The sequence below is a fragment of the Lygodium microphyllum genome, chromosome 6 (assembly GCF_053477565.2).
Source record: "Lygodium microphyllum isolate KBCC chromosome 6, Lygodium_microphyllum_v1.1.10, whole genome shotgun sequence".
Classification (NCBI taxonomy): domain Eukaryota; kingdom Viridiplantae; phylum Streptophyta; class Polypodiopsida; order Schizaeales; family Lygodiaceae; genus Lygodium; species Lygodium microphyllum.
The window spans coordinates 67,607,017-67,728,912 of record NC_141140.1 but is presented as its reverse complement, the minus strand read 5'-3'; the positions used below and the strand labels follow the sequence as shown (position 1 = coordinate 67,728,912).

The 121,896-nt window shown below is 42.2% G+C and overlaps 1 protein-coding gene across 11 annotated transcripts; it reads right to left on the bottom strand.

The window, feature by feature from the left end:
• Positions 1-3,030: 3,030 nt before the first annotated feature.
• On the bottom strand, positions 3,031-68,642 carry LOC148034651 (uncharacterized). Of its 11 annotated transcripts, none has more exons than XM_087679583.1 (8): positions 68,466-68,642; positions 5,071-5,235; positions 4,465-4,889; positions 4,172-4,291; positions 3,992-4,045; positions 3,721-3,884; positions 3,458-3,634; positions 3,031-3,387 (listed from the first exon to the last, which is right to left on the bottom strand). In XM_087679583.1, the coding sequence occupies exons 2-8, from the start codon at positions 5,084-5,086 to the stop codon at positions 3,159-3,161; spliced, it is 1,185 nt and encodes a 394-aa protein (XP_087535709.1). In that variant the 5' UTR covers positions 5,087-5,235; positions 68,466-68,642; the 3' UTR covers positions 3,031-3,158. The 11 variants fall into 11 exon arrangements, with proteins under 11 accessions (XP_087535709.1, XP_087535712.1, XP_087535713.1 ...); XM_087679586.1 differs by having other exon boundaries at positions 5,071-5,195; XM_087679587.1 differs by lacking the exon at positions 68,466-68,642 and adding an exon at positions 13,780-13,855 and having other exon boundaries at positions 5,071-5,152.
• Between the last annotated feature and the right edge of the window lie 53,254 nt (positions 68,643-121,896).

The window sequence follows — 121,896 nt, the reverse complement described above, 5'->3', positions numbered from 1 at the left end:
TTTTCAATAGACAATTTCGATAGCATGGCACTATTACTTTTTGTAATGCAACATATGTAAAAATTGAGAGTTAGGTTCTCTCTCGTGAATGATATTATCACAATAATCAAGCATGTAGAAGTTAAATATCACCATACAAAGAAGGCTAAGGCCCGGTCTAAGATCATGAAAATGGGTTGGATGCCCATGAGGGTGAAAAAAGTATTAAGCAAAGTTTAGAACCATGAAAGCATCTGAGGGAAAAATGTGTTTCCTCTCCTCTCTGTTTAGTCAATGGGCAAAATTGAGTGGCTGAAGCCCCTCTTCCCTAAAAATTCAATGTAGATGTTTCATGCCTCCATGTTGTTGATTATAGACCCCATTTTACATATGCTTATTTATTTCCTTCCACTTCTCCTTGTGTGCATCAGATTGACTATTAGCACCTTAGGATATTTTGGCTAGCAATGTTGGCATTCTAGTTGATTGGTAATGATGATTTATTTTTAATTAATTGACAATGATAACTTAAGAGCATTATATTCATTCACTAAAAATGGGTCAAGTATGATGAAATAAGTTCTTTAATTCAACTCTTGAATTTTTGGCCCTATTATTCTTAAAATTTGCGAAAATAATGGCCTTGAGGTGAAATGAATGGCCTAGTGTAGTTTCTTGCAAAAATCCATCATCTATCTATAATTATGAGGCTTATGCTTGCCCCTCCCTCTCTGTTGAGAGTGGAAAAACCAATTGCAAATGTTGTCATGCCTATCTAGTTAGGAAGGGGACCTAATAAGCAACATAAAGGACCTTATTAGAGACCTAGCTAGCAATAGGGCTAATGGTTAGTTGAAATGTGTTTACTTTGATGAGGGGCATAAAGCTAGTTGTGATTGTGAGCTTTGGTGTAAACATATGTAAAGAGTGTTGTATATTGCTTAGACTTATTCTCCATCCTCTTATGTTCCAATAAGCTATCCTCTAGAGTCTATTCTAATGAATTTCCCAAATACCTTATTCAAATCCTTATAGTCTAAGTTTAGATTTCCAACCATTAAGGAGTAGATATTTTTGTTTATGATTCCTTATAGACCATTAATCAATTCTTCACATCTTGTGGTGTCATGTAGCTATTAGAACTAGTCTATGAAATTATACATGTTCTTCATTCCACTATATTTGTCAATTTGCTTTATTACATTTTGGAGTTCCACTAAATTTCTTTTTAGTGGACAAGTATGAAGTTAACATAGTTTAAGTTGCGATTTCAATCCATTTCCTTAGTTACTATGAGAATCTTTTGCTAGCTTTTTATCCAAAAGCTCATTGAGGGAAAAAGTAGCAATGTTAAGACCTTTTCCTACTCTTGCATTATGTAGTCCACAAAGAGCTCACCTTATTCTCCTTGAAGGATCCATTTTTCAATCACCTCATTGATGATCCTAATCTTCAACGAGGATTTCCTTGAGTAAATTTTCAATGGTTATTGTAAGGTCATTGTAAGTTGCACGATCAAAATCAATATTCTAAAGGTTGGTGATATTAGCTTTAAAAAAGAGATTCTAAATTTCACTAGGCATCATGAGTCATTTGTTTAGATGATACCCTTTGTTGGGGTTTTGGATGAAAAAAATATGGTTAATTAGATTATTGCATCTAAAAGTTAGTGGTGAGATGGGTATAATGATGAGAGTTAGGATAGGGCTTCTAACACAAGTAGCATAGGGAGTGGCTAACACGATTACAACCTTTTCATATAATGGTTTGCACATGACTAGATTCCCTCCTAAAAACAAGTGTTCAACCTACTTTCCAAGAATATAAAGCTTACTTTGATAGTTACTTTATGACCACATTGCAATGTGATTGACTATATGCTACACAACTTTTCATATGGATGGGACACTCAAATGCAAAGTGATTAGTTCAATAGGATGTGGTTTCTTTTAACACAATGTAAGTGATCTACATGGCATGATAACAGACAATCCCATCAAAGTTGAAATTTGAATAATTGGACTATGCAATGTGGTTAAACCTATAGTAGCATAGCTTCAAAAACTAATTAAACACAGTGTGGCATAATGGACAATGTATGATCTTGTGGTAGCCAAAATGCAAACAAGTGGTACATTGATGATTTTAAGTTTTACACCAAATATTGTTGGATGGGGTTCTATCCACTTTTTTACAATTTGAATGCTAATTACATGAAGATACAATAGGATTCATATAGTAGGTAACAATGCAATATTTGAGGATTTGCACACCTTGAAAGTTTACGACAAAGTGCAAAAATAAACTTTCCTCAAGATATACATCCTTTAGACTCCTACTACAAAACAAACAATCTACCCCCCAACCATTATGTAATGCAAAATAATAATTAGCAAGTAGAAATGATTAAGAATTGTAAAGGCAAAGTAAATGAAATGATTTTTTCACTTCTTTCTACTTCTTCACTCTCTTATCCTTTTATCTAGAGAGACCTTAAGGTTTTGATATGGTCATTCTCCATAATCACTACCTATTCCAATGTGAGTGTCTAGTTCACTTTCCTTCCACAACACACTTGTCTACTACCATTGTATGATTTAACCATGAAGAAAAGTTACATATTTTTATTGCCTAAACTATGGAACAAAGAACCTCAAGCTCAACCAAGTGTGAGAATCATTAAGCTACAAGAAAAAGAGAGTACAATAAAATCATGTCATGGATAACCTTTAGAGCAACAATTATTGTGATGCTTGGTAGATGTTTTACCTTCAAGCACCTTGTTGGTAGTAAGAGTTGCCTCTACTTCTCATTCTTAGCGTTGGAAGCTAATTGAACTACCTTTTTGTGTCTTACGGATGTGCCCTCTTGAGGTACTATTTGATTGATTTTGGAGATGCTATGTGCAAACCTCTTGTAATTGAGTAATTCTTTTTGGCTATGTAGATGCTGTCCTACAAATGCATCCACATAGTTGTTAATTATGCCACACTTCGTGTTTATTGGACCTTTCTTTATTTACCTTTCCATTTGAGCATACTCTGCTTTCACTAAAACTCTCAAAACTGTCTCGAGGCAAGACATTAGAAAACTGGAATTGTAGCCAAGCACATGATTGTTAATCATTTTAAGATGCTTAAAGTATTTGAATCAAATTAGTACAACACAATGAAATTGAATCATGCAGCTGTCAAATCAGCCTTGTAGAACTGACTAACCCAAGGTGCCAGTTGATTATTACCAGGATCCCTTTCATGATGACGATAATAATCAGACCAATAAAACGACACAGGGCCACCAACCAAACCTCCAGAATCAGAGTTGTAGAGGCAAAAAGGAAGCCATGCCTCACCTCCATTAATCCTCCTTTCTCTCTCATTTGGATAAGCTAGAGGAGCTTGTAGATACCTGAGCAGTACAGCATCAAGATCAGAAGCATAAATAATCAAGTCCAAACAATCAAGGCAATCAAGTCTACCTTACTCCATCAAGAGTAGCATCCCAGCAAAAATGTGTATGCCCAAATACATGGCAAGCAGATGACGAGCCTTCTATGCCATGGACTTCTCTCACTCTACTCTCCAAGTAGTCAGATCCAACAACCTTTGGTAGGTTTGGATAATACAACATACGTTTCTCAGGACACAATTCTGGTCTGCAGATAAACACATATACCCACATTGCCAAATTGAAAACATCCTGTTACACCTTAAGAAGAATCAGATGTGTAATTCCAGTCACCTGGGGACAAAATGAGAAAATGTAATTATCTGTTGAACATCCTTTTTAATGTCGTCTACTTCTTTTGAATAAGCTGAATTGAGGTTATCAAAGTACTTAGCCAGGTGATCTTCTGAATTACTAAATGAAGAGGGCCACTTGCATGCACGAAAATCCCTGCAAACCTGCAAATAACCAAATCTTAAAAATCCACTGTAGAAATTTCACCGTATTAACTTTAGACTTTGGTAAAAGGTTGCACTAACTTCAAAGATGATTTAGTCTGGTGTACCATCTTCAATGGAGGAAATCTGTAACCAGATAAATCCCTTTCTTTGTCGAAACTCTGAACTAACCACCGCAAATACAAGCGATCGTCAGGAGTGCACCACTAAATGTGCAGAATATTGCTGTCAAATCCTACAGCAAAAATGTTTCCAGTAGAGACAAAGATGCTCAAGTAGAATATTGCCTGATGATACCATGAGAAAAGAGGGACAATGCCCACTCCTTCCACAATCCCTGGCTTTGTTTCAACTCCTAGAAAACCACAGATCTCCATTAATTCATCCAGTTTATCCAATGAGTTCATCTGGTAGGTTCAAAACACCAGGCGCCACAGAAAATTCACCCAATAGTGAGAAGATTCCTATTATTGCCACCAACTCAGCACAACTTCCCAACACTGGTACATTTGGTGAAGTTTTTTAATAGGTTAAGGTAATTCAATATCGTGATTATGCAAGAATTAAGAGAGAACTTTACATTTTTGTCTGTGGAGCCTCTGCACCACAAATCATGATTTCCAGGAACATAAAAGACATGCCTGAACCTATCTTTCAGTACAGACATAGTAAGCTGAAAGGTCTCCAACTCTTCTGCAACATCTCCAGCTACAATCAGTGTATCTTGCTTGAAAATGTCTAACGATAAGTTTTTCACCCATTGCAAGTTTTCTGAATAATCTGTGTGCAAGTCAGACACGACAAAGATTCTACTGCTCAGTGCATTTCTAGGTAATGTAAGAGTCTGACATGGTGCAATGGGAAGGATGCGGCGTCTTCTGATATTTTCTGGCAATCGATCAGCTGCCAAACATAGTATAGGAAGAGAGTGACACCAAGTACTTCCAACCATTGTATTTCTTCCAAAACCGAAGTTTTCACACAATCTACAGTATAATCTCTGTCCTGAACAAGCAATTTGTATCCATTTTTAGAGATGCAAACTGCCTGCGAAAAAATCAAAACTCGGTTTATTGTATTCATGAACATCATCAACACAAACACTATACACTACATAGCTGGTGCTTCTAGAATAAGGATGCAAACAATAAGATTGTCAACCGAGCTCTCAATGTGTGAAAAGTACCTGCACTGAGATGCATTTCACTCAATATCACTGCATCTGATTTTTGAGCGTGCTCCCTGCATTATAGTGTGAGCTCATGGTCCTGGTAGACAGAGAGAAACAATAACGTTCACCCTGGCTCTCTCCTATGAAGCAACGATCAAATCATCACCATAAATAAGGCCACTACAAGGAAAGAAGAAAAGAAAGAAGAAAACAAACATAAGAGAGATTTAGTCATGCTTGCAGAAGACAGTGGGGCAAGGTTTACTAGTATGGCTAGCTAAATTACTCAAATTAAAAAGCAAAAAACCATGGGCTCAACAGCATAGCAGGAGCAGAAAGTGGCAGAGCTCTCAGCATGGCTGAAGCTCAGCAGAACATTCGCAGTTCCTAATCATAATCCTCTTCCCAGGCTTGGTGACAAGCGTACTAATCTCAGTATCTTCCTTTGCAGATGTAGTAAGATCGGCCTTCAATAACCACTGAAGGGCAGTAGAACATAAACTTTGCAAACGCATTAACTAATAGCAGCAAATCAGCACATACCACTCACAGAAAAAGGTGCTAGAATGCTCTCGCAGTAGCATGATGATGCCGATTGGCCCCAAAGTTTGGCGCCCCATAGGGTATTTCTTTAAAAGAAATACATGCGACAAAATGACCCGAGTGAAAAGTATGTTTGCTACTTTGCCACAGGCATGTCTCAACATATATTACAAAAAGCATTGTCCATAAAAATGTCCTGATGTGTATTTCAAACTACACTTGTCCATAAGCATGTCCAACATAATGTTATCCCTAAACATGTTCCCAGCATAAAATTCAATCTACAGTTGTCCATAAACATGTCCCAACTGCAAAAACTGAGCATGAGTCCTTTCAAGAGTTAACCTTGCCTTCCAACCTTGACTCACCACACATGGATCTTTTGACATCATTGATGATGGTGATACTTAAAGATGTTCTCAATGAACAATCTAACCATGTGGTCCACTTTCATCTTCTTCTACACCAAAATCAAATGGACCTGCTTACTAAACCTATGTAAAACAAACAAATTATTGACACTCCCCATAGATGCCCTACAAAGATCCAAGATAGAACCCATATCCATGCTCTTTGGGTGTCTATCCACGAAAGGCAAAGGGTGCAACAAACCCAATACCTTCTCATATACAATGCAAACGCCTTACAAAAGCATCCATCTCTTGCTTCAAAGAGAGTCTCAACTATTCTCACTATGGCATTAGTACATCAATGCCCTATAATTGTGGGCCTCAACTACTTTGTAACAGCAAAGACAAACCATCCATCCCTAAGAGTATAATGCACATGTCGTTCATCATAAAACAATTGATCATAGACCCTTGCAGCACTACTCTCTCATAACTCACAAATGGAACCAGCTTTCAAACACCCAAAGGGCAATAAACCACAATTATACAAACACTTAATTCAACAAAACAATCAATCCAACAACTATAATCCACACACCTAGATCTAGATGCATGAACACCGCAAGTGACACTTGTCGGCCCCAAAGCTTGATGCCCCTTTCAATACTTCTTAAGATTACTAAAGAATGCTCTAAATTAGTTGCAATAGGCTGGATTTTCAGCAGTTTTTTGTGACAACACTGATCCGTAAGTGCTCAACGACTTTGTCACCTTCATTGTTGGATTGTAACCAACTCTAGAATGTTCAAACATCAACCTGAAGACTTCAGCCTGCCAAACCCTAGAAATGAACACCCAATAATTAAGCTCAATTTCACGGAGCATTCTTCACATAAACTTATCCTGCACAGTTCTCATGCATATCCACATTGTTCCTCTCACAATCAGCAAGTTTTCTCATGATAAAACTGTGAGAAACACACTTTGTCCACAAAAAAAGTGTCCAAAGAGTCCATGAGACTCAAGAACTCAAAAGAAGGGAGAACCTTTGTCAACTGCAGTGAGGCAGAAGTACATGACTAGACTGAAAAAAAGAAGTGAACGGGGGGAGGGGGGGGGGTGGTTTAATCATGTGATCTTGTACTTTTTCCATAATTATACCTATTACCAAAAAGGGGAGAGAGAGAGAGAGAAAGGCAGAAGATCGCTGAACACTAGAGCATGAATGCTGAATAGAAAAAGTAGAGTATGTACAATGGACTGTGAGAGTATGAACAGCTAGGATCTCTCAATTAGCACGCATCACAAGATGAAAATGACAGGGGGCAGGCCTCCATAAATAAGCCAACAATAATAAAGAAATGCAGCAGGTTGGCCAGTCAAAAATTGGCCGACTACAGCAAAATAATGACTGACAGCTGTAATAAATGTGCAGGCTGCCATGTGGCACCTGAAAAATGTCCAACTGCTGCTGCATCTACCTGCCTGTCTTGCCCTGATCGCTGCCCATTTGCCTAGCAACTGCCCAAAACTGCAATCCGACCTGCTCCTATACAAGACAATGCTGCCTAAACAGCCCAGGATTGCTTGACTGCCCATCCTGGGGATGACCAAATCTCTAACACCCTCTCACATCCTAGATGCAGCATAAGGCTTAGTGATCTAGAATGCTGAAAAAGAATGGCTTGAGATAGTGCCTTGGTAAACAAATCTGCCACAATATCCTTTGTCTTATAATACTCCACATCAATGCTTCCATCCAAGAGCTGCTCACAGATGAAGTGACACCATATCTGCATATACTTCGCTGCCACATGAAATATGGGATTCCATGTGAAGGTTATGCAACTCTCATTGTCACATAGTAGTGTTGTAGCCCTTGTCTGTGGACAGCCAAGCTCCTCCAACCACCTTGGAAGCCAAACGGTCTCACAAGTGGCAACACAAGCGACTTTGTACTCAACCTTTGCAGAAGAAAGGGCAACTATAGGTTACTTCTTGCTGCTCCAAGAAATCGCACCTGTACCTAGAAGAAAACAATAGCTTGTTGTTGATCACCTGTGATCAACATCACTAGCCCAATCGGAGCTTGTCCGACCTTGTAACACCAAAGATGAACCACCTATGCCTGTTGGATAGAATAGGCCAAGGTCAGGGGTCCCACTTAGGGACCGCAATATCGTTTGTGGGCTCACTCATGAACCCTGCAAGCAAACCAAATGGAAAGCACAAGTCAATCCTAGTATTCAAAAGCCAAATCAATTACCCAATAAACTATCAATAGTGGGAAGCATCCACTGTCAGAGAATAAACATGGGCTGAAGCCTACCAATTCGGACCCATAAGAGTAGAGATAGTCCGACACTCCGTCATCTCAAATGTAGGCAAGAGTTCTTGCACATATTGCTACTTGGAGAGAGATCCGTCTCTCAGTGTGCCATATCTCATGGCCTAGAAAGAAGTGGAGAAGTCCCATATTTGTCATCTCAAACTCCTTGTTAAGTGCTTCCTAGTTAACTTGAGCATTTGGGCATGATCACCTGTCAGAATGATATCGTCTACATAGAGTACAAATACCACCTGTCTCTCAACTATGCTATGAACATAAAGGTTTGGATTGGAAGTAGATCTTTGTTAACTCAACTTCTCCCAAAGGAAAGAGTCTACATTCTCATTCCACGCATGTGGAGCCTCTTAAGGCCATGGAGGGCCTTCTTTAACCTGTACACTTTACCATCAAATGATGAGAATCGAGGAGGCTGCTCAACATTGATCTCCTCTTGCAAATCACCATTAAGGAAGGTTGATTTGACATCGAGCTGATATACCGGCCATCTCTCATGGTTGGCTACAGCAAGAACAATCCTGATGGTAGCAATATGAGCTATGGGGGCAAAGGTATCACGGAAGCCAACACCTAGTTGCTGTTCAAAACCTTTGGCAACCAATCATGCCATGTGTTTATTCACTGTGCCATCACTAAGATACTTGGTCTAAAAGACCCACATCACACCAATCACGTTCTTGTGAGTAGGACACAATACAAGATGTTGTTAGAAATGGATGTAGCAATGGGAGCATATAAAATGCTAAAATAGACTGCTGAACACAAGATAGAACATTGCAAAGGAAGAGAACTAAGAGATGTGCTCACGACATGAAATCCATATACCAAACATGAGATAGCCAGTCGTGTACAACAGTGAGTCACTAGCTACATCGGCAATGGTACCAGCTCCTCTCTCCATCAGTAAGTCCACTTGATGAATGGTGATGATGGTGATAAATGAGGAGAAGGAGCTCCACTATAAATAGGCACAAAATAGGCCATAAATAGCAACTGGTCGGTCATTATTAAATGCTAGCTGACTAGCATAAAATGCCTAAAATGCCTGCCTAGTTCTAAATGCCATGCACAGACTTACACATAAGCTAACAATCATGCTAGCATCCTCTCTCTGATCATGGGTGATCTAATACAATGATACAAAGACAATAAAGCAACATAGTCCATACACATAGAACCACTAGAGTAGAACCATGGATACCTAAGCAGTGGGTGATTAAGCCACCACCAAGGTGCCTCGGAGGGAACTTGATGTCAATGTCTATCATACCAGTGCTTGAAAATAGAGAACCATAGCATGTCTCTATGTCCGTCATCAATATCTCGCAGTAGCATACAAGGCTATCATGTCAAAAATGCCTTTAAACATATGTGACCAAGGATAACCCACTGCCTTTGGCCAAACTACCAACGTGTCCCCTCATGTGAACACAAGACTAGGAGCCAAGCCCGTTCTCTGTCAAATACCAACCCATCATGAACTTGGATGTCAATCCAAGCTCCAAGATTTAAACCTTCTCGACTTTGATTGACCATCTGTAATCAACCTTCCTCCTCGGATAGGGTGGCAAATAACCTGATTAAACACTATTTACCGCAATTAACGAATTCACAAAACTGAAAAGTACACTTAACCATATAATCTTGGACATTGGACACCAAGTTGGCCCCAAAATTGGCGCCCCTTTCAATATTTATTTAACTTAATTGAAGAAGAAGTTGATGTACAATGGGATTCTCCCAATCCCTTCCGGTGTTCCAACTCCCCTTCTTGTTCAAAATGACCAACAAGTCTTCAATCTGTTTTGCCCCTTGATTCAAGCAATCAATTGGCCTTCATCCGCTTTGATGGAGATGGAAAAGCCCCAAATTCAATTATTTGTTGGTCCCTCCACTTGAATAGGCTAAAAACAGCTTCAGCCCTCTTGAATTTAAGCCTTGGAAATTCCAATTTCTAGCACGCTTTCCAAGGCTGCTGCTAAACCCTAATTTCTGCTGTAGATTAGGGTTTATAGCAGAGAAATTTGAAATTTCTTAGCCTCTGATGATCTCAATGCTGCTGCAACTAGCCTTCCTTCCATGGATGGGTGGTAAAACCCTGATTACAACTTAATTACAGCAGCAAACAATTAATGCAAATCTAAAAATACAAATTTACCTACTAATCTTGGACAATGCATATCCGATTGGCCCCAAAATTGGCGCCCCTTTCAGTATTTCTTTAGCTTTATTGAGAAAGAAGTTGATTTACAATGGCATTCTCCCAATTCCTTTCGATATTCCAACTCCCCTTACTATTCAAAATCACCAGCAAGTCTTTAATCTAATTTGCCCATCTTGATTCAGGCAATCAATTGGCCTTCACTCGCTTTGATGGAGATAAAAAATATCCCAAATTCAATTATTTGCTGGTCCCTCTACTTGAATAGGCTAAAAACAGCTTCAGCCCTGTTGAATCCAAGTCTTGGAGCTTCCAATTTTTGGCACGCTTCCCATTGCTGCTACTAAATCCGTATTTTTGCTACAGATTAGGGTTTACAGCAGAGAAATTTGAAATTTCTCAGCCTCCAAGGGTCCAAATGCTGAGATCTTCGAAGCAAAGCCGTGAAATGGCTAAAAGATGAGAGGGAAAGCTGTAGAGAGAGAAAATTCAAAGTTTTGTCGCGAAGAATGACTGAAAATCAGTCAAATGCAGCTGTTGCCTTGCCACAACAGGTTGTAGATGCAAAGAACTGAAGAAAATCAGTCATTTACTGCTACTGCCTTGTCTCAACAGCCTATAGATGCTGTCTCCTGCTGTTGAATGGTCTTCTCCTACCCTTCGCAACCTCAGAAGGTCCTCCAATGGCTGCAAATTAGACCAACAGCCTCTCCTTCCTCTCTCATGCGGGCTGAATTTATAAAAGTGCGTCTCTCTAGCCTCTAAAGACGTTTTTCAATCTTGCATGGGCATTTTTGACAAGTGACAGCCTTCCCAAATGGTTTTTTCAATATTTTTCATAATTAAATATTAATTTTCAGTATTTAAATACTGAAAATTAATCTAATAATTATTTCAGTACCCTGAAAAATAATCTAACTGGCCAATAATTAAATAGGCTAGGCAACTTTCATTCCTGAGTGTCTCTGCACCATCTTTGACCATCAAATTGGTGTTAGGTACCATTAAACGTCACTTCTCTAGTGTCACCAACTGACCATTATGGCCAAATGGATGACCTAGGCCGACAACTGGCACCAAATACCACCAAGTATCTATGCGGCATAACTTATAGCAACTTTTGCCTTTGACATCCTGTGATTTCTTCAGATCCTGGGCTCGTAAATTTACTTTAACCCCAGTTGCACCTGACATGTGCAACATTTACTTAATCATGTGATTAAAAATTAATCCACATGTTAAGTGAGATTTCAAAAATACATGTCCTCATGACAGCTATAATCTTTGGAGCAAGGCTAGGAGATGAGAGAGAATGCTGAGGAGAGAAAAAATTTATACTTTCTTCGCGAAGAATTGAAGAAAATCTATCATTTACTTCTGCTCCCCTGTCTCAACAGCTTGTAGATGCAAAGAACTGAAGAAAATTAGTCATTTATTATTGTTGCCTTGTCTCAATAGCCTATAGATGCTGTCACCTGCTATTGACTGGTCTTCTCTTGCCGCTGGCTGCCTCAAAAGGTCCTCCAATGGAGGCAAATCAGACCAACAGCATCTTCTCCCTCTCTCTTGCAAGTTGCATACACTAAAAAAATGCCTCTCCCCAGCCTCTAAAGACGTTTTTTAGTCTTGCATGGACATTTTTGACAAGTGATAACCTTTCCAAATGGTTTTTCCAATATTATCCATAGTTAAATATTAATTTTCAGTCTTTAAATACTGAAAATTAATCTAATAATTATTTCAATGCCCCGAAAAATAATTTGACTGGCCAATAATTAAATAGGCTAGGCACCTTCTATTCCCAAGTGTCTTTGCTTTATCTTTGACCATCAAATTGACATTAGGTACCTTTAAACGCCACTTCTCTATTGTCACCAACTGACACTTATGGCCAAATGAATGACCTAGGTCAACAACTAGTACCAGATACCATGAAGTACCTGTGTAACATATTTATAGCAACTTTTGCCTTTGACATCCCGTGATTTTCTCGTGTCCTGAGCTTGTAAATTTACTCTAACTCTAGTTACACCTCACATGTGCAACATTTACTTAACTATGTGATTAAAAATTAATCCACATGTTAAGTGAGGTTTCAAAAATACATGTCCTCATGATACCATCCCTCTCTGAAACTTATACACTTGTATACTTATATAGATGAGGCTCGTCTACCCCATCACACCACCCTCTCACACTCCCTCTCTGGCATACTAGAGTCTTGAGAGATGATTGCATCACCTGCACTAGAAAGCAACACATAAAGGGGCCACCAAGCCCTTCCCTCAATCTAAAGAAGTGGATCTCATTTGCACCTTAGACTTCACCTTGGCCGGAGGATTGCAGTCAAAGTTTAAAGAAAAGGATGACTCAACAAAGAAGTTCATATCCCGTTTCTTCTTCTTCTTCTTTTTTTTCCGTGAGGCTACTAACTCCTTGCAATCCTTCCGTAAGTATTCCTTCTTACCACAGTGACAACATTGAGCCTTCAACTTCCTCTTCTTGTTACCCCTCTCTAAAGCTATAAAAGCCTCACTTGATCCTCCATTACAAGACGAAAGCCTCCCCTGTAGACACAAAGATGCTACACACTCAAGTAGCATCAAGGATATATGCGTGAAGCTCACAAGTGTAGATGATAGCTACACCCCCCAAAGCATTCACCACTCCATTAAACTCGGGAGGAGGCTTGTAGAGTATCATTCCCACGAGATGTGCCTCTGGAAGGGCACATTGCATGTGTCGAAGCTAGACCTGTATTTGTGTAACAAGGAGCAAAAATGACTGAATGGTGTCCTTAGACTTGTATTTGCTGAAGTTGTCCATAAAGGGTCACTACACACATGGTGGAAGATTCCTCATACAAGATCTGAAGCTTCGACCATACTTTGGGAGATGTTTTGCAAGAGGTAACCGCCGGGAAAACTTCTTTAGAAATACATCAAAGAATAGCGAAATAGGCATGTACATAATCCGCATCCCATGTAGGCATAGTTTCCTCATGGTTGTTCTCATCAAAATCTTCGAGAAGTGAAAAAGGATTCTGAGGATGGAGAAAAGCTCCACAAACAATATATCATAACTGATTTTGTATAAACCAAGCTTTCATGATAGCACTCCATGTTAGATAGTCAGGTCCATGTAACTAATCATCTGTAGAAGTGCACAGAGGAGCCATATGGAGAGGATAAGAAGAGAAGAAAGAGAGAATAGAAGATATACAGAGAGAGAATACAACCACACCAAGTAGCACAAACTGCACAAAAAGAACATTCACACTCAGTGTTCACAAGCTGATCACAAAAACACAATGCTGTCAGTACCAAAATCTACAAGTAAAACAATTGGAAGATGTCGCCCAGCAGCGGAGAAGTGTTAGATGCTGAAAAAGCACGCAAATTGGGTAAAATTCAGCTGGCAACAATAGTACAAGAACCACCAAATGGAGCAACAGGGTCACAGCTTGAAAACGCTGGTCTAGTTGGGGCTGACGTCAGCTGATGCTGCATGAAACGCAGCAAATGGAGAAGAATCAGATGGAAATCAGCACGATGGGTAGCAGCAAATAGTCGCCTGATCAGCAAATGAAAGGTGAAGGCCTGAAATCAGCACAAGAACAAAAGCAAATGGAGAAGAATCATATGGAAATCAGCATAATGGGCAGCAGGAAATAGTCACTTGATCAGCAAATGAAAGATGAAGGTCTGAAATCAGCACAAAAACATCAGCAAGAGCAGAGATCCTGAAATCTGATACCACGTCAAAAGTAGATGCAGCAATGGAAGTGCATAAGAATGCTAAAATAGATTGTTGAACACAAGACAAAGAGAAAAGAGGAACACTGCAAAAGAAGAGAATGGAATCCATATACCAAACACGAGACAGAGTCACATACAACATCTCACAACAAGAAGTCCATCTAATGAATGGTAGTGGTGATGATAAATGCGGAGTGGAGCCCCATTATAAATAGTCACAAAATAGGCCATAAATAGCAGCTGGGTCAGCCAGCATTAAATGTTGTTTGACTGACATAAAATGCTTAAAGTTCCATAAATAAATCCCAATAAAAATACCTAAAATAATGACAATGTGCCCAACCCTAAATGGCATGCACAAACTCACACGAGTTGACAATCCTGCTAATAGATACCAAGTGCCATTCCACTCAATGGTGTCCAAGTCCTGATCCACGGCCTTCCACCAATGCTTAGACTACAATGCTTCTTTCACAGATGTCAGCTCTCTATCTTGCATGGCACAAACCATCAAACCATAGTTAGCACAAACAAGCTTTGTGGAATATGCCTAGTTCCTTCGAGATCATCACGAGCGATTCTATGGCTATCACTTCCCGAAAAACTCCCTCTATCCCCATATCACAAAGAGTGTCTTGTGCCCAATAGGTAGAAGTATTGTCTGAAGGCAAAATCTAATGTATTTATTTATGCACTTTAAACACTTGGTTGCAAAGCTAGAGGTTGAAACAAGTTTAAAAGTGCAAACACTTTGCATGGATCGGGGGGAGGGAATACATGTCTCACACGTTTGAGACATTCTTGCTAGACAATGGTATCACACATCACGCCACTGTGAGGATGACACCTTAATAGAATGGTGTGGTTGAAAGGAAATATCGAACACTAGAGATGACCAGATGTATGTTGAAATCTAAGGAGCCGGCACATAAATTATGGCTTAAGGGCCTTCCGTGTGCAAATCATGTCTTGAATCATGCACCTACAAAGGCACTTAAAACTATCACTCCTTTTGTGGCTTGAGGGCCTTTTGTGTGCAAATCATGTCTTGAATCATGCACCTACAAAGGCACTTAAAACTCACACTCCTTTTGAGGCTTGGCATGAGAGGGAAAAAAAGGTTGACTACTTTAATATGTTCGAATGCATAGCCTATGCTTGTGTGCCAAAAAATGTTCATGGTAAGCTCAATGATAAGGCATTAAAATGTATCTTTGTTAGCTACAATTCAAAAAGCAAAGGCTATTAGTTATATGATCCACGCCCTTGCAAAGTTTTTGTTTGGAGGGATGTTATCTTTGTTGAAAATGCAGCCTTTTCACATGACCAACTTGAAATGCCAACTGCATATGATTGGGGTGATGTTTTTGAAATGCCTGCTGTAAATGTCTGAACAGATGTATTACAACATGCTACTGTTACTTCACATGCACCCAAACAACCATTAATTGATCATGGTTTGCATCCCAAGGTGGAACATCTAGTTGAGCAAGAAAGGCCTGCTGTAAATGCACCAAAAACAGTTCGTAGATGGCTTTTACAAACTCTCTAGGAGAGTAATATTGATGTTGCCTTACCTCAATGTACTAGAAGGGCTACTAGACAAGTAGTACATGATGCAAAGGGGGCACATTTGGTTGATACTATGGAAGTAGTGGCTCCTTTTGATGAGCATGTATTTATGAGCTCATTGTTAGATGATGATAAGTCTACTTCTTTCAATGAAGCACAACAAGATGCACATTGGTTGCAGGCCATGCGAGAAGGGTTGGACTCTTATTGCCACTAATTCTACTTGGGAACTTGTTGAGTTACCTCCTGGCAAGAAAGCTATTGGCACCAAATGGCCTTTTAAACTCAAGCACAAAGCTGATGGCACAATTGATAGGTACTTGGAACGTTTGGTAGCAAAATGCTATTCCCAGAAGAAAGGCATAGATTATGAGGAGAAATTTGCTCCTACACCCTGCATGAGTACCATGAGGTATGTTATTGATATGGCTGCACAATATAGTTGAAAAGTGCATCAATTGGACATAAGACAACATTCTTGAATGGTGACCTTCATGAGGATGTCTATGTTTCATAGCCTCTAGGGTTTGTGGTGAAATGAAAAGAGCACTAGGTTTGCAAGTTGCATAGGCTCTTTATGGTTTAAAACAAAGTCCTCCTGCATGGTACTCAAAAATTGATGCTTATTTGGCCAGCCTTAGGTTCAAAAATAGTCCAACTACTCCCACTCTTAGCATCAAGAATAAAGGGGGGACTTGCTGGTTATCATTCTCTATGTAGATAATATGTTGCTCACCGAACCTAGAGAGGATAAAATTATACATTTTAAGGCTGATTTGAAACATGCTTTTGCTATGTCACATATGGGCTACTTACATTCTTATTTGGGGATTCAATTCACCAAAATCAGCATGGTATCATCATGTCACAATCATAGTATGTGGGCAAGCTCTTGCATTGGTTCAACATGCAAGATTGTAAGCCTATGAGCACTCCGATGGAGCCAGGGTTGAAGCTGTCTATGCATGATGGTAGTGAGATGCCTAATGTTGCAATTTACAGCCAAGCTATTGGCTATCTTATTTATCTTTGCAACTCACCTTGACAAACAGTTTGCAGTATCTCAAGTGACTAGGTTGGTGCATAGTCCACGGATAGTACATTGAAAAGCTATTAAGTAGATCTTTTGCTATTTGCAAGGTACTCAAACATATGCATTATTTTTTCCCAAGGGGGGATTGAAACTACAGGCTTACAGTGGTTCCAATTGGGCTAGTAACTCAGACACTTGGTAATCTACTAGTGGACGTTGTTTCTTTTTGGGCCATTCATGCATTTCATGGCTCAACAAGAAACAACTTACAGTGTCTACCTCGTCTTGTTAGGCTATGTACATGGCAGCTTTCACAGCAATAGTTGAATATGTATGGCTGTGTAGATTGTTGATTGATCTACAAATCTCATTGGAAGGTCCTAAACCCATTTTTTCTAACCGTTTGAGTGCTGTTGCAATGGCACGAAATCTTGTGTTTCATGCTCGCACGAAACACATTGAGATTCATTATCATTATGTCAAAGAAAGATGCTATGCAACAGAGATTAGCTTGGTGTATGTTCTTGCACAGGAAAATGTTGTAGACATTTTCACCAAAGCGTTATCACATGAGAAGTTTGAGGATTTTTGAAAGTCCTTAAACTTACTACCCTTTCGTGATTGATTTTCCATGTACTTCATTGCATTGGCACTGCATAGGGGTGTTAGAATTTGCAAATTTTGGGCAGTGCCAAATGTAATTTGTGTGGGACGGACACTTATTGTCATTGTAGGGTGTGTACACCTAGTGTCTTAGGACATTAAAAAGTGACAATAGAATCTGTTGAGCTACAATATGCATTACTTGCAGATTAGCCTCTTAAACAGCCCCAAAACACACTTAAAAATGCTCTTTTAGAGTAAAAACCATACAACGAGGAGTGGTTCAAGAGAGTTCAATGGAAACCCTAAAACGGGGAGCGATTCGAGAGTGTTTAGTGGAAACCCTAATTTTTGGGACGCCCTTCCACATCTATAAATAGACAGGCTGCCCCCATTCAGATTTATTCTGTCTGTGCAGGTTTCTCACTTCACGTGCAGATTTCAGCCATCAGCATCCTTCCACGAGGTTGTCCAGCCCTCGAGACTGCTGCCACTCCATCCGCGTTTGCTCTTGTTGCTGGTGCCTTCATCCATGCTGACGTCAGTTGCTGGCGACATCATCATCTGCTGCGATCTGATCATCCAGTCATCGCCAGCCACATCAGACACTGTTTCAGCCTGTTGTTTACAGCAAACTGTGTGCAGTTTCCAGCCTCTGATCTGCCGTACACTACTGCGTTTACTAGTTTCCAGCCTCTAGACTGTTGCGTTTTGGTGACCAGCCTGCTGCCATTCACTATTCAGCACTCCTACACTCCGATTGGTGGTCACAAACTTGGGATCAGTCTCCGGTGGACGTCACACTCTGACATTGCTCTGCCCTTGAGCACGATGTACACTCTTACATTCATTTACAGCATTCATCACTTCAGAGTTGTGTTCTCTCTCTCCCTTCTTCTGTTTGTGTTTGAGTTTCTGTGTTTGAGTTTTGAGTTTTGCGTTTAGTATTTGAGTTTTTCCCTTTGTGTCTGTATCTGTCTCTTTGTGTTTCTGTCGTGGTCGTACACTCTGTGTGTCCTCAGTGCAAACCCTAGTAGTTTTCTTCACATGGTATCAGAGCCGGTGCTCTTGTAAAGAGTATCCTGCGGATATTGTGGAGAGCTAGTCTTTATGCGAGGCACACAATATGACTTGTAACCGAATCACAATGTCCCAGACACTTTCTTCTCCAAATCCTATGATGTCTTATCAGGCTTCTCCATCATTGGAGGCCCTGAGACGACATTATGGACTCGGTGAGGAGGACAACACTCCAACTTCACTAGATTTCACTAACATGATAGAGGAGGACTTTAAGGAGTACTATCGCAACAAGTACGATGATGTTTACACCCCTCCTACCAGTTTTGCTACCACATTCGGACTGGTTGGTGAGGCTGGCCACCTCTCCGCGATCATGGAGGACATAAGGCATTCGGAACGTTTGGCGATCCATGTTCATCATCTCAGCCAGTTCCAATTCAGGTTTGTACAATTCTTTTGTGTTGCATGAATCAAAACCCTCGCCTGTTTCTTCTTTTGAGGTACAGGATCCGGATGGCTTTGCGTATGTGAACTTCAATAGAGGGGGCTTACGAAGCAAACGGAATTCAGGTACATTTATAGCTTCTGTTTCATTTGAGCATGTCACACACACTTTTCACTTTGCTCCATCCCACCCTCTTCAATATCACACCTTGATCACCTCTCATCATCTTTCCAAAACCTTGGATTACACTCCATATCTACATCACACACCCTAAGGGTTGGATCTTCCATCTCCGCTCCTAGCACCTTTTCCTTCTCCGCCCCATTCTCTACCTCTTTGCACCATGGTACTTTGTTAGGGGGAATGCCACCCTCTAGCACAGTGCCTCTCACCTTTCAGAAAATGAGCACACTCATAACTCATGGGTCGACCGTGATGGGCATCCCCCTCACTCTCCCTAGCTTCACATCTCACATGACCACTCAAACGCAGGGATTTCCATCCTCAACTTATGGTGTGTCTTCACACTCTCCTTGGGTTGCACCTACGCAAGGATTCCCATCTTCTCCTCCCCGTGTCCCCATCCCACTTTCTTGGGTTTCTCATGTGGCTACAATGCCCATGCCTAGTCAGCCCATCCCTACCTATGGATTGACCTTGCACTACCCGCATGCCTGGTGGGCATTCTGGGGCCCATTTCCAAGTGTACTCCACTTCCCCATCCTACCCCTACCACACTTTTTTACACTATCCATCTCTGAGCACTACCACTCTTGTTGCAATGGCCAAGAATGCCTTCACGGATAAGACACATTTTAATGGGTCAAATTTCACCACTTGGTCTAATTTCATGCAACAAGTGCTTGAGTCTCAGGATCTTTGGAACCTCGTCATTGGTTTAGAGCCTATGCTAAACCCTCAACTAGCTCACCCTGATTACATCCGTCAATGGAGAGCCCACAATGCCACAACCAATATTGAGTTGGTGCAAGGGTTGCTTCCTGAGTTTCACTCTCAGTTGCAACACTTCCCGCTCCCATCAGAGCATTGGAGTCACCTTCTCGACCGCTATGCGGCTCGTGATCCTACTCGGTGCATCAATCTCGACTTTGAGTTTCAGAGTTCTCTATTAAGGAAGGGGATGATTTGAAAGTCAAGCTGGTTAAATACAGGCAGTTACTTGCCGAGTTCGCCACTACTGGCTCTCCAAAGTCAGATGACGATCATGTTACATTCTTCTTGAATAAATTGTCCGAAAAATACTTCAATTGCATTCAACACATCATCTTCCAACCTCGATTGCCAACCTTCTACGAGTTTGAGTGCTAGTTCTTGCGTTACACAAGGCTGCATGATCAAGTCCACAAGAAATCCTCATCACAACCTTATTTAGAGTAGAGGGGGTTGGTTGCCTCTTCTTCAGGAGGGAAAACCACCAGTGGCAAGAACTCGCAAGATGTGAAGGCAAGCCAATCAAAGGGTGACTCCTCTTCCTTAAATGAAACCAAAGAATCTAGATCTATCTAACAGCAACTCCCTAAGAAAAACCGGTTTTGCACACACTGCCAGAGAGCAGGTCATGTGGACAAGGAGTGTCGCTCCAAGGCCCAAGGTCTTCCACCTAAAAAGCCTCAGCAGACCGTTGCGATTGCACAATCCAGTGGGGCTACGCCTTCCACACTTGCTTTATCTGCTCCTTCAGCACCCGCTGTTGCTACTAGACATGTGGCTCGAGTACAGCCTCAACAGCCCATCTCTTTCACTATCCTTGAGGGACTACCTGATTGGTCCGCAAGTTCCAATCCCGTTGCACTTTATGCATCTATCTCACCTTCCTCCCCACCTCGTCAAGCGTTCCCTTGGCAGAGCCCTACTACTGGACGTACGCGATGATAGCCACCTTCTTAGACTAGCATGTCTCTAGGTCCTTTTGGATACCCTAGGTCAGTCCAGCATTAATTTTTCGCACTCTTAGAGTTGAGTCCATAGGATTCATTGTCCTTAGCTTTTCCCTTCTTTTGTCTTTCGTTGCATTTACTCACACACATACACATTCATTGCATTTATTTTGAGTTAGATTTTCTTTATGTTATGTTTTTCTTTGGAGCATCTCACCCCTAACCTCTGTGTTTGCAAATTCTCATCCCTTTTGCAGGGTTTTGTCTTTCAGTGTAGGGCTAACTTGCAGATTGCTTTGGTTCTACCTAGGCTAGAGACATGGGGATGCACACCGTTCCTTTCAAGGTTTTATCATCCTAGGAGTGCTTGCTCTTTTTCCAGCATGGCGGTTTCCCCTCCCAAGGCGGATCGAGCAACATCTCTCTTGATGCTATCACGGCGGTGACTTCTATCTTGCTCTTCTAGCAGGGTGCTTCATCCACTTCATCCACTTCCTTTTCTTTCATTTCTTATGGTTCTCGGCACCATCCAAAGACCGACATCAGGCTCCTTTTCCTTCTTCGGCATCTACATCCAAGTTGGGGAGGGGTTCCTACCCTTCTTGGTATTCTACAGGCTTCAGCCCTTTGTCTTCGACATCGGCTTTTCCTTCCTATCGTACCTTACCCTTTGCATTGCATGATTTCATCATCTTTGTACTACGGCGCTTGGGCAAGCGAACAATTTTCCCATATGAGACACTGTCCAAGTGGCACCTATTGCATGAGTATTCTTCAGCATGCAGCATACTTTGCGTCTCATTGTGCCAAGCACCACTTGAGCAGATCCTAAGTTGTTTCCACCGGCAGCTATTGTTACCACACTACCATCCTTCTTCATCACATGGATACCTCATCACCTATTTTCCTTGTCATCGACACCTTGAGTGGATGGGTTAGCTTGTACTGTTTTGTGATGTGTTGGGTGTATCCTCCCTACTCCCGTCTTCTGGGTCACTATTACTCAATCGGCCACATCCCATAAAATTTACCTCACTTATTTTTTTTTTAAAAGTTCCATGTAGTTCCATCCGCCTTTGTAGGGCTTGGTAGGCCACTGGGCAGTCGACGTGCACCCTTTGTCCGATGCCCTGTCCTCTCTAGGGTAACTACTTGGATTTCCTTGGTAAGATAACCATCACCTCTGTAGTCTTGGTAGGCCACTGGGCAACCGACGTGCACCCTTTGTCTGATGCCCTGGCTGCTTTGGGGTGGGACGCCTTGGGGTCAGTAAACATCACAATGGCTGGCCTAACCTTTCGGCTTAGTTTTGGGCCTGAGAGGGGATGTTGAGCTAAAATATGCATTACTTGCTGATTAGCCTCTTAAACAACCCCAAAACACACTAAAAAATGCTCTTTTAGAGTAAAAACCCTAAAACAAGGAGTGGTTCGAGAGAATTTAGTGAAAACCCTAATTTTTGGAGCGCCCTTCCATATCTATAAATAGACAGGCTACCCCCATTCAGATTTATTCCGTCTGTGCAGGTTTCTCACTCCACGTGCAGATTTCAGCCATCAACCTCCTCCCATGTGGCTATCTAGTCCTTGAGACTGCTGCCACTCCATCCATGTTTGCTCCTGCTGCTGGCGCCTTCATCCATGTTGATGTCAGCTGCTGGCAACATCATCATGTACTGTGATCTAATCATTCAGTCATCGCCAGCCACATTAGACACTGTTTCAGCTTGCTGTTTACAGCAGACTCTGCGCAATTTCCAGCCTCCCATCGGCAGTAGACTGCTGCATTTACCAGTTTCCAGCCTCCAGACTGCTGCGTTTTGGTGACCAGCCTGCTCCCATTCACTATTCAGCACTCCGACTCGTGGTCACAGACTTGGGATCTGTCTCCAGTGGACGTCACACTCTAACATTGCTCTCCCCTTCAGCACATTGTACACTCTTACATTCATTTACAGCATTCATTCACTTCAGAGTTGTGTTCTCTCTCTCCTTTCTTCTATTTGTGTTTGAGTTTTGAGTTTTGCGTTTAGGGTTTGAATTTTTCCCTTTGTGTCTATGTCTGTCTCTTTGTGTTTCTATCGTGGTCGTACACTCTATGTGTCCTCAATGCAAACCCTAGCAATTTTCTTCACAGAATCTAGGGTAAATAAACCAGACTCTAGTTAGTTGGTGGAAGTGTGCCAAGATCAAACCTTAGACCTAAACCTTAGTTGTGCTTTCATCTATCATTCAGTTCAGTTCAACAAGTATACTTCTCCTGTTTTGCTCTCACAGTGTCTACTTTCTATTGTTCATTCTCTCATCTCTCTCTCTTCCATAATTGGTCCTATTTTCTTCAAGGAGTCTCGTTAGGCACAGGCTTCGCAGACATTGACTCAGGTGCCCAACTGTCACCAAGATCTCCAAGAATAGGGTGCTTCTCACCCCCCCCCCCTGGAGCTAGAACCTTAACAGAACCAAACATGTTGGATCATATGGACATCTCGAGAGACTGGATATAGATTTTGTACCCTTATGACTGGGAATTGTAACCAATGAATACCTATTTCTCAAACGTGGACTTGAACTTGTCTCTACTCTTCTTCAAAATGTGAACATAGGCATCACATCCAAATACCCTACAATAAGAAACATCCAACTTCAGTCCAAAATACGTCTCAAATGAAGTTATACCAATAATGGCTAAGATGGGTGACCACTTGAGGATATAAACTACGATGGCCACTGCTTCTACCCAAAGACATTGAGGTGTCTACCAATGCTCCATCATTAGCCCGTGCCATCTTGATCACACTCATGTTCGCCCGCTCCAAGGTCCCATTCTCCTAAAGGGATGTTGATGTTGGCATACTCCTGATGCATCCCTTGATCCGCATAGAAACAAGCCACCTTGTTGGAGACAAACTCTCTACCTTTCTCGGATCTAACTATATTTAGCTTCCACCCAGAACAATTTTTCTCAAAGATGAGCCAATCTCTAAAGTGACGGAAAGCTTCTGACTTCAATTCCGAAAAGTAGGCCCAAGTCATCTTGCTAAAATCATTCACAATCAACATGAAATAAATACTCCCCTACAGGGACTCCCTTCACATAGGTCCACATAAATCTATAGAAACAAGCTCCGTGGGCTCCTTAGCTCACCTGGAAGCGCTATTGGGAATCGAATCTCAATATTGCTTGCCCCAAATGCAGGACACACAAGGGGGATGGGTCACCTCAACAATCCACACACAAGTTGGCTACAAGGTGCCTTTTGAAGGTACTCATAATTGAGGTGGCTGAATTGAGCATGCCACAACTCAATCTAAGACTATGAAGAAAGTAGTAAGAAAGTAAGGACAGTGGACCTCTGCATTTTGTAGACAACATCTTCCTCATGCCCTTGGCACAACACTTGTCTAGTCTTGCTACCAAGATTTCTAAAAGAATCTGTATGAAACTCAACAATGAGTAAAATTTATGGGCCCCACAAATTTTACTCATTAAAAAAACATGGTAGCCCAAGCCTAATTGTTAACCCTCAGACGAACAAGGTGGAAAATACGGAAAATCTAAAGCAAAAGACAAGGCCAAGGCAAAAGTGAAACGGAAGACGAAGGTGCGCCAAGAAGAATCTAGCAACCCAAGAAGTGCAGAAAAGTCCTAAATCAAGGAGAAAGGTGCACAAGAAAAAGCACAAGTCAATACTTTTGTAAAAGAGCGTAAAGGCGCACCACAATTTATTTTAAGAGCGTCGGGCTTTCACCCATGCAACTTGCAAAGGTAGATGGGCGGTAGGAAGGAAGCTAAGAAGATAGAAGGACAATGGGAAAAAGAGCCTAGGCCACGGCCAGCCATGTAAAAAAGGGGATAAGGGGATGACCGCCCAAAAGGGATTTAGGGTTTTGTATATAAAGTTGAAAAGTGAATGAGAAGCTCATTCTTGTGTGTAGCTAAAAGTAGCTCTTCTTCTTCTTCTTCTTGCTTGCTTGAGCTAGTGTTTGAGAGAGGGAGTGTGAGAGTGTGAGAAAGTGAGTACATGAGGATGAGGGATCATGGTGGAGAAGCTCTCCATCTTCTCCTCTCTTCTCCTCCTCTCCTCTTCTCTTCTCTTGCTCGCGGCAATAAGCTTGGAGCGTGAAGCTTGAGGATCGAGCTTGCTTGAAGCTTGCACTTGGATCGTGGAGCTACCGGAGTGCTCGGAAGAGGAGACAACTCGATTTGGCACGGAGGTAAGCTCACTACATTTGTAGAGATAGATAGCGCGTCGGCTATGTGAGAGGTAGCCATTAGTACTCGACATGAAACGCTTGAACAATAAGCGGTCCGTGGATCTTAGAGGTTGAGCGTGAGCTCTCAACATTTTGGTTCCATTGCCAGGACCAATGGATTCAAGCCTTGAGTGCTTGCGCGCTCCGAATCGAGCATTGAAATAGGGTTTTCCCCGAACCAATGCTTGAGGTAGATAGGTAGAAAGCGAGGGAGTTTGAAGAGATATTCAATCTCCTTAGAGTAAGTTTTTGGTTTTTTGGATTTGAAAAAGCATATTGGAGTAGTGTAGGTGTGTGTTTTGTGATTTGGATGCATTAGGGTACGAAAAACAAAGAAAAAAAGGAAAACAAACATTGGGGTTTCTATTGTCATAACAGGGCAAGAGGATTTGATTTGTTTGCCGATTTGCATTTTGAAGTTTATTTGATATTCCAGGTATATACGACTCTTCCTCTCTATCCATAGCTTTGATTTAGAGAAACGTGCGATATGCCGTGACCTAAATCGTGTGATTCAAGCGATTTATTGTTGCGTCGGCCAAAATCACGACGCGTTCGGCCCGTCTGAGTGATGGCGATTCTGGGCCAAGTCCTAGAATCGGCCCTTGGCCCTCCTGTATTTGGCCATTCGGCCCACTACCACTTGGATGCCCACTGCTTGCTTCGTCTGAATCAACCATTCAGACCAACTTGGCGTTCGGCCCCGTCCGAGTGTCGGCGATTCTGGGCTGAGTCCCAAAATCGGCCCTTGGCCCTTCTAAATTTTGGCTATTCGGCCCACTACCACTCAGACGTCCATCGCTCAGTCCATCCAAATCAACCATTCGGCCCAACTTGGCATTCGGCCCCCAATCTCACTCGAACAAGCTGACATTCGGCCCGATCAAATTTACCATTCGGACCAACTTCACATTCGGTCCACCCAACTCGGCCCTTAGCTGTTCGGCCCGAACCCATTCGCACGAACCACACGGCCCTCGGCCTGGTCGATTCGACCCACTACCGTTCAGCCATTCGACCCTCAAACAACCACATTCGAACCAATTGCATTTGACCCTTTTCTCATTCGGCCCTCAGCCATTCGGACGGGCTGAATCGAACATTCTATCTCTACAATTCGAATCTTTTGGGCCGAATTTGGATTTTCCCAAAATTTTAACCTATAGACCCTAAAACCGACCCAAAGACCATATAGAGCCAAAAGCACATCATAGATCTATCACTAGACTGAAATCTAAAGCAAATAGTTTAAAACTTGGCTATGAATGGTCCTTCAAATCGCGCATGGTATTTAGCCCCCAAGTAGGCTAGAGAGAAAACGCACGTCGTGACAGGTCCTCCAAATTAGATCCTAGTGTAATAATGGCTCTACACAAGCATAGATTCTCACTTGCAAAATAGCAACCAAAAGCCCATACTCGAACAAAGACAAACAGAGACCTTAGAACCTCAATGGGCCAATCTAGTCAACAAGGGCAAAAAGGCCACATCGCAAAAACACGTATGTATTGCATTCGGACTGCAACTAGTCAAGGCCGAATACAACAACATCAAGCTACAACTGCGAGTATGACTAGACATGACAGTCCTAATGATAGATGCACCTTGAATGGCACTGCACAGACGACTCAAGACATTAGTAGAAAATACGCATCTGGTTGTGCAGTTAGGGACTTAAAGGCATGTATCAGAAGGCTTGAATTTGTAAGTTAAGACCCAAAAGATAAGACATAGTACTGCTTGCTTATCTTAGGGTCAAACTCACCGCAAAAACAAAGCATAGTGTCAATGCTCTCATCGATGAAGGAGCAGATTTTAATATCTTGACCTATGAAGCATGGACTCTACTAGGCCAACCAAATCTCACACCAACTAATACAACTCTTAGTCCTTACAAGGAACACCCACAAGCACTTATAGGGAAGTGCAAAATCTATGTAACTATTGAAATTGAAAGCTTGCCTATCCTATTCCATGTTCCTCCAAATAGTACTAATTGTGGAAAGGAAACCCTCCTAGGAAGACCCTTCAAAAGGGCGATGAAGTGTGAGGCCGATTATGTAGCACAGAGGATACATGTGGATACACGTGACACTACTGAGTGTGAGGATAATCACAACCTTTAGTAAGGGTGACCTCATCAAACCTCGAGGGGAAAAGACAAGAAACATTCTGACATACCAAGCAAGCCTAGTAACGAGATCAAGATCTTGTTGAAAGAGTTGATACAAGCACATGCTAAACAGAGAGAACCAAAGTGAAGCCATGCTTGAAACAAGAAGGTTAGGAGACAATGCCAAGGATAGGCTTTGGACTTACAAATATCGTAGAAGACCACAAAAGAAGCCTTCGACTTCCCAAGAGGATAATGAGCACCACAGGCATAACGCTGCTCATGATAAGGTTGATTGCTTAACAAAGAAAATGGCAGAATCGTCTAATAGCCACGAGCAAATCTTCCAGCCAGCGCCAAGTCCACCTAGGAGTCCCAAGTCTCCTACACCCTCTTTTCCTAAACGGACACAGGAAGCACAACAATAGCCGTCAAGTACAATTGCTCAATCCCAATCTCTATCTCCATCTAAGCTTCCAAATGTCCAAGATGTGGAACATAACACCACCCCTAATTCTCAGCCTAACAATATGCCTCTGCAATCCACCGTGACTAGCTAACTAATTCTCAATCTGCACAAGTGAATTCGCAAAGGGCAACAAAAGACACAACCACTTCTGATCTGCTTAAGAACTTGACACCGCAATCTACCAATAGTGGCCAATCCACTGAACTAGCCGCTACTACTTCCAATCAAAAATCACAGCAGTCACCGCCTTTGGCCGTGACGGCGCCTCTTGTGGAACATATCCTTAGCAATTCACCTGTGAAAGAGGTGTCACAATCAATATCCTTAACAACTCCAGCACTTCCGAAGCACCTAAAGCTTAGGCTTAAGGAGAAATCTCTCGAAGATTTGGCCAAAGAGATAATGCATCTGACCAATGAACTAGAGATGAAGTGCCTGATGAAGCTAGATCACAAGCTCACAGTTATCACTCGTGTGTACGTCCATGTGGACATTGAAAGGCCAACACTAGAGCACACAAAGCTCATAGCCGAATCCCTGAGTTGTTGCTGAGGAAGTCATAAAGGACATCCCAAAGGCCACAGCTAGAGAATTGCGCTTAATACCCTCACTCTATACTGCTCAATGTGAGACAAACAAAGAAAAGCTTGAAGCAATCAAATAAAAAGGAAAATGACAAGATAACTTAGTGTAGAAATGGTACTCCAACCAAAGTCTGGCAGCCAAAATTGGCCACCAACTAATGACACTCGCTGAGCAAAGAAAAGCCCTTTGGACATCAATACATGATCCCACGTACCTTGCCCCAACCTCATTAAGAGTGTTGGCAACAGTTCGTCAGGTCCAACTTTCTACCAGTGTCCAAAAACATCCCTTGTACGATAAATTGCTTCTAGAAGAAGATCTACATGTGGCTAGCATGCTAGGAGTAGGGAGCATGGTACTTGATGTTAGCGTATATGTCTTTTGCCTCACTCAAGACCCTACAATCCTAGATATCTATGCTTTCCATCAATACAATCTTGACTTCTTCAACTGGCTTTATCCAAGCCTACATAACAGGAACCCTAAACCATCTCTTGGTTCTACACTAGAGTCACCCAAACCTTCAGAGCAAGAGAAAAGCAGCTCTAAACACAATACCCGCTCTGATAAGAACCAATGGAGGCATATTCCAATGGGTAAGGACAAGAGTCTAGAGTGAATGTCCGACCAGGAGCAACTGCCAATGCTGGATGAGAGGCTAGACGGAGGGGAATTAGCTGAAGAGCTAGACTCTCCAAAAAGAGAGGCAGTTGTACCCTCACAACCTAGCAAGGTTGTTCAGCAAGCCGTAGCTACGTCCCATGAAGACACATTAGAAAAAGAAAATGCTAGGACCCAACCAAGCACATCAACGACTGACCTAGTTCAGGGTCTTGAGTTTTCAAAGGATACATCTCGATTGCCCAAGAAAAAGAGAAGAAAACAACGGCAGTTGCAAGTGGCTGTAGACGGCAAGAATATTGAGACCAAGAGTGCTGAAGGGCTAAGGAATAAAGCATCGAGTCCACCCACAACTGAACCCATTGCCATCTCTCCTAACAGCGGTGAAACCTTAAAGACATCCGTGTATTCTGATAAATCAAAGCAACCATTACCATCAACGGTTTCTTGCAACGCTCAATCCACCGACAACAAAACTTACATTGACCAATCAAGAGTGAATACAACACTGTCACAACATGTTGACGAAACTAAACCAGTCACATCCGAGGAGAACCATGACACAATAGCAGCAAAGCCTCAGGAGAAATATGAAAACCCCGAGGACATGAGCAATCCTAGCATTGACCAATCTTACTCATCTAGGCTTGAGCCCCCAGCTATGCTAAAGCCTAGGGAAACTCCCAGAACCTTGCATGAGATAGCAATCGAGCAAGCCTTCATAGAACATAAAAGTGTCATAGAGTGCTTGACCAAGTTGAAGGCTAAACTCAAATTATTTGCACGTGCTTATGTCCTTGCAGACATGGACACATTTCCTAGGGAGCAGCTTGAGGAATATTTGTTATATCCACTATCTTGGGAAGAGCAAGAATATCTTAACGAGCACTATGACAAGCTCCTATATAAATGCATGTAACTCATCTCTGACAAGGAGGCCGACAAACTACGCTTAACTATGACATTCAACGAAGTGCTTTGCCAACTAAATCTCTCAGAGATAGAGCAATTAAAGCGACAATCACAGGGTCGAAATCAATTTGAAAAACGTTGGTTTGAAAACCATGCTACAATGGTTGAACTTGGAACCTAGATTATGATAGTCTCAGAGGAGCGATTGTCTAAATGGCCGTCTCAAAGAGACCCACCAACCTATGTGGCGCCAACTTCCTTTTGAGTACTAACTGCCGTTCGAGATATGGACTTAGCCGGAGCTAACCAAGAGAACTCTTTGATTGATAAAATTCTCACTGAGGAGGAGCTACATGTTGCTTGTAGATAAGGTACCATGCTACTCAATGTTGCAAAATATATGCTCTTATTGAGTAGGCTGCTACGAGTACTAGATGCGTGTGCCACACTCTAGTACAATCCTGAGTTCTACGACTGGTTTTTATCATAGTACGGGGGAGTTTCAGAAACAGGGAAAACCGAAGTTTCGGAGTTTCGGTCAAATATTGGAAACGAGGAAACGGCGTTTCGGATTGTATATTAAAATAAATACAACATTATGTGGATATGTAAATATATCAATGTCTACAACAACATATACCCAAATTTCATACAAAACTTTTGAGTCCATATCATATGATTGAAATCATGATTCATTACACATGTTACAACTCACGAGTGAAGATTGAAGAGTCAAGACTCAATGGTTGATACTTAAGACAGCTTAAAACAATTAAGACTCAATTTTCAAAACTTAAGGCAATAAATGAATTATAATTTATGACTCATGAATCATCTATAATCTAAAGAGTAGTGAAGACTGACATCGAGAACAATGGAACAAGAATCAAGATGCATAATAAGTGAAATCAAGATACAATGATATATGTAACTATATCATTTGAATAATCAATTAAAACTCCAAAGTCCAATGGGCACTGAACATTGTATACTAGTCTCTAGACTCTAGTAACTACAGAGTAATAAGTATTAACATCAATGAACAACTAGCAACTGTAGTCTGGAAAACAAGGCCCGATATCTTCATTGGAAACGCATGTCAAGTGGTCTTTCACGCGTATTATGCTTCCCGATTTCTCCAATTCACAATAGTTGCACTGCCACTTCTTTGATCTGCTGGAGCCCTGGTATCCCTTGATTAGAGTGACGTGTTTCCAATATGGATCCGGTGCCATGATTAGCCTTTAGGTAATGGGGAGGAGAAGAAGAAGAAGCAGAGGAAGAGGAAGAAGTAGAAGAAAAAGAAGAGGAGGAGGAGGCGGCGGCGGTGACAGGGGGAGCGGGAGTGTCCCGAAACGGACCGCAAGATGCCGCAACACCGATCTACCATTTCCGTTTCGGTCCGAAACAGCCAATCCGTTTCGGCAACCCCAAAACACCGTTTCGGGGTACTAAGGTTTTTATCCTCACGAAGTGACATGGATTCATAAACGTGTACATAAATAAACAACGAGTTTTGTGACTGTGTATAGATAATACCAAAAAAGCAAAGCTAGCACACACAAGCAATGATAATTAAGCGCAGGTGATATGCATTGAAGTCAACACCATGGGATTCAGGTAAGTGATGTCTCTTTGAGTTGCACCTATTCATTATGGTTGAAGCATACAACTTGCATGTACTCTCATGAGTTGCCAAGTGAATGCAGGATGACCAAGATCTCTGTACGAAAGCATTCAATGTCCAAGTCACCACAAGACCTCCAACCCCGCAAAGAACCATTATGGAGAAAGCGACAAAAATACCAAGAACAAAGAGCCATGACGGAATCTCCAAGGGAAGAGAAAATCACCCCTACAGAAAGCACATATTGCATTTAAGCATGGCCCAAAGCATAGTCATTGGCTACTCTCTCTTTCTTAGCAAAACTCTACATCCGGCTCAATACATTTGCTACCTCAATTGTACCGATGTCTCACATGTTACAAAGAGGTTTGCAAAATCTCAAGTATATCTCTCCATCTCAACAACTGTTCCTCTAGCATCGAGGCTAGTAACACGATCATCTTTGTAATATCCATTTTTCACAGCCTTTGGATCTCAACACTTTCCAATCCAAATGAAAGGCTGATAGCCTCAACATATTGCAATGGTTGTATTCATTTTATCAAAAAAAGAATAAAAAATAAAAATAAAAAAAGCATCCACGATCACAGCACAGCACCTAGGGGTCCTCAAATTAGGTACGTCTAGTGACCTTGGTCGACTAGCTCCGTCCCTAGTCCCCTAGCCCTTTACACATCCCCCACAATTGTTCAGGGCAAATCAAGGGCAGGACATACCTAGGGAGCTGGTCTCACCTATGGTTAGACATGTCACCCTGAACTATTTGCATAATTCTTTTTCGCACTCCAACTTAGTACCATCGCAATCAATAGTAGTGAGCAAGGCACGAAAGACCATGGAAAGTACACTGTACTCTTCAAATACTACAAGTAGCTACCAACTACCAAAAGCTAAGGCATCAATGAGCTCAATTATACTACATCGTGTTGTTAAAAGCACAAATAATGTCTCAAGAACACTTCGAGTGTACTTCTCCTCAACATCAACAATTTTTTCCACCCCATTGAACCCTCGCTTCATCCACGCACTGCTACAAGGAACCTGACCAGCAGTCTTCACTACGTACTATCTAAGTATGCACGTGCACTCATATAATATCCACAATCTATACACAGTTTGGATCCTCAAGTGCACGACAATACTCTCAGCTTGCTTAGAGTTCGTCGACCTGTCTCCCAAACTAATTAAAAGACGTCTTGTGTAAGATAAGAATACTAGCACTAACCCCTAGGGAGAGACCATATGAGAGGTTTTCAATTGCAAGTATTGAAAACTCCAATGAAAGTACCGTCAGCTCTTTATCAACACTCAACTCTGAACTCTTGTTCTTTATCATTATGCAAGCCCACCAAAGAATCATCACATGTAAAATCCCAAAAAACCAACACTTGTGCCAGCCATCAATGCAATTCCCAACAAAGAATAACCCTATCACCAACTCCAACAACCCTACCACCAGCCAACTAGGCCAACAACGTGCCCCAAAAGACCTTCATACGCATCACCACCAAAACCCCTCCAAGGCAAACCACAACAGTCCCTTCCACCCACGTCTTCGATGTATGCCAAAGCTTGCTACCTACGACAATGAGTACCATGGGACTGACACTCATCTAGGAGGGGGATAATGTTTTAGACGAACAAGGTGAAAACACGGAAAATCTAAAGCAGAAGACAAGGACAAGGGAAAAGTGAAACAGAAGACGAAGACGCGCCAAGAAAAATCTGGAAATACAATGTAGGGCAAGGTTAGGCACGGAAATCGAGGTAGACAGACCTTACACGCAGTGAGAGAGACAAAGAGAGTGCGAGTGAGCAGAGTAGAGAGTGAACACGTTTTTCGATACAATGACGAATGTACTACTTTAGGTTTTTAGATAGATATATATATGAAAGTACAATGTGCTAAGGGTGTGTTCACACCGGTACACATATAAAAAGCACGATGGCCCTTTATTCCCAACAACCTCCCACCTAAAGACAATGTGTCTTAAGAGGAGAAAAGAATCAGCTAAGTCTAGGTATGTACAAAGCTGAAATAAATATATCTATCCAACTCCCATCATCTGTCAGCAATGAGCAAACCGCTCTGCTGAAAAACCTTTCGTGAGAAGGTCTGCAAGGTTATCATCTGTATGCACTTTGACAAGCTCAATGCTCTTGATGTCAAGTACATCTCTAATGAAGTGGTACTTCACCTATATGTGCTTTGTCTTTGCATGAAAGACACGATTCCGTACTAGCATGATAGCACTCTGACTATCACAATGGAGAACATGTACCTCTGTGATGCCAAGCTCTTCCACCAGACGTGAAAGCCATGAAGCCTCCTTGCATGCCTTAGTGGAAGCTACATACTCTGCCTCTGTAGTAGACAATGCAACACACTTTTGTAGCTTGGAGATCCAAGAGACCGCTCCTCCTGTGAAAGTAAACACATACCCAGAAGTGGACTTCCTGCAGTCCGCATGACCAGCATAGTTGCATTCGTAAAGCCAACAACAGATGTCTTCTACTTTCCAAAGTAGATACACAACTCCTTTGTGCCTTTGAGGTATCTCATAATACCTTTCACTGCATCCCAATGCTTATTGCCAGGGGTTGCCATGTATCTGCTAACCACTCCCACTGCAAAAGCAATGTCAAGACGTGTAGCAAACATAGCATACATCAAACTGCCAACAGCTGAAGCATATAGTATCTTGGCCATTTCAGCCTTCTCATCATCAAATGTAGGGATGTCCTCTGCACTAAGTTTCACATATGGAGGCAATGGAACCCCAATTGTTTTCCCCCCCTCCATATTGAAACGCTGCAAAACTTCGGAGATATACTCCTGCTGAGATAGATAGAGTAAGCCTTTAGATCTATCTCTGAGTATTCGCATGCCAAAAATGTGATTTGCATCACCCAAATCCTTCATATCAAAGCTGCCATGAAGACTTTGCTTCAATGAATCCAAGGCATGAGTATCCCTGCCAACAATCAGCATGTCATCAATACACAAGACCAAGATAATCAAGCTGCCATCTGCTGCCTTCTTGGTGTACAAGCAGTGATCCACTTGACTTCTATGAAAGCCTTGGGACTGCATGAATGCATCAAACTTATGATACCATTCTCTTGGTGCTTGTTTCAGCCCATACAAACTCCTTTTGAGTTTACATACTATTTTTTCCTTCCCTTGTTCAACAAACCCTTCAGGCTGCTGCATATAAATATCTTCATGCAGATCACCATGTAAAAACGCAGTCTTTACATCCATTTGTATGAGCTCCATATCCTCAACTGCAACCAAGCCCAAAATGGTTCTCAATGTAGTCATCTTGACTACAGGAGAGAAAATCTCATCAAAGTTAATTCCATGCTCCTGCTTGTACCCCTTTGCAACCAATCTTGCTTTGTACTTGGGTGAGGAACCAGAAGTGACCTTCATTTTGTAAGCCCATTTGCATGGAAGGGTTTTCTGCCCTTTAGGCAATTGCACCAAGTCCCAAGTGCCATTTTTTTCAAGAGATTCCATCTCTGACAGCATGTCTTTATACCATTTCTTGCTGTCCTGTCTGCCCATTGCTTCCTTGAAGCAAGACAGTTCACCACAGTCTGTCAACATGACATACTCAGCCACATTAATTGCACTAGGAACAAATCTATCAGGCTGCCTAGTAGCCCTAGACGATCTCCTAACCCAATGGTCATTGTTTGATGGCTGTTCCTGAAAATTTCCATTTTCAGCATGCTGTCCTAGCATTTCAGCCTGCAAATTAGCATTAACAGCTTGTTGTCCTGGCGGTTCCTGCACATGTAGTGGCTCATTTTCATGGGCAATAGCTGGCTGATCATTTCCAGCACCATTTCCTACATTTACAAGTTCATTTACAGCAGATATTTGCTGCTGTACAGCGGGCACATTTTGCTGTCCAAAAGGTATTTCTTCCCGGAATACAACCCTACAGACCTTCTCAGTCTTTTCGGGCTGTTTGAGCATGTGATCTTCCTAGAAGATAACGTCATTGCTGCATACTATTTTCCTTTTCTCGGGATCCCATAATTTATACCCCATTTCACCCTCGTCACCATATCCTAGGAAAATGCATTTACAAGACTTTGGCTCAAGTTTGTTGCGTTTCTCTTTACGAATGTGCACAAAAGCCTCGCAACCAAACACTTTCAAATGAGCATATGAAGGTGGCTTGTCCGACCACGCTTCTTGGGGAACTCCCCCCCCCCCCCCCCCAAAGACCTGTTTGTAACCGATTAATCAAGTGAACGGCTATCATAACAACCTCTGCCCAAAAACCATGGGGTAATGCAGCATGAGACAATATCGTACAGACCTTATCCTATATGGTCCGATTCATACGCTCTGCAACTCCATTTTGGGATGGATTATGAGGGGCAATGAGCTTCCTCTTTATCCCTTTGCTGTCACAAAATGCATGAAAGGCTTTGGACACATATTCCCCACCATTGTCAAAGCGAAGACACTTAAGTGTCTTATCTGTCTGAATTTCAGCCAATGCCAAGAATTTTTTAAACTTGTCAAGCACTTCATCCTTGCTACAAATAGGATAAACCCATACTTTCCGTGTAGCATCATCGACAAAGGTGACAAAATATTTCTTTCCCCCTAAAGATAATCCTGGCATTTGATATGCATCCGAATGTACTAACTCTAGAGGAGAAGATTTCAAAGAAAGAGACTTTTTGTGAGAAGTTTGTGCATGTTTGCCATAAATACAATGATCACAATGCTCAAAATCAGCATAATGAAGACAAGGCAAGTAACCCAAACGAGAAAGCACTTTCATTCTTGTTTGACTCATGTGTCCCAACCGACCACGCCACAAAGAAACACTTGGCTGCTCGGTCACGGCAACAACATGGTCACGCACACTAGATACATGAAGTGGATACAACGTATCACTCTTGCAACCTCTGGCAATAACCCTAGATCCCTTATAGATCTTCTATTTTCCATCACCAAGGGTGGTATGAAAACCATCATCATCTAGCTGCCCTGTGCTAATCAAGCTCTTCTTGAGCTGAGGTACATACTGTACATGCTGAAGTGTAAAGACAAAGCCATGTTGAAACAGTAACTGCACACTGCCAATACCTGCGATCTCACATGCATAGTTGTCCCCAAGATGGACAACAAAACATGTCGACCCCCTGTATAGGCGGAAAACCACTCACGATGAGGGGTGACATAAAAGGAACCACCTGAATCAAGAATCCAGATATGCATGTCATCATCTGTACCTCCAAGTAGAGCATGTGCACCAAAATGTGAAGAGACAGAGTACATCACTCCCACTGTCACTGTCATGAGTGACTATATTCACCTCTTTAATTTTTACACTGCTCTTCTTAGGCTGACTGTCCTTTTTCTCTTCCTTGCAATCATCTGTCTTCTTGCCTTTTCATTTCTCTTTCTTCCATTTATAGCAGTCACGTTTAAAGTGACCCTTCTTGCCACAATGATGGCATTCAACATCTTTGCCACGTGATTTACTATGTCCCTTGCCATCATATTTTCCCTTTTGTTGTGATCTGCCCCTAGTATGCAAAGCACTGGAAGACTTACTAGGTGCATTGTTCTGCCGATTCATCTCTTCCATAAGTAGAGCACTCTCTACATCAGCATACAAAAGGATCACATTAGAATTGCTCATAGCAGTCTTGAATGTATCCCAACTCTCTGGTGGAGTGCAAAGCAAGAAAGTAGCCTTAAATTCCTCATCAATCGTGAACTTCAAGGCAGCCAACTAGCTGAAAATTGAGTTAAACTCACTCAAGTCAGTAGACATTGCTGTACCTTCTTTCATATGCAAATCCATAAGCTTTTTCAGCCAATACACTTTACTTGCAGCACTCTTCTACGCATACAATTCTTCCAGTCTAGTCCATATAGCATATGCAAAATCCAAACCTTCAATGTTGAAGAGCAAGGCATCAAAAATCGATAGCTCTACGGTTGAGCGTGCAAGCTCATTCAACTCATCCCAATCATCCTGATCCATGTCCACAGGCTTTGCCCCTTTAGTTTTGATCGGCTTTGCTTGCTTCTTTTGTAACAGGATATTGTAGCACTGTTTTTGCCACACTGTAAAATTATGTGCGCCTTCAAGCTTCCTTATATGCATCAAATTACTGCTGTCATTGCTGCCAACCATGGTTTTCAGCCCAAATGTGACCAAAAAACCAGTAAATGCAGGCCCAAACTGTCACCCAAGTGACCAAGGTACAAACAAGTACCAATCAACAATAAATGACCATGCAGAAGTACGGATTTCAAATCTGTAATTAAGTTTTCAGAAGCACCAAACCAAGTGCTACAACATTATCCAACTAATTACAACTGTTCCAAAGGGCATGTTCATCACATTACATGAGAAATCCCAAAATTTCAGCTGCAATTTTTGTTGTACATGTACCCACGGGCATAAAATTTGACACGAACGGTCAAAAGCCCCAAAGTTTTGTACTCAAAGCGTCAAACACACATCTGCATTTCCTCTGTCATGCATAGGACTATCCAATTTTGCCAAAATAAAGCAATTTCAACAAAACCCCCAAATTTTACCAAGTGTTGATGTCCAAATTGCATGGAATTCAACCTGCATGTACATGAAATGATCAAATGCTGCACAAATTTTGCCCAAATCACAAAAGCCCCAAATTGCACGGGATCCAATGTGCCTCAATGTCAAGAAATTGGGTCAATTTCAACCCAATTTGTGCATGTATATGAAAAGCCCCAAGTGTCAGGGACAAAATGTCACAAATTCCTGCAATTTCGGAGACAAATTTGCTTGTTCTGCATCAAATTTCCCAAATCTGGGAAAAGCCCCAAATTTCTGAGCTGATTTTGCACAGATTTGAGATCTTGTACTTACGCGCGCGAAACCCCGTCAGTGGGTGAAATAAATTTTTAAAAAAGATTGAATTTTTGAAAAAATCTGACCCCGTCAGTCGTGCGCCTGTTCGCCTTTACGCGTACAATCAGGCCATGCAATCCGCGTCAGCTCACCTGCCCATCCGCCACATGCGCCTCCATGTTGGTCCCCCACTAGACCCTGTCGTTCACTGGCCTGAAGCCCACGTCGCCCCCGCTAGACTGCCAGCTCGTCATGCAAGCCTCCTGAGCTTCCACGTACTCCCACTGTTGTTTCCTGTCGCCTGGTCCCTACTAGACTTGCCGCCCAATCGTGAGCACCCGCGCTGGTCTTCTTCACGACCTGTTCATTGGCTATTTGCACAACCTGTTCATTGGTCTTCTGCATGCGACTTCTTCCTATGACTATAGCCTTTGGTCAACAGCTTCTCGTCTGTCGGGCTTGCAACAACTGGCAACTAATGCTTGTGGCCTGAGCGAACCATTGTGGCTCTGATACCAGTTTATAGGGCAAGGTTAGGCACGGAGATCGAGGTAGACAGACTTTACACGCAGTGAGAGAGATAGAGTGCGAGTGAGCACAGCAGAGAGTGAACACGTTTTTTGGTACAATGACGAATGCACCACTTTAGGTTTTTAGATAGATATATGTATAAAAGTACAATGTGCTAAGGGTGTGTTCACACCCGTGAACATATAAAAGGCACGATAGCCATTTATTCCCAACACACAAGAAGTGCAAAAAAATCCTAAATCAAGGAGAAAGGTACACAAGAAAAAGTGCAAGTCAATACTTTTGTAAAAGAGCGCAAAGGCCCACCATGATTTATTTTAAGAGCGCCGGGCTCTCACCCGAGCAAATTGTAAAGGTAGATGGGCAGCAGGAAGGAAGCTAAGAAGATAGGAGGACAATGGGAAAAATTTTAAAAAGCCTAGGCCACGGCCAGCCATGTAAAAAATGGGATAAGGGGATGACCGCCCAAAAGGGATTTAGGGTTTTGTATATAAAGTTGAAAAGTGAATAAGAAGCTCATTCTTGTGCATGATAAAAGTAGCTCTCATCTTCTTCTTCTTCTTCTTCTTCTTCTTCTTCTTGCTTGAGCTTGTGCTTGAGAGAGGGAGTGTGAGAGTGTGAAGGAGTGTGTGTGAGGGTAAGGGATCGTGGTGAAGGAGCTCTCCATCTTCTCCTCTCTTCTTCTCTTCTCTTCTCTTGCTCACGGCAATGGAGCTTGGAGAGTGGAGCTTGAGAATCGAGCTTGCTTAAAGCTTGCACTTGGATCGTGGAGCTACCAGAGTGCTCGGAAAAGAAGGCAACTCAATCGAGCATGGAGGTGTAAGCTCACTACACTCGTAGAGATAGATAGTGCATCAACTATGTAAGAGGTAGCCATTAGTGCTCGGCTTGAAACACTTGAATAATAAGCAGTCCGTGGGTCTTGGCGGTTGAGCGTGAGCTCCCAAGACTAGCACATAAAGAACCTCTGAAGGATGAGCTGTTGAGCTAAAAATGCATATCACAAGCTTATTAGCTCATTTAAACAATCCCAAAACATAAGGCACAGCACTTGTCTAGTCTTGCTATTAGAATTAAATAAAATTTGGAACCCCACAAATTTTACTCATTAAAACAACATGACAACCCAAGCCTATCACATAAAGAACCTCCGAAGTATGAGCTATTGAGCTAAAAATGCATATTACAAGCTGATTAGCTCATTTAAACAGCCCCAAAACATGTAAATTACCCAAAGTCTCATTAAATAGTGCACGGTCCTAGAGAGTGTCTATGTCCCATAAGCCAAACCCTAAATTGGGAGGATCTACTCATCTATAAAAGACAAGCTGCCCACCATTCAATCTCATCCCTTGTCTTGCAGGTTTCAGTGATCAGCTCTCCCTCCAATGACTGTCTAGCCCATTGTGAGTACTCCCACATCATGACCAGCCCCTAGCACCCTACTACCCACTACTGCCACCTTGCTGCTCGGTGCTCAGCCTCTTCTCGAGCATCATCAAGCTTTGTGTTTATTGCAATGCAGGCTTAGCCCGCATCAGATCTTCCTTCTACACTCTTGCCCAACCTCCCATTGCTGCCAATGATCAGCTGCCATCACCTTCAAGAAATTACATTGCTGTATTTACCAATTCCATCCCCAAAGACTACTGCATTTTGATTTCCAGCCCGCTGCCCTTCCACTTTCAAACTCACCCCAACTCTAACTAGTGGTCACAACACTTAGGATCCGTTTTCAATGGGCATCACACATCAACACTGTGAGAGTGTGCAAGGGAAGAAGGAACACGAACATAGAGACAAGGGAAAAGAGAGAGACTGCAAGAAAAGAAGAAAGAAATCTGCATTGAACAAGAAAAGAATGCTGAATACAGGAGGAGAACCGATTACCCTTTGCACCTAGCCCACAACGTCAGTGAGGGCACATCACGTTGATGATGATGGCAACATTGGAGACAGAGGAAGATGATAGAGTTGGAGTGTGCACCTGCCAAGAAGGAACTTCACTCCCAGACGAAGGTGAGGGCACTTCTTCCATCATTTCTCCTCCAAATGTATCCCCTTCCAACAATATGGGTATTCAAGCCTCTCGGAGTCTGAATCAAAGCTTGAAGAACACTTTTATCTCTTAGCCTTTGACTTCCCTTACTTCTTCTTCACCTCTTTGGCTACCTCTTTAGTGTGCTCGTCATGCTCCAAGACAAGCAAGGCAAGCTCCTCCCAATAGAAGCTTCTCACAAGTCCTTGATGTAAGAAGGCTGATGTAGAAGACATCAAACCGGGGAGATGGCAGTTGAGTCAAAAGAATCATAGCTATATCCTCTGAAGAGATCATCCTACCAAGGGATGCAAGCTCATCCCTCATATCCTCCAACCTGTTCATATGATCCTTCATGGAAGGAGAATCATCAACAACAAGCATTCATAATTTCTTCTCGAGAGTAATCTAGTGGACAAATGTCTTCTGATGTTACAAAGAAGCAAGCTTTGTCCAAACTTCTATTGCTTTCCGCAACCTACGCACATGCACTAGGACAGAATCCTGTAAGCTCATAAAGAGGAAAGATCGGGCTCTAGAGTTGAGACAATCCCATAAGGTTGCACGATCCATTGATGATCCAAAGGTGGGATCCTTCACTAGACGGGGAATAGGGTGGGTAACAAACTCCCAAAGATCGAAGGTATCAAGGATACACGCCACCTTACACGACCAAAGAGAGTAGTTTAAACCATCAAGTCGTTCTCCTTTGGGCAAAGAAGGGAGTATGGACACCTCTATAGAGGGTGCCATAGATGGCATTTTAAGGCTAGGAAAACAAGCCTTCTAAGAAATATGGAGAGAATTGGGAGGAGAGGATTCCCAAATAAATAGGCCAGGTGACCTTCATTCTTTACGATCCGCACGATAGTCGTCGTGATAATCTTGTCGATGTTTGGAGGAGTATTTCACGCTCCTCATCTATATCATCAAAGCCATGAAACTAATTATAAGACATCTTCAAAACCTTACAAGACACCCACAAGGAATTTGTATTTTGGCAATAGACAATCCTGAAATAGGAGGAAACACCTACAGGAGCACAAGGAAGTCGATGTAGAGGATCCGTCTAGGGAGATAGATTGTCACCTACACAAGGACTATGTGCATTTGCTTAGGAGAGTTGTCACTCGACCAAGGAACATTGCGTTTGCAGCAGAAGACTGCCGCCTGACTGAGGAAGCTTGTTGCCTCCAATAGAAGAGGGAGTGGATAGCAAAACGAGTACCTGGCACACAAGAAAAAATGATGCCTCCAAGCAATAAGCTGCATTTTCAGCAAAATGCTAGTGTGGCAAGGCCACCTAGCAATTTGGGGTGGTCTCCTCCACAAGAAATCAGCTCTGTGTCTCTCTTAGGCAATGATACCATGTGAGTGTGCAACAAAAGAAGGAACACAAACACGGAGGCAGGAACAAAGAGAGATTGCAAGAAAAGAAAAAAGAGATCTGCACTGAATAAGGAAAGAATGCTGAATACAAGAGGAGAATTGATCGATCCCTGCACACAACCCACAGTGTCAGTGAAGGCACCAAGTCAGATTGGTGATGATTGCAACACCAAAGTCAGAGGAAGATGATGGAGTCGGAGTGTGCACTTGCCAAGGAAGTTTAAAGATAATTTGCCAACTCACTGGACAAGGCTATAATACCCCCAAATCTAGCCAGCTTGAAATCTGGGGCCAAAATATGGCCGACCAGCATTTAATGCTAGTAAAAATGTTAGATGGGCTCAAAAAAATATCGGAAAGGGTGGACAATGTCTGTCATGAGGACATGTATTTTTGACACCTCACTTAACATGTGGATTAATTTTTAATCACATGATTAAGTAAATGATGCACATGTGAGATGCAACTGGGATTGAAGTAAATTTACGAGCCTGAGACCCAAAGAAATCACGGGATGTCAAAGGCAAAAGTTGCTATAAATTATGCTGCACAGGTACTAGGTGGTATCTGGTGCCAATTGTTGGCCTAGGTCAATCATTTGGCCATAAGTGTCAGTTGGCGACACTAGAGAAGTAGCGTTTGGTGATACCTAATGCCAATCTGATAGTCAAAGATGGCACAAAAACACTCGGGAATGGAAGTTGCCTAGCCAATTTAATTATTGGTTAGATTATTTTTCAAGGCACCGAAATAATTATTAGATTAATTTTCACTATTTTAAGGCTGAAATTTAATATTTAATTATGAAAAATGCTGGAAAAACCATTTGGGAAGGGTGCCACTTATGAAAAATGCCCATGCAAGTCTCAAAAACGTCTTTAGAGGCTGGAGAAGGCATTTCTATAAATTCAGCCTACAAGAGAGAGAGAGAGAGGGGAGGCTTCTAGTCTGATTTACAGCCATTGGAGGACCTTCTGAGGCAACTAGGGGTTCAATCATTCTTCGCGACAAAACTCTGAATTTTCTTTCTCTACAACTTTCCCTCTCATCTCCCAACCATTTCTCAGCCTTGCTCCGAAGATCTCAACATTTGGACCCTTGGAGACTAAGAAATTTCAGATTTCTTTGTTATTAACCCTAATCTGCAAAACAGAAATTAGGGTTTAGCAACAGCCTTGAGAAGCATGCCAAAAATTGAAAGCTCCAAGACTTGGATGAAACAAGGCTGAAGCTATTTTTAGCCTATTCAAGTGGAGAGACCAGCAAATAATTGAATTTGGGGCATTTTCCATCTCCATCAAAGCGGGTGAAGACCAATCGAGTGCTCAAATCAAGGGGCAAAATAGATTGAAGACTTGTTGGTCAATTTGGACAGCAAGGGAAGTTGAAATACCGAAAGGGATTGGGAGAATCCCATTGTAAATCAACTTTTTCTTCAATAAAGCTAAAGAAGTACCGAAAGGGGCGCTAATTTGGGGCCAATCGGGTATGCATTGTCCAAGATCAGTAGGTAAATTTGTATTTTCAGATTTGCATTTATTGTTTGCTGCTGTAATTAAGTTGTAATTAGGGATTTACCACCCTATCCACGGAAGGAAGGCTGGTTTCATGGTTCCATTACCGGGATACCATCAAATCCTTTGAATTGGTGGGCCTGTGGTACTTGATTGCAACTTAGGACTATTGCATTATTGCTAAAATTGTTCTCAACAGTGAATTACAGCAAGCATGTCTTCACATGGTGATACAGGATCAAGTGGAGAGGATGCATCACTCCTTGGTCAATCACATGGTGAAGGGGGAAATGCAATGACTAATGTTGGGTATGGTTCTCAGCATGGACAGTATGCTGAAAATGTGGGAAATGACCCAAATGTTGGCACTTCAAAGCATTAAGAGGTTGATGACCAGCAAGGGGCTAAAGAATTCGATGATAGCTTCAAGGATCGAATGCGTACATTAGCAAATCTTTTTGCTGAATTGGCAAAGGATCCCCAGTTTACTCGATTCTTGAATGCCCCAAAGAAGGACAGCAAAGGCAAAGAGAAGAAGACACCTTCTATAGCTTTGGGACAGCGACAAGAACCGAAGGAAATATCTAAGCCTTCTTTAGAAGCGCCCAAAATGCTTGAAGAAGGCCCCAAAATGCCTGATGAGCACAAGCAGTTGGTATCTATGGGGCAGCAAGTGCAAATGCATGGCCAGCATGGTAGTGCCAATACATGGGAACATGGGCAGCAAGGCAATTATGCACATGCAAGCATGGGACAGCAAGGATACTTTGGTGGTGGTACCATTTTTCATGCTATGGTTGGATAGGCACCGCATACGAGAATGTATGGCACAAAGCCCTATGGTATGCAGCAGCCAATCCATGGCTCACAACACCCAATGTATCCGGGTAATGCAAGTGGAATGCCTAATCCCATGTATGGCAGCATAAGTATGATGCTTGGGGCACAAAGCGGGCCATATAGATATATATCGACACCCCCAGGGACTATTGGAGAACGGGGATTTGGTGCTTGTCATGAAGGTGCTTCAGATAGTGTTGGTTTTCATGCAAATAAAGCCAATGCACCATTTTTGTAGCAGCCCATTTATGATAACTTGACTCCTATAGGTCCACCAAAGGACTATGATGAAGGTAGCAAAAGCATGAAGTTTGAGCCTTTCAATGGTGCACAAGATAGGCTAAAAGCACTTGTTTTTATTCAGCAACCTGATGCAGCCTATTTTGGAGGCAACTTCATAAAAACATCTAAGATACACAAGGCAACCACATTTTTAAAGGGAAATGCATTGCAGTGGTGGTCTACACTTCTTATTCAAGGAAAGTCACCTACTACTTGGGTCTAGTTCAAGCAAATGTTTGCTTCAAATTGGTTGACAAGTACCTTTGAAGTAGACATTATGACAACTTGGAATCAGTTGAATTCCAAAGATTGCAAGAACTTGGATCAGTATAATAAGAAGTTTTGGGATGCATTGTTGCCAGTTACTTCTTATCGCACAGTACCCCTCCATGAGCAGGTGGAGAAGTATATTTGTGGTTTGCCAAAGGAATCAAGGATTTTTGCATTAAGTCCACTGTTTCCAACATGTCTCAGCTTATAGAAAATGCTACTACAGCTGACACATTGCTGCGTGGAAGGATGCAAGATTCCACAATGATGCTGCCAAGTCACATGTCAAAGAGGCAAAGGCTGAGAAAAAGGGTAAATCTGAAAATAAAGCTGAAAATCGGGGCAGATCTGAAAAATAGGGCTAGAAAGAGGAACACATCACAGAGAAAGAGTGGGAAAAGTAATATACTGTCACCTAAACCACAAATTTCGGATGTCAATATGGTTTATCGCACTGAGTTTGATGCCATGAAAGAGCAATATGTTGTTGATTCGAACTTTGCTAATGTTTATGATCAACTTTGCAATGGCCAAAGGGGTGGACACTTTGTGTAAGAGATGGATTTCTGATGATGCATGGACAACTATGTGTCACAAAGCAGTTAAGGCCTAGAGTTATCACTCAAAGTCATGTTCCTCCGTATGCAGGACACAAAGGTATTGATGCCATGGTCAAGGCAGTGAAGCATTTCTTTTATTGGCCAGCTTTGAGGCATGATGTAGAACGGTTTGTTAAGACATGCATCGTATGCCAAAAGATAAAGCATGATAGGCAAAAGATGCCGCGTTTATTGCAATCCTTGCCTATTCCAGATAGGCCTTGGCAGAGCATTGCAATGGACTTTATTTTTTAGCTTCTTAAGACGCCTACAGGGAATGATAGGATATGGACTATCATTTGCAGGTTTAGCAAACACGCCCATTTCATTCCGGTGAGAAAGAAAATAAAGGCTGATTATATGGCACGATTGTTTTTACAGCACATCTTTAAGTATCATGGTATGCTAGAGTCCATCATTAGTGATCGAGACCCCCGGATGACCAATTTATTTTGGAAGGGCTTGTTTGAGAATATGGATACCACAATGAAATTCTCATCATCCTTCCATCCGCAGACAAATGGTTAGTCTCAGGAAGCAAATTCCACAGTGTTAGATTTTTTAAGGTGCTATGTTTTAGACCACAAGACACAGTGAGAGTAGTATTTGCCCTTGGTTGAGTTTGCTTACAACAACACAATGCATAGTTCTACAAGCAATCACAGGATAAGCAAAAGAGGGCAGTTGATCGCCATAGACGTGCTTTGCAATTTGCAGAGGGTGATTATATATTGCTGCGTTTTGAAAAGGCAAGGCTGAAAAAGATGAAAGGAAGAGAAAGACTGTATCCAAAGTTTAGTGTGAGATACTACGAGCCCTTCTAGGTGTTGGAGAAGGTCAGCAATGTGGCATATCGGCTGAAATTACCTCCATATTGGCGGATACACAATGCCTTTCATGTCAGTTTGTTGAGGCCTTTTCATGGTGATGTGCAAAAGGATATGTCTGCTGAAATTCAGCTTGAGGTTGAGAAGCTAGATGAGATTTTGGTACCTGAGCAGATTTTGGCACACAAGGAAAGAAAGGTCAAAGGTAAAGTTTCCAAGAGGTACTTGGTGAAGATTCAGAATTATTCACCAATGGATGCCAAATGGATGGAAGAGGATGACTTGGCAAACCATCCTCAGTTATTGCAGCTTTACCTAGATGCCTTTTAGTTAGAGCTGACTTTAGTTCGGACTCTGTCAGGTTCAACAAAGCAACAGTCCGGAGTATTGCCTAATGCTCAAGGGGGAGGTAACACTTCCACTCCTCCAGTTATGGACAGCTCTCATATGTAGTGGATCTCGGATGTATTTAGCATACATTCAGGGTACTGTAGTTGAACAGTATGTTTGCCAGGAGATCACTATTCACTGTACTAGTCACTATGTTTGGTATGCAGATGGGTATGGTTTTCACTGCAGCTCTGAAACCGTACATTTACATCCGTTATGCTGGGGGTGTAATCAGTTATGCTTGGTATGGCATTGGTTATGCTTGATGTAGCATCAGTTAATGATCATCAGGGGCTGATTATCGAATGTTGGTTTTCAACATATGATCATTAATATTCAATGGTATTCAGCTCAGATTTGATCAGCTTGAGAGTCATTTATGGTCACTTTTTGTATCAGTTGTGCATCAATTTTTGCGCAAATTGTTAGTCAGTTTTTGCAATGAGTTTGTGACCAGTTTGGGGTTACATTTGCAGCAGTTTGTGATCAGTTCTCAGATCAGCAAGTGATCAGTTTATGATGAGATTATGCTCAGTTTTCAATGGTTTACATCTAGTTCTATGGACAACAGCATATGTTATGATGCCATTGATGTTTTAGCCATGCTTTATGCTTGGTTATGCTATGCTATGGTTTGGTTTTGCTAGATGAGTTGACCTCATGAGAAATGGACATGTCACATGATAATCTGGCAATGTTTTTGAGATTCTTCGTGAGTCTTATGTTATGTTATGTTGGCTGGTAATTTCCAGCATATGTTGGGCATATGGAATGGTTGCATAGCAGTGCGCAATGTTGTGTTGACTATAATGCCCTATGGAAAACTCCAGTGTACTACTTTGCTTTTGATGCATTTGGCAGTGCAATCGAGGACGATTGCAAGGATTTCAAGGGGGAGAGCTGTCATGAGAACATGTATTTTTTGAAACCTCACTTAACATGTGTATTAATTTTTAATCACATGGTTAAGTAAATGTTGCACACGTGAGGTGTAACTGGGGTTAGAGTAAATTTACAAGCCCAAGACTCGAGAAAATCACGGGATGTCAAAGGCAAAAGTTGCTATAAGTTATGCCGCACAGGTACTTGGTGGTATCTGGAGCCAGTTGTTGGCCTAGGTCATCCATTTGGCCATAAGTGTCAGTTGGTAACACTAGAGAAGTGGCGTTTAATGGTACCTAACACCAATCTGATGGTCAAAGATGGCACAGAGACACTCAGGAATGGAAGTTGCCTAGCCAATTTAATTATTGGCCAGTCAGATTATTTTTTAGGGCACTGAAATAATTATTAGATTAATTTTCAGTATTTAAAGACTGAAAATTAATATTTAATTATGAAAAATGTTGGAAAAACCATTTGGAAAGGCTGCCACTTGTAAGAAATGCCCAGGCAAGACTGAAAAACGTCTTTAGAGGCCGAAGAGAAGCATTTTTATAAATTCAGCCTACAAGGGAGAGAGAGGAGAGATTGTAGGTCTGATTTAAAGCCATTGGAGGACCTTCTGAGGCTATTGAGATAGGGCAATAGCAATAAATGATTGATTTTCTTCAGTTCTTTGCATCTACAAGCTGTTGTGGCAGGGCAGCAGCTGCATTTGACTGATTTTTAATCATTCTTGGAGACAAAAATCTGAATTTTCTCTCTCTACAGCTTTCCTTCTCATCTCCCAACCATTTCTTAGCCTCGCTTTGAAGATCTCAGCATTTGGACCCCTAGAGACTAAGAAATTTCAAATTTATCTGCTATAAACCCTAATCTGCAAAGAAATTAGGGTTTAGCAATAGCCTCAAAAAGCGTGCCAAAAATTGGAAGCTCCAAGACTTGGATTAAACAGGGCTAAAGCTATTTTTAGCCTATTCAAGTGGAGGGACCAACAAATAATTGAATTTGGGGCATTTTCCATCTCCATCAAAGTGCGTAAAGGCCAATCGAGTGCCCAATCAAGGGGCAAAATAGATTAAAGACTTACTGGTCAATTTGGACATCAAGGGGAGTTGAAATACCGAAAGGGATTGGGAGAATCCCATTGTAAATCAACTTTTTCTTCAATAAAGCTAAAGAAATACCGAAAGGGGCGCCAATTTTGGGGCCAATCGGGTGTGCGCTGTCCAAGATCAATAGATAAATTTGTATTTTCAGATTTGCATTTACTGTTTGCTACTATAATTAAGTTGTAATCAGGGATTTACCACCCTATCCACAGAAGGAAGGCTAGTTTCAACAGCAGCAATAAATGATTGATTTTCTTCAATTCTTTGCATCTGCATGCTGTTGTGGTAGGGCAACAACTGCACTTGACTGATTTTCAGTCATTCTTCGCGACAAAACTCTGAATTTTCTCTCTCTACAACTTTCCCTCTCATCTCCCAGCCATTTCACAGCCTTGCTTCGAAGATCTCAGCATTTGGACCCTTAGAGACTGAGAAATTTCAGATTTCTCTACTATAAACCCTAATATGCAACAAAAATTAGGGTTTAGCAGCAGCCTCAACAATCGTGCCACAAAATTGGAAGCTCCAAGACTTGGATTGAACAGGTTAAAGCTGTTTTTAGCCTATTCAAGTGGAGGGACCAGCAAATAATTGAATTTAGGGCATTTTCCATTTGCATCAAAGCGGGTAAAGACCAATTGATTGCCCGAATCAATGTGGGCAAATCAGATTAAAGACTTGTTGGTGATTTTGAACAGCAAGGGGAGTTGGAATACCTAAAGGGATTGAGCGAATGCCATTGTAAATCAATTTGTTTCTCAATAAAGCTAAAGAAATACTGAAAGGGGCGCCAATTTTGGGGCCAATCGGGTGTGCATTGTCCAAGATCAACAGGTAAATTTGTATTTTCAGATTTGCATTAACTGTTTACTACTGTAATTAAGTTGTAATTAGGGAATTACCACCCATCCATGGAAGGAAGGCTGGTTTCATGGTTCCATTGCCGTGATACCACTCAATCCCTTGATTTAGTGGGCTCGAGGCACCTGATTGCAAGCCAAAGCTTTGAGCTAGTGCTGATTTTTACTCTCAACTAAGAAATTACAGCAATATGTCTTCATACAGTGAGATGGACTCAAGCAGTGATGATGCCTCTCAGTATGAACGTTCACATGGAAATGAAGGAAATGCAATGTTTGACCTTGGACAAGGCTCAAACCATGAACAGCAAGCTGAAAATGTTGCTGTTGGGCAAGATGCACGGCCTTCAGGGCATAAGGAGATTAATGACCAGCAAAGTGAAGAGGAATTTGATGACCAGTTCAAGAATCAGATGAGGACAGCAGCAAATCTCTTTGCAGAATTGGCAAAGCATCCTCAATTTACCCAATTTTTGAATGCTCCAAAGGACAGCAAAGGCAAGAAGAAGAAGACGCCCCCTACACCTTCAGGACAGCAAGATGCACCGAAGAGAATGCCAAACCCTTCATTTGAAGCTTCCAAAAAAGCTAATGAAATAAAACAGTTAGTACCTACAGGGCAAGGAATGCAAATGTAAGCCCATCACGGAAGTGCCAATCCAATGGATCTTGGACAGCCACGTGTGCATGCTATGATGGGGCAGCCATGATATTTTGGTGGAAGCACGATTTTTCATGCTATGGTTGGACAAGGACTGCATACGAGAATGTATAGCACAAATCCCTATGGTATGTAGCAACCAATGCATGGAGTGCAAGGCCTAATGTATTTGGATATGCCTAGAAATATGCAAAACCCTATGTATGCAGCATTCGCTTGATGCCTGGGGCACAAAGTAGCATTGGCTTGATGCTTGGGCCACAAAGTAGCATATTTGGTACTACATCTGCACCCCCAAATGCTTATGGGGCTGAAGGAATGAATGTTGGTCATGCAAATGCTCCGTTTCGCATTGGTTTTGATGTAAATTCAGCAAATGCACCCTTTTTGCAGCAGCCAATGTATGACAACTTGACACCCAAAGGGGTAGCAAAAGACTATGATGAGGGTGGAAAAGAAGTGAAGTTTGAATACTTCAGCGGTGTACAAAATAGGTTGAAACCTTTGACTTTCATTCAACAATTTGATGCAGCCTATTCGGGAGGGAACTTCACGAAGTCCTCAAACATTCGAAAGGCAGCCACTCTCTTGAAAGGGAATGCATTATAGTGGTAGTCCACTCTTTTGATGCAAGGTAGAGCACCGTCAACGTGGGTACAATTCAAGCAAATGTTTGCATCGAATTGGTTGACAAGTACCTTTGAGGTGGATATCATGACAGCTTGGAATAAGTTGGATGCTAAGGAATGTAAGAATTTGGAGCAATATAATAAAGTTTTGGGATGCATTGCTGCTTATTACTTCTTATCGCCCCGTACCCCTTCATGAGCAAGTGGAAAAATATGCCTGTGAGCTGCCCAAAGGAATCAAGGATTTTCACATTAAATCCACCGTGTCTAGCATGTCTCAGCTTATAGAGGCTGCTACTACAGCCAATGCTTTGCTGCGTGGGAAGGATTCGGGCTTCCTAGAGAGTGGGGAGAAACCGAATAAAAAGTTGTTTAAGGCTGAGAAAAGGGGCAAATCTGAATATCAGCCTGAAAAGAGACCAAAACAACAAAGAAAGGGCTCAAAAACATTGGCACAACGTAGGGAATTGATGGCTGCAAATAAATATTTTATTTATGAACACGAGGATCACATTGCAAGGGACTATCCCAATAGGCAGCGAGCTGGAAAATCAGACAATCAGGGAGATTCTAAAGAAAAGAAGCCTAAAACATCAGTGGGATTGATACCCAATGTTATTAGTGATCAGCCCAATGATGATGCTACTGAGTTGTGCAGAGAATGGGGCAAAATTAGGGATCAACATGCATTGATTTTCTTTGATAATGGTGCACGAGCCAACTTCATCTCTGTTGACATGGTCGCCCATCTAGGCATCAGAGAGGATGAGATGGGACCCATGGGGGAAGTTGGAATGGCATGTAAAAGCCATGCACAGCTTGTCACACCGCTCATTGGAAAGCTTCGGCTGCATATACAAGGATATGTGGACAGTGAAGAGTTCTTCATTGCTCCACTTGAGGGTTGTGATGTATTGCTTGGTATGCCGTGGTGTCACCGTATGCATGCAGTGATTGATTCTCGTGCAAAAAAGATCACTATTCAACATAAGAAAAAGGTACTCACACTTGATGTAAAGTTGAAAGGTGAATCTATCCCTGTTGTATCTACAGCTGCCATTTCTAAAGTAATGAAAAATCATTTTTCAGCGTACTTGGTTTTTACCAAGGATAAAGATAATAGTGAGAATGTTGAAAACATGTCTAAGTTAGAGAAGGATCGCATGTCATTTCTGAAAATGTATGCTGATTGCTTCTCTCAGTCACTTCCAAGGCAGCTACCGCTTGAAAGCCAGAAGATCATGACATAGATCTTATCCCTAGAAGTAGCCCACCTAATAAGCCATCCTACAGAGTCAGTGCAGCCTAACAGGAGGAGATTATGACTCAGGTAAATGAGTTGTTATAAAAAGGGTTGATTCAGCCCAACTCGTCTCCTTTTTGTTCTCCAATGCTTTTGGTATAGGAAAAGGATGGTTTATGGCGTATGTGCATTGATTATTGTGCTTTGAACAAGATCACAATAAAGAATCGCTTTTCGATTCCTCGCATCGATGATGTTATGGATACATTGCAAGGGGCAACTATATTTAGCCATATAGATTTGAAAAGTGGGTATCATCAGATATGCATTAGACCAGAAGATGTACCTAAGACAGCTTTTAGGACATCTTTTGGATTATATGAGTTTCTTGTTATGCCTTTTGGACTTACGAATACTCCTGCCACTTTTAATCGGATGATGGATAGTATCTTCAGGCTACATAGAGGATTTGTGGGCACTTTCTTTGATGACATGATTGTCTATTCAAAGAACGAGGCAAAGCATAGAAAACACTTGGATATTGTGTTCAATGAACTGCGTGACTATAGGCTGGTTATCAATGACAAGAAAAGTGAATTCTTCTTGCACGAAATCCACTTTTTGGGGCATATTGTATCGGCTGAGGGTATTCACATGGACCTTGCAAAGGTTGAAGCAATACGATCATGGCCACCTTTGAGCAATGTGCATGAGATCTGCACCTTCTTGGGTTTATGTTCTTACTACAGGAAGCATGTACATGGGTTTGCTGAAATTGCATCTCCATTGCATGCCTTGAAGAAGAAAAATATGCCATTTAGATGGACAGTAGTGGAAATTTCAGCATTTAAAAAGTTGAAGGAAAAGATGACTTCAGATCATGTGCTTGTGTTGTCTCATCTAAGGAAGTCATTCATAGTTCAATGTGATGCATGTGGTAACAGTATTAGGGTTGTTCTTATGCAGGACGACCAAGTTGTGGCTTATGAGAGCCAAATTCTCCACGGTGCAGAAAAGAATTTGCAAGTCTATGAGAAAGAGCTCTTGGCTGTAATTCATGCACTGTCTACGTGGAAACGTTATTTTTTGGGGGCTGATTGTACAGTGCAAACAGACCATCAAACTTTAAGGTACTTTCTGACGCAGACAAAGTTGTTAGAGAAGCATATGAGATAGGCAAAATTTCTCTCTATGTTTCATTTTCAGATTTTGTACATATTGATGGTGAAAAGAATGTTGTGATTGATGCACTATCACGTAAGCCACAAATTTCAGCCGTCAGCATGGCTTATCACACTGAGTTGGATGCCATGAAAGAGCAATATGTTGTTGATTCGGACTTTGCTAATGCTTATAATCAGCTTTGCAATGGCCAAAGGCATGAACACTTTATGCTAAGAGATGGATTTCTAATGATGCATGGACGACTGTGTCACAAAGCAGTTAAGGCCTAGAGTTATCACTGAAAGTCATGTTCCTCCATAAGCACGACACAGAGGTATTGGCGCCACGGTCAAGGCAGTGGTGCATTTCTTTTATTGGCCAGCTTTGAGGCATGATGTAGAACAATTTGTTAAGACATGCATCGTATGTTAAAAGGTAAAGCATGATAGGCAAAAGATGCCAGGTTTATTGCAGCCCTTGCCTATTCCAAACAGGCCTTGGCAGAGCATTACAATGGGCTCTATTTTTTAGCTTGCTAAGACACCTACAAGGAATGATGGGATATGGACTATCATTTGCAGGTTTAGCAAACAAGCCCATTTCATATGGCACGATTGTTTTTGCAACACATCTTTAAGTATCATGGTATGCCAGAGTCGATCATTAAGACCCCTGGATGACCAGTTTATTTTGAAAGGGCTTGTTTGAGAATATGGGTACCATGCTAAAATTCTCATCATCCTTCCATCCACAAACAGATGGTCAATCTGAGGAAGCAAATTCCATCGTGTTAGATCTTTTGAGGTGCTATGTTTCAAACCACAAGACACAGTGGGAGCAGGATTTGCCCTTGGTTGAGTTTGCTTACAACAACACAATGCATAGTTCTACGAGCAAAGCTCCATTTGAGGTAGTTGAGGGTGGAAAGAAGGTACCACCTATTCTGCAAACTAAGGATAAGATTTTTGAGGCTGATCGTTATGTGGAAAACTTGGATGTAGCCTATGCAAAGATAAAATATGCACTTCAGAGATCGCAAGAAAAGAAAAAGAGGGCAGTTGATCGCCACGGACGTGCTTTGCAATTTGCAAAGGGTGATTATGTATTGCTGCGTTTTGAAAATGCAAGGCTGAAAAAGATGAAAGGAAGAGAAAAATTGTATTCGAAGTTGAGTATGAGATACTATGGACCCTTCCAGGTGTTGGGGAAGATACACAATGCTTTTCATGTCATCTTGTTGAGGCCTTTTCATGGTGATGTGCCATAGGATATGTCTACTGAAATTCAGCCTGAGGTAGAGAAGCTAGATGAGATTTTGGTACCTGAGTAGATTTTGGCACATAAGGAAAGAAATGTCAAAGGTAAAGTTTCTAGGAAATACTTAGTGAAATTTCAGAATTTTTCACCAATGGATGCCAAATGGATGGAAGAGGATGACTTGGCAAACCATCCTCAATTGTTGCAGCTTTACCTAGATGCCTTTCAGTTAGAGCCGACTTTAGTTCGGGCTCCGTTAGGTTCAGCAGAGCAAGGGTCCGGAGTATTGCCTGATGTTGCTCAAGGGAGAGGTAGCACTTCCTCTCCTCCAGTTATGGACAGCTCTCGTATGTAGTGGATCTCGGATGTATTCAGCATGCATCCAAGGTATTGCGCTGACAATATGCTTGCCATGAGATCACTACTTAGTGTACTAATCGCTGTGAGATGTATGCAGATGAGTATGAGTTTCACCAAGGCATTGGAACTATACTTTTGCATCAGCTTATGATCAATTTAGTATAAACTTTGCCTCAATTTTGAGACAAAAATTCTGATCGGTTTTTTATCAGCTTGAGATCCGTTTATGGTCACTTTTTGGATCAGTTGTGCATCAGTTTTTGCATTGATTGCTGGTCAGTTTTTCCAATGAGTTTGTGATCAGTTTGGGCTCACATTTGCAGCAGTTTGTGATTAGTTCTCATATCAAAAAGTGATCAATTTATGATGAGATTATGCTTAGTTTTCAATGGTTTACATCTAATTCCATGGACAACAGCATATGTTATGATGCCATTGATGTTTTACCATGGTTTATGCTTGGTTTTCGCTATACTATGGTTTGGTTTTGCCAGATGAGTTGATAGACATGTCGCATGATAATCTGGCAATGTTTTTGAGATTCTTTGCGAGTCTTATGTTATCTTATGTTGGCTAGTAATTTTCGACATATGTTGGGCATATGGAATGGTTAAACAGTAGTGCGCAATGTTGTGTTGACTATGATCGTTTTGACAAAGTGGCCGAAGAAGAATATGAGATCATTGGGCTAAAACAAGTAGGTCTTCTTAGCTTGTGTGGCCCTGATATTGGGGATCTTAGGAAAATTGTACCTACCGTGTTCTTGCTCATTATAGTTCTTGGCATGTCGATGCAGATAAGGACATTGAAGTGGGTTCATGCGAGTATGATCACTAGCATAAATGAAGGCTTCCGATGTCATCTGATCATTTTGTAGGATGGGATACCTCTATTTTGGTTGTCTTGGCCAAGCTTCTTGCAAGTTCATGTTGAGATAGTGGCTTTTGGTTTCAGTGGGGTGACAAGATTCTCTGAACATGTCCATACCTAACTGTGCTGCCCACTTTCGTGCAATGCCAATGGTTGCTCAAATGAGAATTCTTATAGTGTATGGTGGTAGAAGCTCCCTAAACCTGGCTTGTTCACTTCTTTTGAAATCTAACACTACTAATTCCAACTTGTATGTTTATACTACTATCTCATGATTCTCTCGCTCTTTGCTATCATGAGGACATGTATTTATGAAACCTCACTTAACATGTGGATTAATTTTTAATCACATGATTAAGTAAATGATGCACATGTGAGGTGCAACTAGGGTTAAAGTAAATTTACAAGCCCGGGACATAAAGAAATCACGGGATGTCAAAGGCAAAAGTTGCTATAAGTTATGCCGCACAAGTACTTGGAGGTATCTGGTGCCAGTTGTTGGCCTAAGTCATCCATTTGGCCATAAGTGTCAATTGGTGACACTAGACAAGTGGTGTCTAATGGTACCTAATGCCAATTTGATGGTCAAAGATGGCGCAGAGACACTCAGAAATGGAAGTTGCCTAGCCAATGTCAAACAACGTACCAGCAAGATAGTAGGGTTGGCGGGGAGGAACACGGAATGAACTCCGCAAACATGGAGAAGAGAGGAAAAGAGAGAAGAAACTCTGATGAATGGAATGATGAAGACCTGAATCATGGAGTAAATGTGATACAAGGAAACAAGGGTGCCATAGCACAAGGAAGATGATGAAGACAACCACGAACCACGAACCGCAATGTCCTCCTGAAGGGATGTGAGGGTAGTGGAGAGGCTGAAGAGAAGAGGTGACGGACTGAATGAATCAGCCATAAGGAATGAATGAGAGAGTGGCCTATAATAGGCACATTCAGTCTAGGATGGCGCCCCTTTTGGGACTGCAAACCCTAAACACAAAACGCAAAAACGCAAAAACGCAAAAACGCAAAAACGCAAACTGCGGGTGAAGGGTGAAGGGTTTCTCAACACCCCCTCTCAGGCCCAAAAAGCAGAACAAGAGGAGTGAGGTGGAGATGCAATGCTACATGCTGAAGAATGCTCATGCAGCAGGTGCCACTTGGACAGTGTCCCTCGTAGGGAAATTGTTCACTTGCCCAAGCGCCCTAGTACAAAGATGATGAAATCATGCAATGCATAGGAGGAATTTCGGACTTTATGTGGTGTGGAGAACCATAAGGATATGCCCGTACTCGAGCTCAGGAGGTGGCTTCATGCTGACCAAGTGACCAAGGCAAGAAGAGAAGAGGAGGAAGAAGATGTAGAGGATCCCTAAGATCCAAGATTTCCACCAGAAAGGGAACCTGTAGTAAAGAACAGTAGACAGAGTGAACTAGAGAACCTGAAACTCAACCTCGGGAGAAAAGCCACTAGCTCCATGCATCCATGCTGGAAGGAATATGAAGGTCTTGTCACCAAGCTGTGGCTGAGAACCTCCGAGGTCCCAACCTAGGTGGTACCTGAAGATCCTGGGTATCAGTAGAAGAGATAACTGATCGAAGATAGCCACCCCAAGAAAGTAGAGAATGGGTGAAGAACTTCATGTGAAGTAGGTTCCCCCTCTGAGGTAGGAGGTGGAGGGGCCCCCGCTGAAGTCGAAGAAGAAGTAGATGGCCCCTCTGAGGGTAAAGAAATAACATTCCCCTCTAAATCCCCTGCTAAAATAGAGAGGAAATCCAAAAACTTATGGATCACGGACTCCGAAATGTCTGATGACGAAGGAAGTGCCGCCGGTCGTGCTGAAGAAGATATCTAGGGTGCCGAAGAGCTCCCAGAGGTGGCCTCTCGACCTTGAGTAGTCCAGGGTGGGGAAGGGTGGGGCTCAAAATGAGAAAGAGGTGGGCAACAGTCGCTATCTCTCAATGGAGTAGACTAGGTAGCCGAAGAAGAGGAAGGAGTCAAGTAGCCATTGTCTCGTGAAGGAGCGGATTGACGAGGAAACGGTATCAAACAATCACTGTCTCTCTATGGAGCGGACTGCAGAGCCGTAGGTCGTGGAAGCCACTGTACTTGAAAATAATTGGGAGAAGACTGCTGCTGACATTGCGACGATCTCCAGGAGGTCATAGCGCCAATCGATCCTCCATGTGCTCAAAAGAACTTAGTACACATCGGATGCGTCTTATTGCCTTGAGCGTAGTACTCTAATAGCCGATGTAGAATGATCTCTGTGGCCCAGAAAGGAGATGTAGCACAAGGAGTGCCTGATGGAAGACGCATATACTCCGAGGGGGTGGGGAGCAAGGATCCATGTCGACAGTCTTCGGTGGGATGACCATTCGTGCCGCAATAGGAACACCCAGTAGCCTGATCATCTATTGGTAAAGAAGCCATGGATACCAGTGTGCCTTGTTGAAGAAGGAAGAGGTCAGCCACCATGAACCACGAACCACGAACTAAAATGTCCGCCTCAAGGGATATGAGGGCAGTGTGAAACACGAACCGCAATGTCTGTCTCAAGGGGTGGAAGGGTTGGAAGTGAGCTGCCTGTGGGAGGAGGTCAGAGTGCAGCGGTGCGGAAGCGTAGGACTGAGAGAGAGAGAACGCAGAGAGAGAAGGGAGAGAAAGAGACAGTGGACGATGAAGATCTGCTGTATATAGAATGCTGAATACAAAGATATACACGGGCGCAGTGCGCTGGACTGCGTGTCTCCACCTCGACAGTGCGACCTGCTGTCCACCTCGAAGTCTGCTGCAGTCTGCACTGTCTGCTGTCTGAAATCTGTGAGCAGAGACAGAAATCTGCACGGCACCGGTCTGTAATCTGCGACAGAGAAGAATGACCAGACTGCTGGAAAAAATCGACTATAAATAGTCGAAAAACTGCCTGAACTGGGGCGCCAGAAAATACCCTGTCGGCTGCATTAAATGCAGCCGATTGACTGTACAGGTCGGACTGCCACGTGGCAGTCCGACTGTGCAGTCCGACTGCTGCACAGCGATCTGATCTCTAACACCCCCTCTCAGAGCCTGGGTAGGGCAGAAGCCTGAGGGATCTGGAATGTTGCCAAAGTAGAGCCTGAGGAAGCGCCTTCGTAAACAAATCCGCAAGATTGTCCTCCGTCTTGCAATACTCCACAGTGATGGTCTCATCCAGAAGCTTTTCTCGGATGAAGTGGTACTGGATCTCAATGTGCTTCGTCCGGGCATGAAAAACAGGGTTCCTTGCCAAGGCAATGCAACTCTCATTGTCACATCGCAGCAATGTAGGACGAGTCTAGGGGCACCCAAGCTCCTCCAACAATCTCCGAAGCCACACAACCTCGCATGTGGTGGAAGACGCGGCCCGATACTCCGCCTCAGTAGACGAAAGGGCTACCGTGGGCTGCTTCTTGCTACTCCATGAAATAACACCTGCACCCAAAGTAAAGCAGTAACCTGTTGTAGACCGCCTGTAGTCCACGTCACCGGCCCAATCCGAGTCGCTCCAACCTGCAAGTACAAGATCTGACCCATCTGTCCCTGCGGGGTAATGAATCCCCAAATCAGACGTCCCCCTCAGATACCGAAGTATCCTCTGAGCAGCCTGCCAATGCACCGTCTTAGGTTCACTCATGAACCCTGCCAAGAGCCCAACAGCAAAACATAGATCAACCCTGGTGTTGAGAAGCCAAATCAAGGACCCTATCAACTGTCGATAGCGGGACGCATCCGCCAAAGGAGAAGCTGAATGGGAAGTGGCCTTCCAGTTCGGATCCATAGGAGTAGTGAGGGCCCGACAATCTTCCATCTCAAAAGACACCAAGAGCTCTTGTACATATCTCTGTTGGGAGAGAAAAATCCCCCTCTGAGACTGATAAATCTCATGGCCTAAAAAGAAATGGAGTAGCCCCAAATCCGTCATCTCGAACGTCCGATGTAAAGCTGACTTTGTCTCCTGGACCTGCTGTGCATCATCACCTGTGACAATCAAATAATCAACATATAAGACAAACAGCACACAACCATCCTCGGAAGTGTGAACATACAGCTGCGGATCGGCCTTGGACCGCCGATATCCCAACTGAGACTGGAGGAACGAATCAATCTTCTCGTTCCAAGCTCGCGGGGCCTGCTTGAGGCCATACAGGGCCTTCTTCAACCTGTAGACTTTCCCATCTAAAGAACCAAAGCCAGGAGGCTGCTCAACGTAGATCTCCTCCTTCAAATCACCATTCAGGAAGGCCGACTTCACATCCAACTGATAAACAGGCCAGCCAAAGCAAGAACAGCTCTAATGGTTGCCATACGAGCTGTGGGGGCAAAGGTGTCATGACAGTCAATCCCTGGGTGCTGGGCAAAACCCTTAGCAACAAGGCGAGCCTTGTGCTTATCCAAAGTACCATCACTGAGATATTTGGTCTTGAAGACCCACTTGACTCCAATCACCTTCTTCTTCGGGGTGCGTGGCACAAGTGACCAAGTGCCATTCCTCTCAATAGCCTCCAACTCAGCTTCCATAGCTTTCTTCCATGGGACGGACTGTAAAGCCTCCTTCACGGAGGTGGGCTCTCGATCCTGCATAACACGGGACATCAAACAATAATTGGAGCAAACAAGCTCCGAAGAATGCGCCTGGTGCCTCCGTGACCGCCGCGGACCATCCTGCGGTCCCCACTCCTCAGGAACCCCTTCGATCCCTGAATCACGGAGTGTGTCACGGGCCCAACGAGGAGGAGGCCGAACCTCCCCTCGTCATTCTCCATCAGCAAAAGACTCTGGAATATCCACCGGTGGTAACTCCTCAGACGTGTCCGGTGGAACAGTAGACTCTGTGTCAGAAACAGAATCATAATCAAAAGGCACGGGCTCCAGTGGAACTGTAGAAGGAGCCCAACTCTCCCCTGGATCTCCAAGAACGGGGTGCTCCTCACCCGTTGAAGAAGCCGGAACCTCCACAAACCGCACATCACGGCTAGTGTACACATCCCGCTTGACGGGATCATACAGTCGGTAGCCTTGGGACTGGGAGCTGTAGCCAACAAATACCTGTTTTCGGAAAGCCGCTTCAAATTTATCACGGTGAGCCTTGGGAATGTGAACATAGGCATCACACCCAAAGACTCGAAAGTAAGAAACATCTGGCTTCGTCCCAAAATAAGCCTCAAATGGAGTCATCCCTTCCACGGCCGAAGTAGGGGATCGATTAAGAATGTGGACTGCAGTAGCCACAGCCTCGGCCCACAGAACCTGAGGGGTCTGTCGGTGCTCCATCATGGTGCGCGCCATCTCGATCACGCTGCGGTTCTTCCATTCTAGAATACCATTTTCTTGAGGAGTATTGGTATTGGCAAACTCCTGGTGAATTCCTCTATCTGCACAAAACTGAGCAAATTCATTAGACACAAATTCACCTCCCTTGTCTGATCGCAAGGTCTTCAACTTCCGGCCTGATCGGTTCTCCTCAAAGAGAAGCCAATCCTTGAAGTGCGAGAAAGCTTCTGACTTTAGTGCCAAAAAATAGGCCATGTCATCCTGCTGTAGTCATCCACGATCAACATGAAGTACGAGCTCCCACGCAGGGACTCATTCCTCATAGGGCCACATAGATCCGTAGATACTAGCTCCATCGGTGAAGTAGACCGCCGCAAAGCTGTGTGGGAAATGGCATCCCTATGCTATTTCCCCCGTATGCAGGAGACACATGGCTGCTGGCTCACCACTATATCCGGCAACCCTCGAACAAGCTGTCCACGTGACGCCCTCCGAAGATAATCATAGTTCATGTGACCAAACCGAGCATGCCATAACTCAGACTGTGACTGAGAGGTAAGAAGAAGAGTAGTGAGGGCAGTGGAAGACTTCAGTTTGTAAATGCCGTTCTCCTCATATCCAGATGATAGAACCTTCCTCGATTCACGATCAAGGACTCGCACAGTAGAACTGTCAAACTCCACCAAAAGACCAAGGGAGCAAATCTTATGAACTGAAAGGAGATGGTACCCTAATCCTGGTACATGAAAAACCTCTGAGGTATGGGTGCCACCTCGTCCATCCGGAATAAGCTGCATCTTACCCCGACCTGCAATAGAAACTGAAGAGCTGTCTCCAATGAGAACCTGCCCACGCGAAGGTCGCAGCTGGGCAACACCATCTGATGAAGGAGTCGTGTGCCGTGAGGCACCACTATCAACAATCCACTCTCGAGCTTGGGGAGCCGTCATCGCAGCATCAGAAGCATTCGGTGAAGCGTCCTCAATGACAACTAAATGTAGAAATGCAGCTGATGAGGGTGCAACCACCGCTCCAGAATCCTTGGTATCCTTCTTCTTGGTGTCCTTCGTGTCTTTGTCAGGGCAATCCTTCTTCCAATGGCCAGTCTTTCCACAAATATGACATGTGGAGTCTTTGTCCTTGTCCTTCTTGGACTTGTTATCCCCCTTCTTCTTCTTTTGGTCCTTCCCCTTCTTCTGAGAGGCTTGACCTGTCAACGCCTCCATCTTGGAAGCATTCTGTCCCTTTAACTGTTCCTCTTGGTCCAAGACCATAGGAACCAACTCTTCCCAGCGAAGAGTAGACTCTCGCCCCGAAGCAATAAGGGCAGAGTAAAATGTACCGAATCGTGGCGGCAACTGGGACAATAGTGTGATCGCCATGTCTTCGGAGGAAATCGGCTTCCCCGCATTCTGAACCTGCATCTGTAGCTACCTTAGTTTGTTAATGTGTTCCCTTAGCGAAGAAGACTTATTGACGGACAAGGTCCGCATCTGTACCTCCAAAGAAACCCTCTTCATCAAGGTCATCCGATTGTACATTTGATCAAGCTCCAGCCATATCTCACGAGCCACCGTCAAGTGCTCGATGTGAGCGATCACGGCTGTAGTGCATGATAGAAAGAGAAAGGATCGAATCCTGGCATTCAGTTTGTCCCAATGAGACTGGGCCCTGGCCAACTCCGCACGAGCATCGGAAGAGAGTTTGGACTCATCTCTTACCGAAGGCCGGTCAATATCCTCCTGTACCAACTCCGCCAAATCATATGACTCCAGGATGGCCAACATCATAACGCGCCAAATGCGGTAGTTGTCGCCGTCGAGCTTCTGATCTGAAGGAAGAGCCGGTAAGACAGGCACCTTCCGGTCCATAATCGCCTGGAACTCCAAGTCCATCTCTGTAGACATCTTCACCTGCAATGCCTTCTCAAACGCAAAAGCAGCCCCCTCTGACTGGGTAAACTCAGCCTGCTAAGGCTCTTCCGCGTCCTGAAGCTTCTTCACCCGCCGAAGGCGATGAAAAAGCAAAACCTGCACTTTTAGGTTGAAAACTCAAACTTCCTCCACGTCAAACAGCAGTAAACAGCAGCAAATCCACCACTTGTACTCCTTTCCTGTACGCCCACACTCGTTTCAGCCTTGTTCCAAGGCGCAGCCCTCCTGTCTACCCTTAAACGCAAAAAACGCAAATTTGGGTCGCGATGGAAACTCCACTTCAGGTTGATTCTGCGCTCAGTCAGCCCTCAAACACTGCTCTGATACCATGTTAGAGTGCAGCGGTGCGGAAGCGTAGGACTGAGAGAGAGAGAACGCAGAGAGAGAAGGGAGAGAAAGAGACAGTGGACGATGAAGATCTGCTGTATATAGAATGCTGAATCCAAAGATATACACGGGCGCAGTGCGCTGGACTGCGTGTCTCCACCTCGACAGTGCAACCTGCTGTCCACCTCGAAGTCTACTGCAGTCTGCACTGTCTGTTGTCTGAAATCTGTGAACAGAGACAGAAATCTGCACGGCACCGGTCTGTAATCTGCGACAGAGAAGAATGACCAGACTGCTGGAAAAAATCGACTATAAATAGTCGAAAAACTGCCTGAACTGGGGCGCCAGAAAATACCCTGTCGGCTGCATTAAATGCAGCCAACTGACTGTACAGGTCGGACTGCCACGTGGCAGTCCGACTATGCAGTCCGACTGCTGCACAGCGATCTGATCTCTAACAGATGCGACCAGCAATAAGAGGTTGCAACCAGTAGAAAAATGTAGGTGAGGAGAGAGAAAGATTAAAAATGCAGGCAAGACAGCTTGCAGGGGAGAGAAAGACTAAAAACACACGCAGCAAAAGAGAGAAAGACTAAAAACGCAAGCAGGACAGCTTGTAGGAGAGAGAGAGACTAAAAACGCAAGCAAGACAGCCTGGAGGAGAGAGAAAGATTAAAAACGTAGGCAACAGGACTGTGATGACGTGGCAGGCTGTACGGCAGCAAGTCTGCACGCAGGAACAGCAATCGCCCGACTGAAATCAGCTCCAAACTGCGTAAAGAGGACTGAAAATCAGGCGCCAACTGATGGAGACAGCAATGGACAGCTTCGACTGAGATGTCCTCCACGAACGGGGTGTGAGCAGCAAGCTAAAACACCTGAAATCTACAAAAACGAGATTGTTTTCTGAATGGAGAGTGATCAACAATAGTCGCTTTGCTGTAAACAAGTGCAAATTGCGGGTGGAAGGCTAGAAACACGCGCCAAACTGTAGATGACGGCAAGGGACAGCTGAGACTGCGATATCCTCCGCGAAAGGGGTGTGGGCAGCAAGCTAAAAACACCTGAAACCTGCAAAAACGAGATTTTGATGCAGCCGAAGAAGAAGAGAAGTGGATGTTGAACCCACCACCAGTCTTTGCCTTCACTAGAGTGGAGGATCTTTGCCGCTGTTTGAGCAGATCCAGCTCTAATACCATGTCAAAAGATGACGTACCAGGAAGACAGTAGGGTTGGCAGGGAGGAACACGAAATGAACTCTGCAAACATGGAGAAGAGAAGAGAAGAGAGAAGAAACTCTGATGAATGGAATGATGAAGACCTAAATCATGGAGTGAATGTGATACAAGGGAACAAGGGTGCCATAGCACAAGGAAGATGATGAAGACAACCACGAACCACGAACCGCAATGTCCTCCTAAAGGGGTGTAAGGGTAGTGGAGAGGCTGGAGAGAAGAGATGACGGACTAAATGAATCAGCCGTAAGGAATGAATGAGAGAGTGGCCTATAAATAGGCACAGTCTGTCTAGGATAGCGCCCCTTTTTTGCGCTGCAAAGCCTAAACACAAAACGCAAAAACGCAAACTGCGGGTGAAGGGTGAAGGGTTTTTCAACAGTCAATTTAATTATTGGCCGGTCATATTATTTTCCAGGGCACCAAAATAATTATTAGATTAATTTTCAGTATTTTAAGGCTGAAAATTAATATTTAATTATGAAAAATGCTGGAAAAACCATTTGGGAAGGCTGTCACTTGTGAAAAATGCCCATGCAAGACTGAAAAACGTCTTTAAAGGCTGGAGAGAGGCATTTCTATAAATTCAGCCTGCAAGAGAGAGCGAGGGAAGGCTGCTAATCTGATTTGCAGCCATTGAAGGACTTTCTGAGGCAGCCGGGGGCAAAAGAAGACCAATTAACAATAGGAGACAGCATCTACAGGCTGTTGAGGCAAAGCAGCAACAGTAAATGACTGATTTTCTTCAGCTCTTTGCATCTACATGCTGTTGTGGCAAGGTAGTAGCTGCACTTGATTGATTTTCAGTCATTCTTCGCGACAAAACTTTGAATTTTCTCTCTCTACAGCTTTTCCTCTCATCTCCCAGCCATTTCACAGCCTTGCTCCTAAGATCCCAACATTTGGACCCTTGGAGGCTGAGAAATTTCAGATTCCTTTGCTGTAAACCCTAATCTGCAACAACAGAAATTAGGGTTTAGCAACGGCCTCAAGGATTGTGCCATAAAGAGGAAGCTCCAAGACTTGAATTGAATAGAATGGAAGCTGTTTTTAGCCTATTCAAGTGGAGGGATCAGCAAATAATTGAATTTAAGGCATTTTCCATTTCCATCAAAGCAGGTGAAGGCCAATTGATTGTCCGAATCAAGAGGCAAATCAGATTAAAAACTTCCTGGTGATTTTGAACAACAAGGGGTGTTGGAATACCGGAAGGGATTGGGAGAATCCCATTGTAAATCGACTTCTTTCTCAATAAAGCTAAAGAAATACCGAAAGGGGCGCCAATTTTGGGGCCAATCGGGTATTCATGATGGCTCAAGCGACTCCATCTTCAAATCCTCTAATGCATTCTCGAGCTACTCCTTCAATGGAGGCTCTAGTAAGGCATTCTAGTCTTGATTTAGAGGACAACACTCTATCTATCAAACCAATCTCAACCCCTTTCGATGATGGTAGTGCCACACCAAGGAGGTTGAGAGGGGATCTTCCTAGGGAGGGAGTGCAATTTCTCCACCCCTTGGTGTCAGTGTTCATCATTGGCTGGCCATTGGTGCAGTAGATCTTGGATCTCCCCCTCATTAGTGCCTTGTGGCATCTCTAACCAATTCAATCATTATCTTCCCCTAACCTAGTTTCTTAGGCATCCTAGGTCATCATTAGGAATCTTAGGCTAGTTTCCTTTACATTTAGCTACACTTTTTCAAGTCTTTCCGTACACACTTCCTTCTTTCATTACTTCCAAGACCACTATATCTCGCTTTCATAGCTCTCTTTTTTATTTAACACAACATCCAAAGCATCTCAATAGGAAAAATATGGTATATAGATTTCTTTATTGATCCTTTCATGCTGGGTTTTGTATTTCAATTTAGGACTAACATTGCATGTACTTTACTGGTCCTACCTAAGCTCAAGGTTTGGTTTTTCAATTCATACCTTACTGATTATTGCCTCCATGAGCATGAAGACAGAGATAGTATCTTCTCTCCCAAGGTTAGGTCTTTTGCATTCTCCTTCCCTTGGTATCTGTCTTTCTTTCCTTTCAATTGAGGTATTTTAATACTTAAACCATCATTTCCTACACTACTAATTTGTTTACTTTTCATGATAGGTGGACTACTACCTTGGTGGTTGTGCCTTCACATTCTTGGTTGGTATCAAAGCCATCTCTCGAGGTCAAGTTTTGAGCTTGCCTATGCCACTTGGTCAGCATTGGAGCCCCCTCCCAAGGTCGAGCACAAGCATATCTTGATTGCCTTGGTGGCTAACTTTTCCTTCTCTTCCAATTGGGGAGGGTTAAGTCTTCCTCCTTTATCCATTCAATCTTTTTGTGTGGTGGACTGCTATCCTTGTGTTTTTCGACTAGCATGGAGCCCATCTTCTAAGGTTGAGATTCAAGCTTGCCTACACCACTTGGTTAGCACAAGAGCCCTCTCTTGAGATCAAGTACATGCATGTTCAGCATACCCAGATGGTTGATTCTTCTTTGCCTATTCCGACTAATAGGTGTTAGGCCTACCTTCATCTTCATCGTCAGATTCATCATGGTTCTCGACACCACACAAAGACCGACACTAAGTTCCTCTTCCTTCTTCAACATCAACATCCATGGATGAGAGAGGGTTCCTACCCTTGATTGGTATTCTATAGGTTTTGGCATTTATCTTTAACATTGGCCTCCCTTCCTTGTTATATGTCCCCTTTGCACTGAATGATCATTATTATATTTGTAAAAGGGTGCTTGGACAAGTGAACAATTTCCCCACAAGGGACACTGTCCAAGTGGCACATGCTACATGTGCATTCTCGTCATGTAAAATTGGTGTTTGGTCATGATAACTTGATATGGGGTGATAACCCCAAGTCCATTGCACACTAACATGACAACTACAAGGACACTAATCAGTCCTTTATATCTCATTCAAGTTGCTATAGTATGGAATCGTCACTCCAAATGTCTCCCTTGACCATCGTCTCTATGAAAACTAAAATGAAGGGCATATAAAATCAGGTTTAGTTGGCCATCCATCTTGATGGATTCCCCAAATCTTCATGCATCAACCTCTCAAACTTCTTGTGTAGCAAGAAAGTCTTGTTAAAGCTCCACATTCTTTGATAGGAGTGCACATGACCTTGAGGACAGCAATTTAAACGATGATGGCTGATGTTTAACAAAAGAACCGAGATGTTTCTTTTCCCCCCTCTTCAAGTATCAAATCTGTGTCCATTTGAAGCAAACATGATCATAATTCAGCTATATAAGCTTACTGCTTTCGTTGATACCAAAGATTGTGATACTACAACACTTTTTTTTAATAAACATCTCCTGAACCATGTCTCTGTACTGGGAAATGTCTGTATGACTGAGGACGGAACAATCCAAAAAGCTTGTCTAAACATTCTAGAAGTGCAGAAAAGTTCTAACTGAAAGTCCAGATTGTAGCATTTCTCATTTGCGCTTGGGACCATGAAAGATGTCATGCCCCAGTCCCGTGTCAGTTTCCGAAGTCTGATGTTCCTAAAGTTCTGATACAATTACAGCCCTCGTTTTCAATTACCCTTGGATCATCAGGAAAATGGACGGAGTTGTATTCAAGACAATTACCCTTGGATCATCAGGAAAATGGACGGAGTTATAGTGAAGACTAACAACGAACAGATAAATGCAGCAGATACACGAGTAAGATCACTAAAAACCAGCACATCTCACCTTGTTTCAATCTGCTGCACTTGTGTGTGCATCGTGAAATTATGGGCTCATTCGATGTAGATGGATCTTCTCGCTTTCAGATATACGTGCGATTATCCTTCGAAAGTGTACATGCCATCGATTCACTATAGACAGCATCTGAGGCGAAGGACTTGGTACATATGCCAACGCCGTTTAGAACTTTCTGCACTAACGTAAGTTAATAGTGAACTACTAGGCTCTCTACCCCGGGGCAGGCAGGTGCTGGACGCGTGGCACCCGCCCCCGTGTTCTCTTTTTTTTCTTGTGGGGGAGGTGGGGGCTTCCACGTGGCACCCGCCCCCACCTCTCGTTAACTAATAGTATAGATTCTAACCAACAAATAATTTAAGAAACGTTGTTGAGTTAGATCGTGCTCCTTTGTGGTACGACTAAGGATTTAAGTGCAAACAAGTATCCTAGATTATAATACATTTGCACATGTGCACCTTTGTGGTATTAATGGCAAACAAGTGCCTTAAATGATACGAGGATAGGGCATTGAGCATATCTAACAGTATCTGTAGTTAGGACAAGTAATTGGAGTTACAAATCTTGGTTACTGTGTCAATTCAGACTTCTATAGTTAACTATGGCTATAATTGAAGACATTATGGATGTTCTTGGCAAAAGAATAGTAGTCTTCTTACTGATTTGGTAGGCCATCATTAAATCTGGAGCTAGTTTTAGGGTGGGTCTTTTGACAAAAGGAGGCCTACAAGAGGTTGGAGGGAACTAAAGTCTCTACCTTTTGAAAGTAGGATTTCTTGTTCTTTCTTCAAGCTCTCTGACAAGATTTCATGAAGGATATCCCCTCTAATCTCTTCATCACTTGCTCAATGTGGGAGATAACTTCAAGAAATGTGCTCCTAACATCATAAGCTTCTACTAGATAGCCATGTTGATGATTATCCATGAATGATGGTGGCTGCCATTTTCAACCTAAAACATGTGCAACCTACATTGTTCTAATAGCCTCAAATACCATGATTCCAGCAGTCAACAATTGGCTTTTAATATAACTCTTGGAGCATTGCTCAAGTAGTAAGCATCACCAAGAGCTTGGAACTGCCTTTTAACTCTACAGCTATGCAAAGAGCACGTGTTACTACTTCAAAGCTGTGAGCTCAAATGCACCATAGCTTGGGGAAACTTGAGTAAGCTTACTCATCTCATGACTCTAGTCTTGTCTAATAACTCTTTCACAGGCATGCTTCCATCAATGGTATCTTCTTTTTAATATTTATGGAAGCTCAATGTCAGCAATAATGGCTTATTTGGTCCTATTCCTTCAGGCTTAGGCACATTAGCAAGTTTGGGCATGTTGGATTTGTTAGGAAACCGCTTTATAGGTGCAATACCCACACCAATCTTTGATTATTGTGGTCATCTGAAATATATCTCTTTCTCCAATAACAATATTAGTGGTACCATCTCTCCTAGGCTTGGGAGTTTCACCAAGCTTGTAGGAATTGATCTTTCTAGTAGCAAGTAGTGCAAGGGTCAATTCCTAAAAAATTGGCCAATCTCTCTACTTTAGAACACCTCTCACTAAGCACCAACTTCCTTTCTAGCTCCGTTGCCCTCGTCCTTGTAGACTGTCCATCATCATGGACCTCCTTAGACTTGAGCAAAAATCTTTTGATAAGCAACTTGCCAAGTGGGCATCTTATATCATCCAATCCTACAACATATCAACATTCCTTTCAATGGTCTCTCTAGTCAAATAAGTTCCTTACCAACAGGTTTGAGCTACTTACACATCCAGTGTCTAGACCTTGCCATCAACAAGTTTTTCGGCTCCATCCCCAACACATTTGGTGCTTGCTCAAGTTTGCAATATCTAAATCTTTTTAGCAATCATCTTTCAGGGACAATTCCTTTTAAGCTTGGAAGTGTCTCTTCTGCTTACTAGATTTATCTTAGTAGTGATAGTTTGACTAGTGAGATACCTCCAGAAGTTGGAAATTTAAACAAATTGTATATCTTGAGATTGGAAAAAATCCTATGCATGGTCACAGATCCGTTCTGATATTGGAAGGATCGGAGATCTCATTATTTTGGACCTCTAGAAGATGAATCTGGAAGGGAGTATTCCCCTTGCTTTCGCAAATTGTAGGTTCCCTTTGCACATGGATCTTTCTCATAATAGACTAGTAGGCATTATTCCTATATCACATATTTGTGGCCCCTCAGTTTGGGAGACAACCAATTGTCTAGTGCTATTCACTCAAAGCAATAGCTAAATCACTATAGATTCAATACAGTAATCAACATGGGAGTTCTAGTAGCAAGTCAATGTGAATGTTTTAGACTTTGAAGAAGGAGTTTGAACTTTGTTGACTAGGACACAATACTTAGAGACCTTCCTGCACCAACATCCTATATTTTTTTCCTAATTTGTATTTGAAGATTTAGAGCATGCAAAGCTACAAAGTTAGCAAGAGTGGATGGTACATGACCAATTAAGAAGACTTTATGCAAAGGGACAACAGTAGTTCCCAGAGGATCATTTTCCTTCATTAGATATTTCAGTTAGCAACTAAAGGGAAAGTAGACTCTGGAAATTTGTCTACCTCAACTACTACTATAGTTTATCCTTCTTTGGCATTTACATCCAATGTCCTTTCTACATATGTAGGTTACTCAACTTTGTCTATGCTATACATTACTACCATCTACTCCATCTTCTCACATCAAGGTTATTGTATTTACCCACAACATTACAAGGAAGTCAACCCTACTCTAGCTTTAGTGCATATATTGGGTTGTACCCTCAAGCCATAGACATCTATTGTACTAGCATTCATTCTACAATGTATCTAAAGCTATAACAAGATTTAGAGCTAGACTTGGAAGACCACAACAACCTATCCATGCTAGATTATGCACTGTGTTGGCCTCCACCAAAATATGGAACAATGTAATACAAATGAAAATGATACCTAACCAAGTGTTTAGTGAATGATGTATCTTTGAGGGTACATTGGATAGAACTACATGGCTTATATAAGTTCCAGGATTGTATATAGAGCTACAAATCTAAGATATTGTCGTACAACTTGGTATAGTAGTTTGGCATTGTTAAAGTAGAGACACCTATCTTGCTTGCACTAAGGGATATTGATGGAAATTTTTTGGAAAAGAACTTGAATTTATTGAGCAATACAGTGTAACTACTGAGGGCATTCTCCAATAATATAGATCCATGAATGATCACATAAAAAGGGCATCCATTTGGCAAATGCTATAATTGAACAAGTCATTCATCCAGTTGGTTCAAGCACTTGTAATCATTGTGATGCTCTCTATTACGGTCATGGAATGGATAAGAAAGGATTGGGGATAAACCGTAATTGCATGCCTTTGGAAATTGTAGTAAGGTGAGGAAAATACCACAATCTTAATTTGGAGCAACTATGTAGGAACAATAAGAACACCATACAGTTATACAACATGCTTATCATGAAGATTATGAAGAACATGCATGGCATAAACATCATGAAGCATATGTAGGGCATGGCCATCAACCTCATGATCAATAGTACTATGAGCAACAGTCTTCTTGTCATGGGTATTATGGATCCTAAACTACCCTAAGAAGCCAGGGAATTATTGGTCCTTAGCTATAGACACATTTTTTTAAAAAACCTTAAAAGTTTGAATTGGAACTTCAATTAGGACTTGAATGTGAGTTGAAATTGGTTGAATAAAAAAGCACAATTGCATCACACATAACTCTTGGATTGATTGACAAGGTTATGACAAGCTAAAATGGGATTTTTATTGGCTATCATGGAACATCAATGGGGTAGGCATGCCCTCTTGCCCCACTCCTCTTCGCAATAACAATAGATCCCTTACTCAAGGTAGTTCAACACCATAGGGTGGAGAGAGGATTTATAAAGGGAGTCCCCCTTCCCAACAGGGCTCATATGTGCACACAACTCTTTGCCAATGATAATTCCAATATAGTGCAAGTAGAGGAGTAGAATCCTCAATGATTACTGGATGAGTATGACAAGTACACCCAAATCTTAGGGGTTGTGATCAATAAACCAAAAATAGAGATGCTAGTTTTGGGTTTAGGAGACCACCCAAATTGGCTTCAAAGGTGTGGGTTTAAGATGATCAAAGTGGGTGAGGTACTTAGGTATTTAGGAGCCCCCATTGGAATGGCTGTGACCATTAAACAAAAGAAGGACTAGCTTCTCTAGAAACTTGAATAAAAGATATTGAAATATTCCAAGATGGCATTGTCCCTTGTAGGGAGACTAATGGTGATAAGATAAGATGCTATACCCAACAACCATGTTTGTGGCTGTAGTCACACCCTTTAGTAAGACACAAATGGAGAGATGAGAAGGTACTCATATCATCCCTATGGGCTTATGGTAATGCTGATAAGTGGCATGCCATGCCATGGGATATGTAGTTGAAAGTGCCTATAATGGGAGGCCTGGGCTGTGAAAAACTTGAAGAAAAAGTTAAGACATTTTCCTTCGGAGTGTTACAAAGGATAGAAAGTGATGAGTCATGGGTAGCTATCACAAGAGTTGCTCTCAAGAAGGGTGCCTTGAAGGGGGGTAGTTGGGACATGTTGATATGGGAGGACCAATTATTGGCATCCTCCACTAAGCTAGTGATGAAAAGATGCGAGTTAGTGAGTAGGCTAGCAAATGATTAGAAAGCAATGATAAAGAGATTGAAGTGGAGAGATGACAAGTTGAGGAGAGGAGATGGAGCATTAATACAATGCATATCGACATTTCAAGCCTATGCCAATGATACCATACCATGTAGTTGGGAAATGAAGATTGCAAATCAAGTTGTTGATATGGGCATTGTCAGATGGCTCAAAATGTGGGATGAGGCCCAGGGTGAGTCGCTCGATGCCCAAAAGATTATGGAGAAATATGCACTAGGAGGGGAGGAGAGGAGGATGATAGCCGTGGTGTTGAGAGACAAAAAGGAGGAATGGCCACCACCTACAAAGATAGGCCCTACCAAGGTCTGGTTTAGATGGGCAATGCTAAGGGTAAACCTGCTTGCAAGATAAAAAGCAAGAGAGACTTCTAGGGGGAGAGAATGGAGATATCCATTAAAACTCATGCCAAATGGAAATGTAGTTTTTCCCATTCCAATCGTATGGTTTGGAGAAGAAGGTTGTCTTGGAGGGCCACACATAGTAGACCGCTAAACTTGTTTCTATGGAAAGTGGTTGCTGGGAAGATACCAATGAAATATAGGATTGGGAAGCTAAGGAGCATAAATCCCTTCTACACCATGTGCTACACCCAACAAGAATCAAGAACGCATCTACTCTAGACTTATAGGGAAGTGAGGATAGTATGGAAGAAATCAAAAGAGTGGTTAAAAGCTATAAATCTAAACAAAATGGTGAAGATGCAGATAGCTTTATTTGGCAATATACAGGGAACATAGATGAGGAGTTATTGTGAGGATTTGGAATATAATTAGGGTAGTACCTTTCAATCATGTTTAGTCTAATAGGAATAGAGTCCTAATGGGGAAGGAAAGCAAAATAGCCAATGGTGATATCTACAAGATGTTTAGGAGAGAGAGTTTGGCCATCTTTAGAACCCTAAAGGGGAAAAGGCATGTCTTTAAAATATCTTATAAGAACCTAGCTAGATGTGGCCGACTTTGGTAAAGTGAGAAGGCTAAAAGCCTGCAATTGTATGTATCTCAATTTTTCTTATATCTAATATATATCACATCACATTATTTTTAAAATATATATATAAGGAAAGCTAAAGGATTGGTTGTGAATTGGTACAAATGGTTGTAGTGTATAAGTTGTGGAGTCAAAGGTTAACCCAAGAAAGATACCTAAATTGAGAAACTTCCAAACCCTAAAGAGTTAACCTAAAAAGGCCTAAGTGCAACATAAGGTGTGTTATAACCTTAGGACTAAGATAAAATCAAAATCTTAATTAAGATAACAAGATACTCAAGGGAACACTAGATGTGACCCAAGTGAGATAGACCAAACTAAACAAAAAAGTGTTGTACAACTTGTTGAGTAGGCATAAAGACCATTCGGAACAACACATTGAACTTACACTCAAGTTGAGAGACATGGCCAAAAATAAAACCATCATAGAAAGAAAGTCAAAAGATAGGTGAAACACAGTTTTAGAAGCCTAGAACAAGCTCTCAAAGAAGCTTGAACAACCTACAAAAACAAAAGAGGACCATGACTTAGAAGGATCGTATTGTGTAGGAGAATGTAAGAAATCTATTTAGCTTACTAGGAGCCAAGGAAACCATTTTATTCAATTACGAAGCAAGATAGAGATAGGAATCCCTGCAGATCTCCTAACCCTAAACACATAGAAGAACAATAGACCATGAAGAACATCCCCTTTCCCTTGTTGGTAAATAGGTCAAGGAACATGTGAATCTAGAAGCCAACCCAATCCAACAAGATAGAGGTGATAAATTCGCAGAGCAAGTTTCTCTAGACCCGAGGCGGGGGGCAGAGTCCCTAAACAATTTCAATGTGGAAAAACTAACTTTGACATAAGCAAAAGGAGGCCATATGACATAAGTTGTAGAACCTCAAAGGCAATAGATGAATTGTCCCATAGTAGGATGCTCGATCTAACAATAGGTACACAAAGAGAAAAAGCAGAGATGCGAAAGGAGATACATGACATCAAGAGCTTAGTCCTAAACTTAGATCTCCTAAGGTCATTTAGTGTCTCATTGTTAGACTTGGTATAAAGATAACAACTTTATAATACTAGTGTGCTCCAAGAAGGAGCCCAGATATAGAAAATACCTTACTAACATGACTAGGCAACATGCTAGAACCAACAAGCAATCCAAGATTCACCCTCATAGTCACATGAACGGGCCAATATAGAGTGGAAGATGTCCATATATCTTCATAGAGAAGTGTGAGCACATATGTGAGGTTAATAATCTCACTAAGAAGTACATGAATGGATAATAGGGGGTCATTTTAATATCACTAGCATGATTTGGAACTGCTTTACACAATTGTAGTGGCATACCCTATTCAAGGACATAGTAGGCTTTGTAAATCATTCTAACGAGTACCAATGCACCAAGATACCAATCAAGAAAGTCAAGATCAAACTTGCAAAAATGATTGACCAACCATTGACCCTTTGAAAATGGTGTATAGAATTCACGGAACCCATTAGCCCTACACCTCAATACTTACAAGCGCAATATATTATCATCATAATAGATCGCATGACTAAATAGGCAAAGGTTAGGGCTACTGATGCCAGGAGGCATATTCCACGGTGGATTCAGTAAAATTATATTTATTGCCGGGGCTCATACACAAGGTCGATTCCTTGTGCAAAAAGTCAATGGGGACGCCTGTCCTTTTCGGACATCTCGTTAATTTAATGTGCAAGTGGGTGATTCCATAGCGGGTGATTCTGCAAAATATATATTTAAATTAATGGAAGTTTATGAGTTTAGAGTGCGCACTCGTAATAAATTAAGGTTAGGATTGAGTTCTAACCAATTTATTTATTTTGTAGCTGAAGATTGTTAGGTATTCACTTTTTTCGATTTAATTTTATTATTTTCTAACAATTGTGAATGCTTCAGTTGATGTGTAGAGCAGGTGGCAGTGGCGCTGGGAAGCACTGGGCGATAGCATGTATTCAAGTTATTTAGAAGAAATTATCATTTTTGATGGGCACGCATCTTAGGCGTGGTGCCAATATTTATTTTGACGCACTTATTTATTAAAGCACTTAATATATATTTATTATTTTGTATACGCATGGGCACACGATTTAAATATTTGTTATTGGACATTGTATTTGGGCACAACCCGACTCTTTGGGTGCCCAACAGCTTTATTCTTTATTTGGATAAAAGCAAACACAAAAGCTAAAGCGTGCTAATTGTAAATTTGGGCTATTTTTGAGCTTGGAGATGAATAATATATTAAATACATGCTTTGTGGAGCACTCACACAAGGCATGGGAGGAGATTGTACCCAATGAGTCTTCTTGCTTTATGTCGTGTAAATTTTCTCTCCTGGTTTTTAAGCAAAAAGTAGAGTTCTTTGTTCTTGGGGACTTTCCGGCGCTCGCTATGTATGCATACAGCATCCGATTTGCACACCAGGGGGGTATGATGCCAGGAGGCATATTTCATGGTGGATTTTGTAAAATTATATTTATTGTCGGGGCTCACACATAAGGTGGATTCCTTGTGCGAAAAGTCGATGGGGACACTGTTACGCGAGCGGTGATCGAGACAAGCCTCACTCACAACCCGATAACGAGACGTTAAGGAGTGCTTGTTGGGGTAATTGACTTTGTCGAATGCACAACACAACTTTAAAAATTCAATTATTCGATCATATACCACAAGCCACACAAAAACAAAACAAAGCCTCTTATAGCTCAAAAATTTCTTAAAACCCATCACACAACCACAGCACAACAAAAATACCAATAATTCGAAAATAAACCAAGTGAGATATATTTTCATACCTTAACAACCTTGAGCCGATGCTCGGCACTTTGATACCCAAAAGCTCCAACTTCCAAATTTGCATGACAAGAGCTCACTCTAGCATGCGACCCTCCACTCTCCTCTCTCACAAAATACAATTGTAATCAAGGGGGGTTAACTCTCCATTCTCATATCCTTATATAGTTTTCTATCCACACACACACACATTAGGCTTTTTGCTTTCAGCTTTTGGCTTTTGCTTTTCTACTGCTTTTCACTATTTTCGTTTTTTTTGCTTTATGCCTGTTTGCAACTTGTTTGGATCATAACTTCGTCATTTGAACTTTGAATATAGTTATTTGGATACTCAAAACGATCGAAACGCATCTGGTCGACAAGCCAACGCAGGCAAAATTACAAAAATCTATCAAAAATGGGCAAAAATACTGATTTTTGTAAATCGCATCATTTTTCTCCATCTTTTATCTTGGACGACTTATTCCCTTCCTTGGCCTATTGTTCTTGTGATTGCACACACTTTCAGCACACATGTCCTCTTTTTCTTCAAGAAATACTCGTTGACGATGTAAAACATACGACTTTTTCCTTTGATCCTTGAGTCTTCAAAATAAATATTCTCTCGATATGAACCTGTTTTTTTTAATGCAGCGTGCCTTGGCAGAAATATGCTATGAAAGAGAACTCCATGCATAACCATAGATGATTTAGAATAATATGCAATTGATCGAATCCATGACATGCTAAACAATGCTCACACAAAAATTATGAATGCATTGGAAGAATTGTGCCTAGTCTATCTAGATGTGCTAGTGCGTCATGCAAAATGCAAACAAAATTCCTTGTTAATTTAAATCCTTTTCCTCACCTCTCAACTCTCTTCAAAAAGACATGATATACTCAGCTTATCCCATCCAAGATCTCACAATCACTCTAGAAAATGATGGTCCTCAAGATGTTGACCGGATAAGAACAACCCATCTCACCATTGACGGTGTCCTTCACGACCCTCTAAACTCACCCAATCTCCTTACACACTCAACCAGAGGTTCCTAACTTTGTGATGAGCATCCCAAATATTGTGCATGCAAGAAATGTGTGTGCTCAATGACAGGTGCTCTCTCATGTGCGCGTGCATCTAAAACTTACTGCATATAGCTGCAGCGGACTTCATACCATGCTAGTGCTCAATGATGGTGCAAAACGTGCATAATCCCAACTGATGGTATGGAAGTATTTGATAAGAACAGGAGACGACCCCCGAGTGTAGTGCATCAACAAGTGCAACGTGAAGTGCTCATGAACCCATTATCCCTGTGATGTGTAAGGGTCTCGATAAGAAAACATACCTAGCTCCCCAATGTTCAGTTGCTATTGACAAACACAAGTTTCATCCTGTTCAAAAAAATACCAAGCTCGACCAAGGCTATCAAGTTTCACACTCAACAAATTAAACAAAATGACAGAAATAAATCCTATGCTAGTCAAACACAAGAAATCCAATTATGAAATAATAAAACAAACTGTCACGCAAACAACTAAGCTAGCAAAAATCAAACCTAACTACAATTTGACTAGGGCTTTTCAGTTTTTAGAAAAACACTTGACAACGCTTGTCCTTTTCAAGCGTCTCGTTAATTTAATGTGCAAGTGGGTGATTCCATAGCGGGTGATTCCCCAAAATACATATTTAAATTAATAGACGTTTATGAGTTTGGAGTGTGTACTCATAATAAATTAAGGTTAGGACTGAGTTCTAACCAATTTATTTATTTTGTAGCTAAAGACTGCTAGGTATTCACTTTTGTCGGTTTAATTTTATTATTTTCTAACAATTGTGAATGCTTCAGTTGATGTGTAGAGCAAGTGGCGGTGGCGCTGGGAAGCACTAGGCGATAGCGTGTATTCAAGTTATTTAGAATAAGTTATCATTTTTTATGGGTGCGCATCTTAGGCGTGGTGCCAATATTTATTTTGACGTGCTTATTTATTAAAGCTCTTGACATATATTTATTATTTTGTATCCGCATGGGTGCACAATTTAAATATTTGTTATTGGACATTGTATTTGGGCACAGTCCGACTCTTTGGGTGCCCAACAGCTTTATTCTTTATTTGGAAAAAAGCAAACACAAAAGCTAAAGCGTGCTAATGGTAAATTTGGGCTATTTTTTAGCTTGGAGATGAATAATATATTAAATACATGCTTTGTGGAGCACTACACAAGGCATGGGGGAAGATTGTACCCAATGAGTCTTGCTTTATGTCATGCAATTTTTCTCTCTTGGTTTTTGAGCAAAAAGTAGAGTTCTTTGTTCTTGGGGACCTTTCGGCGCTCGCTACATATGCATACAACATCCGATTTGTGCACCAGCTACTCATAAGAACAACACTTGGATCATGGCCAAGTTCTTCTAGGAGCAAGTCATCTTGAGATTTGGTTGCGCCATTGAGATTGTATGTGACCAAGAGTACATTTTATCAACTAAGTCACTAAACACTCGTTATTCTCATTCCTTATCGTTCACAAGTATTTTGCACCTCACCCTTAAGCTAACAGCCAAGCAAAGTTCGAAAACAAAACATTGATAAATATCCTCACCAAAACTATCCCTATATCTAGGATGGACTGGGATAATAATCTCATGGCAACATTACACAATTATCAAACTGCTTACAAGATAGTAGCCACAAGCCAAGCAACTTACATGTGGTGTAGATGCCATTATGCCTATGTAGTTTCCTTTTCCTAGTTTGTGAATAGGATTGCAAGAGTAGTGGAAAGGAATGAAGGCTTGATCTAATCTCCTTAACAAAAGTAGATATCAAATGGAGGCACTTATGTTTGCAAACCATGCATTGATTTTGCCAAGAAGGCCATATGAAAGCCTTAGTTTGATAAGCTTGTGAAATAGAGGAACTTTAAAAGAGGTGGTCTAGTGCTATTGATAAAGGGGGCGAGAAACAAAAGATGAACTTTAGAGCCCTCAAATTGTAATATATCTATGTTATAAATCAAACCAGTAATGTAAAGTTGGAGAAGAACTCTTTGTCATGTAGATAGCTTGGCACAAGGATTGCTTATCACATAGGAACTATCCATCACATGAGTAGTAGCTCATCACATGTACTCAAGCCTCTTGTCACATGTGCTAATCCTCAACTCTTTGTCACACAACCTAAATTGATCATCATATGGCTCAACTTGTCATCACATGTTTTGAGTCTTAACTCATAGTCACTTGTCATCACATGTTTTGAGTCTCAACTCACTTGACATCAACTAATCATCACATGCATTGAATTGTTCATCCATTACATGATCCTCCACCCCATGACTCTTAGCACACAATAGAACCCATCACATGTCACACTTCAATATAGTCATTTTTCTTTCACTCTTACAACCTCAAAAAGGCAAGGGTGCCCCAAAATGTGGGTGCCGCTCCAGACTACATGTGCCTATAAATAGGGCATTAACTCTTTTCATTCTACACATTCCTTCATTAAATCACTCCGTTAGATCACTCTATATCTTCAGTCTCCACTCTGTTCCTCATCCTTTTCATAGCCATATACACCCCTACTCAGAGGACATCTTAGTTCGTGCATGATCCTGCATAGCTGTTAGTTGGTTGGCACCCTATTTCACTCATTGTAGGTTATGTTTATAGGTCAAATGCTACCACCCATCTACACCTTCGAGTTGACTAGCATCAATAGGATTGTTATAGGCGACATCACTCTACATCAGTTAGGATTTGCATTTTGCAGCTTTGTACCTTTTTGGCATCTATATCATATCTGAGACAGGCAGTCTACTTACCCACAATATTGTAGTTTGTTGTTGTTGGGCCCTCTATCATTGCATTTCAACCAAAGATAGGCTACCCTACTATCTCTTAGAATCCAAAGCACGGTGGTTTGTTGGTGATATGAGGAAATTTCTCCCATTGGAAACACTACCTACTTGGGGCAGATTTTGTTGTCCAGACAGATTACCAGACATTGCGTTATTTCTTAACTCAGACTAAGCTGTCAAAAAAGTGTATGCGTTGGGCAAACTTTTTGTCAATGTTCCATTTTCAGATTGTGCATGTGGAAGGCAAAAAGAATGTTGTGGCTGATGCTTTGTCAAGAAAGTCACAAATTTCAGCTGTGTCAATTTCTTATCATCATGAGCTTGATGATATGAAGGAACAATATGCTGATGATGAAGATTTTGCAAGGATCTTTGATCAGCTTGTTAAAATGAAATCACCATGCTTTATGCCTTTACTTCTTGTGCTTGAAGACAACTAGGAGCAACAAATAGTATACATATATCCATGGTCTTAAAGGAGCATCAAGGAGAAACTAGTTAGTGTAAAATGCAATGTTGATAGCAATATGTTAGGCCAAGTTTTTGGCAATCAAGGATTTTGGTGTTGTCCTATTTCTTCACTTAAGTGCTAAGCTTCATCTAAGGGTTATACTTCATCAAGATTAAGGCTTACATCCTCTAGAAGGTTGAGTTGAGCGAGTCTTATATGTTTGATCCGCATGATTCACTAAGGTTCTCAAACTACAACTCTTAAGGTGTTGCTATATTGATCAAGGCATAGATCCACCATTTTATACATCAACAACTTTGCAATTGACAAATCTATCACTTATACCTACTAGGGATTGGCTGGGAGCAAAAGAAGAGTTGAGCCCCAAACAACTATCAAGCAGAGGGCATATATAGTAGATGAGACAAAGATTATATGAGCATTACCACAATGACCTTGCGATTAAAGGCTCACAATAGTACATCCTGTAGCAGGTCAAGAGGAGGAAAGACAACAATGGCTCTTGCTTCAGTGCATGAAGGAAAATGCTACACTTAGGAGACAGAAAGCCTTAGCATTTCACCAACTTGGTTGTGTGATGCTTAAAAGGAAATATATAGTGATGCATATCATATTTTTGAAGAAGCTCTTAAGGAGGATCATGTGTATTCTATTATTGGTCTTGCCTAGGCTAAACATAAGCTTAGGATATAGGAATACAAGCTCTCGAGGCTTTGTTAAATGAGCAAAGCAAAAATAATGAGAGAGAGCGCGCAAACTATTACCATTTGCTTCCTAAGATGGAAGGTGTGCTTGTCGAGGATGCACTTGGTTTCTCAAAGCAATTGGGATCCATCATAGTTTATCTCATCTTGTTAATATCATCTTGTTATTTAGAGTCTTTAACTACAAGGAGATCAAAAAGTGCATCTCTAAGGGTCTCATTCTTTAGAGTGATTCGGATCCATCATAGTTAATCTCATCTTGTTAATCTAATCTTCTAATTCAGAGGTTTTAATTGCAAGCATATAAAAAAGTGCATCTCAAGGATTAGAGCTCTCTTCATTTGGCTACTTAGAGAAGGAAACACTAGCAAGCAAAGCAACAAGAAAAACAAAGACTGAGCATTATCTTGAATATACTTTTAGTAAGCAAAGTAAAGATGGAGCATTATTTTGAAGATACTCTCAGTATGCTTGATAGAGAACAATATTATCTTGAACAAGTTTGATGAAGCATATCTTTGGATATACTTCAATTATACAATACTATCTCTACAAAGCACATGCCTAATCTTCTTCCCCAAAGCTTGATATCAGTTAGAAATATATTTTGGACAATATCCATAGTCAGCACAATGACCATGCATACTTCATGATGTAAATGGGTGCTGCTCTAGAGTAGAGGAGGTTTCACACTTCTATGGTATAACACTTGTAGGTAATGGTGGTAGAGGTTGCATTCTAGGGAACTGCATAGGTGGTCAAAGAAGATTGACAGTGATATTGGGAGTGTCTGGAGGAGCTGGAGGTCTATGTTCCTCCACATAAATTGTGATGTTTGTATATCTAGAGTTTTGGATGGCTCTTGCATGTGTATTGGTGTTCCAAGTGATGGTACATTCTCCATCTTATGATGTGTTAGGACTTGGAAATTTTGAGAAGCTGCAAGTAGGGATTCAAACAAATGGGGCTATGGAAGACCAGTCTAATTGGCCTCATCATGTGCAAGTGATGTGTTGGTAGAGCTATATGACAAGGTAGTTGAATTGTCCATATGGATATGTTGGGATGCAAACCATACACTTACATCTACCACATGCAAAACTTTGGAAACACAGCTTTTCATTACCTACACATGACCCTCCCTTTTGGTTGCCCACTTCCCCTCAGGCATGATCCACTCCTCTACATAGACAACAGGAAAGAAAAGTAAGTCATTGTTATTTGGAACTCCATTTATTTCAATATCCACATTTTGCAGATCATCTTTAGGAAGGGTTGGTCTGATCCTTCCAATATTAATAGAACTCTTTACTTTTGCTTGTGGAACTTGTGTTTGTATTGTGGGGGTAGCTTGACCTTGTGGCTAGAAACCAAAAGGAAAATCTATAGCCTATTATTTGCCATGTTATTTTTCCATGAATTCATCTATATGTGTTAAGTGACCACAACCTTATGGTCTAGTTATTGTAGCATCAATCATTGTGTTAAATGACTCTCTATTTGCAAAAAACCATTGGACCCTGAGCCTAAGGTTATGTCCATTTGATTGAGACCCTACCAACAATCAAATTGGAAACTACTCAAGCATGTAGGATCTAGTGTCTGTAAGTAATACTCTAACTAATGCTATGTGACAATCTTATCTCTTTGAGCATCTACTTGTTGGGTAAGCTTTTGGTTCTATTATTGGCACAATTGGGAGTAAAGCATAATTTGCCCATCATCAATCCTTCCCTAGTTTTTGCAATTTGGATTTTAGTAGTAGTAGTTGATCTTTTCATGGATAGCCCTAGACATGCTATGTATAGATCTCCTTTGAGCTCATGTCAGCTTTGATTGAGGCCATCAAGGAACTTGATATCACTTGAATCTCTGCAAGATGGCAGAACTGAAGAGCCTTCAATATGCCTTAAATCAGCTTTTCCAATGGCATGAAGCTCTGCACCCTTGAATGTTCATCCTATATCCTTAAGAGTCTTGCTCCATCAAATATAGATTGAAGTCATCACTAGAACTTGGTGATATTTAGAGTTTTTACAACAACATGACAGATGGGTAGCATTTAAGCTCCACTAATATGTTGGCTGAAAGGTTGAACCATGTTGATCATTGTTTACAAATTCTTTGGGCTTAGCATGAGAGTAGGTGTAGTCAATATGAGCACCGTGCATATTACTAGCAGCATGAGCATTCTCATGGGCTTATGAATAGTATTATGTCCATTGGTATCGAGGTTATGAGCAAAGGCAAAATCATGCATCTAATGGTTATGAATATGGTCATGGGCATTATGAACAACAATGTGACCATTGGTATCAATGGAGTGAGAAAAGGCAGAGCATGCATTTGGCTGATTATGATTATGGTTAGCATGCACATACCGGTGATATATACTATGTGCAGCATGCATATAATGAATATGCAAATTCTCATGGGCAGCATGGTCATGGGCAGTAGTATGCACATGGACATCAGCATGTAAACATACATGAGTAGTATGGAAATGTATATGAATAGCATGCTAATGCTTATGGACATCATCCTCTTGCATCAGTTTCTTATGGGCAGCAAAGACATGACTATGAGCAACAATCATTTTATTCTCAGCCACTTGATCATGATCAACACATGAACAGGAGTATGATAGATCTACTACTAAACTTGATAGTGATGATAAGGGAAAAAATCTTGTCTACATCTATTAGAGGTAGATGCTTAAAGTGACTAGATCAAAGAATTGCATGCTTAAGGGTTATGTTACTGATGTCTTGAACCAATGTGCTCTGATCACAAAGATGTATACAGAGCAAGGAATGCAAAAGTATTCTTGTTAATTGAATATTCAAATGAAGAGGATGAGGATGGTCTTGTTGAGGAAAATTTTGATGCAAGTTAAGAGGAAGATAAAGGGTTTAAAGTTGCAACCTATGAAGTTTTTGAGACGAGGAAGACTATGACCATGGGTTTCTATTTGATTCAGTTGCTTATGCTGTTGTGGATCCAAAAGTACATGCACATGATTCCATGGATAATGATACCTATGGCTTGGTGTTCACAAATTTAATGCATGGACGGGATGCCACTTTTCCTTTTGATTGTGGAGGATAGAGGATTATATTTGAAAAGAAATCCTCTATTTAGACTAGTGCTTGCCTTGCAATGGTTCCCACATCTTCAAGGGGTCATTTGAAGGATGTTGATGTCAATTTATAGGCTTTGTTTCATAGTTGTTTGTCATAGGAATGCTCCTTGTTTTGGACGAGAATAGATATTGATTTAATGCCAAAGGAGTACAAGTTGTAAAAATATGCGGGATCTAGAGCATGGCTATGGCGGCTTGTAAGCATATACTAAAATCATTATGACATTGACTGAAGACCACAACTGTTACATAAGTGAATTAGGTTCCAAGATGGAAGCTTGGACTCATAAACACAATCTTGTGTAGGACTGACAAGTACAAGACTGACACTAACTGATAAAGAAAAGCATCATCATGTATTCATTCATCTATCAAAAGTGGTAGTCAAGTACAATGCTTTATAGTTGTTGGATGGGAACAGTTTTCCCTTTCTGTGCATATGGGATTCCTACAACCTGCATGTCTTCATCCCAAACTGCCTCATACAAAGAGGCTACATTAGGTGTGATTGCTAATATCTCAACACCCCTCCTTAATCACAACTAGAAAGTACAAAGTGTGTAGAGGCTTTAGTGAAAGTAACACTTTGCAAAGTGTGGGCACACCATAAACGTGGCAAAATACTAGAGGCTGTCTCACAGAAAAGGCTAAGTGTGGGGACCACAAACATGATGGACATCTAGAGGCTGTAGCAGGGGCCTTACAGAGGCTGTAGTACAAGGCTACATGAGGAGTTTTACAAGCTTATGATAAAGACATTTGGGCTAGGCAATACAAGGCTAAAAAAGTTAGTAAAAAATAGGATCAAGGACCGTGAGGCCCTTGTGGTTTTTAGCATTTCTTTTGACATAGATCTTCGATTCATTGCATTTCTTCTTGTCTAGCTTCCTGTACTTGTACTTCACTTTGTTTGCCACTTCAAAGTCTTCATGATTTTTTTGCTTCTTATTCTTATTCTTGTTCTTTTGGTCCTCTTGATTTGCTTCTTCATTGACTTTGCTTGCAATGGTTGCATCAGTCTTTATGTCCATGTTCCCCTCAAGAAAAGGTATCATTGTCTTTGAGGTAGCAGAAATATCTTCAAAATCTTCAAATAATTCATCGATTGCTCTTCAAAACAAGTAAATCCATCCATCCCTGCAAACGGAATAAACAAGTCTTCCATGTAGTTGAATTGAGCAACAAGAGTAATGTTATTCTTCATGAGAAGCATCTTCATAAAAGACTTGATTTTGGTCATTCCCATGATGGAAATCAGCTTCAAATGACTGAGAATAACTAGCAATGAGTTGATCTTTGTATGTGTCAAAAGACACAAGCAATGGCAGTGAAGTATCAAAAGATACTAGTTTGAAATTTGATGTTTGTTGCTTGAATTTGACACTCAACTATATTGAAACTCGGCCCTCCGCCCGCGTGCCTTGGCCCATCCGAATAGATCCCCTCGGCTCGTCCGAATCACCCCATTCAAGTCACCTTGTTTGAGCTTCCCATTCGGCTCTCGGCCACGATAACTTGGCCCATCCGAGCGACACACTCGACCCATAATTTCCATTCGGCCCTTGGCTTGCCTTTCGAATCCATCACTCAGCCCTTGTAATTCGGACGAGTTGGGCCGAGTCAGAATTTTTCTAAATTTTTAGGAAATTAGACCAGACCCGGCCACATAAATCTTTGTGAGTCCTCCTGATGCGCATAACTTGATTTTGGCACAGGGAATAGGCAAATTCGTAGGACGTAGGTACTTAGTAGCTCGAGTAGGCTATTGCGAGACCCAAAGTCCTAGTGAAACGAAGAAAGAGTGCGTAAGCTGCTTATATATTTGTTTTCCGCACTCACCCTGAATTTCCACACTTAAAGTACAATTAAGGATAGCTGAAAGCCTGATTGAGCACAAGTGCATGGGAAAGAACACACACACATTGACTAGAGATAAATTGAGGATTGGATGCAATAAGTCAAGGAACTCACTCAGATAAACACCTCAAGGAACCCACCAATAGGAGAAGATCCCAAGACATAGATGGACGACCAAAGCACAGAGTAGGACCAAGCAAGCAGCGCTAGAGAAGTGGATCTGACCAACTTGCTCAACCTGATCGACAACTTGGTGGAGCATGAGAACATGATCATGACAGAGGAAAGCTCAGACTGCAAGCCGAACGAGGAACTCGACTTAGGAGTTTTTCCAGAGGTAATTCAATAGCTAGTGAGTAGCTACGATGTGCATGCTCAGTATGAGCACCGTGGCAGAACGACAGAGGCCATCATAACAAACTTGGAAGAGGAACAGAAGCTAGTCCACAAGGCGCTACAAGGCATGGTGAAATACAACCAAGACCAACGTGTTAGGAGCTTAAGGCAAAACATAGAATTGCGCAAGGTACAGCGGGTGCTGAACCTAGTAGGTGGGAATCAGACCGATCATGAGAGAGCCTTGGAAGGAGACTTGACATTGAGTGAGCTTCTTATGAAGCGACTGCTCGTTGACAACACAATAGTGGAGCAGAGTGCTACACCACTAGCGACATCATTAAAACAAGGCTCTAAGGGCTAGTCTAAAATCCCAATTGTTGTAAAGCAACTCGATAAGTACCAATCCCACGACGATCCATACAGCTTTGTAGAGCAATTCGAGCAAGTCTGCAAGGCTAATGGCCTCGCAGACTTGACTCAACGCTCTCAAGCATTCAATCTTTGCTTAGGCGACAAGGGTAGAACTTGGTACACAAGTCTAGATGCCGAAGAATGAGCGGACTTTAACAGCCTCAAAAACCTCTTCATCAAGAGATTCTTCGAGCCCGGATATTCTGAAAATCTGCTAGTAAGACTGATGAATGTCAAGTAGAAAGAGAAAGAGGACATCCACAACTATGTCACCCACGTGAGGAGCCTCTTCAAGAGAATCCCCATGGGTGAATGACCTACCAAAAGAGCAGTGTCCACCGTGTTTATAAGTGGAATACAGAGTGAGGAGCTATATAAGGCCTTGGCAGGCAACTCGAGCTTGCAGTGAGACTCGCTAGCTAGGGTGTTTGAAGAGGCCATTCGAGTAGACAACCGACTGAAAGAGCGGAGCTCAAATTCAGAAGAGACCAACTTGTAGAGTTCAAAGAGAGCATCAGCCTCTAGTGAACGATCAGGTCCAATGGTCCAAGACAAAGGGAAAGCCATTGAGACAAACCAAGACTTGGCTGAGGTAAAAATGGAGATAGCCAAACTGCACGATATGTTGAGATGACCAAGGCGCCCACACTTCCAATGCGTGTACTGTGTCAACAACCACTTGCCAATTGAGTGTCAAGACCCTAGGTCACGACTTTTACTAATTGCGATAGATTCGGTCATGGTGTCGCACATTGCAGATTACCAAGAAGACTTCCGTACTCACAACCATACGACCAGCCATATCTAGCGAGCATACCCCAACACTTCTTCAGAAGGGGAGCCCCATTGGCCCTTCCTGCGGCCTAATGACGTTAAACCGGCTATAGAATGGACATAAACCCTACAGGCACACCTAGACGGCCTGGGTCCCTGCGTGACCCATCCACCGAGTGACGCTCCGGTCCACTACATGGAGGAGCCAAATGAGGAAGAGGCTTACATATACCCATATGTCTTGCACGACGATGAGGGCAACACAGTCCTTATGGACTATCGACTAGTACCGGTGATGGCATTAGGAAGAGGTTGAGGTAGAGGCCTAGGAGGGCAGATGCAGGATCCAATCATATGTCGGACTTGCGGTCATCTAGGGCATGTCTCATCACATTGTCTTGAAAGGGAGCAACTAAATAGAGACAAGGCTAATGTTATAGAATCTGAGATACACGCTCGACTTTCTTATATACTTAAAATATATATGGCGAATATTATGTTGGCACAATAGATGAGAGAAAAGAAAGATGTAGAGAGAGAGGTAGAAAAATTGGCAACACACTAGGGACTGGAAGATGGGCCAATCCCCCCCCCTTGTTGAGTTATATTATTGACAAGGAGCAAGCTCCTCCGCTACATATAAGCCAGTTCTTACTTGTAGATCTTGGAAACAAGATCACGATTCCTTGCACAGTATACAATTGGCTAACACTTGCACAACTTGGAACTTGGCACCTTTTGATCCTTCTTGAGTCTCCTTCTCTCCTACACAATATGTGTAGGGCTCTCCTCTTCGCGCTTGATTTCAGCACAGCTTCTACAACACTTGCACCTTCTCTTCTCCTCTTGGAACTTTATTTCAACAGAGCTTCCGCAGCACTTGATTTCAGCAGGGCTTTCGTAGCACTTGCACCTCCCCTTCTCCTCTTGGAACTTGATTTCGGCAGAGCTTCTGCAGCACTTGATTTTAGCAGGGCTTCCGTAGCACTTGCACCTTCTCTTAAGTGATGCTTCCTTCACCTCTCCCTTACATCCAAGGGGAGCGTCCCCTTTTGTAGGCTTTCAAGAGCTTCTCTTCTTGGAGAGAGAGTTGAGTTGATCTTCATGCAAGATGTGGTTGTTCCACTTTGCAGCGCTAATTTCGAGATATCTCTTTGTGCGTTGTTTGGATGAAAAAACGTCCAACACGAAAGTTGTAGATCTCGTTGTTTTCAATAACCACACTGCCCATTTTTAGAGATCGTTTCTCTATTGCAAGATATTTTAAAAATGGATTTTCCAAAAAAAAAGCTTTTAAACTATACTCTTAACTTGTGGTCCATGCAACCACCTTGAGTCATAGATACGGAGAGTTCATTAGATTGCCTTGGGCCTCAACCGTAAGATTGAATTCCACATAAAATCTTGTGTCATTTTAGACCTTAGAAAGAGAAAATCACTTCTCTCCTCACTTCCAGAGGATCACGTCTCTTGTCTTTCTTAGTGAGAGAATTCCCTCTCTTGTCTTTCTTAATGAAAGAAAATACCTTAAACCTTGACTTGTAGGGGAGAGGATGACCCCAAATGAATGCAATGCTCATTACACACAAGTAAACATTCTGAGGCATCCCTGGATGCACACATAAACACATATACACAATGCTAATGCACTTCCTCTTCTTAGAACTCAATCCATCTTCATTTATGTGTAAGTCCTTGGTTCTTGTGTACACTCTTACACTTGGCAGACACTTCTTTCCCCCTTCATAACTTGTACTACATGTACTAGATATCCTCGTCACAGTGCTCTGATCACCCCATTAAGTGATGCATTAGGAATACTGGTCTCTAAATGGTCTCATGGCCATGCTAGATCATCATCAACACTTAAAGAAAAGTGAGTTATGAATTTATTGACATGAATTTATTAAATAGAGAATGCGTAATAAGCAATCAATTTAGTGACATCCCTTTGGCTTCTAAATAGTTGACCTCAACTGTAGAGGGGATACATAGTCCTTAAGAAGATCTGGAAAGTCTTGTAGTTCTCTCTCAGTCGTAAACTGAGCGTCCAATTGGGGATTATTCTTAAACTTAACTAGATACTTCCGTAATACCTTACCTGACCTTAGAGGATTGTCTTGATGGTGTAAAATTCTTTTAGGCACAAGGAACTCTTTTGTTTCTTCTATGTCAGGTAAATCTTCCTTGATTGGTTCCATTGGAGGTTCTCCAATATAGGGAGATGGCAAACTTATATGGAAAGCATTATGAATGTTCCAATGACTTGGTAGATCCAAACAAAAAGTCACATCGTTTATCTTATCTGTGATCTTGAAAGGGCCATAATAGCAATTAGAAAGCTTAACCACTTTACCCTTTTGACCTTTCTGCTTCTTCAAGCAAGCCTTCTCAAACTTAAGAAGAACATACTATCCCAACTTGAGATCTAACTTACAACGATGCTTATGTGCTTTGCATTTATGCTTCTCTTGTGTCCTTTGGATAGCAACTTTTACTTGAGTAAAAGTTGTATCAATGTCTCTAACAAACTCATCTGCTGCAAAGATCTTATCCTTTGTAAGAAGAATGGGTGGTAAATGAGGCTTACCATAGATGATCGCAAAGGGTGCCTTACTAGTACTAGAGCCCACCATATTATTGTATGTAAACTCTACTAAAGGCAAATACTTTTCCCATTCTCTTTGATTATCAGAGACATAGGATTTCAAATGGTCCAAAACAATAGAATTAGCACTTTCACTTTACCCATCCGTTTGAGGATGATAAGAGGATGAAAACTTTAACTTTGTCTCGAGGTTCTCGAAGAGAGCTTGCCAAAAGAGGCTAGTCATGCGGGGATCTTGATCACTTATAATGGACTTAGGCATGCCATGATGCTTGAAAATATGAGCAATGAATAGCTTAGCCATATGATCAGCTTTGATTGTCTTTCGCACATGTATAAAGTAAGCTTTCTTACTGAAGCTATAAATGATAGTCCAGATTACATCATTGTCTACTTGTGTGTGAGGAAGCTCCATGATAAAGTCCATGGCTATACTTTCCCAAGGCTCATTGGGAATAGGTAATGGCTTCAGTAGACCAAGGTGGTTTATGCCTGTCATACTTTACTTTTTGGCATATCTTGCACTCGCAGACATATCTTTCAATGTCAGCTCTAAGAGTGGGCCAAAAGAAATATATTTCTAATGCTTGAGTAGTGGGTAGAATACCCCTATGTCTAGCATATGGAGATGCATGTGCTTCATCCATTACCTTGTGTCGCAATGGTAATGCTACACAAATTGCTTGATGATTATACAAATAACCATCTCGAATCGAGTAAGGTGTAATCGACTGACCTGAGTTAAGTTGATCCCATATGGTTGAGAAGTCAGAATCAATTGCATATATTTTGGATAAATCCATGAACTCGTTATGGTTAATAGTTGTGATTGCATTCACTCGAGGTCATCATGATAGAGCATTTGCTACCACATTCTTAGTTCAAGATGTATGAAGGATTTGAAAATGAAACATAGATAAGAAATTTGCCCAACGCATCTGTTTCTCTGAGAGCTTCTTTTGAGTGAGGAAGTATCTTAGACTTTGGTGATCTATTTTAATAACAAAATCTACACCAAGTAAATAGTGTTTCCATACTTGAAGAGCATGTACCACCGCCATAAGCTCTATCTCATATACTGGAGCATGTAGCTCATGGTCCTTGAGGCGTCGGCTCTCAAATGCTACTAGATGATGCCCTTGGTTAAGCACAGCTCCAATGCAATCCCCAGAAGCATCACTGTGAACTTCAAAAGGTTTTTGAAGATTCGGAACTATGAGAAATGGTTCTTGAGTCATAAGAAACTTAATTCTTTCAAAGGCTTGTAGTTGCCTTGATCCCTAGCAAAAAGGCATTCGCTTCTTAGTAAGGTCATGTAGAGGAGATGCAACATATGCAAAACCTCGTATGAACCTCCTATAGTATGAACGTAGGCCCAAGAAACTTCTAACTTCATGTACAAAAGTAGGTGTAGGCCATTCAACAATGGCTTGAATCTTCTTAGGATCCATTCTCACCAAATTGTGAGAAAGAATATAGCCTAAGTAATGAATTTTCGAAAGGAAAAATTCACACTTCTTAGCATTGACTTGTAGTCTATGCATGCAAAGCTCTTGAAAAACAATAGATATATGTTTTCTATGCCCTTATTCAGACCGTGAAAATATTAGAATGTCATCAAAGAAGACACCTGTGAACTTTGAGTGAGGTTTGAAAATTCTATCCATCATTCGATTGAATGTGGCAGGTGCATTAGTCAAACCAAATGGCATGACTAAGAACTTGTATAGTCCAAATGTCGTACAAAAAACTATGTTATGAACATCTTCAGGTGCTATCCCTATCTAGTGATAGCTGCTCTTGAGATCAATGAGACTAAAGATACTAGCCCCTTGCAACTTATCCAAGATATCATCTATCCTTGGGATAGGAAAACGATTCTTGATTGTAATCTTGTTCAAATATCTGTAGTCTATGCACATATGGAAAGAACCGTCTTTCTTTTGAACAAGTAAGACTGGAGAGCAGTATGGAGAAGAGCTAGGTTGAACTAACCCTTTTTCCAACAATTTGTTTACTTGTGTTAGGATCTCCTCTTGCTAACTTGCACTTACTCGGTAAGGCAGTTGGTTAGGTGGTGAACTACTTGGGATAAGATCAATTGTGTGATCTTCTGGGCGCTTAGGAGGTAACTCCCCTAGGAGTGAATCGCTAAAACAATCTTCATATTGTTTAACAAAATCATGTCTAGCTTGATCAATTAAAGAGAGGGGTTCTTTTAAAGTCTGAGACTTAGAAGCATTAGTTGGTATTGTGTGTTCATTAGAGGCACCAAGTGCCCTTGAATCATTAGTTTCTTTTTACTCTCTCACAAAAATCATGTACGCAGAAATAGCTTTCTTCATTTCTTTAAAAATGCTAACATGACTAACCATTGGCACAGGCCAATCTCCAACATCAGCAATGCATACTATGTTCTGACCCTTGAATTGAAATGCAAGGGTCTTCAAAATCAGGAAGAGGTCTAATCTTGTAATACCAAGGCATGCCTAAGATAACATCACAGTTACCTATGGGTGCAAGTAGAAAAGATTCTTGGTCGCGGTAATCCCCAATTCTAAGATTCAACTTCCCTTGAATAGGAGTAGAATTGGTTGTAAGTCCTTCAAATGCCAAAGCTGATCCAATTGGTGTGCCCAATCGATCCAGTGGAATTTGTAGCCTTTCAACAGTATCTGCTGACATAAAATTATATGTGGACCCTGGATCAAAGAGAATCAAAACTCATTGATTGTTGAGTGTCCCCCAACCCTTTAAGAGTTGTCTTTTCTTCTCATTTGAATGAGTGTTAGCTTGTACATCCAGAAAAAAATTTGAGGATGGCGGAGGAGGATCTTTAACCACATTTGCTTCCTTTCTTTTGTGAGCACAATCAGGCTTTATATGCCCTAACTCACCACAAAGAAAGCACCTTCCTTCCTCTTTGTACTTTTGTATCTCAGAGGGTGAGAGATACTTACGCTTCTTCTTGTTACCCTTTGGCTTTGAATATTGGTCATGGGTAAAGGTAGGTCTTCTTCGATTAGTCCTGTCTCTTGGTTGATCATAGAGCTACTCTTGTCTAGCTCTATAAGAACTCATCTCCAGCTTTCGAGATGTACCAGGTGTATGCAAACTTTCAACTATGATGGCAGATTCCATCATGCGAGATAAGGTTTCATGTGGAGACACCTTCATGGTTCTATGTAAATGAGGGCGTAGGCCAACTTCAAACTTCATTTTCTTCTCTTCATCGTTGATCTCCATGAAAGGAGTAACCTTGAGAAGAGTAGACCAAAACTTGTCCACATAACTAGTGACCTTTTCATGCTCTTTCTAGCCTAGCCAATCCCACTCCTTCTTGACATCATTCTCAAAATCGGGAGGCAAGAACTGAGCATAAAACTTCTTCTTGAACTTTTCCCAAGTCGTAAGTTTCCTTCCCTCCAAAATGAGAGTCAACCACCAATTGCTAGCGGTGTCTTTCAAGTGCATGCCTAGATGCCTTAGCTTGGACTTTTTTGAGAAATTACCATTAAAAAAAGCAACTTCAAATTTCTTGACAAAGGCTAACACCTTAGCAGGATCTCTCTTACCGGAGTAAGAGTCAAACTTTATGTTCTTATCCGCAGACTTGAAAGTCTTAGTCTTCTTAAGCTTGCTCCTCTTATGGTCCCTCTTTGTCCATTTGCGGATTGCACGAGACTTAGAACCAAGAGAGTAGAAACTAGAAGATGAGGAGGAGGAGGAGGAACTTGAGTAATCATGGGAGTAATTGGTTGCTGAGGGAGATGTCTCCCTCCTTATTCGCCTCACTCGAGGTGAGGTATTTTTACTCTTCTTGACTCGAGAATCCTTCTTCCTTCTAGGAAGCTTCTCAACAATTGGATGCTTTGCATCTTCACCATCAATTGGTGCAATGGTGTTTCCTCTAGTATCACCATCTTTTGGAGGATTCAGTCCTTCATAAGTAGCTTCTTCCCTTGCCCTTAAGCTATCAATCAATTGACGTACTTTGGGAATCTCCAACAAGCTACAATACTTTGTCAATTGAGCCTGTAATTGCTCAATTGTAGGCGCTTCATCAGTTGCCATCTTTACCTTCTTCTTGCAAGGATCGCCTTTACTTTGAGAAAAGTAAAGAGACCTCCTCTGATACCACTGTTATAGAATCCAAGATACATGCTTGACTTTCTTATATACTTAAAATATATATGGCGAATATTATGTTGGCATAGAGGGAGAATAGATGAGAGAAAAGAAAGATGTAGAGAGAGAGGTAGAAAAATTGGCAACACACTAGGGATTGGAAGATGGGCCAGTCCCCCCCCTTGTGGAGTTATATTATTGACAAGGAGCAAGCTCCTCCGTTACACATAAGCTAGTTCTTACTTGTAGATCTTGAAAACAAGGTCACAATTCCTTGCATGGTATACAACCAACTAACACTTGCACAACTTGGAACTTGGCACCTTTTGATCCTTCTTGAGTCTCCTTCTCTCCTACACAATATGTGTAAGGGCTCTCCTCTTCGCGCTTGATTTCAGCACAGCTTCTGCAGCACTTGCACCTTCTCTTCTCCTCTTGGAACTTGATTTCAGCAGAGCTTCCACAGCACTTGATTTCAACAGGGCTTCCGTAGCACTTGCACCTCCTCTTCTCCTCTTGGAACTTGATTTTGGCAGAGCTTCTGTAGCACTTGATTTCAGTAGGGCTTCCGCAGCACTTGCACCTTCTCTTAAGTGATGCTTCCTTCACCTCTCCCTTACACCCAAGGAGAGCCTCCCCTTTTATAGGCTTTCAAGAGCTTCTCTTCTTGGAGAGAGAGTTGAGTTGATCTTCATGCAAGATGTGGTTGTTCCACTCTGCAGCGCTAATTTCAAGATATCTCTTTGTGCGTTGTTTGGATGAAAAAACGTCCAATACAAAAGTTGTAGATGTCACTGTTTTCTATAACCCACGTGGCCCATTTTTAGAGATCGTTTTTCTATTGCGAGATATTTTAAAAATGGATTTTCCAAAAAATAGCTTTTAAACTATACTCTTAACTTGTGGTCCATGCAACCGCCTTGAGTCATAGATAAGGAGAGTTCATTAGATTGCCTTGGGCCTCAACCTTAAGATTGAATTCCACACAAAATATTGTGTCATTTTAGACCTTAGAAAGAGAAAATCACTTCTCTCCTCACTTCTAGAGGATCGCGTCTCTCATCTTTCTTAGTGATAGAATTCCCTCTCTCGTCTTTCTTAATAAAAGAAAATACCTTAAACCTTGACTTGTAGGGAAGAGGATGACCCCAAATGAATGCAATGCTCATTACACACAAGTAAACATTCTGAGGCGTCCCTGGATGCACACATAAATACATATACACAATGCTAATGCACTTCCTCTTCTTAGAACTCAATCCATCTTCATTTATGTGTAACTCCTTGGTTCTTGTGTACACTCTTACACTTGGCAGACACTTCTTTTCCCCTTCATAACTTGTACTGCATGTACCAGATATCCTCGTCACAGTGCTCTGATCACCCCATGAAGTGATGCACTAGGATTACTGGTCTCTAAATGGTCTCATGGCCATGCTAGATCATCATCAACACTTAAAGAAAAGCGAGTCATGAATTTATTGACATGAATTTATTAAATAGATAATGCGTAATAAGCAATCAATTTAGAGACATCTAAGGTGCCCTGAGTGTAGAATCACTCATCTCTTCATTAACAGTGCCAAGCGAAAACCATCCTCAAGTTCAACCGCCGACATGCCATCTATCCCATTGGGACTGTTCGGCGTTGAGAACCTGGATGGGGAGGCCACACCTATCCCATTGTGTGTCATGACCCGAGGACAGACGCAGTAGGCTAGCATATCATTGCCAGGTCCTAGCAACCTCGATGCAGCCTTGATCGGGAAGAAGAGCCATAGACAGAGAAAGAAGAAACCCGAAGCGAAGATCACGCTAAAACTGAGAGTGCCACGACTTTGCCTGCTGGAAAGAAGGTCATGACGCAGAGGCAGAAACCTCAGCTCCTAAGACGGCCGAAAAGGGAAGTGCTAAGGTAGGGGAATACTCACATCCGAAGCGCCAACTAAAGGCTATTGAGAAAGTGAAGGAATGGGTAAAAGAGGCCCAAGAGCACCTAAAAGATGTTGAGCCCATCCTAGAGGACGAGATCGAATATCTCTCCAGCATAAGCATGCCAATATCACACCCTCGACCAAAGTCGAGAGATGCGACTGCGTCGCAAGCGGTACTGCTTAGGCAAAGCCTTGATGCTACATGCCAGCAAATTAGTCACGGCCTTTGGCGGCCATTGGCCAAGACAATTCGGAATAGGAGAAAGACAGTTGGCAAGTCAAAAGACACACCCTCTGTTCCAGTCTACATGATGGTAAGAACCCTTCATGGGGGAGACCTAAACCTGTCACATTCCAAGTGCCAAATAACAAGAGGGAACTCCAAGAGATTCTGGAGTATTTGACTGGCAAGCTAGCTAGCAATCCAGCAGTAAACTTCAAGCCACTTCAAGATATGTTAGATGAACCAAGGTGGCAATGGACCAGGGTGCATGGCTTAAACATAATGTACAATTGGGCCCTAGTCCCTGATCAGAGACAAGAGATATACCAAAATCTAGGAGATGATGAGTAGTTGGATGAAGATGACTCCAATTAAGAGTACAGAGACTGTCGTTCTTTCAGTAATGAAAGTGAGGGTGAGATAGAAACTATGGAATACGACACCGAGGGACGAGAAATAGAACAAATACGAGCGGACCCCAAGCCACAGAAAAAGAGTGTCTTTAAGATAGAGCGAGGGGTCATGCGCATGGATTGTGACTGCGCTTGGTTGGAACACATAGGAGCCATAGATTTCGAACAAGCATGCCTAACCCAACCGGGTACGACAACAGTGCTTAGAACAGAGTCACCCTCTAAGTTGCGACTGCCAGGAGAAACCACCTCTTCTAATGAAAACCGCGAGTTCGATTCAGAGTCAGAAGTAAGCTCAAATAGCGACCCAAAAATACCTAGACCATCCAAGACCAGACGAACCAAGGGGGACCTACCCATCCACCTGAGGCGTAGACGGTTGAAGGAAGAAATGGAAAAACTACCTAGGGACATGCAAACGGAAGAGCAAAGAAAGCGGCACAATCTCTCGAAGAGATTTACAAAATTCAAGAAGGTTGACAGGGTAGTAATCTTATTGGGTGCCAAATGCCAAGGGCAAACAAGTGAACCCATTGAGGGACTAGTCAAGGTCAAGGAGGTGAACCTAGCACAAGAAGGGGAGACAGCCCGACCGGTCTGTATTGCCGATGACTTGATTGAGGAAGAGGAGACGAGTCTTGTTTCTCTCTTGTGAGAGTATATAGACGTGTTCTCTTGGTCCTTAGAAGAGCTTAAGGGGGTACATTCGAGTGTAGTGACTCATAACATACCCACGACGTCGGACACAATGCCGATCAAGCAGCGATCGTACCCGATGAATCCAAAACACACTCATGTAGTTAAAGAGGAGATTGACGAGCTGATGAGAGCAGGATTCATTTAGGAAATTGAGCACACAGACTGGATGTCGCTCATAGTCATAGTGATGAAGAAAAACATAAATATTAGAGTGTGCATCAATTACAAGAAGGTGAACATTGCCACTAAGAGAGACAACTACCCATTGCCATACACCAAGCACATGCTCGAAAGAGTGGCGGGCAAAGAGGCCTACAGCTTTTTGGACGGCTTCTCTAGATACAATCAGGTGCAAGTGCATCCTGCCAATAGGCATAAGACTGCCTTCGCCACTGAGTGGGGTGTCTTTGCTTACATAGTCATGCCCTTCGGGTTGACTAATGCCCTAGCCACCTTTCAACGCCTCATGTGCACCATATTTAAAGACATACTTTGCAAGGAATTGGAAGTCTTCATGGATGACCTGTGTGTTCACTTAACTTGGAGAGAACACTTAGACAAACTTTAAGCAGTCTTTGAGCGGTTCCGCCTATATCGTCTCTCCCTGAACCCCTTAAAATGCCAGTTGTGGGTGAAACATGGATGCATCCTAGGGCATGTGGTGTTGAAGAACGACATTGCCACTAACTTCTTGAAAGTCAGGGTTATTGTTGATATTCCGCCCCCAATCAACTATAAGGGAGTTCAGTGCTCCTTGAGCCATACGGGATACTATTGACGGTTTGTGCTGAACTATGCACTGATTGCCAAACCTTTACACAAGCTATTGATCGTTTTCGAGTGGAATGAAGCATGCCAACAAGCGTATGAGGAATTGAAAAAGGATTTGACTACTGCACCGATTCGACGAGCCCAGATTGGACCATTACCTTCCATGTGCATATTGATGCTTCAAAATTCGCCATGGGGGCAGTGTTGTGCCAACCTGGCGAACACAATCTCGACTATCCAGTGAGCTTTGCTAGCAGACAACTCGCTGAGACTGAAATGAATTACTTGATAATGACTGAGAGAAAGGGTTTAGCCATGATATTTGCTGTAAAGAAGTTTCGGCATTATCTGTTGGCTACGCCTTTTACTTTCTTTGTGGACCATAAAGCCTTGCTATATCTAGTAAAAAAACCCAGCGCTACAGGACGCATAGCTTGATGGCTCCTTCTGCTTTTAGAATTCGACTTCTCTGTGATTGTACGGAAGGGAAAACAACACTACATGGCTAACCACATGTTATGCGTCCCCATGGGAGAGGCCGCTGGCCAAGCCATTGCCGATGAATTGCCAAACACCCATCTATTTAACCTTTCCAATGAGAGAGATTTATTTAAGATTGATCTAATGCCATATTGGGCAGATGACATCGTCCAAGTGCTAGAGCATGGACTACCTGATTGACCGATAGAAAATCCCCGACTTAGGTGACTTATCCTCAAAATTCAACCCTATCAATTGATAGTAGGCCAACTATATAGGCTAGGGCAAGACGGGTTGTTGCGTAGATGCATATGCGAGCATAAGATGCACGATGTGCTCACAGAGGCACATAGCAGAATTGCTGGAGGGCACTTTAGAAGAGACACGATAGCCCGCAAGGTGTTGCAGTCTCAACTATGGTGGCCCACGCTTTTTCACGATGCATCACAATTTGTCAAGCATTGTGATGAGTGTCAGCGGACAAAGGTCCCGATTCGCAAGGATCAAATGGAGTTGACCCCAATCATTGCACGACAACCCTTTGAAAAATAGGGGATCGACTCATAGGACCCATTAGTCTTGCGACACAGTATTTGTAGGCCAAATATATCAATGTAGCCACAAACTACCTAATGAAATGGGAAAAAGCGAGAGCGACACGAAAGAATGACACTAGAACGACTGCCAAGTTGTTATGGGAGCACGAGATCTCACGATTCGGCTGCCCCATCGAACTAGTCAGTGACCAGAGCATGCACTTCATCAATGAAGTGATAGCACATCTTCTATCCACCTTTCTAATTATCCATCGAAAATCCTCTCCATACTACCCTCAGGAAAATTGGCAAGCAAAATCCACAAATAAGATCCTTGTAAACGTCCTGACCAAAGTAGTCTCTACTTCGCGTAGCAGTTGGGATAACAAGCTAATGGCAGCCTTGTGGGCTTATCGTATAGCTTATAAAATGGCTATTGGTCAGACTCCCTTTAGGTTGACCTATGGGATTGAGGCAATTCTTCCAGTAGAGTTCTTCGTTCCTAGCCTGAGACGCTTCAAAACGATGGGAAGGGAATGAGGCATGGATGCAACACCTGGTTGAACTTGAATGCCTCTCGAAAACTCGCCTTCTAGCCACTCACGCACTCATATGTGAGAAGGCATGACATAAGAGCTAGTTTGACAAGCATGTCAAGCAACGTGACTTTGAACAAGGCGACTTCGTGCTCCTGTACTCAGCTAAAGGACACAAGTAGAAAATGAAGTTTAGAGATCTTGGGCCTTTCAAAGTTCATGCAATCAACCACCGTGCAATCAGCCAAACTGGCAATGTTGAGCTCGAGACTCTAAATAGCGAGGGCATAGGCTTCCTCAATGGTAGTCGCATTAAGACGTACTACCCTCCCACTCATCCGCTACATGAGCCACCAATGTTAGAACCCCCTGTCAAAGTACGAGTCGCCACAATCACGGAAATTGATGATGAGGATGAGGAAGCCATAGAACCCGCATACCTCCACATCACGGTCACTACCAAGCAAACATGCGCTTTCAATGCCTTGATCGACGAGGGAGCAGAGTTGAATGTCTTAACTCACGATCATTGGACCCAACTTGGTAAACCACCACTACAGTCCACTAATGCCAAATTAAGCCCATATGGGGGCCGCTCATACACACTTCTTGGCAAGTGCAGGGCCGTTGTTGCTATCGAGTTTGTGATTGTACCAATGATCTTTTACGTGTTGCCAAATACTAAAGACGTAGGCACAGAGTTGCTGCTAGGGTGAACCTTCAAGAAGAAAACTCACTGCAATGTCGATTATGAGTCGCAGTGCATCCACCTCGCCATAGGCAACGTCCGCATTGTTACAGCCTTCAGTAAGGGTTGCACGACCTCATCAAAGTTTGCAAGGCCATTGGTAGAAATACTTGCAGCCAAGTCTATGGAGGGGGGTAGTGCTTTGCCACCATCCACTGAATCTCACGAGCCACTGCTCACAGTAGCAAAAGCTAAGGCCCAACAACCTAAGTTTCAATGGAGGCCTAAACAACCGCAACCGGTGCCTAAGAGTAGACGCTCATGTCCTCATAACACAAGAAACTCTAAACCTAGGAGGATGAGATAAAGTTACAGAAATCGAAGCATGATCAAGCCAAGATGGGTTCCTAAAGCCCTCTTGCATACACAAGGCTACTATGAGGGAAATGCATGGATATAGATCCCTAAGGCCCGAATGGCCCAAGGCACTACTCACATGCCGCCCTCAAGTTTGATCACCTCGAGCCCTATAAAACCTCAGAACTAGAAATTGCAGCGTTTCTAGGACTCGCCTCCTACAAGCTCACCCATGCATAAGCCCAGAAGAGTTGAGCAAGCCTATCGGCCCCAACCACAAATGCCTTTACACACTTCAACCCTTACTAATGCCGATAAGACTTGCCAAACCCAATCCGAGTGTAGCAGCCCATTCATAGCAGCTACTACTCCGATGCTCATCCATGAGGCTCAACCACTGCTTCATGGGCAATTGCCACTATCTACCGCCAAGCCTTCTAGCCCCATCAAACCCCAGCCATGTGCAGGCCTTAAAGCCTCCTACGAGTGGAAATCATTCTTAACTCTGGTCGTAGACCTAGCCGAAGACACAGGGAATGACGTTATTGCTTGTCTTAGATGCTTAGATGCCACGTTCATGTCGCTGGCTCTAAGTTATGACCCCTTGGACTTAGGCCTGTTGCAAGAGCCTTTAGCAACTGAAGTTCACATGATGCCTTGTTCTTGGGAAACATTTGAGTTCACATTTATCAAAACACTCCACTCGGCTATCGAGTTGCTACACACTGAGATATCAAGAGAAGAAGCCATCAAGCAACGCCTCATTATGTCCTACAATAAGCATGTGACTTCTTTCATCATTGACAAAGAAGTCGAGGAGTTGAAAGCGTTAGTAGCTGACACCGATTCCCCATTTTTTATGAAACTGGTACACTGTGCGATTGCAGTGGGAACTTGAAGGATGCCAAATCATGACCAACGCTGAGCAGTGCTATGCAATCAAGACATCCGAGTATGACCCAACCTATGTCACAACCACCTCATATAGAGTGTTAACCACTCTTTGTAGCCGACCCATGGAAGAGCACGTCAAGGGACACCCATATCTTGATCATCTCTTGACCGAAGAAGAGCTACACATCGCTAGTCGTGTCGATTCCAGCGATTTCCTAATGGATGTCCTCACTTACATCACACACGTAAGTACCGGACCCTTTGATCTGGACCGTAAGACTCAGCTAGAGTATAACCCAAAATTCTATACTTGGATCATGCGCAAGTAACCCTTATATTTGAATACTAAATGTCCTTGACCTCCTAACCTTCAATCCTAGGAAGGATTCTTCTCAATCTGGAAGGGGATGGGGTAAGGTGAATACTAAATGTCCTTGACCTCCTAACCTTCAATCCTAGGAAGGATTCTTCTCAATCTGGAAGGGGAGGGGGTAAGGTGAATGAAATTAAAACCAATCAAGATCAAGCAAATGCATAAACACATAAGAAACTGGTGATGTAGGAGGAATGTCACAAAAGCTTCGAAATAAAAGGCAAAAAGTTTGAAGGGAAGAATCTATGTTGGATCTTAATGCTTTCATTCAACAAACATAAAGTCTTTCTTTTCAATAAATTATTATTTTTAAAAGCACTAATGGGATTTATGGTTCATGACAAGAGCGAAAGATGTCACAACAAGACCATGCCCACCGACTCCCCTTCACGGAACAGGAGAGGACCCAGTATGGCATCTCCTTGGCAAGCGTGCCTACAACCAACTAAAATTTTGAACCATCCATAACATCGAGGAAGTAGTGGCCAAGGAGGAAGCAACCAAGAGGGTCATAGAGCAGTGCAACCTCGTTAAGTACCTCGAGAAGTTCGCACAAGAGCGTGAACACACAAAGTGTGTGGAATTCCTTAGAACTTACAACCCAGATCAGGAATGTGGAATTGTAACAGTGGGAAGGGGGGAGAAGGCCAAACAAGCACAGGTACCTTTGAACCTAGCCTTGGTGGAGAAGGCACTGGGGTTAGAGCCTAAGTTGGAGAAAAGAGATGTCTATGCCATGCTTAAGATGAAGAGAAAAGAGGTGATGACCAATGACAGCATCAGGACATCCAGGATATACCTGATGCTGAAGCCCGCATGCAAGCAAAACTGGTGCACTCATTGTTCTCCAGCCAGTGCTACAATTCCCTCATGCATCGGATCAGCGTGCCTAGCGCTGGAGAACGTGGCAGCTTGCACCCTGGATGAGGTTGACTGGAATGGCTATATGCGTAAGACCATAGACCATGCAACAAAAGCACTAGCTTTGGGGAGTAGGCCAACATGTGGGGAGTCACCAGCCTCCAAAAGCACTAAGAGGAAGAAAGCCTCATCCAAAGCCTCTTCCATCGGCTATGGAAGTGTTTTGATTGCCCTCATCTAGGAGGCAGTAAAAGAGGCACAGGATGCAGAGGAAGGAGAAGGAGAAACACCCGACAGATCGCCCCCTCACCAGGACCAAGAGTTGTCTAGCGACAAGACCGAAAGTGATGAAGAACAGAAGGAACAATCAAGCAAAAAGCAAGCAAAGAAACCTAAGAAGAGGGCAACACAAAAGAAGAATTAGGACGAAGATCGCAAAAAGTAGAAGGGGGACTTAGAGAGAGCAAAAAGGGAATCCCTCAAAGAGGCAGACGAGAGGGAGAAGAAGAAGAAACAGGAAGCAGAAAAGTTGAAGGAAGAAGCCAAGAAGGTGTCAAAACAGGAGGTTGAAGAGAGGAAGAAGAAAGAAAAAGAAGTAGATAAATTGGAGGAAGAATTTAGGAAAGCAGAAGAAGAGAGGGAGAGAAGGGCTACTAAGGAAGAGGAGGAGTTGAGAAGAAAGGAGGAGGAAGACATGGCTGAAGCCACACATCGGTCTATAGAGCAACAAAACATGGCAAATGACCTAGGATCTTTGAGCCTACCTAGGGAGGAGGGGCCAAGCTCAAGCACTCAGGTGTCGAAGATGCCAGCTGTCACTGAAGGCAAGGGTAAAGCCCCCATCCATCCTATCCTGACCCTCTTAGCACCTACCATTGAAGTAGCCACCCTCACCCCAAGCATCCCCACTAGTGCCGACGTCTCAAACTTTGTGGCTTGGATGCAATATTTCATCAATAAAGAATTAGCCCAAGGAAAGAGCATGGAAACCACGGCCACGGAGCAGAAGAGGCCGGGCATAGATGCTGAATCTAGATGAGATCCAAAACACCAGAAAGTGGAGGTCTCAACCACTCCGATCCACGCGATGATGATGCCACCAGCTAACTATGATGAATACATTGCTGAATTGCTCTCTAAACTAGAGAAAGCTAAAGAGGAGAGGAAGATAGCTGTGGTTAAGTTAGCTACGAAAAAAGAGTCGATAGCTACTTTTCAGCTTGAAAAGACCCAATAGATAGCCATGCAACAAAAGGAGATCTTTGATCTCAAACATGAGCTAAAGGCTAAGGACGACAGGGAGGAAAGCTGGAGGCAGCAGTTGGAAGATGAGAATCAGGAGTTGGTAAAAATGTAGAGGGAGTATAAACTCTTGATCATGCAACATGAAGAGCTAACCGCAAAGACTGATCAGATCAAACAAGTCATGGAGGAGTTTGCCGCCAAAGAAGAGGAAAGGAAGCAAGAGGAAGAACAACATCACAAGGAGATGGAGACCATGATTGAGAAGCTGGACTTAGAAAGAAAGGAGCATGAGAGAATGATCAAAGAATTGAAAGACCAGGAGCAAAGACTCATAGCTTTGGTGCAAAGGCAGGGGGAAGGCATGGAGGAAATGAAGAAGAGAGCCGAAGAGTGGGCAGGACAGAATGAACGGAGGATGAAGACCTTGGCGCATCGCCTGGCTCTCGTGGAAAAAGAGAAAATCCTCGCAGAGAGCAGAGCAGAGGCTGCCCAAGTAGCCTTCAACACTCAACAGAAAGCCTTCTTGAATACACTAATGGATACCACCCACTTAGAGGAAGGGGAGTCCCTCAAGGTGGCAAAGAAGAAACTAAGCATAGCCCACAGGCACATGCCACCCCAACCCGATGTCATGGGGCTGAGCCTTGATGATCAACGAAAGTACTTATTGATGACTAGCCTAACCCCCTAGGAGGTCGATGCACTAGGCTTTGAAGAGGAAACACAGCAAGTAGACTAATAGAGGGATTTGATATGGGCAGATTTAAAGAAGAGGCGATCCCACAATCCCCTCGCCACATTCCCAAGAGCAGCCAACAATTGACACATCTGCGGAGAGACCAGCCGCCCTTAGGGAAAGGAGAAAGAAACTGGTGGAAGAAACCATGAGCCAAGCTGGTCGTGCAACCATTGATACCCCTACCACCATGCCCAGATTACCTCCCAGTAGGTTTCCACGCTGAATTAATAGTTTGGGAGTGACATGAAAGGGACAAAAAACCCTTCTCCTTTAGCTTCCTTTTGCCCAACAGCCTGAGGAGATTCATGCCACTTAAAGTAGTGGAGGAAGTGATTGCGATTGAAAGCCGACTAGGCTAGCAATGACTGGAAGAGAGAGAGAAAAGAATCCCACTCTCTGGGGGACCGAAGATGCAGACTTTTGGCAGAATAAGGTCTTTGAAGTGCCACATTCTATACAAGGCTATAACTGCTAGCCCATGTGGAGGAGATGGGCGTGCAACATTAGCATGCTCACCTGGATGGCCTTTTGCAACACCTTACCCTATGAGAGGAACAACCCTACATTTATGGCATACCCTCGTAGGGTAGGAGTTGATTTTGACGCTACCCTCCATGGATGCTACGACTTCCCCATTATCTATTATCCTAACTGTGCCTCTTTTGAACAAGCTCTCACCTTCACTTTTGAAAGCCTAGATGTTTCCATGACCTGCTTCCTTGTCGACTTTTCCTCTTGCCCCGATCTAGCCTTCGACCTGTAACTACCTTAGGCTTCTTAAACTCTTACTTAAGTAGGACCCTACCCCACAAGAATGTGGCCTCCCACCCCTCTTTTTTGATCCTAATGCCATCGATAGTTGCACCATGACGCCCTTGATGATGAGAGCTACCCTTCTATCTTCTTTTTGCCTAGCTCTTCTTGAAGATATGAACGATAGCCAGTTCACCCGATGTAATCACCCCTTCCTCTCCACCACTTCACTCCATGTTCGCATGAATCTCAAGGGATACATGTAGAGCTGGTAGTTTTTGAGCAAATCTATCTGGCCCCCTTCTCCACCTTATTCTCATGATGAAAGTTAGAAATTGGCAGTCATCCTGGCTTAATAACAATTAATTATTTAAAAAAAAGAAAAAGAAAAAGAAAAGAAAAGAAAGAAAGGAAGGCAAGAAAACACATCACAATAAGAAAAAGACATGGAAAGAAAGACTCACATGAAGACACAACCATGACCACACAGGACACGATCACTACACCTAGGGATCCTGAAGTTAGGCATGTCCAGTGGCTTCGGTCGACCGGCTCCACTCCTACTAACCCCCTAGCTCCTTTTTGACGCCCCACTTGAGAGCGGAGTTTTGAGCTCGGGATGTGCCTAAAATTTTCCAAAAAATCTGGAATTTAGGAGAAAAATATTCAACATCGAAGGCGGCGGCTCCAACTAGGACGATTTTAAGCACCAAGTTAAAGACGACTTTTAAAAGGCACCCGAGCGACACTTGTGGATTTTTTATAATTATTTCGACTGCCATGCAGGTTGTCAGGAGTTGCCAGTCAATGCGGGATGTCAAGCTGGACATGCAAAAATTTAGAGCACTCGAATCGGATGCCGGACGAGGAAATGGCCACAAGATGGGCAATATTTGAAAAGGTGGACTTGTTTTGGCCAAATTAGGTAGTGACCTTTGGGAGCATTGGACATTTTATACCACATTAAATGGTGGTGAGAGAATGAGGAAGGAAAAAAGTAAGGAAGCGTGGCCTGTCTACGCCCGAAAAATGCGCCATGATGGATGATGGGGGAGATTTCTGCCTGCAAACAACCTACCCAATTGATCATGGGGCTTGAATACTCCTCCCTTGCCGGTCTTATTGCCTGTCTTCGCTCGAGCAATGGTGGCCTGAATGAAGAGATGGAAATCTAGTCTTTCTCTCTCCTCCCTCCCTCTCCCCTAAGGGGCTATTCTTGTGTGCAAGAGGAAAATGAAGAATGGTGAAGGAAAGCTTGTCCGGTTGGAACCGGATTGCTTCCGGGTCGATGTAGACATGAAGATTGCTGATTGTGAAGATGATGGACATTAAATGTGGGCTGACCCGCAGTCCCGCAGCAAAACCGAGATCCCGAAACACGAAGCCTAAGCGGTAATTCAAATTTTATGAAGAAAAAATGAGTTTTTATGCCATTTGATTGATGAAACATTGTTCCCATGGGCTGAATATGCATCATGATGTTGTTTTCTATGAGTTTAAATAGTTTATAATTTGTAAATCAGAAAATCATAAGTGATATGGCTGAAATTAATGTTATAAAATCCGAAAAACACGCGTTTAAGAGATAAAAATGGGATTTTTGCAAAATAAATGGGAAATATGAGACATAATGCCTACAAAACCTGAAATTTTACTGTCAAGGAACCTAAGGGCCATAGCCACAATCAATCTTAATTTCTAGTCATTTTTTATTGAAGAAAATAGAGGAAAAATACAAAAAATGGTGAAAAATGGGTTTTAAATGGGAGAAAATTAGGAAATGGTAAAAGGAAAATTCCAGAAAATTACATGTGTGGTTGTGCAACATATAATGAAGGTAAAGCACGAGGTTGGCCTTGGTTTACCCTCGTTTCTATGTTTCCGTTCATGTTTATTGCTTTCTTTGTAAGGAAACACACATAAATTGACCCTTTCACCTATCAACGAATGCAAAATATTAAACGGTAGGTAAGAGGGGAGGTTGAGTGTCAAAATATAAATTAAAATCTGTTTTATGTGTTGCATCATGCCATTAAGACATTGTTTTAAAATAAAGGGAAAGGTAGCATGAGCGTAAGGCTCGATGTCTTTTGTCTTTGCATTACATAAATGCTAGCATGGAAATCATGAAAAGATTGGTTTTGCACGATGCACAATGTTGATTTTCTTTTGTTTGTGCACTAAACCGTTCACATTATGCACTATGCATAGTTCATGGTATCAACAGAAAAGCTCCTGGACTACATAGCAATTGTTTTCTTAGGAATTTGACCCATGATTGAGAGAGTAAGGTTATCCCTTGCCGTAGGATAGAGGTTCGGTTTCCTAAGGGATTGTTTGGTGAGGAAGCATGGTATATCTCCTGGATTCGAAACGAAAGAGAGGAGTGTGTATTCGTTTGTGTTATATGTTGAGCAGCGAATCAAGGGGCCAATCCCTACGATGTAGGAGAGCTGCAGTGGGGCCGCGGTGTTTGTACTGAGAGGTTGCCTCCATGTATGTGATCGTGGCATTGCCAATATGTATGGGTTCTCCCTCTATGGAGTTTATAGAAAGGGAAACGTTGGACTATAAACTATAAACACATAGATTAAGCTTTAGGATAGTTTGTCCTTTAGCATCAGATATATGCTCCTAGTCCGCGAGGCCGTGAGGGTGTGTTTGTCTGTCAGCATGAGGTCTGGCTAGTGCCATAGCCAGTGCCAGCCCATTTCAGGTCCCATCAGTGGTGCGTCTGCCGAGAGCTGCCAACAAGTGGTGGTTCTCGAATCTAGGATTTTTAGGGACCAAGAAAGTTGGTTTATGTCCTCTGACAAGGACCGTCAAGCCGAAATACAAAAAGCAGAACGTGCTGAGAGGGCTAGACGGCGGTTAGAGATCATGAGTCGTTATTCTCCTCAAAGGAGTAGCTCGATATGCATAAGAGGCAGTGGTCTTAGTAACCCAACTGCTGCACATAGTCCTTTAGGTGCAAGAGGAAGCGTAAGTTCTTCCTCTCTTCCACCAAGTCAACCCACTTCAAGTGGGGGTGTGATCCCATCAGTTCAACCTCCTATTGTCAATCCGATTGTCGTCATGGCACAACCCATTGTAATTCCTGCAGGGACGCTGGATTTGATAGCTTTAGGAGTTCCTTTACCCATTATTAATGGGTTACCCGAAGAAGATGCGGAGTTTCACATTTGTGAATTCCAAAGACTAATGTTTAATTACTGCATCCAAGATGAGGGACATCTTATGATGTTCTTTAATATGATGTTAAAAGGAAGGGTTGAGGTATCGTATCATAGCATAGAGACTGGAACCATAACCACAATCGACCAATTTTATGTAGCTTTCCGAGAAGAATATGCCCCTGAAAGAGGTGGCCAATACTAGTTGCGTATTTTGAATGTAACGCTCCAAGACCCCCATGAGAATGTGAAAGCCTATGCCAAGAAGCTTAAGGAAGTGTTTCGTAAGTTACAAACTTACAATCCTATTTCGCCGGCTGCCCAATTGCAATACTTCTTGCATGGATTGGATTTCAATATTTAGGTGCAATTGAGTAGTGTGGCTTTGGGTGATATAGACACCACCATTGTGCATGCAGAAGGAGTGGAAGCACGATTACAAATGGCATACTCCTCTCGAATAAATCTCAATACGGGTTTAGTACCTGGAGGAAATCTAGCATTGATGAATGGAAGTCAAGGGATGCCTATGAATAACCCTAATGTGAGAGGAAGCGTGGTTCAAAATGTACCTTTGCTGCCAGCTCCTCCCAGTGTGACCATGCTTATGGCAAGTCAGTTGGCTCCACCAAATGTTGGAGGCCAAGTTTCGAACCCTAATGTTGTTCCTATGAGTCAACAACCAATGCCCAATCAAATTGTTAGGCCAATGGAACGACGGATAGATGATCAAGGCTATGAGTTGAGTGCATCTAATGTCCTTGGTGAAGTTAAGGATATGATGAAGCACTACACTGATATGATTTCTAAACAATATTGGCAAATAGCTGTTGACATCAATTTCCTGAAGAAGCAGCAGAATCTGATAGGGAGTCGACGCCTTGAAGACGGTGGTCCCTCAAGATTCAGCTGTAAGTGGTGTGTCGGACAACATTTCCCTAGAAACTGTCCAAATGTTAAATGTGATTTGCGGGAAGTCAGGTCACTTAGCTGCTACCTGTTGGAGTAAGATTAGTTCCCTCCAACAAGGGAGTAAACAGCCAAGTCCAATTAATCATAGAGCGCAAGGTAATAACCTGCAGCAAAATGATGGACCAAGACAAATATTGCAAAGGGGAAAGACCACTATAGAAGAGTTGCCACAAGGCAATGGAGTCAGCCTTATCTAGGCTATACGTGTCAATGACGCTGAAACCTCTAACCTACGAGCCATGACAAGAGGCCAAAAGGCAAAAGAGGTTGATAAAGATAATGCAAAACCGAGTGAGGGAAACCCTAAGCAAGGGGATAAGGGGACGCAAGTCTTGAATCCTAGCGTGGAAGGTGGACCTCTAAGGCCGGTTGACAAAAAAGTCGATCCTAAGAAGGATGAGAAAGTGCCAAGAAAGAAGGCAAGAGCTAAAAAAGAAGCACCAAAGCCAGTCTCGAGACCAAAAGAAAGGATGGGTTGGCGAGAGAAGAGAGCGTTGGCTGCCTATCATGATTTTGATTTAGCAAGTTCTCTTTGCAAAGTAAAACCAGATGTAAACCTCTTACAGTTGATTAAATTATCTCTAGGAGCACGCAAGGAATTCAAGAAGATCTTGCGTATTGGGTATATTGTAGAACCTTTGTGCATAGCATGAGTAGGGGAAGATTGGTTTGATCATGCTGAAAAGAATTACCCTAGTGTTCCAGCATATGTGGATGGAATATTAGTAGAGCATGCTATTGTAGACACTGGGTCCTCCGTCAATATCATGAGTTCAGAGTTGATGGAGAGGTTGGGTCTAGGCATCCAAAAGGATAGCTCCACCCTTCTTAGAATGGCTGATGATAGTCTAAGACAACCAGAAGGTTGCGTTACTAGAGTCCATGTTACAGTTGCAAGTGTAGAATGCTTCTTGGACTTTAGGGTGATAAGATTTGTAGGACGTCCTAGCTATTGAGTTTTGCTAGGCAGGCCTTGGATCTTACGAACAGACTGTCAAGTCGATATATCCGCCGGTCGAGTGGTTCTAGGTAGACGTGCTAATCGAGTAATAGTCGATGCTTACCCTGAGTCTCCTCAGAGTGAGAGAGCCTCTTTATCCTCTACTGAATTAGAAACAGTAGATGATCCATCTGGTAGTGAGACATCATCCAATGACGAATCTAAAGAGGGGTCCACTACAGAGGATATTTATCAGATAACTCTAAATGAGCCGATAGAGCCGCAAGATAGGATAAGAGACGCGGATGTGATTGAGTTAGACCTTGGTACGCCGAATGATTCGCGGCCAATTAAATTAGGTTCCATGCTCAGTTCAGCAAAAAGGGAGAACTATGTGTCCTTGATTCAAGAATTCCACGACATCTTTGCTTGGAGTTACAGAAGTTACAGAAAACTGGTTTAATTTTCCCTGTACAACATACAGAATGGTGTTCACCAGTTGTTATCAGGAAGAAGAAAAACAACCAGATCTGACTATGTGTAGATTTTAGAGAGTTGATTAAGTAGACGATTAAGGATTACTACTCGTTGCCCTTCATTGACTAAATTTTGGATCAATTAGCGGGTAGGGAGATATATTCGTTTATGGATTGCTTTTCGGTTACAACCAGATGGCAATTGCAGAAGAGGACAAGTTGAAAACAACTTTTATTACTGTCTTTGGTACTTTTGCGTACCATGTGATGGCCTTTGGTTTGTGCAATGTACTTGGATCATGGCAACGAACAGTAGACAAGACCTTTGGTGACATTTCCCAGATGAGTTGAAGGTATTTATCGATGACTTGGGGGTAGCTACTGTAAGGGAAAGGATGTTGATTATTTTGAGAAAGTGCTTTGAGTGCTGCATACAATTTTGTATCGCTCTTAACCCACGGAAGTGTGTCTTTGGAGTGCCTTATGGGCTATTGCTAGGCCATGTGGTCAGTTCAGTAGGGATCGCAACTGACCCTGAAAAGATCAAGGTTATAGTTGCTATGAGTCCATCACGCACTCCGAAAGAGGTTCATAGCTTTCTGTCATCGATAGGGTACTATCGGAGGTTTATAAATGCCTTGGCAAAAAGGACGTTGCCATTAACAAATTTATTATCCTTTAGTTGTCTATTTGAATGGGGCGACCCTTGTAAGGTAGCATTCAAGGATGTGAAACATGAGCTAGTAAAAGCACCCGTTTTAAAAGCACCTAAAAGAGGCGATATATTTTACATATTTTCAGCCACCATGCATAGTATCAGCTGCTGTTTAGCCCAAATCTGGGAGGAAAAGTGGTATCATCCGATAGCTTTTGCTAGTCGAAAATTAGGCATTTCAGAAATTTACACCTACATGGAGTTGTGCCTTGCGATGGTCTTTGCGACTAAAAAATTCAGGCACTACCTCCTCTATGAGAAGATAGTGTTCTATATGAAGGCAGAAGGGCTTATATTGCTTATGAACAAGCTACAACCACCTGATCATTTGGCAAAGTGGTTAATCACTTTGCAGGAGTTCGATTATGAGATTAAGAGTAAGCCACCGAGGTTGTAGGGTATTGTGGAATGCCTTGTGGATTTCGGGGAGCCGAAAGAGACTTTGGCTGAAGGAAGTGATATTGAAGAAATGTTTAAAATTGATATAGCTTCTATCCCATCTTGGTATACTGCTATCACGCATTATCTATCAACAGGAGAGACTGGAGCTGGTTTATCAAAATCAAAAAAGAGAAAAATCAAACAACAGGCTTTGAAGTTTTCCTTGTTTGCAGAAACACTATATCGGCAAGGTGTTGATGATATCTATCACCGATGTGTGATGCCTGATGAAGTTCCTTTCATCTTGGAGGAGTGCCATCACTCTGCATGTGGAGGGCACTTCGCTGGGGACGGTTGATGGCATAGAAAGCTTTAAGAGTTGAATATTGGTGGCCGTTCATCTTCCAAGATTCCTTTGACTATATTAAGAGATGTGATACCTGTCAAAGACATGACAACAGAGAGAATAGGAAACGCCCACTTATGCCTATTATGGCTATCCTTCCATTTGAGAAGTGGGGCATTGACTTTGTGGGTCCTATCACCTCGTTGTCTACCACCCAGAAGAGGTACATTATAGTAGCAACTAGTTATTTTACAAAATGGTCAGAAGCGCGGGTGACAAGGCAGGACAACGCAAAAGAAACTGCAAGTTTCCTTTTAGAGTAGATTATCTGCCGTTTTGGTCCAGCAAAGGAACTAGTGTTGGACCGTGGAACTCACTTTTTGAATAAGGTGATCAAAAGCTTGACTGAAGCTTGGCAAATCAAGCATAATAAAACGACCCCTTAAAATTTGCAAGCAGACGGGCAAGTCGACAGTACTAATAAGCAGCTTGTGGGTATCTTGTCTAAAATAGTATCGGAGAAGAAACGAGATTGGGACAAGAAGTTGTATGTGGTAGTATGGGCGTATAATACAACGTTCAAGCGAGCTATCGGCCATACTCCATTTAAATTAGTTTATGGGGAAGAGTGTGTGTCACCCCTCGAAATCGAGTTGCCAACCATATGGTTTGCAATTAACCACTCTTTGGGAGATAAGGATTCACTCTTTGAACGTTTCACGACCATAGCCCACTTGGATGAACTGAAATTGTAGAGCTTATTACACCAGGAGGTAGCTAAATGTCGAATGAAGCAATTGCACGACCTTAAAGCAAAGAAGTATATCTTTAAGAAAGGGCAATTAGTTCTGTACTACGATGCATGTAGGGAGCTGTTTCCAGGGAAGCTGGAACCTAGATGGGATGGCCCCTACAAGATTGTCAGGATATGAAAAAATAGGTCTACGGCTCTACTAGCTGATCTGCAGCAGGGAGTAGAATTTAAAAATAAGGTTAATCTTAATAAGATTAAACCTTATTATTTCTGAGTATGCTAACATGGAAAAATGCATTGCACGTCCATGCTGGGGTTGATTTGAGACCTACAAAAGAGCTTATAGCTGGTTGATGGGGCGGTTAATTCCCTATTTGGAGCACCCATATCCGGAGCAGAGGTACCATCAAGGGAAACTTATCTGGTGAAGCAAAGGATGCAAAGTGATTGAGCAAGAAGACAGAACCTTTGTGTGGGAGATCAAAGTCTTCTGCCATCATTGCTTACGAATGTTGACAAGTATCCCTATTGAGTTCAATGAAGAAGGTGGGATGGAGCCATCAGTTCACCCTCTAAACATGCTGAATTTTGACTATCATAATTACGAATAGAGGAGTTCATGATGGCGGGCTGTGTAAACCCATTGTGGACGTATACATTATATTTTGATGGAGCGTCCAGGGGCCCTAATAAAAAAGGGAGTATTGAAGTAGTAATCCGAGATCCCCGACGTAGAGTTACGATGAAGTTAGTTGCCTATCTTGGGGTAGGATGTACTAACAACATGGCAGAGTATAAAGCTTTGATTATGGGAATGCATATTGCCAAACAAGGTGGTATTCGGCGGTTGTTAGTAAAAGGGGATTCCTAGTTGATCTTGAATCAGCTAGATGGGACGTATACAGTGTGGAATCCCATCCTATGTATCATCGAACTGCTATGACCCTACTTGAGGAGTTTGAGAGAGTGTCTTTTCAGCTGATTCCACGTTACTGGAATCAGTTTGTGGATTCATTGGCAAATCTTGCTTATGAAGAAGACATTTTCTTTAACTGTGGTCCTAGTTTGGATATTGCTATCAATAATGAGACAGGACCCGGTCGCTTGTGGGGAATGTTATCCGAGCATGCAATATATGGCAGGCGATGGTTGATATGGGTGATGCAAAGGGTAGCTTAGACAATCTATTGTTGTTATCTTGGACCCATAGGCTGATTAGACAACATGTTATATGTACGCCTCTTGCTATATATGCAGGAGGGATGGGTCATAATCTTATGCATTTAGTTTAGGGCTGTGAGCCCTGGTTTTTCCTCCTTGGAAAGGAGCATATTATTGTATATCCGTACTATTTCGGGGAGGGATGTGTCGGTGCTATTCTGTTTGATCTCATTAGGCCAAGAGGGCTAGTTTTGCGAGGTTTTAAATGTTTGATTTCGCTAGGCCAAGAGGGCCGATCAATTTTTTGTAGTGCAATGCTGTATTTCATTAGGCCACGAGGGCCGATTGTCTGTTTAGTACAGGTGCAGTTAATGGTTTCTTGTTTTAGTTCTGTGCTAGACAGGTTTAAAGAAGAGCTTGGAAGGAGCCTTTGTTGCGCGGAAGCTTCTCATCGCCCTATCTAGGTGATATCTCTCTTTTTCGAGTATCGTGTTTTTATGCTATATGTGTCTGTGTACTTGTAGGGGATTTTCTTTTCTTGTTGGGGACCGGCATCCAAGGCATGAAGTCCCAGGTTTAGGTTAGGTATGTTTGAGGGAGGTTTGAGTAGTTGTTGCCTCCTGTAACGACATTGCCAGGCATTGAAAGTCCTGTTTTTGAAAGCAGTCCTAGTGACCCTGTTCTGCTAGCCTGCTAGGCAGCCATTCTAGGAGTTCTTGTTAGTTGTGAGGCAGTCAGAGAAGCTTGCCAGAAGGAAAGGCTGATGATGATAGAGAGAAAGAAACCCTGAATATCTCAAAGATAAAAAATATATACAAAGGTATGTAAAAAGGGGTTCTAACCCCTATAAAAATAGAAAAGAAAAGAAAGGAAAATTTATAAGCAGTTGATCATCGCCTTGCGAAGGCCTGGTAGGTTCTTGGGGACGATGCCTTGTCTTCCTAGGGGTGGCGTCTTGCTGGAAAAGAAGAAAGTAAGGAAGATTGGAGTGAAAATAAAAGTGAGCATCAGAAAAGGATTAAATGTCGCCTTGTGAGGGCTTGGTAGGTTCTTGGGTATCGAGATAGGACCTGAGGCCGATGCCCTGTTCTCCTTGGGTCACTACGCTCAGCTGCCTCCTTTTTACATGCCTGAGTATGGAAACTAAAAAACCTAAAAGAAGAAATGTGTTAAAAAGAAAACACTTCTTGATCAGGCTATAAGAGTCCTCGCCTAGTAGGAGCTCCTGGTTGTGTTGTCCTTAGTTAGATAAGTAGTTTAGACCACCACTTAGGGTGACCTCTTTGATAGATTCTTTTTAGTTTGGCCGTGTTGGAGCAGTTGCTTAGTGACTAGCTTTGGACCTTCTATTAGATTATGCTAGGCCTACTCCTTGTGGATGTCATGCCTTGGTTTTGTCAGGGGGGTAGGGTGAGCATTGTGTTGTGTGTTTAGTATGTATCTATTTTGTATCAGCTTGATGCTTCCTTTGGTTGTTTTATGCAGATCTGTTGTGGGATTCGACGGGCTGAGTCGCCCTATCCAGTGGTCGCCAATGAGAGCGGAATTTTGAGCTCAGGATGTGCCTAAAATTTTTCAAAAAATCTGAAATTCAGGGGAAAAATATTTAACATCGAAGGCGATGGCTCTAGCTAGGACGATTTTAAGCACCAAGTGTAGGACGACTTTTAAAATATGCTTGAGCGACACTTGTGGATTTTTGATAATTATCTTGACTGCTGTGCGGATTGTCAGGAGTTGCTAGTCAATGCGGGATGTCAAGCTAGACACGCAAAAATTTACAGCACTCGAATTGGATGCCGGACGAGGAAATGGCCACAAGATGGGCAAGATTTGAAAAGATGGACTTGTTTTGGCCAAATTTGGTAGTGACCTTTGGGAGCATTGGACATTTTATACCACATTAAATGGTGGTGAGAGAATGAGGAAGGAAAAAAGTAAGGAAGCGTGGCCTGTCTACGCCCGAAAAATGCGCCATGATGGATGATGGGGGAGATTTCTGCCTGCAAACAACCTACCCAATTGATCATGGGGCTTGAATACTCCTCCCTTGCCGGTCTTATTGCCTGTCTTCGCTCGAGCAATGGTGGCCTGAATGAAGAGATGGAAATCTAGTCTTTCTCTCTCCTCCCTCCCTCTCCCCTAAGGGGCTATTCTTGTGTGCAAGAGGAAAATGAAGAATGGTGAAGAAAAGCTTGTCCGGTTGGAACCGGATTGCTTCCGGGTCGATGTAGACATGAAGATTGCTAATTGTGAAGATGCTGGACATTGAATGTGGGCTGACCCATTGTCCCGTAGCAAAACCGAGATCCCAAAACACAGAGCCTAAGCGGTAATTCAAATTTTATGAAGAAAAAATGAGTTTTTATGCCATTTGATTGATGAAACATTGTTCCCATGGGCTGAATATGCATCATGATGTTGTTTTCTATGAGTTTAAATAGTTTATAATTTGTAAATCAGAAAATCATAAGTGATATGGCTGAAATTAATGTTATAAAACCCGAAAAACATGCGTTTAAGGGATAAAAATGGGGTTTTTGCAAAATAAATGGAAAATATGAGACATAATGCCTACAAAACCTGAAATTTTACTGTCAAGAACCCAAGGGACACAAGCCACAATCAATCTTAATTTCTAGTAATTTTTTATTGAAGAAAATAGAGGAAAAATATAATAAATGGTGAAAAATGGATTTTAAATGGGAGAAAATTAGGAAATGGTAAAAGAAAAATTCCAAAAAATTACATGCGTGATTGTGCAGCATATAATGAAGGTAAAGCATGAGGTGGGCCTCGATTTACCCTCGTTTCTATGCTTCCGTTCATGTTTATTGCTTTCTTTGTAAGGAAACACACATAAATTGACCCTTTCACCTATTAACAAATGCAAAACATTAAACGGTAGGGTGAGAGGGGAGGTTGAGCATCAAAATATAAATTAAAATCTATTTTATGTGTTGCATCATGCCATTAGGACGATGTTTTAAAATAAAGGGAAAGGCAGCATGAGCGTAAGGCTTGGTGTCTTTTCTCTTTGCATTACATAAATGCTAGCATGGAAATCATGAAAAGATTGGTTTCACACGATACACAATGTTGATTTTCTTCTATTTGTGCACTAGACCGTTCACATTATGCACTATGCATAGTTCATGGTATCAATGGAAAAGCTGCCGGATTACATAGCAATTGTTTTCTTAGGAATTTGACCCACGATTGAGAGAGTAAGGTTATCCCTTGATGTAGGATAGAGGGTCGGTTTCCTAAGGGATTGTTTGGTGAGGAAGCATGGTATATCTCCTGGATTCGAAATGAAAGAGAGGAGTGTGTGTTCGTTTGTGTTATATGTTGAGCAGCGCATCAAGGAGCCAATCTCTACAATGTAGGAGAGCTGCAGTGGGGCCGCGGTGTTTGTACCGAGAGATTACCTCCATGTATGTGATCGTGGCATTGCCAATATGTATGGGTTCTCCCTCTATGGAGTTTATAGAAAGGGAAACGTTGGACTATAAACTATAAACACATAGATTAAGCTTTAGGGCTGTTTGTCCTTTAGCATCAGATAGACGCTCCTGGTCCGTGAGGCCGTGAGGGTGTATTTGTCTGTCATGAGCATGAGGTCCGGCTAGTGCCATAGCCGGTGGCGGCCCATTTTAGGTCCCATCACCACTTCACGCTTAGGGCACATCAAGGGCAGGACATACCTAGGGAGCTAACACTCGCCTATGGTTAGACTTGTCACCCTATGCTACACACACTACACCTCCCTACCGCATGAATAGGGTGGACATCACCAGGCTTGCTTGTGGTTAGACCTAGCTCCCCGTTCCACGAGCATGAGCACAATGCACCACACAATAAGGTAGACACTCCCCTTAGGTAGAGCATCGCACATTCTCCTTTCAGGTACTACAAAATGCGGCAAACCACCAACTTTGGAGGCCCCATCATCCACCTGACATTTGATTGGCTTCTCCGTCAACCATCATTGCCAAAGCTTCCAAAGAATCAGAGTCCACATCTAGCCCTACCATCATCTAATCAACAACTTGCCACTCGCCTACCCTTTCCCAACAAATAGCTAGAAGTGCCATGGGACTGGCACCCGTCTCAGAGAGGGGTAATGTTAACCTCAATTCGAGATGGCGGAAAAATGAAGGAAAAAGCGAAAAAAGAATGGGAAAATAGCAAAGGCATAGAGGTGGCCCCTAAAGCTAAGCTGGGAAAAAAGCACAATTTTAGATGAAAGGCACCTCAAAACACTTAAAAAACTCTTGTAAAAGAGTGCCAGGCTCCCTCTTGTGCCATTTGTAAAAGAATAGACGGGTATAGGCTTAGGGCATGAAGCTAGAAGAGGGAATTAGAAAAAGGGACCTTGCCACAATGGCCGGTCATGTAAAAAGGGATAGGTGCCCATGGGATTTTAGGGTTTGTATATAAAGTTCAAAAAGTGAATGGAAGCTCATTCTTTGGTGTGTGGCTAACAAGAGTCCTCTCTTCTTTTCTTCTTCTCTTCACCTTGCTTGTGTCTATTCTTCTCTCTTCTCTTCTCTTCTCTTTTCTCGTGCACACGATTATGGTGGATGGACCTTGGAGATGGAGGAGGCTTGAGGATGCTTGAGCTAGCATCTAGGATCGTGGAGCTACCGGCGTGTGCGAGAGAGGAGGCAACTCATGTCGGCATCAAGGTAAGCTTACTACACCTTGAGAGGATCGATGGTGCGTTGGCTAGGTGAGAGATAGCCATGAGAGCTCGCTTGAAACGCTTGAAACAATAAGCGGTCCATGGGTCTTGGCGGTTGAGCGTAAGCTCCCACTACATGCACTTGTAGTGGGATTTTGGGGTGTCTTAGCGATCATTGCATACAAAACTCTCTTCTTTTCTAAGAAACCATCTCTCAAAACACACAAGAAAGAAGAAGGCATACAAAAGATTAGGAAATGCTTCCATCCTCACTCTCTTCCTCTTCCTCACTCTCCATTAGATCTTGCAAAGGAGCACAAGAGAGAAAAAAACAAGAACAAGAAATGAGAGTTGTGCCAAGATGAGAGAGGGAGAAATGAAGTGTGAGAGAAGATAAAGGGGAAAGGGGGTTGCAACAACCCCAGGGGAGTCCACCTTATAGAACATGTAAGATACCATGTGAGTTCAAAAGAAATGGTATTATATTTAGTAAAATTTAAAGGATTATATTTATAAAAGGGATATTTTAATTATAATTTTATAAAAAATTCCATAAGTTTAGTAAAGTAAAAGGGATCAGTTTAAGGCTTTATAGCATATAAAGAAAGGGCATTTCTTAATATAATTTGAACACACGTTATATCGATGATTTCTTATAGGTGGACCCCCTCGGACAACAACCCTCCTCAACCACGCACCTTCTCAAATCGCTTAACAAACTTCATGCTTTTTCTTTCTTCATAATTTTGCAAGAGGGAGGGAGACCAATGCTAATGATTGTGTTGAAAAAAGACCAATGAGCAACTTACCAAAACCAACCAACCAAGGCTGCCAAACAAGTAATAGTTATTATAATGAGATGATAAGAGGTCAGTAATTTGTGACCTTTAATTGCACAATAATATGTAGGTATAGAGTATTGATGAATAATTATTTGGCATATGAATATATAAGTATGCTTTGAGATTTTATGAGAAAAGTTACTTGTGAATACTTTCTGGCTTTATAGGAATTAGAATAGCTAAGAATTGGGAACAAGCCCATCCTCGTCAAGGACCTTCTTAACAAAGACAATAATATGTTCGTAATTTTGTTTCAAGATGGCAGTAAGCATGATAAAAAGGAGCATGGGAGGTACAACTTCCCAAATATTCTAAATATAAGGGTTCCTAAGAAGAAAAAGATCTACCTATTCCAACCCTTCAACCTCATTCCTTCTTTCATACACTTTGTGAAGAAATTCACCAATTACCCAGACCCTTTTTTTACCATGAAATGCAATTATACTCTAACAACCCATCACACCCTACGAGGAAAGGCTACCGCTACTTTTCTTTGATATAAATGTTGGAATCGATCGCATGGCTATAATATAGCTCCACCTCTAGCCATACTACTACCTACTTATTGTACCGAGCTCTTGATAGATATGGTAGATAGTAAGTTTGCTCTATGTAGAGATCTGCTCTATCTAGAGTCATGTCTACACCTATGCAACTCACTAAAAAATATA

What these genes read in the sequence shown, in the direction of transcription:
- LOC148034651 (XM_087679583.1), bottom strand. An exon ending in TTTTCTCATGGTATCATCAG is followed by an intron (nt 4,046 to 4,171) that starts GCAATATTCTAC and finishes TGGTTAGTTCAG; the next exon opens with AGTTTCGACAAAGAAAGGGA. An exon ending in GCTACTCTTGATGGAGTAAG is followed by an intron (nt 3,388 to 3,457) that starts GTAGACTTGATT and finishes TGTACTGCTCAG; the next exon opens with GTATCTACAAGCTCCTCTAG.